Here is a 144,179-nt window from a genome sequence, read left to right as displayed (position 1 = left end):
AAGAATTTTGTGTCACCTAAGAATTCTAAAGCTAGAAATTTGCCTAAGAAATAGGTAAGATCTGAAAAAACTTTTCAGAAAGTGAAAGTGAAAACTGTGTGGATTAAAAAGGATGATTTGATCAATTATGTGTCAATTGAGTCATTGAAACTAGTTTCCAAAAGGACTTTAGGTGCAAAACCTTCAAACTAAGTCCTAGATTCAATGTGGGACAAGTACCCCCGGTAACTTTCATGAGATTAGGCCTTGTCTCCAGCTTTAAATCTACATATGTCAATCTAGCCCAATATCTTTAGTACCTAGTTTGCCCACCAACTAATCCTCTTCATTGTTATCTTAAAGTAAATATTTTGTATGAATATCTATGATTTGGAAAACAGTTTACCAAATGTAATTGAGTGAGCTGAAGAAGTATAGTAAGAAGTATGAGGCAGATGATGAAGATGTATTAATGCAATTAAGTGAGGAGGATCGTGAGAAGCGGGAGATGTTGAAAGATAAATGGGATAGGTGGGTCAACGAGTAGAAATGACTACGTGATGAAGAGAGATTGGAGAGGCTGAGGGACGAGGAAGCCAGTGATGAAGAAGAGGTTTATGAGACAAAAGAAATTGAAGTTGAGGAGGTGTTGGATGTTTTAGAGGAGGTTCTATCCTTAACTTGGGTAGGAGTGTTGTTTAGTAAATACTATTGAGATGTGATTCAAAAAATTTTATTTTTTTTTATTTTTTTTTTTGTTCAAGCACACATCCACCGGGCTCGAACACTCAACCTTCCTGTTTATACCTTTTAGGCTAGAGCTTATGCTATGGTGTGCATTTCCAGTACAGTTTTCCATTGTCTTTTTTTTTTTTTTTTTTTTAAAGTTAAAGTTAATATTAAAATGGAGAAAGATACAGTCTAGTAGTTAGCCCAATGCTAACACAATAGAACTATACAAACACAGCCCAAAGGCACAATTGGAATAAACAACAATGAAGACATACAAAGCAGCTCAACAATAGTACTGTGAAATTGAACACAACAATCCTTTGATCAGGGAGCTAATATCCAGTAGTGTTGAAGAATTTCAGCAGTTTAAGTCAGGTGGTTTTGCAGGTGGACGAATCACTGCTTCAAGGATATTCCATTCCAAAGCAATTCTGGTACTGTGGAGTGAATCAGTGATTGTAGAGGTAAGTAGCTTTACTAGAACTGTCTCCAAGAACTGGTGAAGGATTGAATTAGCACTGAGTGTTCTCTTTTTGAAAATTCTGTTGCTCCTCTCAGTCCAAATATGATAGACAAGGGCTGTTAATCCCAACTTAGATATTGCATTGCTATTGAATCTTGAGTTCCCCTTCCAATGGTGCGATGCCCAAACAATAAATTCTGCCCAAGAGGATGGTTGGGTGTAGAAACCACATCTTGCTTGTAAAAAACTCCACAAGGGTTTGACAAATGTACAAGAGAAGAATAGATGATCATGGGATTCATCTTCAGTGTTGCATAGACTGTATAATATTGAGTTGATGTGTGTTGTGCACCTTCTGTTTGGTGTTGGTAGATTATGTTGTATAGCAACCCAAAGTGTGAAAGAGTGTTTTGGAATGGATAGTTTGGACCAGACCAGATGAGGCCAAGGTAAGGTAGGATGTTGCTGGTTGAAGTGCTTCGTTGTATTTGAGATAGAGAATTGATTGGAATTAGATAGAAGCCAAATGAATTTGTCTTTGTTGTTGGGGTTTGGGTTAAGTAATGAGCCAATGTTTTGTAATTATGTAGGAGATTGAGGATGGTTGTAGGGAAAGACCAGGTGTTGGAGCTGATGAATGAGCTACATTTTGTCATGTTTCCAAACTCCAATCCAGCCATTTGTTAGGGTTGAACAAGGTGGTGTAGTGGTCCAAGAGAACTCCAATTGTCAAACCAGAAATTGGTTGAGGTTCCATCACCAATTTCTACCTTGACAAGGCAAGAAATTGTATCTCTGAGGCCAAAAAGTCTTCTCCAACTCCATGAGCACTGACCTAGAACTTTAATATCCTAAATACTTCTACCTTTAAGGAGATAGGTGTGAATCCATTTGACCCATAGCATGTCTTTTGAGCTGTAAATGTACCAAAAATGTTTCATAATAACACTCTCGTTCCAAGTTTGTAGATTTGGTAGCCCAAGACCCCTAGCCCTTTTAGGAAGGCAGCATTTGTTCCAAGCAACTTTAGCACATGTCCTTTTCAATGTTGGACCAGACCACAAGAAAGGACCAAAGATACTCTCAAGCTCATGTAAAATGCTCATTGGTAAGATGAATTTAGAGCTCCAATAAATCTCAGTTGAGAAGAGGACAGCTCTAATAAGCTGTAACCTACCTGCAAAGGAGAGATTTTTGTTTGTCCAATGTGCAATTCTAAATGTTACCTTATCAATTAAGGTTTTGAGCATAGTAGTAACCAATGGTACTCCAAGATACCTCACAGGAAGAGTTCCTTTTTCAAAGCCAAGAAAAACAAGGATGGCAGACTCCATATAAGAGGTTAGACCAGATAAGAAAACCTGACTTTTGCTGTGGTTAATTTGTAATCTAGACAATGTGTGGAATTTTTCAATGGCAGTTAATAATGTATGCAGAGATGGGATACTGCCATGTGAAAATAACATGAGATCATCTACAAAAATGAGGTGGGACAGTCCAAGTTTCTTATATCTCCAATGATATTTGAAGGTCATTTCACAGATGAGCTTGGAAATAATTGAGGAGAAGCATTGCATAACAATTGTGAATAGAAAAAGTGAGAGGGGATCACCCTGTCTAAGGCCTTTAACACTTCTGAAGTGTCCACATAGTTCACCATTGATTGATAAAGAGAATGAGGGTGTAGAGACACGTGATTTAATCCATATCAGGAAGGGAGGGGGAAACCCAAGTAGTTTAAGACAATCAAAGAAAAATTCCCAGTATACAGTATCAAATACTTTTTTGATATCAATCTTGATGGCACATCTTAGAGAAGAAGCTAGCTTGTGGTAACATTGAGGAGTTCTTGTGCAAGGAGAATGAAGTCATCAATGTGTTTGCCTTGAATAAAGGCTGACTGTGCAGGTCCAATGATGTAGGGCAGTGTGGGTTTTAGCTTATTAGCAAGGAGAGTAGATATGCATTAGTATAGTGTAGAGCAATATGAGATAGGCCTAAAATCATTTGGACTAGAGGGATTGGATGATTTTGGAACCAATGCAATATAGGTTGTGTTGATTTCTTTAAGAATTTTGCCATTAGTGAAAAACTCCTTAATTGTTTTGGTCACCTCATGACTAATGATTGGCTAACTTTTTGTAATACCCCGATATTTTTAAGGATTTATTAATTTGAATTAATTACTTTAATTTTATTTTTAAAAAATTTATTTGATTTAATTTGAATTAATTGCGTTTATTTTAATTTTTAATTGATTTGTTTTATTGAATGCTTAAATTAATTATTTTATTTTATTTATATTTTGTGAATTATTGATATGATGAATGTTGTGTGTGTGCTTAATTATTGATTAAATTATTGGCATGTTGATTTTATTGGTATGATATGACTTGGTTGTAATTTATTATTTTGTTTATGTGCTTAGTGTAATTATTTTGTAGTTTTTTTTTTATTTAAGTGTTTTTTTAATTATTTAGTTTATTTAAATTAAATGGATTTGAGCTTAAGGGAAGTTGGACCAAAAGATGTGGTCTTGGGCTTGTATGAAGCCTTATTGGGTTAAGTAATAAAGGTCCATGGTTATTTAATTATTTAAATGATTATTTTGTATTAATTATAAATATATATATATATATAATTATATATAAATATAATTAATTAATAATTGTTATGGAAAGATATATATATATATATATATATATATATATATATTTATTGATATATATATAGATATATATAATTTAATTAACCAATGGGTTAATTATGGAAGGTATATATATATATATATACACACACACACACACACACACACACACACACATATATATATATATATATATATGTAATATAATATATGTTTATAGATATAAATTATTTAAAGATTATTATCTTATTAGATAGTCCTAGTTGGAATAGGATTTAGGTTTTAATGTGTATAAATATATACATAAAGTTTCGGGTTAAAAGGTTGGTACGTTAGAAAAATAAAAGAGACAGAGAGAGAAGAAGAAGGGAAAGCTGACAAAGAGTAGGCCGGATCTGAGAAAGAGGATGCCGGAATTTGAAAAGACAATCAAAGATTGAAGCGTCGACTTCATTTCGAAACCTTCAGGCAAGTTATTTTCTAACTCTCCTCTTATAACCTATAAGTTTATCACCTTGAGTATCAGAATTTTAAATTAAATTTACTGATTAAATCATAGTTAGATCAGAATAATTAAAAATATAAATTATTATATCTGATTTGTGGATTTATTGGATTTTAATGGTGTACGTAGGTGTTGTATATATTTTTAAAAATCAAGGTATAGGTGAATTTGTAACCCAAGAGGATTAATTAAGGTTTCTATATTTTCTGGTATTTTTCTGAAATTTTCTGGTATTTTTTTTATATTTTTCTAGAATTAAATTAGAGTGATTTTTATATTTAATTGTGTGAGAAATTTACATTATATATATATATATATATATATATATATATATATATATATATATATATATATATATAATATGGTTTATATACGCTGGGGAAATCGGCGCCTCCAATAGGAGGTGCGCTACTGTGCGGCGCGGCATACAGCACTATAGTGCGCTCAAAATCAGGACCTTAGGATGGTCCTAATAATCAAGTGAAGATTTGGTGTGGTGCAGAGCATGGAGAGAGGGTACACTCGTAAATCTAGATCGTTGGAGTATGTGGAGGTAGATGGATTGATTGGGTGCAGCGCAACTCTATGCGCTATGGTGTTGGCGCGGATCCAAAGCGTTGGCGGCAGCTAGATCATTAGAGATGGATCCAGTGTGGTCAATCTCACCTGACGCAAAGAGGTTGGCCAATGGGAGCACGCCAGCACACGTGGAGCACACCACAGGCGCGTGAGGGCGCGTGGCAGCGTGTGGACGCGCCTGCCAGTGTGTTTATGCCCGTGGGGGTAAATGTAGCAAGTGGAGGCACGTGTAGCGGCGCGTGGGGGTGCGTGCTGGGCTATTTGATGTCCCGGTAAGGTCCTGTGGGGTCCGGTAAATTTTCATATTTAATTTTAAGCCTGTTAGGGTTGAAATCAGCCACTAGTGGAGATATTAGGGTTTAGAGAGCCGTTAAATGTTACTGAAATATTTAGTAACATTTATTTGCGTAAAACAATTAATTAACAATTTTATTATGGAAAGAGGTTAATGTATATATATATCTACAATGATTTATATATATACATGTATATGGTTTAATTAATTTATGGTAATCATGGAGGGTTATATATATATATATATATATATATATATATATATATATATATATATATATATATATATATATATATATATATATGTATGTATACATGTGATTTAAATAATCTAGGATTATTATGAAAGGTTTCATATACATACATATTAAAAAATATATGTGTATATATATCGTTTATGATTATTAAATATTATAAATCTTATTTGGTATATCTTGATTTGTAGATGGTATGGTTGATTTATAATATTAATAGAGTGGTTATTAAAGTAAGGGCGTGCTTATAATACGCATGTGAAGTCTATGTATGATTAAGCTTATCGTTAAGTTTAAATCGGTACATAGTTAAATTGTAAGCATGGATGAGTTGCCAAAGGCTTAAATATAATGCCTAAGTATTTGTATGAATAAAATACATACATAGAAGGCATGGTTGAGTTGCCAAGGTATAAATAAATATATTTATAATGGCATGGTTGAGTTGCCAAAAGTATAAATAAATATACTTAAGGAGGCATGGTTGAGTTGCCAATATGTAAACAAATATATTCATAATGGCATGGTTGAATTGCTAAAGTATAACTAAATAGCTATGTGCATTAAATGATTAAAATTCATCTATGTATACTGTATGTATAAGTTGGATTAGGATTAGATATTCTGAAATTAGAATAATCTAGTAGTGACATGTTAGTTTATTATTTTATTTATTTTAATAAAATAATATTGGTAGAGACATGGATGATTTGTCAAAGCCTAGGTAGTGGATATATGGTTTAAATAATTAAATTCATTTGGATTAAATATAATTTTTCTTGAATTATATTTTATTATTTAAATGATTAAATAATTATTTTAAAATGGAATTAAGGTTAAAGGGGTTTCTCTTTAAAAGAGAAGGGGTTTTGAATTGGTTTAGGTATGATTATGTTTTAAATATGGTTTAATGATTTTGAAAATTAATAAAACTATTAAAGAATGTGAGGGTTATACTGTATATAACTATTTATATATATGTGTATCCTTATTTATTAAACTTAAAACTTTATTAGGTTTAGTTTTGATCAGAGATGATCTACTTATTAGTTTTCAGAGGTTTGGTAGAGAGAACTTGCTCATAGGGTTTAACTCACGATTTATTTTTCAGGTTATTAGAGGTTCCAGTCTCGAGGTTGAGGATCCGCAGCTGGGAGACTGTCATTCATCTATTCATCTTATGTATTTTTAAGTAGTATTAGATTATTGGATAATATTTTAAGGGGTCCTTGAGTTATGGGATTCCCGAGTTGTAATTGTTGGAGAATCGTTAATTAATTTTTATTTATTAGTTTTCTTCAGCGTATTTTTTATTCTTTTATTTCATTTTGTACTTTGTGCTTGTTTGAAATACTTTAATTGTTTTAATATTCTTTTGATTTTGTGCGCGGACTTGATCAACCCGTGTTCCGAAATTAGGGGGTGTCACACTTTTCTTGAAGAAGAGGGCATTAAAGCCATCAGGCCCTTGAGCCTTGTCACTGTTCAATGAGAACCTGTTCAATGAGAACATGCATTGCCTAATCTCCTCCTTAGAGGGAATAGAGTAAAGGGATGGTATGAAATGTGATGGTAGAGTTTGCTGTATAAATGGGGATAGCTACTCCATACCTGGATAGGGATGAGGATTCATTCCCAATGCTATTTTGAAGTAGTTGATGAGTTCAGCTTTGACAAGATTCTCAGTGTCCAGCAGCGCTCCGGATGAAGAGATGAGGGATGTGATTTTGTTTCTGTTTTGCCTGGAAGCAATTGACTTGTAGAACAAAGAAGAATTTGAATCTCCATCTTTGAGCCATTGGATTCTAGACTTCTGCCTATAAGATTTCTCTTCAGCTGCACAAAGTTTAGTGTAGTTGGAGCTCAGTTGCTTCTCTTGAAGCCTCAGTGAACTATCATCAGGTTTTGCATCCAAAGCAAGTTGACATTTATCCAGAAGATCCTTTGCATTTTGAACTTCACCCTTGATTGATCCTTTGCATTTTCTTCAAGGGTTGTTTTAGGGATTTTAGTTTTGTAACCACTTGGTACATGGTGCAGCCCTCCACAGGTTTAATCCAGAATGAGTGAATAAGGGGAAGAAACTCATCATTATCAGCCCAGCAGTTAAAGAATCTAAATGGAATTTTCTTCACTGGCTTTGGGTTACCAAGCTTTGTGATCATAGGGGAGTGGTCTAAGATGCCTTGTGGGAGGAAAGTACAGTGGGAGAGAGGAAAAGTTTGGGACAAAATATCATTAATCAAGACCCTATCAAGCTTTTTTGAAATGTTTGAAACACCAAAACTCTTGTTTGTCCAAGAGTGGTACACCCCTGAGTAATTAAGATCATCAAGATTGGCTTGGTGAAGACATTGCCTAAATTCCAGCATGGCCTTTGTGGTTTTCCTTGAGCCTCCCGAGTTTTCAGCAGTAAATTTAATGACATTGAAGTCTCCCCCAATAATCCATGGTGAATTTGATAGTGTAAAAGAATGATTCACAATATCATTCCAAAGATTCACTCTGTGGTCTGCCTCATTTGCTCCATACACAAAAGATGCAAAAAAAAAAAAAAGTAGTTCTGCAGCTGAGAATAGTAACAAAGCAATGCATTGCCTGACTTGAGCTCGGTAATACTTGCAGATTGATTGAATTGGGGTTCCATAGAACCCAAATCCTACCCAAATGAGAGAACTGATAATTATGTGCAAGGCTCCAGTTTTTAGCAATAGCCCTATGCACCAAATCAATGTTGATTCACTGAATCTTAGTCTCAATGATGGCAGCAATGTCCACCCTCTGGTCTCGAAGAAGTTTCTTAACTTCATCTTGTTTCAAGGGATCATTTAAACCCCTTATATTCCAGATGGCATTTGATACCATTTGATGGTATTGAAAAAATTGCCTCTAAGGAGGAGGCTACCTTTCTGAGGCCCAGCAGGCTTTTTGATTGAAGCTTTCTTCTTACCTTTGCCTTTATTGCCAATCTTTGACTTGACCTTGTTAAGGTCTATTGGTAAGCTTTTGGATGATTCTATTTCAGAGAATGAGCTCTCGGGTTCAACTGTGTGGAAGTGGTGGGCTGTGATAGTACAGTTGAGCTTGGTTGGGGATGAAGGTGGTGACTTTGCTCCTGAAAGTTCAGGGATGTCCAGAAGTGTAGGTTTGTAAGGGCTGAGATCGATAGTGAAGTTCTCATTGGGCTTGAAGTAATGAGTGATGACATTCTGACCTGAGTGGAGGGGAATCTTGGAATGTAAGGATAAAGAGTTTGGTTTGGGTAAGAGAGTTTGAGTGGATATAATGGTTTTCTTGGGGGTTATGATTTGCTAGTCCTTACTTGGGGATGGATGCTTTGCTTTGGAAGAATATGCCTGCTGTTTAGAGCTGTGACAGGTTTTAGAAGTATGGCCAAAATTCAAACAGGTGTAACAGATTGCTGGGCAATTTATATACTCCACATTGACATTTGCCATCTTTCCACTACTCATGTGTAATTTAAGACTGGAAAGGAAGTCATCAGTGGTCTCAACATTGATACACTTTTGCAAATTTTGTTTTTTGCTTGGATTCAGTGTAAGAGTCAGCAAATAGGGGTTGTCCGATGTTGCTTGAAATGTAGCTTAAGCCATCTCCTGTCCAATAGTGTAGTGGCATACCATAAAGCTTAACCCAAATTGGGATGGACGAGTGCTGGCACTTTTGAAAATTAAGCTCCCAGAGGTTGAGGAATAAATGCTTGTTAGAGAGACACCATGGCCCTTCAGCAAGAACTTGATTGCATTGGTCAATGGATGAGAAGTGAAACTCAAAGAGACCTTTCACTGAGCTTGTAACCTTTTTAAGACCTTTCTCTGCCCAAAGGTCTGTGCATAAATCCTTTACCATGCTAAAGGGGAGGCATTTATGAACAAAGTAACCAAGAAGACTAGTTTTCATTTGTTGGAGTTCAGCATTTTCAATGTCAGGAGGTGGGGAGATGATAGAGCTTGAGCTGACAGCTTGTTTAATAAAATACAATGGTGTTCTTTTTGGCCTCTTGACAATGGAGGCCCAAGTGGGGGTAGTGTGATTGGGGTGAGAAGATTGATTATGTGGATTAAGTGTGGGTTCGAGCTGGACAAGAGGTGGGGGATGGGATTCTGTGGTTGTAGTTGTATTTGTATTTGGGTTGGGGTAGCAATTAGACAATGCATTGGGATTAGAGATGGTATTTGGTTGAGCCGTATTTTGGGTAGTTTGAGCAGGGTTTATTTGGTTTGGTTGTGTACGAAGGATTGGTGGTTCTGTACTGACTTGAGGCATGGGGCTTGTCTGGTTGGGATGCGATGAGATAGGTGGAGTGTTAGGTGGATTAGATGAATCAGTGCTTGGGTTTTGATGCTCTGTCATGGCAGGAAAAGTGGGAGTCAAATCCCCCAAAATGGGAAAAGAAACTGACCTTTCTTTTGAATTTGAATTTTGATCCGTTGACTTGGAGTGCTTTATGCAGTTGCCGAGCTCTGGCGGCGCGTGGTCAATCTTCAGTCCAATATTAGCAACCTCGGCGGTGGTGCATGTCCAAGGGTAGCATCCCATCTAGTTAAAATGTTTCTAAGAGTAGCCATGTCAATTGAGAGTGAAGAGAAAAGAGAGAACCTGGATTTTGTTTCATTCAGCTCCACCTCCAAGCATGTAATTTTCTCCTTCAGCGTTGCCACTTCCTCAATGAGCTCAAACTTTGAGGCTTCCATTATGGAAGCATCAATGCCCTCTGGGGGGTACACAATGTCCTTAATGGTTTTGTTAGACGGATTGAGGATTTTATCCTGTTGAAGTGCATTCAAGACTTTTGACTTAGTAAAGCCAGTGATGGATGGGGGTCTAGCTTTGAGAAAATTTTTATCTGGGGAAGAGGTTGTTGGTGTATCCAAAGCCTGTTGTGTTTCAGCAATAAGAGCTTCATGTGGTTGACAGACTTGTGCTTCATTTTCTCCAAACTTTGTTGTGATAATAGGTGCTTTCTCTAGATGGTTGGATGGCTTGCGAGTAAGTAACTTGTGTGGTAGTGGACCAGGTGAGTGCTTTGAGGATGCAGTGGGGCGAGGTAGTGGTGGTTTGCGGTTGGATGGGATGGGATGGAAGGGTGGTTTTAGGTGGTGGCTTAGTTCTGTTCATGGTTTCTCAAGTATATGTAATTGTTGTTTTTCCATTGTCTTCTTTTCTTTGTTTTTTTAAGTTAAAGTTTCCGTTGTCTTCTTGCCAATGAACTTTTAACTTAAAACCATATCTGTCTTTTCTTTTCTTTTTTTTCTTTTTTTTTTTTTTCTCGACTGTCTCTGATTTTTTTTTAAAGCAATGTTTGACGGAATGTGCACATTATTGAAAGCTGCAGGTCATCTGCACAAGGATGAATGTCTCGGATTCGCTCGTTCCTGGAGAGGGAAATATTACTTTTTCAATGACCTCAAATTGAAATTTTTTTTTTTTTTTTTTTTTTAACTACTATCTTGTAGTTAGTTATTCAGTTAAGCGCCAATTATCTTTTTATCTAAACACATTTTGAATGGCCCTTAAAATGACCTTAACCCTAGCTCACAAATTTCATCCTCTTCTTGTTGTCAATAGGTAAGCTTGCAATTCCAGTTTTAAGCAAGGGTATGTATGTTTTCAGAATGAATTGTTGTGATGGATAAAGAGCGGGCTATGTTGTAAACAAGTTTAGAGTAGATTGTTCAATTTCAGCTTTTGAAAAATTAACCATTTAACAGGATAGATTTATTTATTTCACAAGCAAGCTAAGTGAATGGTGTGTCTTTATAAAATTAAATGAATTTTAGGATCTCAACTATGTTTCTTTTGCCATTAGTTGACAATAATGGAATTCCTAACCCCCAACCGATTGAAACTCCACTTAAATGAGTCCAAATTGCAAATATACATGACAAATATAGCCAGCAGCCATGAGTAAAAGATGGTTAAAGTTAATAGTGTAGTTTGTCATAAATAAATAATAAAAAAAAAAAAAAAAAAAAAAAATTGAGCTTCTAAAATTTTAACTATATAATTTTGATACAATTCTCAATTCGTACATCATCATAATAAAAAATAAAAAGCTCGTGAAATATTATGCCAAAATTTTCATGATGTGTAACTGTACAACAACTTAGTGAAAAGAAGGATATGATGTGCAACTGGTGGCATTAAACTAAGAGGACTAGATATTTCCGTTGAGAGAATGAAAGTTTGTAATTGCAACTCTTTCCATAATAATCCTAACCAAAAAACATGATGTGCAATTGTACAACAACTTAGTGATGTGCAACTGTACAACAACTTAGTGAAAAGAAGGATATGATGTGCGGCCAGTGGCATTAAACTAAGAGGACCAGATATTTCCATTGAGAGCACAGGCCGCTCGAGCCTTAGGTGAGTTAGACGGCCGCCTAAAGTCCCAACTAATAAAAAGATTTCAAAATATTATAGTTGTCTTGTATATTGTAATTGTTTCCTTATTGAACACTAATTCTAAAAAATTTATCTTCTAAAATAACTTTCTCTTTTTTTCTTTTTCTTTTTTCACCTTATCATCATTGATGCCTTTTCAATTATTTCCTAAAATATCTCATTTTTTATTTATTTATCTCCTAAAATATCTCATTAATATTTTATTTTTTTGTTTATCTTATACACGTTTTTTTTTTTTTTTTTTTTTTTTTGTTTTTTACACCAGCACAATATATATATATATTTTTTCAGTAAGTTGCACCACAATAAATATTTATCCGTTGTATGGGAAGCGAACAAACTTTCCATATTCTCTTTTTCTATATTTTAATTTTATTTATTCTTATTCCTATTCCTAATCCCCATGTTCATTTTGATTTCCCTCCTCTCTCAGCAAACTCAATAAGTTAGTTACAAGTTACAAGTCATCTCCCTTTTCAGTCCTCTCTCATTACAACTTTACAATTTTCTTTCTTCTCGACTCAAGATTCATTAATCTCAAATCTCAATTTGAACACACTTTTATTTTATCGAAGAATTTACAGTCTCATTGAATTGGAGTTTTCTAAATCAAGTTATATTGTTCTTTTTTTCTTTAATTATTTTTTAGTTTTACTAACTTTTGTTATTATAAATTTGTATATAACTATATTTTTCATATATTTGTATATTTGTTTGTGAGTGGTGAGTCTTGTGACTATTTTTACCCAAATTTTTTAATATGTATGCTAGAAAGCATGAATCCAAATTTGAAAAACTTAAAAAGAAAAAAAAGAAAAAAGAATAGATAAACTAATTCAATCTTAAAAGGAAGTTATTGATAAATTTGTTACAACTAATAATCAAAACCTAACAAAAAAATTAGGTGAAAGTTCAACAAATGAACAATCAAATCATCTAAAAGAATTAAAAGATTATATAATAGTGAAAAAAAAAAATACTGTGACTTGTTTCACAATAATAATCAAGAACAACAAAAATAATTGGAAGAAAGTGAAATAAGTAATTGAAAATCATATTATAAGACTATTCCCACAAATATATATGAACATGGACAATGGAAAAATATTGATACAAAAGTAAGAAATTTAGTCCAATTAAATTTAACCACACTTGAAAATAAGAATTTAATTAGTAAGTTTGCATCTCAAAAAGTAAGAAGGATGATTTTTAATTAATTATTATTTAATAATTAATATATTACGTATTATAATATAAAAAACCACTTTTTATTTTTCGCCTAAAGCTTCAAGTTACATCGAGCCGCCCCTGATTGAGAAAATGAAAGTGTGTACTTGCAACTCTTTCCATAATAATCCTAACCAAAAAACAGTAAAATTTTGCATACTGAAATTAAGTTGATCTATCACATGTACTTAATAGTCAAGTGGATTCCTATCTAATCTATAGAAGAAAACAAAATTTAATTGGAAATCTGTACCTATCATAAATGTCTCATTTTTCTTATAATCCAATCATTCTTTTTTTTTTTTTGATCTTAGAAGTGAAAGGTCAATTAAATCATTTTTTTTTTTTTTTTTTTTGACTTGTCACTTATTTGAAAAAAATTATTTTAAAGAGAGTTTATGATTGGGAGCTGATATTAAAACCCTATCTTTTAATTTTAATAATTGAAATGAAAATTTTACCCTTCATCTCTTAAATGAAGTCTAAAGGATTTATTTGAAAGTTTTCTTACTTAACCAATGTTTTAAGAGATTCATTAAAAAAATTCATTTGACTTTTCACAAATATCAATAAACTTGTCTTAATTCAATGGCAAAATAAAGAAAATTCATACATCTTGTTACGAGAGAACTCTCACGATAGTATTATTTTTATTTAAAAAGATCAAAAAAAAAAAAAAATAGTTATTTCAATTACTAAATTTAAAAATTAATTTTGAGAGTCAAATGTACAATGTCAATATCAACTCCCTTCTGATATGTTATGAAAAATGAAAAATATTTCTTCATAGCTTTCCATAAATCTCTTCACTGTGAAAGTCTATTGTTCCGATTATTTAAAGGGGCGCATGTGTAAGTAGCAGAGTCACATGTGAATTGGTGTATGTTAAAGGGCCATGTGTAAGTACGAGAGTCTAATGTGAATTGGTGTACTATTTCAGAGGATGTTAAGGGGCATGTGTAAGCCAATAAATGTAGCAAATGCTTTATGATGTTGTTAAATGGGCCCTGAGGCCAATAAATGTTGCAACAAAAATTTGACTGTAAAAGTGACTCATATAATTGCTTCAAGTAACTCATAAAATAAAAACAAAATTGCTTCAAATGATTTCAATATTTTCCATTTTATTGAAGGGATAGGATAGGATTCATGAGGGTGACCAATGAGAAAATAAGGGTAAAGTGTAAAAAATCCTCCTTCTGGTCACGTGCAATTAACCCTCATGAATTATAATTTGCCTTCTTGAACTATTGAATTTGGTGCAATTGACCCCCAACGTGACATCTCCGGCCAATTGATGTAAACAAAAATAATAAAAGATAATTTTACCCTTTAAAAAAACTACGCCGCTTCAATTAAAATTTCAATAACAAAAACCATGGTCTAACATGGAGGGTGATGAGTAGGCAAAAGCTTCTAGACTGCTGCCAATCACAACGAAAGACGGTCTGAGACAACATCGATTCCGATCACGAACGGCGGGCACGACGCTCCTTAAACCCAATTCCACAACCACCACCATAAAGGCGGCGGCGGCGTAGAGTTTAGATTGAAGAAGCCCGTTCGCCGCGAGTCAGACGACGACAGTGATGAACTGTGAGGATGTTGCGGCTTCGGCGGTGAAGGGTTATGATTGCCGACACAATAAAGAGGTTATGGTTGCCGACGGTTAAGGGTGCCGACAGTGAAGAAGATGGCGAAGGCAGAAAGTCGGCGAGTATGCTACCGCCGATAATGGAGAAGTCACGGGTTGACTGGTTGGTGTGGCTGTCCGGTGAGGATGAAGATGATTGAGGACAGAGGTTGACTGTGGGCAGATTTTTTGAGCAAAGGAGAAAAGAAAAAAAGAAAAAAAAAAATTCTCATGTTTTTCTAATTTGGGGTAAGGACACAACCAGATCCAAGATTTGATTAAAAGAAAGCCCATCGCTGTTCAGCCGCAACCATGGCCGAACCAGCCCATCGCCGTTCAGCCCACCTTGCTCGTCGGTCCTCTCCACCATCCGAGCTTGTCCCCGCAATCGTCGCTTCATCTGAGCGCCGCCGAGTCATCCGCGGCCGAGCCACTGCCGAACCAACCCACCGAGCTCATCGCTGCATTTCTTCCCCACCGCTGCTGCCGCCACTTCACTACCGGTCCATTCCACCTCTGCCGCTGTGCAGTTCCTCCGTCATCGGCTGATCCAGATGGACAGTGGTGACACCATCAACGACTTGATCATTGCAGAATTCAAAAACTAAACAAATTGCTCCAGATTTGTTTAATCCAAAACTTGATTGAGACGAATTGCTCCGGTGTATTTTCAAAATCCCTTGAATTGACAGAGCCATCAAAGTGAAACACACAAATCGATTGGTGAATGAAAGGAAAAAGTACCCTAAATTTTCTTCCAGAAATAGGTGATTACAAGTTTAGATATTATTTTTATTTTTATTATTAAAATGAATTATATATTAAAGGGCAATATTGTCATTTAATTATATTTGGGTTGTTAGGTGACTTGCACGCGTTCAAAATTCACCGACAGATCGTCGGACTGGGTAAATTGTTACCAAATTCTTAGTTTAGGGGGGTTAATTGTCAAATTATTAGATCGGGTTTTTTGCTACATGGTCAATAATTCAAAGTGAATTTTTTGCACTTTACCCGAGAGAATAATGAGAAAATGCAACCTCATATTTTCCGTTTTATTGGATAGAGAGGATTTGGTGAAGGTGACAAATAGGAAAAAGCAACCTGTTAATTAGTTGGGGGTTCGGGATATGCGCATTCATGAGGCAGTATATATGTATACGTGTGTATATACACCCCACACACACACACAAATAATTTATTGCACATCATCGGTGACGAATAATTCATTCACACCATCACATATATATATATGATCGTTGAATATAATTACTAGACTTTTTTTTTTATAACTTTTTTACTCCGATCATTACAAAAATTTATGACAACGGTTACAAACAATGGTTCACATGATGCTGAGTCCTAAAACAGATATTCGGGTAGTTGGTAAATGCCCACTTAATCAATTTGTTCCACCTACTTATGCGAAGAGTATTTCTACCATGCTCCTATTTTAGGTAACTCCAATAAATAGAGTTTACCAAGAACTTCTTATAAGTAATTAAAAATGTTTTTATCGATGATTGATACATTATAAAAATTGATTGATACTTTTATTTTTTTTCCTAATAAAAAAAAATGCACTCACTATATGGTGTATTTTTACTCACAGGCACACCAATAACGTGATATTCTTGATTATTGACTTCTTAATCCTGTTAGATATTCAGAGAGATTTTGAGGCCATCATCTTAATTTGATGATAAGAAGAGTGTGAAGTCAGTGAACTAGGTGAAAATGTTCTCTTCATAAACTCTCTCGGTATACAAACTAATTACGTAAGTATATAGTATTAAAGAGACTATTTAAAAATGAAATCCTAACTAAAATTATTTAAGGAAATAAAAAAAAAAATTGGCGGTGTCTCACATAAAGGCAGGCTCACCACATGCTCTTGTGATGGAGACTACCTATTTGTGAGACACCCATGTTAAGTGTATTCGTGCTCATTATTTAATCAAAGCACTGTCTTAATATGTTATGGCCGTTATCGCTATCATCCTTCCCATGTATGCATATTAATGTGATGGATCATATGAATTCTCTTTTTTTTCATTCTTTTATTACTTGTCATTTCATCCAATATATTTAGCTTTCTAAAGCCGTTTCTTATAATTTCATTTATTTTGGTCGGCCTCCCTGCCAAAATAAATTCCTATTCTTCCCGTGACATTTATAAATCTTTATTTTATGTGTCCAAACCATTTAAATCTAATCGATCCTTTTTATTTTCTTGTTGATAAATGTCACTCTTAATTTCAAGTTTGAATTTCCAAAATTTGAAAATTAGCTATTTGGTAAGTTTTTGCTTAATAACATGTGACAATTATTGTCAAGAAGATGGATCTCGCAATGACTTGCCCTTAACAAAATGATAATGACGACATATCAAGTAATGAAAGATGTCTTGGAAGTCATCAGACCAAAGTTAATTAATCAACCTAAATAAAAAGACAACTCAATTATTAGTTAGCTTAACAAATTAAAAAGACATCCCAAGTCATCATATCTTTAAGAGATTGACTTGTTAATGTTCAATTCTATTCTATGTTAGATTAGTAAATGTAAAAATTTGAAGCCTGATATTTCAAAATTTACCAAAAATATTAATCCACTGAGTTATCGAGACATCTACAATTCTACACTATTATTAAATAGCCTTTAGTTGATAATATATGTATTATTAATAGTTTTGCATATATATATGTATTAACATTAATATTTCTTTGACTAAATTAAAACTTGAATATATTTATATATAGAAATAATAATAATAATAATATTTAAGCTAGCTTGGCATACATAAAGCATGTAGGTGGCCGGGGTACGTGTCCAATTTGTATTTAATTACTCATCAGGTGAAACTCTATATATATTGCACTTCAAATATGCATTGTTGAACATATAAGAGTCTATCAGCAAAGAGTATGGCTTCTAAACCAGGACTCCTCACTGACTGGCCATGGAAACACCTTGGGAGCTTCAAGGTACTCTCTCTCTCTCTCCACATTCATCCTTCTGTCTACCTATATATCTATCTATAGACATGTATATATTTATGTATACAAGTTAACATGCATATATATACACCACCAAGCTAAGGGTGTAACTCTAGTGGTGGTATCTGCAACTTCTCTCACATGGGAGGTTGAAGTTCGAATCATGCACATTCTTAAAGTAATAAGCAGTACCAAATTATATTTTAAGGTTGTATTTTTTTTTTTTTTTTACTTCACACACTCTCATGCATCTTCTGAGCTTTTGTGCATTCTTAGAGTATTGGATGTTGACTATAGTATTAATGATTAATAATTAAATGGTAGAGTACCAACTAAAAAAATACCAAAATTTTATTTTTGCATATGTACGTTAATTGATCCCAACCTAGCTCTCATATAGTATATTTGTTTTCAGTTAAATTTACCATATACAGTTAAATAACTTGTGATACTTACATATGTTCTTTTCCTTTGTTTCATTAATTTGGATGAAGTACCATGTGGTTTTAGCCCTCGCAGCAGTTCAGAGCATTTACTGATACACAGTATTGGCTGTAGACTATAGTGATGAAATAATTTGAATATATATATATATATATATATATATATATATATATATATATATATATGTGAGTGTGGATAGTTTTGCATTGTGACCTAGAGGCCACGTACAGTTTTAAAACCAAAATCAACTTCTCCATCAAATGTAAGGTTGTGTACATCTGAACCTTTTTAGATTTCACAACGGCAGGAGTCTATATACTCAGCTAGCTCCGTATTATTATTATTTTAAATTTACTGTAGTGTTATATATATATATATATATATAGAAAGATTATTGTTTAATAACTTGTGATACTTACATATTTTTATTTTCTTTGTTTGATTTGGATGAAGTATGTGGTTTTAGCCCCTTGGGTGGTTCACGGCATATACACATACATAGTAAAGGATGAAAATGAGAGGGACCTTTCCAACTTACTCATATTACCAATGATGCTGTGGAGGATGCTTCATAACCAAATATGGATTACTCTCTCTCGCCACCGAACCGCCAAAGGCAATAATAGGATTGTTGACAAGAGCATTGAATTCGAGCAAGTGGACAGAGAAAGGAACTGGTATATATATATATATCTCTATTTATACATATAAATATCTATATATTTGAAGTTTTCATCAATGAGTAAATACTCTCTATTCACCACTCAAATATTATACTAGTAGCCTTTAATCTTACCAAATTTATATAGATGCCTAGATAAATATTGTTCTATTTTAACTTGCATTTAATCCCATATCCCCAATATATATATATATATATATATATATATATATATTCCATATTTATGTTTTATTTTTTTATTTGGGTCTGAAATATATATTTGGTGGTTGGACATGACAGGGATGATCAAATCATATTTAATGGAACACTATTCTATTTGGGTAACATGGCACTAAAAGGAGGTTCTCACCTACCAATTTGGAGAACAGAGGGTGTGATCATCACTATTTTGCTTCATATTGGACCTGTGGAGTTCCTCTACTATTGGTTACACAGAGCACTGCACCATCACTATCTCTACTCTCGTTACCATTCTCATCATCATTCCTCCGTTGTCACTGAGCCCATTACATGTAAGATCCCATGACATTAATTTTGTTTACATATATCTATATCTCTATATATAATTGTTATGAAATGTCTTTATTACTAGATTTCTTTGAATTTCTTTTTAGATTCGTAGATTTTGGTTATCTATTTTAATCAATCGTTAATAAGGAGCATCCCTAACTTCACTAGCACTAACAGTAACACTAACACTAATGATGTAGTGTCAATATTTATGGGTCAATTTTCGTCTTTTTAGACATATTAATGAGTGTCAATCGATCGTTAATAAGGAGCACTCCTAACTTCATTAACATGTAGTGCCAATATTGGCTGGATTGTTGACAATATTTATGTATGTCAATTTTCGTCGTTGTGGTCCGGATCCATATATTAATGCAACTATTAGGGACCACAAACCTGTACTTGAACCCTCATTTTGAAATAAAACAAATCAAAACTTCATTAACACCAAGAACAGAGTATAGTCTATCAATTAATTTCAAGCGTCGGTGACAATTATGAGTGCCAACTCTCACATTTTAAACAATTATGAGTGCCAACTATCACATTTTAGACAAGCTAGGTACATCGTATTCACATAATAATGCAATTATTGAGGTCCACATATATATATCGGGACCTGTACCAGCTGGTTTAAACCCTCATTTTTTAAATTCAGAAGCACTCATTTTGCCCCTACTTACAAGACTTATCCTCAACCATCATCGTGGTTTACACAAAAATAATAAAAAAAAAAAAAAAAAAAATTACGTATAGATATTCTCCTAAAAAGTTTAGCTTGTGACCATTTTCCCATTAATAATTTTGATATAAGTAGAGTTGTTAACATTGTATTACTAATTACTATTAGATATATATATATATATATATATATATCATAATGTGGGTGGTGTTATTGCAGCTGTGATTCATCCATTTGCTGAACACATAGCATATTTCATACTCTTTGCAATACCAATGTTGACGGTGGCGAACACAGGAACAGGCTCTTTGATTTCAGTTGTTGGTTATATAACCTACATTGATTTCATGAACAACATGGGACACTGCAACTTTGAGCTCATCCCCAAGAGCTTTTTCTCCATTTTCCCCCCACTCAAATACCTCATGTATACACCCACGTAAGTTTTTCAACCCATTCTTCTTTAATCATCCCAACATAAACACTTCTGTAGTTATGTGCTTATATAAATATACATGTGTGCGCGCCGCGCGCATTGATGTCTGTATATATACACACATACATAAACTATTGAAACCACGTATATTCATTGAAATGGTTGCTGGCATGACGTTTATTTGGTATAATATAAGTGAGGGTATTTTAGTACTTTCACAATGGCATCAATTTTGCTACTCTGACAAAAATGGTTGGGACAACAGTCATTGAAGACTAAAATTAGAAAGTTAGACAGACAATCTATTGTTCTGCACAAATGTGTGTGGACATGTATTACACATAATTTTCAAGCAACTTCATGGGAGCCCACCGACTCCTAATTGAGAAGTGAATCCTACAACTAAATTGGTGGTGGTTGTTCTGGTGCCATCTAGCACATATAAAGTATGGTTGGTTATGGTTATTATTATTATTATTTATTCAATGTAGTGTTTGAGTGTGGTGGTGGTGATTATAGTGGTGTAGATTTATCTCGCTATTTAAAAAATAATAATTAATTTAATTTTTAATTTTTAATTTTTATATTGTGGTAGTGATTATGGTATATAGTTCTCTGGCTATTTAAAAAAATTTATTATTTATTATTTATTAATTTTATATTGGGGTTATGGTAGTATACATTTATCTAGCTATTTAAAAAATATATATATATAATTTTATTTTTTGTTTTTGTTTTTTTTATTTTTATGTTGAGACGGTTATGATGGTGTACATTTTATCTAGCTATTTAAAAAAAAAAAATTAATTAATTTATTTTATTTTATGTTGTAGTGATAGTTATGGTGGTATAAGTGTTATTATATATAAATTATATCTATATGTATAGAAGAGATGAAGATATTAGTTTGGTCTATTAAATTTAGTTAGGTGGTTAAATTTATAATTTTATAATTTAAATAGAGTTGTTAACAAGTTAAAAGGTTAAAAGGTTAAATTTATATAGTTTTAGAGATTTGGAGAGGTAACAATACACAATTTTTTTCTTTTTTCTTTTTTTTTTTTTTTACCATTCAAACAAAAGAAAATAAAAAAGCCATACATATTTTTAAAACTTCATAAGGTGTTATTGTAAAATATATATATATATATATATATATATATATATATATATATATTATTAACCATTCACTCAGTGAAGTTAACCAAAAACCTTCAAAGAAGTGTCAATGCAATTTATACAAGGGATAAAAAGATGAAATCACATTATAGTTATCGATCAATATCTTTAAATTGTACTATCTAGTCATACATAAATCCAAAATTGTCAAATGGTTGACATGAATGGAGGTACAAACTACAAATGCATTCATTGTTGATGTTATTGGACCTCACAATCTTCAAATGCACTGTGACATGGAACATAATACAGTACATTACATTGATTACCACCGACACATTTAATATTTATTGTCGGAAAAGAACTTATTCACATCGTTCTGTGAAATATTTGTGCTCATGGTAGGCGTGATAATAAATAGTTAGATATACCATACATGCATTGTTTCTTTTTCTTGCATGGCAGATATGAATGTACTATGTCTTTCAATTTGACCCTCAACCTAACAAGTTCAAGCTGAATTTATTTTTCTTCAGTTGTTGGATTTGATTTGGTCCGGATCTGATTGATCCAATTAAATTTGGATTGGTGAAATTATGTTCGTATTTTAAATACGATTTATGTTCGTGTTAACTTTCAATTACTAATATTTTAATAATAATACTATCAAGTTTGTAAGCTCATTTTTTTAAAAATTAAAAAAAAAAAAAATATATATATATATATATATATATATATATATTAAATTAAAAAAAAAAAAAAAAAATCTTTATTGTCAACACATACACATGCACACACATTTGTTATATGGAGCAGCTTGAGCTAGATATTGAAGTTTAAGTGTTTGATACCACAGGTTTCATTCTCTACATCACACTCAATTTCGAACCAACTACTCACTCTTCATGCCATTCTATGACTACATTTATGGTACCACCGACAAGTCAACAGACGCATTATATGAAACTTCACTCCATAGACCAGAGGAGTCACCTGATGTGGTGCACCTGACCCATCTAACCACGCCCGAGTCCATCTATCATATGCGCCTTGGGTTCGCCTCTTTGGCCTCTAAGCCTCTCACATCCAAATGGTACTTGTGGCTCATGTGGCCTCTCACACTTTGGTCCATGATGCTCACTTGGATTTATGGTAAAACATTTGTTGTTGAGAGAAATATTTTCAATAATCTCAAATTGCAGACTTGGGCCATACCAAAGTACAATGTACAAGTAAGTATTATTTAATTCATTTCTTTTATAATTTATTTATGTATTGGTACATAAAATCTTTTAGTTACGTAGAGACGGTCAGATTATTTACACGTATAAATAATTTTGATTGTCCACTGTAATTAGCATATGTGTTGTACTGTAAAGGATCAAGACACGTTACATATTTCGCACTAATTAATTTTCATATTGCAGTACTTTATCAATTGGCAAAGAGAGTCTATCAATAGCTTGATTGAGGAGGCTATACTAGAAGCTGAAGAAAGAGGCACTAAGGTGTTGAGTTTAGGTCTTCTTAACCAGGCAAGTTGTTGCTCATTGTCTTCTTTATCCCTTTTATATGTACATGCAAGTTATGTTATATGGACTTGAGTACGAGTGTCAGATACGAGTATGTATTTATGCGTCGGATGTGTTAAATCTCTAAACATAATGATACGCGGACACGTACTGCTAAATATTCATTTTATTTGATTAATCAAATATTCACTCTTTGACGATACAAGAAACTTTAATCTCTCTCTTGTGTGTGTGTGTGTGTGTGTGTGTGGTGCAGGGGGAGGAGCTTAATGGAAATGGTGAGCTGTACATCCGGAGGCACCCACAGCTTAAAGTGAAGGTGGTGGATGGGAGTAGCTTAGCAGTGGCTGTTGTGCTAAACAGCATTCCTGAAGGAACAACAAAACTACTCCTTAATGCCAAATTATCCAAAGTTGCTTATTCAATAGCTTTTGCATTATGCCGAAGGGGAATACAGGTATATATATATATATGCTAAGTTGCACTAATTAATCTATGTAATGTAAGACAAAATTCAATCTCCATTATCACCACTAACACAAAGTTGTATTTGTAATAGGTAGCCACATTACACATGGATGAGTGTAACAAACTTAAAGCAAATCTTGGAACTGAGGCTGCAAATAATTTGGTCCTATCAAAAATTTGTACTCAAAAGGTAAATTATATCTTCTATATACCTACTTTTTTCCTTTGACGTCCAAAAATCTGTTCTTTTTATACATTATATATAGTGTGTGTATATATATAAACACATAGTTTTGAAACATTACAAGATGTGACCAATTTGTACAGATATGGTTGGTGGGAGAGGGATTGACTGAAGAAGAACAATGGGAGGCACCAAAAGGGACATTGTTCATTCCAATCTCGCCATTTCCTCCAATGAAACTGCGAAAAGACTGCTTCTACTACCACACACCAGCGATGCTGACTCCCAACTATCTCGAGAATGTGGACTCGTGTGAGGTTAGATATGTAATTTTCTTTCTAAATTTGATTAATCTTTTATTTTGGCTTCTTTTGATTACGTACATGGATATATATGTATATATATCTATATATATATATATATATGAATGTGAATGTGTTGGATCATAGAATTGGCTGCCAAGAAGGGTGATGAGTGCATGGCGAATAGCTGGGATAGTGCATGGTTTAGAAGGATGGAATGTGAATGAGTGCGGTAACTCCATCTTCAACATTGACCAAGTTTGGAAAGCCAGTCTTCGACATGGGTTTCTTCCTTTGAAGATGTCCATGGACTCCAAGCCTTTTTAATTAGACTATATATATATATGCATCAGCTCTTGTTGTAATCTGCAAATGATGGATGTGATTTTGGTATAATCACATCAAACCATGTTATATTTTATGTTCACTTATATATATATATTTGACTAGTATTAAACCCTTTTGGATCTATCTCTTAATATTTTTGTTTTGGGCAACGGTGTCAGGCCTCTTAAAAATTTAGAGTACCTCATAATTCAACGACGTACCGTTTAATGCATCACTTCTAGAGAAAGGGATATTGTTTGGTTAGATGGTCTTTTGTTTCTCAACTCCAAGCAGATGCATGTGGTGACCCTTTTAATTAAAGTACAAGATTGGAATTAAAAATGGTGTAGTTCCAAATAAAGAAGTGCACTCGAAATATGACTGGTGAAAATTATAAGAAAGTGAATACATCAAACTAAATGCGGTGAAAATTCAAAGCACAATTGGTGTAATTTAAGTCACATAAAGTGAGAGCGAATTCGAAAACGAAAACGTGAAAGCGACACAATTAAATCATAAGCAGTGAGAATTTAAGCGAGAGCGAGTGTAGAACATGAGAGCGGAAGGGTATGGTACGTGAAAACGACACTTATTAAGAAGGATTTTGTGACTTAGGGTGTAACTCTAGAACAATTAGTTAACAAAATTGATCAAATATCTAATTCTTTAATGTTAAAGAGGTCTTTCCACAAAATCAATGGGTGTTAAAGTCATACTGAGGGATACGTACAGTTTACAGTGAAGAAAGAAAATAGCATTTATGTATGTGAATAAATATGGGGTGGTTGAAAAATTTATCCACAACTAAAAAACATGGTTGTAAAAACCAGATGGATCTTACAATTAAATTTGTGGGACCTCAAGAAAATCTAGTAGTAAAAAGAAAAAAATAAAAAATATAACAGCTAACCCTGTCAACCAATTAACATGTTAATTAATCAATTTATTCATTTGATTTTTCTATGACTACTGTATTAATGTGGGATATATTGTGAAATTAAAGATACAAGTATACCCAAAAAAAAAAAAAAAAAGGTAAAAAAATTGGTTGGGACAAAAACATTCATCTTGTTCGTACTTTAGTTACATGTGAAATTATTGAAGACTAAAGTTAGAATGTTAGGCAAAATCTTTTGTTATTAGCCCAAATTTACATTCATAAATTGATTGTGATACCCAAATATGTGTGTGTATTGACACCAGGACATGTATCACCTCCATTAATTTCTACCAAGTTTATTCAACTCTTAATTGAGAAGTGAATCCTACCACCACAGAAAAATTTAACCGATAACTAATTAATGTGATGCAAATTGATCAATACTTGTTAAAAATACAAAGACTTCAAATGAAAATACAAATTAATTATTTTTTAATTGTTCATGATCTTCATCAATCACAACCCGCCATTTAAATAATTGAGTTAATTTTATTTTTTTTGACTGACGGTTACGATTATTGGCCAGATCATGTAATACGGACCAAATAATAATTTTTTCTTGTTCAATTAACGACAATCTTTTTTTCCTTTTCAGCCTACTAATTAAAGAGCCCAATAGAATTTGGCTAGCTTCCAACAAAATTTGATTCCTTCTTGTTTCAAATAGAGTAGTCAAATGTTAGAACTCGAATTCTGTCTTATATACTTGAATTGTCTATTCTAAGCGTACGATAAAAAAAAATAGACATGAATGAGGATCGAATTAGATGCAACATACATAGTAGTTAAATATTGAATTCGAATCTTCTCCTAAATTAATACTGAAGGAGATGCGGTTGAACTGTCTGGTCCAACAAGTGTAGGGAGAGAGTAGATATGAATGAGGATAGAATACAAAGCACAATTGGTGTAGTCATGTTGTGTGTTGTTCCATCTTCAAATACAATGAATGTCACATGTAACATGGCAGTACATTAATCATATTGATTACCAATGACACATCATCATATTACCTTTCAAAAACAAAAACAAGAAAACAAAAAAACAAAAAATAACACATCATATGTCACCTTCACACTTAGTTATTCATGCATGCATGCATGCATGCATAATGCATCGTTTCTTTCTTCTGCGTGACATCTTTGCAATCCAATTGTGATACACATGCAACGCGAGGATCCAATATCATTATATTAAAAATATATTACAGTTTTATTTTAATAATGTTGTATATTATTGTAATTCGATGTCATATGTGTTATATAAATACAAGACTATCTCATGCACTTGAGACATGAGGAATTGAGTCCCATTGATATTGATTCAAATTTACGTAAAAAAAATAAATAAATAAATAAATAATTTTTAATTAAAAATTCAACACACAGTGTCAATAAAAGCTTTGTATATTTGATCAAAAATTTGAAATATTAAATAATACTACAATTTCATTCATTTTTATTCATTTCACTTCCCATCTAAATTCTATACGGAAAAAGTACTCTTGTAACTTTCTTGAGAATAGGCCTTGTCTCCAGTTTTAAATCTGCATATGTCAATCTAGCCCAATATCTTTAGTACCATCAACTAATCCTTGTCTCTTGTTAAAAGGAGTCCAGTAGCCCATTTAGCCCATTTCCTCCTTTCTGTGTAGGTGCCCCAATTTATCTAGCCCACTTGTTGTATCATTCACCCAGCGACATCAAAATCCAGCCCAAGTGTTAACAAATAAGTTGTCTCAAGTGTTTGGAATATAATTAATCTAAATTAACGTCCACCTTTCACTTTATTATTGGTTCATACATGGGTTGAGTTGTTCTACCCTCCATATGTCCCTGTTGATCTTAAGATGACCATCACTTGGGTGTCTTTTTAGGTGTCAACTCAACACAACTTGACCCGTTGACAAACTCAAACTCAAAATATGACTGTTGAAAATTCAAAGGAAAAGTGATGAATATATCAAACAAATATGGGGAAAATTCGAAACACATTTGGTGCAAATGTCTAGTCTTCTAACACATGCACTTTACAATATTGGTGTTAGAGATCTCATGGGTAGATATGTTTTTTTATTAGGTGTGCATAAAAAAAACACAGTGGAATCATGAAACCAAACCAGATCAAGGTTTCAAAACCGTTTTCATTTTGATTCCAGTTTTGAAAATTTAGAACCATCGGAACCGAACCAATAATTTAATATATATTATATATATTATTTTTAAATTATATAATTACTAATTTAATACTATAAAACTATAAGTATATTACCAAGTCACCGCCACTCACCAAACTTAAAAGGTCACAGCCTCCATTTGATCAATCGTTTGATTCGTCTTTGTCTCTTCGAGTCATCTGTGGTCTGGTTGAAGCCTCCATCAGTCGATTTGGAGTTATAGCAAGCTTCAAGCCTTCATCCATTCATCAAATCATCAATCGATTTGGATCGCAACCCTAGGTCTTTTTTTTTAGGGCCTTTTTCAAAACTAGGGTTTCAATTCATGCATGTTTGTTGGCAGATTCGTGTTGGAATTTTTCTGTTGTTGCTTGTTTTGCTGATATTGGTCACTGATACACCTTTTCTTCACCAGTTTCATCATCTTCCCTCTCAGTCTCAAGTTCTCAATCATCCAACGAGCTTCACCTTACGAACCCCAACCACGGCTTAACAGGCTTTCAAGTGATGGGCAGGAGCGGAAATGAATTAGTACAAGAGCAATTAAAGAAACCCAAGGGTCTGGTTCCGGTTCCAAAAATTAGGAACAGTTGTAAACAGTTCTGATTCAGCTAAGAATTCCTACCGAATCGGACCGTGTGCACCTACTTTTTATTATGTTTTCATTCCAGTATGATATTGCACTAGTACTAGATACTTGATGCACCAATTTATTTTGAACTAAAACTCAGGAACCATTCTCAAAACCTGCAAAGCTCAGGACTCGCCTTAAAGCTAATCAACTCAAAAACTTTATTCTAACATCTAAAAATGTTAAAAGAAAATAAACTCCAACCACGAAAACAAAAAAATTAGACTAACATGAGAAAAACATAGGTATGATTTTAGAATTAGGATTCTCTAAGTTAATAAACTGATGTAGCATGATATAAACTATTGATTTGTATAAAATGCCACATGTTCATATCTTAATAATTCAATTTAAGGTAATGTAAAAAGTTTTTAACTTAAATGATCCTAGTACGTGATTTTATCACATATTGCCAACCATTATTTGGGATACTTTGAAGATTTTTGAAATATTGGATGAAAAGTCAAAAATATGCTGATGTCTATCAGATACTGAGCTCAATTAAAGGGGGGTATTCTAACGGGGGAAAATCAGCTCCAGTCGCACAGTGCACAATTTCCTCCATTTTGGAATGAGTGGAGGACAAATGGCCACGTCACTTAAAAAAGTGGGTTAAAAAAAAAGTAACTGCACATTGTTGAAGTTGTATTAAATGTGTGTAATAATATTGTATATTTTGTGTAATAATACGATATAAGTTATATTTATACGACATATTGTCCATTTAGCCCATAGCCCTTACTTTATAGAATTTGTAAAGAATGCAAAGAAGAGAAAGAAGGAAGAAGGTCTGCGTGGGTTTGCGAAGAAGAAAGAAGGAAGAAGGTCTGCGTGGGAAGAAGGTGCTTTGTTGCGTGAAGAAGGTCTGTGTGGGTCTGCGAAGAAGAAAGAAGGAAGAAGGTCCTGTGTTGGCCTTTTTTAAGTTGAAGAAAACCGTAACCTCTCTTGTGCATCTGACGCTTGGGTCTGTGAAGAGAACCATCGCTACATTGAAGAAAACCCTAACCTCTCTTTCTAAATAGAAGCCAGAAGTAGCGATTGTTCTATGAATGAACCCAAATTTTGGCTGCTAAACCTAAGCAGGTACGAATAATAATTTTCAAATTTGATTTTGAAAAGAATCGTCTTATTTCCATAAGAACTAAATGGCAGAAACAAATATAATTAGTAAGAATATATAGACACTTTTTTGGTAAGAAACCCTAACCTTTCTTCCAAATAGAATCCGAAAGCTGCGATTGTGCTGTGAATGAACCCAAAATTTGGTTGCTAAAACTAAGCAGGTATGAATCATAATTTTCAGATTTGATTTTGAAGGGAATCGTTTTATTTTCATAAGAAACAAATATAATTAGTAAGAATATATAGACACATTTTTGGTAAGAAACCCAGAGTGTTACAATGTTAAGAAAATGTTTGGTCGTTGGGCTTGTATCGCAACATTTTCCTAAGTTGCATCCCAAATTCTTCCTAATAAGCATCCCAAATTCCTCCTTATCTGCATTCCAATATTTTTGTAAAGTGAGTCACAACGTTTTCCTAATGTACATCCTAACATTTTCGTAATATAAACCCCAAAATATTTGTAAATTGTAACCTAACATTTTCCTCTGAAGAAAACCCTAACCTCTGTTCTGCGTCTGAGGCTTGGGTCTATGAGGAGAACCATCGCTACATTGAAGAAAACCCTAACCTCTCTTGCTCTTTCTTTGATTGAAGAAAACCGAAGCCTCTGTCTTGCCTTTTCTCCGTCATTCCTTTTCGGTGATTAAAGAGAACCCCATAACCGATCACCCTAAAAATCCACAAAGTGCAGAAGTTAATTATTGTTGATTTAGAGGCCTATTTTCATCAATAGTAAGCGGATGTTCCAAAATTCTAAAGTTCTGTAGTTGGGTGCGTGTGAATTAGCCATTTTTAGTTTAATAATGCTGCCTAATGTGTTGAGCATAGTAGATGAGGTGACTGATGTTTGCATTCACATATGTGCAATAACATACATACGACATTGTAAATTGTAAATTGATGAGCACTGAAAAGTGCGTATTTAAACCCTTTAAACTTAGGCATTCTAGTACCTTTATCTATCTTACTTTACCGTTTTAGATTGATTTCGTATTATTTCCTTTTTCAGGCACTTATCCCGAAAATAAGCTAACTCAGCCAAATAAGAGCTTAATTGAAGCAATTCTGGGATTAAACAAAGAAAGGAGCAAAGTGGAGAAAGAGGGAAGCAAATGAAGCTAAAGGTGGGAAGCAGCAAAGTTTGATCGATCCAAGTTCAAGGTTCGATCGATCGAACAATGATCGATCTCAGTACTTCAAGATAGATCCAAGCCTTGACCCAAAAGTATAAAGTTCCAAAAGTTCGATCGATCCAACACCATCCTTCGATCGATCGAACACTTTTATCCTTATTTAAATGATTGATCCTATCCACAGCTGTACCACCCACTAACCACTTTTGTCCTTTTCCCATAAATATCTCAGATTTGTCTTTTTCCAAAAAGCTCAGCCAGTTGGATCGATCCAGCCTAAGTTCGATCGATCTCACTTACTTTCGATCGATCCAAGTTCAAGGTTCGATCGATCGAACTCCCTTCGGTGCGAAAAAGTTAAAATTCCATCTCATTGAAAGTTGTCCTTTATCCAATCATTAGGGAATATTGTGTGCACAACCCCAGCTCATTTTGGGTGTCATTTTGACCTACCTATATAAGGATAAGGATTGCTTTTACAAAGAGAGCCAACATTTATTTTCATATCATCTCTTGGAGAGAAAGCTTAGAGGAGGAGGAAGCCAGAGACACCATTGGAGTTCTTCATCAACAAGGAGCAGATTTCAACCATGGAATTAGCCCTTGAGGGTTGGAGCAACATCACCATGAGTGGCTAGACATCCTCTTGGGGCTAGAGTTAGCCCCAAACATGTTTTTTATATCTTAATCTTGTGTATTATTGAGAGATTAGTGTTGTAATTGATGTTGTGACACTTTGATATATATAGATCTTATTTATTCAATGATTTATGTGGTTTAATGCTTCCAATTGGTCATTTTATTCTATCCATATGTCTATGGATGCTAAAATAGATTTTCATGTGCTTGTCTCTAGATTTTGTGTTATTGATGCATGTCTATGTGTATTGATGCTATAGATTTAGAGATTGTCAAAACATAGTGCTTAAAGGAATGCTCTTGTGATTCTCTTGATGGTTCATGCTTATCTCTTGATGGATTGTGCCTCTCCCTGTAATACCCCTAATTTTAAAAGGATAGTCTCGGTATTTATTTATTTATTTATTTTAATTGTATTGTTAATTATTTAATTGATTATTTGATTAATTACTTATGTGTTTAATTGAATTAGGTATTTCTTGATTATTTGATTATGTGTCTATGTATTATTTATATTTGTTCATGTGTTAATTGTTTAATTAGATTATGTGCTTAAATGGTGTTTTGTTTAATTGTAAATTAAATGTTTTCTTTTCTTTTATTATTTTATTTTATTTTTCTTTTATGGTTATGGTTAGTGGTAATGGGTCAACCAATTGGGTCCTATGTACTACTTGGATAGGAGGTTGGATATGTGTGGATTATTACCCATGGATAGTTGTGTATGTATATATATAGATATATATTATATACATATATAAAAAGGAAAGTAATTTATTAATTACTTTTATGGTAACTTGGGTAGTAATATTTAATCTGATGTATATGTTTTATATTTAAATAATAAAAATATACATAGATTTGATACGTATTATGTTTTAGGTTACTTTATAATATTATGGTAACTTAAGTATTATTGGATAATTCATTAATAAATAATGGAATGTGTATAATTTATTTATTTAATAAACATATACATAAATTATATACGTAACATATTTTACTTACCTTTTTAATACATATAAAAGGGAAAGTAATTTATTAATTACTTTTATGGTAACTTGGGTAGTAATATTTAATCTTATGTATATGTTTTATATTTAAATAATAAAAATATACATATATTTGATACGTGTTATGTTTTAAGATACTTTATAATATTATGGTAACTTAAGTATTATTGGATAATCGATTAATAAATAATGGGATGTGTATAATTCATTTATTTAATAAAGATATACATAAATTATATACGTAACATATTTTACTTACCTTTTTAATATTTTAATATTTATTTATTTTAAGTTGACTTGGATTGGGAAAAGGGTTAGGGTTATTTTATTTAACCTATAAATATATAACTATAGGTTGTAAAAGGGGGTTAGAAATATTCACGTGATATATTCTAGAGAGAGAGAGTTAAAGAGGGAATGAGAAAAATGAAGGAGGAGGAAAAAAACCCTGTAGAGAGAAGATTAAGGAAGGAGAAGTTTAACTTTCGATCCGAAAGTTTAAGGCAAGTTCTTTTTCTATCTCTTTCCCTTTGATTTGTGTTTCTATGCATGCCTAAGAAATTTCAGGATTTATTAAACACATAAAATTAAATAATTATGCATGTTTAATTGGATTAGAATATAGGTTTTATGAAATTGGTTCATATTTGTTCTTGTGTTATGAATTGATAAATGCATGATTTTGATTTGACTTCCGGTGTGAATTTTTATATGATTACATTATGTATTTTTTCATATCTGTGGAATGATGGAACGTAGAAACATGCCTAGGATTCCTGAACATTAAATAGGAACTAGGTTTGGGTTTAAATAAATTTAAATAGACTCAATCATAATGAGGCTTGCTATTTGAATGTTTTAAACAAATGAATGAATTTAATCTTTTAATATGTTTTAGCAATTGAGATTAAATGTGTAGGATGAATTGGATATGGAGAATGCTTATTTGACGGTATAATAAAATATCATCATATGTATAAGATTCAGTTTATGTAGGACATATGATATAGGAAGCTTAAAAAAATAATAAGTCATTCCTATTTTGTGATAACTTGATATCATACTATCATAGTTATTTCTGGATTGTTTGATGTATTTCCTTAATCGTTACATTAATTGTTGGATTGTGTGGTTTAATGCGCCGGTATGGGACTGTGGCATTCTAGGGACGGATTAACTTATCAGTTAAGTCCTACATATTTTATATAAGGGAATGGATTAACTAAAATGTTAAGTCCTACTTATATTCAAGTCAGGTCAACTGAACAAGTTGAATGACTTATAGAGGATTAATTTATTATATAAGGGAATGGATTAACTAAAATGTTAAGTCCTACTTATATTCAAGTCAGGTCAGCTGAACAAGTTGAATGACTTATGGAGGATTAATTTATACTGAATAGGATGGTTACTAGATTATATATATATAAGTATGGTGCCATGATATGAGCTTGAGTCTCAGGATCAGTGATTAGAGTGCGTATATCGCCAGGGATGTGTAGTTAGATATAGTGTAGTTGTGTACCTTGGTAGGTCTAGGTACTCATGCCCACTATATGTGCGTTTTGCATATTGCCTATTATTCAGGTTGAGATAACCCTATAGTCTAGTGAGTTTCCTTTAGTGTGTATATATATATATACGAACTATTAGTTACTGTTGGATTGACTAGGATGTATACGTGTATCGGATCTCTGCTTGGACTGTAGTAAAGTAGAACTTGTTTGTGGGCCTGACCCACCATTATTTTTCAAGTGTTCGTCAGGAGTAGAGGTTGTTCGTGCTGAGCGGGGATCAGTCTACTTCATTCTTTCGATGCTACATAGGAGTTCCTTTATTATTCAGTTTCCTGATTTAGACAGTTATTACTGTCATTTGTTTAGTTTGGATTTTTTAGGGGTCCACACAGTATGGATTCCCGAGTTGTGTTTTGGAGGATCAGTTGTATCAGAGGAGTTTATTAATTAATGGAAATATATTCTGAGGTTTATTATTAGACTATCATTTTAGTTTCTTGTCAGCATTTTATTTATTCTTCTTTATTCTTTTGTACTCTGTGTTCGTTTATTATCAATTTGTTTTGATATCCTCGGGTATTCGGGTGTGGGCCTGGCTAACCCGCATTCGAAAATCCGGGGGTATCACACTCCCCTAGTTTATTTTCATGCTAGTAGTGTAGATGTAGTGTAGTTGTAGTGTAGTGTTAAATGGGAGGACAATCTATGCTTATTGTTTGATGATCCAAGCTTTTGAATGCAATTAGCATACGTCTCTATCCTTGTGTTGTATCTGGATTGTGAGCTTAATGAAAGGATTAATGACTTGTTTTGATTTATTGTGCCCTTCACATGTTGTTTAGACAATATATGCTTGATTGCTTAGATATATTGTACCTTTCACATGATGTTTAGACAATACATGTTTAACTAGTCATCCTTGCTTGTTGAATCAACCAAACACACACACACCAATATTGCAACACACCATTTGTCCTCATTAATCACTTGTCAATGATATAGAAATGCATTGCTTGGTGGTGATCTCTAAACCCCAAGATCTCTCTCTTTTTTACTTACTCTTAATTGCATTTCTTTTGCTGTCATTTAGCTTAATCTAGTTGCTCTTTAATCAACCAACCAACCAATTGTTTGATCACTCGACCTACTAGCCCTAATTGTGATTCCACGACATTGCTCGATCTTCACAGTCCCTTGGGACAATCCCTACTCACCCTAACTATATTTTTAGTAAAAAGTAGTAGTGGCTTCTATAAATGTAAAACTCTTGGCCCTCGCCTTAATGCACACTCTTAAACTTATGGTAGGACGACGACCATAGTTTTTGGCGCCGTTACCGGGGATTTGTTGATTAGATTTGGCAACGTCGGATTTGTGGAATTGATTAGGATTAGTACTCTTTTGATCGTGTCTTTACTTTATTTTTATTTTTCTTTTTGGTTACTTATTGTGTGGATTACTTAACTAGGTGCATTGTTAGAGAGGAAGCAAGCAAAGGAGCCATTGAGCATTCAATTCAAGCAAGTAAAGAAAGTAAAAAGCTAAAAATTCTCAAAATTTGCTAAGCTAAGCTTTAAATTTGGAGTTGAAGTGCTAAAGGAACTTTGTGAGATTTTCTTTACTCAATCCCTTAGTTAAATCATCGGCCCACGTGGAGGCTTATTTTTTATTGTCTTGCATCATTGTTGTTAAAGTATGGGAGTATGAATTAAATATTTGTAGAAGAAGTCTAATTACATTATTGTGAAGGCATAGTGTTTGTCATTCTTTGTGTTTGTTGTGTTTTGCATTGTGCATGCATGGACGTCGTTCATTGAGACCAACTCTTGTCCCTCTTGATTTGCATCTTGAATCTATCGTAAGAAATCCTAGGGGAAGAGGAAGTTCAAATAGAGCCAATCTTTTAATGGATGGCCATAATTATAATCAAGTTGAAGACCTTAGTCACATAGACCAACAAGGTATCCTTCATCCTAATGTGCACAATGAGAACATATAAGTACCATTAGGCATGCCTAAGCCATTCATTCACCAACCACCACAACAACAAGGCCAAGTTCCATATGGAATGCCAAGGCCAATGTATGCTCCACAACCTCCCATCAACAATCAAGGAATTCAAAACCAAGGTGTTCATGTTGTACCTCAAGTAGCTAATCCACCTCTTGCTTTAAGAGACAATTATGTACCTAATGAGTATAATGCACCTACATGCATCCAATTGCCTCCATTTAGAGTACATCATTATGAAATTAAGCCACAAACCATTCAAATGCTTCCTTACTATCATGGACTTCCAAGTGAAGAACCTTGAAGTATGTTCCACCGTAAAATATACGGACATGTCGGAAGAAGTTTTAAGACTCAAACTTTTTCCATTCACCTTAAAAGACAAGGCAAAGTATTTGCTTAACAATCTTAGGCCTTTTTCAATCACTTCTTGGGCAGAAATGCAACAAGAGTTCTTGAAGAAGTACTATCCAGTTTCTAAGACTAATGCCATGAGAACCTCAATTCGAGAATTTTCATATGGGGATGGAGAAACGTTTCATGAGGCATGGGAACGCTTTAATGAATTGCTTAGGAAGTGTCCACATCATGACATGCCCAAATGGCAATTAGTTCAATACTTCTTTAAGATCTTATTGGACAACTATAAGGGTATGGTTGATGCTTCCATGGGTAGCTCATACATTAATAGGCATAAGGATGACGTGTGGCGTCTCTATGAGAGCATGAGTGAAAATTCTTTGCATAGAACACTATCATCCAAGAATGGTAGAAATTCACAAGGTAGGAAGAGTGTTGGCTTACATCAAGTTGACCATTCAAATGAAATAGCCATCGAAATGAAGTCTTTATCTCAAAGGTTTGATCAATTTTTGATTAACCAAAACTCGGCGAATCAAGTATCTTCCTTCCTTAACCATTCTTATCGTACATCAAATGAAACATATATGACTTGTTCTAGTGTTCTTCATTCTACTTCTCATTGTCCTCACGGACGAGTGCAAAGTGAACCTAATGAACAAGTCAATGCGGCTTTTGTGAACCAAGGGAACAATCCTTATGGTACTCATTATAATCCAAGTTAGAGGAATCATCCGAATTTCTCTTGAAAAAACCAATGAGAGGGCTCAAACCCTTCCCAAGGCGGTTTTTAAGGGAAGTACATTTCACCTCCACTTCAAAACCAAGGATCCCAAGGTTATAGACCCTATTAATCACAAGGGAATCAATTTGCTAATTCTCATTTTCCCAACCAATCTTATTCCCAAGGTAATACTAGAAGTCCCGCCTTTGAAGAGAAAGTTTTGAATGCTTTGGGCACTTTAGAGGCTAACACTCAATTGCTTCATTCTCACCTCAATCTATTGCGAAGCTAGAAACCCAAGTAGGGCCAATAGCTAGCACTCTCAATGTGAAAGAGAAGGGAAAGATGCCTAGAAATGCCCCACCTAAGCAACAATATGTTGTGAAAACCCATTCCTCATCGGAAGGCCACACCATTGAACATGTTAATGCGGTGACTACCTTGCGGAGTGGTAGGATTGTGGACAACTAAGTTGGAACGTCCAATGAAGAGAGTGAACCGGTACAACCTCAAGTTGTCACCCGTCCCGTTTCACATCCCATTCCTCCTTCATTGCATATACATGACCTTGTAAATGAGAAAGTCTTGAAAGATGTGTTTGAAAAAGAAGTTTTAAAAAATGATGTTGAAAAGGTTTTATTGAAAAATGATTTGAAAACTTCTTGTGTTGAAGAGAGTTCAAAAGAAAATTTTAAAAAAGTGTTTGAACCAAAGGTTCCATTTCCGGATGCCTTAAAATGATCCATTTCAAATGACAAACAAAAGGCAAAAACCAATGAAATCATGGAAATGTTTAGGCAAGTGAAAGTTAATCTTCCACTATTAGATGCAATCAAGCAAATTCCGGCTTATGCAAAATTCTTGAAAGACTTGTGCACCCAAAAGCGGAAGAACAAGAGCCAAGCATCAAGAAAAGTGGTTTTGACCGAGTAATTAAGCTCAATTTTGCAACATAACACTCTTCCAAAGCTTTAGGACCCCGGTTCACCCACTACATCATGCATTATTGGTGATCATATCATTAATCGAGCACTTCTTGACTTAGGAGCAAGTGTTAACCTTTTTCTATACTCGGTTTATGTCAAATTGGGCTTAGGTGAATTGAAACCGACATCGGTAGTTTTGCAACTTGCCGACCGATCCATTAAGAAGCCTAGGGGTATAATTGATGATGTTTTGATAAAGATTGACAAATTCTTCTTCCCGGTTGATTTCGTTGTCATAGACACGGAACCGGTTCCCAATCCTAAGAGCCAAATTCCCGTTATCCTTGGCCGTCCTTTCTTGGCAACCGCTAATGCCAACATCAATTGTAGGATGAGGATAATGAAGATCTCATTTGGCCACATGAAGGTGAAGTTGAATATCTTTAATCCCACACCCAATTCATTTGACAAATATGAAGGAGAAGTTAATGTTGTAGATGAATGTCATGATCTTCAATGCCAAGGAAATGAGCTTTTGTGTAAAACCAAAACTTCTAAAGGATCATCTTCAACCGTGCATTCTAAAAGTCTTGTTTCAAACTCTTGCTTTGAAAGGGCATGGAAGCACAAAGGTTGTAATTGCATAGACAAGGGACCAAAGATTTCTTTTGAGCTTAATCCAACAAGTTCTTCAAAGAACCATTTATTGGGAGGAGTTCAAAGCATCATCACCCCAACAAGGAGGGGATGCATTATAAGATCTTTGATCTGGGCTAAAAGAGCCCAATGTCTTGCTAGAGATGTTAAAGACTAGCAAAAGCATTCGTAGGGTGTCAAAACCCTATTCCTCCCCCATTTCTATCTTTCATTTCATTTCTTGCGAAGTCTAGATACTTGTTTTTCGTTCATATGCATTTCAAGGAACTTTGGTGAGGATTGCATAAGCTTTCATGTCATTATTAAGCATTCTGCATAGTTTGATGGATCTCAAACTTGAGTTCGATCGATCGAACTCCATTCTGCATCCAACACTTAAAAAATTTTTCGACCTGCAGAAACCTGCGTCCGAATCACCTCTCTGTCATATCGTTCAAACGAACTCCAAGATCGATCAAGAGATCTTCGATCGATCCAACTTCCAAGTTCGATCGATCTCATGACTCAACACTTAGAAAAATTTTGAGCCTGCATCAACCTGCATATTTCAGCTCTCTATCTGATTGTTCGAAACATTCTAAGATCGATCTGAAAGTTTTTCTATCAATCCAACTTCCCAGTTCGATCGATCTCATATTCCAACACTTGGCCAATTTTCTAAGCCAAAAACCTGCATACTTTTGCTCTCTGTCTGATCGATTGAACTCTTATTTCGATCGATCTCAGTCTTCATTTCATTATTTTGACTTTGTTTTGACTTTTCAAATTTTCAAAAAATCCAAAAATATTTGCATTTGCATATTCATTTTATTTTCATTTTATATTATTATATTTTATTTTATTTTTCAAAAATTTTTCAAAAATCCCAAAATATCTTAATTAATTTTTAATTATTAGTATTTATTCAATTTAATTTATTTTTTAAAAAAAATACTTTGAAGAGAGTTCATCAAAGTTCGATCGATCACAGTTGAGTTCGATCGATCGAACTCTGTCAAGAATGTTTTTAAAAATAGAACCGAGGGTTTGCATGATTAATTACAAAGATCGATCTAACTCACCCTCATCCTCAAAACCCTAACCTCTCTTCGTCACCGTCTTCACCATCTCTGGCGAAGATTTCCGACAAGTTTCCAAGCTTCATATCTCTTTCTCATCTCGGATTCCATCTTTCCTTCTTCGCATCCACTTCTCTCACTTGTTCAAGGTAAGAACCGAGATTCACTTTGAGATTTGATGGTTCAATGATTTACATATTCGATTTAGGTTGCTTAAATGGATGAATCCACCATTGATGAGCCTTTGAAGCATTGTATATATGTGTGTATATACGTGTGTATGTTTTGTAGATATTTTGAGATTTGTTTAGATTTGTTGGAGTATGGGCCTTAATTTGTGATGAATTTGTTGATTTGATGTGTTGTTTGGCCCACGAACACATTCGTGTGGGCCTCATGCTTCCAAGGTCACAGATCTATGACTTTTGAGTTTTCAACGTTGCACAGTTCGATCGATCGAACTAGTATCTCCGATCGATCTTGAGAGATCGATCGAACTCATGTCTTCGATTGATCGAAGTAGTGAGATCGATCTTACTTACTTTCGATCGATCCAACTTTTGTGATCGATCTCACTTCTTTTTATGATCGATCGAGCTTCACAGATCTCACACACACACTTCATTCATCATTTCTTATGTTCATGCTATCATATCTATGCCCAATGCCTGTGATATTCCACATTGGATGCACTTCATACTTATATTGTTTAGCATGTTTCATATTTTACCACTTGCATAGATTCATGTCATATTTGTTTTGTCTATTTTACTTGACATACATGATTCTATTTTGTGCTTTTAAATTTCTTATTCTGGCACTAACTCCCATTACAAGTTTTTCTTTTTCTTTTTGCAGGCCATGGTAAAGAGGAAGACCTTTGCCAACAGGCAACACGGGCCCACCCGACATACTAGGCCACGGACAAAGGAGCCAGCAGAGCCCTCTTATGCACAGCGGGAGCCAGCACAGGCTACCCCGCCTCAGTCATCATCTCATGAGCTTGAGGATGACCACATACCATCCACTTCTACAGCTCATCCTGCTTTCACTCCATCACCATCTCCACCACAGACTGGAGCTAAGCATTCATATATACCACCTCAGCCAGCTCAACCTGCTCAACCATCTCATCTAGGGCGTGATAAGCCCACGCCTCGATATGCGCACAGACACTCAACTATGAGTCAGAGTTTGACACGGCCTTCTTATCTCGATTGGTGCTGACCTGATCTGCCTACCAGGATATTATTCAAAGGGGCCTAGCCGCTACTCTTGCCCCCGTTACAGAGCCGGTCTACCCAAGGCTGGTTCGGTTGTTCTACCAGAACCTCCGACCATCGCCGCGTACCGCAGCCGAGATGGTCACTTTTATCGATGGCCATCCGATCACCATTATAGTGGACACTTAGCCCGCTCTTGCCGCTGTCCACACAGATGTCCCTCAGAGCTTCAGGACACATATCCGAGGCTATTCAGGCCTTCATATGCCGACATGGCAGTTTTCCTTACAGGTCACCATGCCAGTGGCGAGACTTTCGCCACCCGGACATTCCTTCCTAATGACCTATAGTTTACTGATTCCGTTCTTTACCGGAATATCTACATGGCGGGGCACAAGATTCAGAGGAGGGGCGATTATCTGACAGCCCTTTATTTTTTCTACACCGAGCATTGGGTGTCCATTCCCGTGCTCATCTGGAGTGTGATGAGGAAGCTGTATAACGAGTACATGAGCAAGGAAACGCCCGGACGGGCTAAGTCTCTTCCTTTTAGCCACCTCATCACCCAGATCCTTATCGACCAGCGCTACCTCATCCATCCTCGGGAGTACCCCGAGAGAGGTTCTTGTCACTACCTCAAGAAGGACTTGAACAAGACCTACCGCTCCCTTATTACCAGGTTGCAGGACCACATGGTACTGGCTGTAGCAGAGTTGGAGCTGGAGAAGGCACAGGTACAGGCCTAGGCCCAGGCCCAGGCAGAGGTAGAGGCAGCGGCAGAGGCAACAACAGCATATCCCACAGCAGACAACGCACCAGTCGATCCAACTGCCAAACGTTTAGTCATAGACTTAGAGCGCCCTGCAGACGATGTAGAGTAGGACTCTCCAGCCAGGTCGCCCAGTCATGAGTACGAGCAGACTCAGGAGCTTTCTTCTGATTCATCTATGCCTGAGACTCCAAATATGACCCCCGGCTTTGGAGTACGTCTGCAGACGCTTGAGGATGCTGTTGTTTCCATCTGAGCTGACCTTACAGCCCACAGAGCTGATTTTGCTGCCTTCCGCATGGATGTCGCGACCATGTTCAGAGATTTATCCAGAGACATCCGCGGAGCCAGACCTGCCTGTCTTTTCTATCTTATGATCCCTCTCTCCTTTTGATATTTTCCTATTGTCACTGTACATTATTATTTTTACAGCCGGTCTGTGGACTTTGATATTTTTGTTGTACCTATACTTTATCCGTTTTATATATATCTATTTTTGCTATGGATGTCATACGATTATATTCTTATATCTGTATGTTTGACTCCATCAGGTGCATCACAGTGACTTCAGTGAGAGAGTGCTACCCAATTTTCAGGACCACCCTTATACATCTCTCATTTCTTTATCTGTTTATCCTATTTACACTTGCATGTCCACTGTGTACTGATTATCCCATTTTGTTATCTGATAAGTTTATCTAAGTGCCAATTTTCAGGACCACAGTTCATCCCAAGTTTGGGGGGGCCATGCCACCCACTTCGGATACTTCAGTCCCGATCATTCTTGCTTAGTTGCACTGGTATACTTTTTCATTTGTTCTCTTTGCACATTGAGGACATTGTACAATTTAAGTTTGGGGGGACTGGTGCTTTACAGTGTTAGTTTTAAATTCAAATTTTGAGCATGAGTTGTGTATTTGAGGGATATTTATATGATTGGTCTATGTCTAGCTATGATTTTGATCTTTTGAGAACTATTTTGCTTAAAATTTAAAAATTGCTTGACTTGAGAGTCCAATACTCCTTGTATGCCTTATGAATGCCATTTAGGAGTAAATTTTTTAAAAAATTGATATCATGCTTGCACTTGTGGTCCACATCATCCTAATTTTGTGATTGTTTTGAGATTCACTCTAGTCTTCTACACTAACACCGGCGCACACTAGCATTCATTTGTGGGGTACATGCTTTATTAATTATTGAATTGGTTATATCCCAATTGAGCTAGTAATGCATTGAAAGCTTTCATTCTTGATAAAGGTGGATAACAACCCCTTTTCACTAAGTAGCCGGGATTCTAGCCTCATCAAGCACTGAACTTCTCGCGCGGAAAGGTGGAAGGCCCAAACTCTAGGTTAATAATTAAACTTGCTTTATTAAAAAAAAAAAAAAAAAAAAGAAGAAAAAGCAAAAGCAATAAAAAGTGGGGACTTCTCCCAAATGGTGAGAAGTGGGAAATGATTAGATGGTTGTTGTCTTGATTTGTAGCCTAGTTGATTTGAGCTTGTAAGTCCGTAGGGGTATTTGAATGCCTAATGCCCTAAAGCCGTCTAGTTTGGGAGTCATTGACCTAACGCTCGACCTCATGAATCGTTAGAAAGCTTAATAGATCAACACATTGCACTATACTTCCATCTTTGATCCTTAATAATAATAATAAAATAAAAGAAAATCGAGTGAAAAGAATAAGCGCACCTAGATCAATAAAACTTTAATAAAAGGTCAACTTTTTGTCTTGATGATCGGTACTAGATTTGTGTGCTAGTTTGAGGGTAAGGATGTGATTAATTCTTTAGTTAACTAAGATAGCAATACATTTGATGCCGGTCCACTCAAAAGGATTCTAGAATTGTTTTAATTTGCATGATCATTTTCTTGATGTGTGGAGGACCATACTTGCTTGCTTGATGTTGAAATTTTGGGAGATTGCTTAGAAAAGGTTAAAAAATTGCATGCTTGAGGTAGTTTTCTTCCAATGCTTATTTGCAATATTGGTGCCTCTTTTGAAAGAATGAGCTTAATGTTTGTGGGTACCATTTCTGAAAACCCTCACGAGATTTCACTTGTCCACTAGGGATAACCTAGGGGTTTAAAAGGCTTGTTGCATATGCTAAGTTCAATCGTGTTCTCTACGAAAGTGGCGTATCCATTTATTGTTTTCTAGTTCATAGTTGTATAGTTGTTCATTTCATTCCTTTACTTTCTAGTTCATTGCTAGGGACTAGCAATATTTAAGTTTGGGGGTGTGATGAGCACTGAAAAGTGCGTATTTAAACCCCTTAAGCTTAGGCATTCTAGTACCTTTATCTATCTTACTTTACCGTTTTAAATTGATTTCGTATTATTTCCTTTTTCAGGCACTTATCCAGAAAATAAGCTAACTCAGCCAAATAAGAGCTTAATTGGGATTAAACAAATAAAGGAGCAAAATGGAGAAAGAGGGAAGCAAATGAAGCCAAAGGTGGGAAGCAGCAAAGTTCGATCGATCCAAGTTCAAGGTTCGATCGATCGAACAATGATCGATCTCAGCACTTCAAGATAGATCCAAACCTTGACCCAAAAGCATAAAGTTCCAAAAGTTCGATCGATCTAACACCATCCTTCGATCGATCGAACACTTTTGCCCTTATTCAAATGATTGATCCTATCCACAGCTGTACCACCCACTAACCACTTTTATCCTTTTCCCATAAATATCTCGGATTTGTCTTTTTCCAAAAAGCTCAGTCAGTTGGATCGATCCAGCATAAGTTCAATCGATCTCACTTATTTTCGATCGATCTAAGTTCAAGGTTCAATAGATCGAACTCCCTCCAGTGCGAAAAAGTTAAAATTCCATCTCATTGAAAGTTGTTCTTTATCCAATCATTAGGGAATATTGTGTGCACGACCCCAGCTCGTTTTGGGTGTCATTTTGACATACCTATATAAGGATAAGGATTGCTTTTACAAAGAGAGCCAACATTTATTTTCATATCATCTCTTGGAGAGCAAGCTTAAAGGAGAAGGAGGCTAGAGACACCATTGGAGTTCTTCATCAATAAGGAACAGATTTCAACCATGGAATTAGCCCTTGAGGGTTGGAGCATCATCATCATGAGTGGCTAGACATCCTCTTGGGGCTATAGTTAGCCCCAAGCATGCTTTCTATATCTTAATCTTGTGTATTATTGAGGGATTAGTGTTATAATTGATGTTTTGATACTTTGATATATATAGATCTTGTTTATTCAATGATTTATGTGGTTTAATGCTTCCAATTGGTCATTTCATTTTATCCATATGTCTATGTATGCTAGAATAGATGTTCATGTGCTTGTCTCTAGATTTTGTGTTATTGATGCATGTTTATGTGTATTGATGCTATAGATTTGGAGATTGTCAAAACATAGTGCTTAAAGGAATACTCTTGTGATTCTCTTGATGGTTCTTTCTTATCTCTTGATGGATTGTGCCTCTCCCCTAGTTTATTTTTATGCTAGTAATGTAGATGTAGTGTAGTTGTAGTGTAGTGTTAAATGGGAGGACAATCTATGCTTGTTGTTTGATGATCCAAACTTTTGAATGCAATTAGCATATGTCTCTATCCTTGTGTTGTATCTGGATTGTGAGCTTAATGAAATGATTAATGACTTGTTTTGATTTATTGTGCCCTTCACATGTTATTTAGACAATATATGCTTGATTACTTAGATATATTGTGCCTTTTACATGATGTTTAGACAATACATGCTTAACTAGTCATCCTTACTTGTTGAATCAACTAAACACACAAACACACCATTTGCCCTCATTAATCACTTGTCAATGATATAAAAATGCATTGCTTGGTGGTAATCTCTAAACCCCAAGATCTCTCTCTTTCTTACTTACTCTTAATTGCATTTCTTTTGCTGTCATTTAGCTTAATCTAGTTGCTTTTTAATCAACCAACCAACCAATTGTTTGATCACTCGACCTACTAGCCCTAATTGTAATTCCACGACATTGCTCGATACTCACAGTCCCTTGGGACGATCCATACTCACCCTAACTATATTTTTAGTGAAAGGTAGTAGTGGCTTCTATAAATGTAAAACTCTTGGCCCTCGCCTTAATGCACACTCTTAATCTTATGGTAGGACGACGACCATAAATGTATTTGAATTCATAATTTTTTAGTGATTAAATTGTTTATCTTCACTGCAGTTGAGTTTTGAGCATAATTTGCTTTGGTCTTCCTTAGTGATGATCTTGTTTATATTTAAAATTTGTCACATGTATATGATTATAATGTTAATGTCTATAAATTTTGTTTATGGTAATATAATTTATGTCCACTTAACTTATGTTACATACACAATTTCATTTTTGCGTATTTTCTGGTTGACAAATTGGGCAGAAGAGCCAGTATGCCTTGATTTGTTGATATTACCTATGTAATATGCCTTCTTAGAGAAAAAGACTATGTTTATATCATATACTCCGTATAGTTTGCTGTGTAGTAGGAGTATTAATTTTGAAGTGGCTTGTTTTAGGGAGTAAGAAAATACAGGTTTGTCAAATAATCCACTATTTATGTTTGGCTAATATCTTTCACAATAATTGTCTTCATATTAGTGAATCAGCCTCCAAATACACAACACTTGTCTAAAATCTTGTTATTTGTACACATGTAGGTTGATGAAACTTCATGATTTGACAGATTGTGTAATAATGATATTAGTATTTTTTTAATTTTGGATTGAAAGGAAATGTTTATGTTGGACATGTTTCAGCACTTTAATTGCAAAATACTGATGATTGTGTTATATACTTGACAGTTAACATATTGTTGGTATGTAGCATGCAATGTACATTTATAGTCTCTGTCTGTCATATCTAATTGTGGCTTGAATTGAATTTAGGTTTGCAAATGGGTAGGTTGAAAACTGTAGCGCGTAACAAAGGGAAAGGGAAAAGGAATATTATACCGGTTCCAAAGAAGATAAGTAACCCAAAGAGTGGTGAGGTTGGTGAGAGTTCGAGAATATCGTCTGAGAGCGATTTTGATTATGTGCCATGTGAAGAGGAGGTACATAAAGAGGAATATGAAGATGATGATGAACAATTTGAGCCAGAGGCAAAGACTGCTACATCCTCCAAGACCAAAGAAACTATGCCATGTCGTCCTGCTGGAGTGTTCGTTATGTTCAAGTATATATGTATTAATGTTAATTTTGCAATTGAAATTTGGTTTGAAGTCTAAAGTCATGGAAAAGTAGGAACAAATTGGGAAGTTATATGAAATTTTTGGTTTTTCGTAAATGGAAGATATATGAATTTGAGAGTATAGAATATAAAAAGTAACTTGTAATGTTTATGTATTTAAATCCTTACGCTTGGTTTATTAATGGTTAATCAGAGCGGCATATATAAGGAAATACCGAGAAGATCATGGATTGACTGAAAAAATCAAGATGTCTCTAAAAAGAGAAATAGAGACTGAAGCTACGCATGCATTAAAAATAATGAGCAGTGAAGAGAAGGCCTCATATTTTGAGGAAAAAAGTAGACTTGAAATGGAGTTCTGAAGGTCCGGATATAAAGCTGCAAATAAAAGAAGGAAAAAGGTAATGTGTTAAATTGAATTGTTTATATTTATTTCATTCAACATAGACTTGAAAATTGAAATATAATGTTATTAGTTTTTCAATGGTATAGAAGAAGGCAGAATACAAGATCAAGGCCGGTTTCCACAGAAACTCCATTCCGAAATTCATAGAAATAGTTGCGAAACTGAACTCTGAGAAGAGGAAGGATGTGGAGGATATCGGTTTTGGATTTCTGTTGGACCTCAAGTGTTCCCATTTGTCGACTCCACTCTTCAACTACTTGATAGAATAGTTTGACGCTAACAAATGTGGCATAAAACTGAAGGGCAATCAGTTGTTGCCCATAAATGCGTCTGAGGTGCAAAACATTGTGGGCCTATCTGCCGGTATAGTGCCAGTGCCTACATCCCGTCAGTTTTCTATGGACTGGATAGACGAGGGTGGATATCGGGAGTCGTTGTCTGTAGGCGAATTGATAAAAAGGGTTGTAGAATGTGAAGCTGGAGATGACTTCAAAAGGGCCTTTGTATTATTCGCATGTACGACTGTACTAACCCCAAACGGCCGTTATCATTCGCATGTATAAGAATTATTGGCCGTTGACAATGTCAAAGCAATAAGTTCTTATAACTGGTGCCTGTATGTGGTGGACCATATGGTTGGTAGTTTGGGTGATGGCAAGCTAAAAAGAGAGTATGTTGGTTGCTTACTTTTCTTGCAGGTATACAACTTTTAATTTAACTTAATTTGCAAATTGAAAGTTATGAATTTAAATTGTTTTGTATATAATATGTATCATGTCTAATCTGCTGCATTTTGTTTCATACAATATAGCTGCTTTATTTTATAAGATGTCAAGTGAAGTACCTATGCTATCCTAGTGGAGATAGAAATAGCCTAGGTTATTGGGATGATGGCCTCGTACTTGATCGATTGAAATGGGAGGAACAGATGGGAGGGTTTGGAAATGGTCAAGTTAGTATTTGTTAGCTACGTTACAAATTTAAGTGCTTGTGTATCTTTATTTTATCATTCCAGCATCAGCTAGAACAACAGTTTCACACTGTGCATAATTTGAATTTGGAACAGTTGATCACAGCTTGGGGTATAATAGATCTGAGCAATGTCAACGTTGGCCCAACTGCATGTGGTCCGTCCCAATCTCGTTCAGGCTCGTCCAATGTTGCATTGGAGGTAAATAAATATTTTAATGCTGCAGATGATGATGTATGTATGAATAGGCTGCCTCGTAATTGTATTTGAATTAGTGTTCACCAATTACTACATTTGTATGTAGCGTTGCATTAAAGATATGGAAAAAGAAATAAGAAAAGATATAGAAAATACAAAGACGTTGAAGAGAAAGGTTAAGGAAATAGAGACTTTAATGAAGAAGAAGTCAAGAATGGATTGTAGAGGTAAGGAGCAACAATCTGCTGATGAGCCAAGAGATGAAGAATATAGGGAGGATAGGAAAATAGGTGGTGAGGGGGAATCAATTGATGGGGATGTATTCAAGAGAGATGCAGGCCACCTTGCTCCTACCACCAACCCTAAAATTAATGGCCAACAAAGGGAAGAGGACGATATGGTTGTCGCCATGGGTATAGAGCAGGACTTAAGTGCAACAGCAGTTGCAGCTTCTGGTAGTCAGGCAGACATAAATGTTGCAGGGCCTCAAAATCCCATGAATGTTATAGACATAGGAGAGGATGAAGTCCTGGCAAAACTGAGATGAAGTACGAAAACAGGTGGTGAAGGGGAATCAATTAATGGGGATGTATTTGAGAGAGATGCAGGCCACCTTACTCCTACCACCAACCCTAAAATGAATAACCAACAAAGGGAAGAGGGCGATACGGTTGTCGCCATGGATATAGAGCAGGACTTAAGTGTAATAGCAGTTGCAGCTTCCAGTAGTCAGGTAGACATAAATGTTACAGGGCCTCAAAATCCCATGAATGTTACGGACATAGGAGAGGATGAAGTCCTAGCAAAACTGAGACGAAGTAAGAGGACAAAAAAGCTAACAAAATATTACTTCTCTCCGTTTGTGTATAAGGGAGGTAAGAAGATTAAATTGGGCATGAAGCAAAAGAAATTGTTAAGTTATGCGGCATCGTGTGAGCATGATAAAGAGTAATTGCAACACACACTTGTTAAAATCCTTTGCACTTGTATATGTGTCGTGATATGTCCATCTTCATTTATTGTTAATTAATATAATGTTGCATTGGAATGAATATTTTATTTTTAATTAATCTGTGCAGGGAGATATTGGTAGAAATATATGGTGGGGCCCTTCAAGGAGGGAGATAGCTCAATTGTTTAACCCGAATTGGGTGTCTAACTTCGTGAGTGATTGTAATCGCATGTTATTTGTAATTAATATTTATTGTTATAAATATACGTAGTGAATATAAGTGTTGACTTATTTCAGGTCATACTATTCTGGGCAAATGTTTTGAACAAACAACAAGGAGATCGTATGACAAAGTACTACTTCCCAACTACAGCCGTGCAGTTCCTTGTGGCAAAATAGTTGGTGAATTTGAAAAAGGTTGAGGAGCGACGGCCAGCCTCAGAAGAAGTGTGGGAAAATTACAGAAAGTATGCGAAAATCAATGAAGACGTGCTGAAAAAGTGTGATTTGGTTTGTTTCATTTTTTCTCATTAATTTTATTTCAGTCAGTTGTATGTGCTGTCTTTTTATATCCTTACTTCATCTTGATTCACTGTGACATAGTAATTTTTTCCTGCACTTGTCGAGAGTCACTGGTTTTTGCTCGTTGTCAACCGGCTGAATAAGTCAGTTGATTACCTATGTATGTTGGGCCGACCATATAGATACACTATATATGCCGACTACATGGTACAACTCTATGCTTACGCATTCTATTTTTTTAATCTATGTCTTCTACTGGCATTAGTAATCAACACATGCTTTTTGAAACATCATATTGAATAGAATCGTAAATGGGATCATGTTATGTATGACAGAAAGAGTTCATTGAGATTGCATTAGGGGAAAATTGGCCATCATACAAAACAAAGGTTGCAAAGAAAATACCAGTTCAGAATGATGGGTATGTATAGTTTAAATTTAAATATAATTATTGAATGAAAATTGTGATAAAAAGTTTCATATTTTACTATTCTATAAGTCACTGAATATATATGTAATTTATTCATTGGATGTTAGAATTGGTTGTGGATTGTTCGTGATGAGGTACATGGAGTTGTGGAATGGCTATGAATTATCAATTACCTTTCATGTAAGGTTTGTGACTTTACCCTTTGTTTGTTTTGACAATTCAAAACGAGTTGGTCTAATTATGTAATGATTTGCTGATTTAATATTTGACAAAAAATGCACCAATAGTTTTTTTTTTTTACGACAATTAAATTAAACTACAAACTACGCATAAGCAACCAGAGAATCGAATAGATAAATGTTGAAAAAGGAAAAAATGTAGTAGCAAGTATATTCCGTATTCGTACTCTTTGACGCATGAAAGGGGTACGAAAAATCATTAAGCAAAATAAGCATAGAAATAGATGATCTGTTTTACATAAATTGGTGGTGCGCCTATACCTGTTAGTTACATGATTGATGCATGATTATAATGATGTTCGCATGTTTGGAAAATATTGATCCAAATCACATCGCAATTGTTGTCTCAGGTTTTGTAATGGGGGATTCAAACTTGTTCACTTCCATATGTTATGTATGATTATAATGATATCCTTGTGGAATGACGGTGAAGTATGAAGTACCTTACCCCTGACTTTATTTTCCCAATCCAAATTAGGTTGTTGTAATTATGATACTAGTTCATGATTTGTACAAGTTAAGGTTGATAGGGAAATGGATAAAATATTTTTGCAGGTACTGTCGATGGAGGATCAACGGCTGAGGTGAGTGTTTTATACATGTTGGGAAAGGAGACTGGCGAGGAAAAATAGGTGCAGCAAAGAGAGGGAATTGAAAAGGCAATGTGTACCTAAAACAAGGAAGAAAGTAGAGTATTGAGGGTTTTAGACATTCGAGATAGAATGATGTATTAGTAAAAGCAACAGTTGTTAAAAAATTCAGTAAGTAATGTTGATATATTTGACTTTATCCATGTCCAGTTCCTCTAATTTGTGCTACTGTTTCGAAAAGATAATTCCCAAAAGAAGGATACGATTTTTTTGGGTTGTATGCATGAACGAACTCTATATCAGGTTCCTAGTTTGGTAGGTTAGCATAGGTAATGAATGGATTGGATTATTTGAAATTTCTGTTAATTGCCAAATGTTGTAAATATGCATTTGCCAATTATGTATTATGTATTTCTGGAAATATGCATTTGCCAATTATGGTAAATGGTTGGATTATTTGGTTTCACTTTTCAACGTGGACAACTAAGTAGGAACAGCTAAAAATGAGATACTGGACTACTAATATGGGACAGATGAACAACGCAAGGGTACAGTTATACTCACATATGTGAATTATGTGAAGTTTTGGAAATAACGCAAGGGTACAGTTATTTAGTGGCAATTAAGACAACATATCCTAATTAAAGTAGTATCTTCGGTTGAAATATCAACAAATGAGCCACTTTGAACTGGCAATCAAAGCAATTGTATTTGTATATACAGTTACAACATACAGATTCAAATATGGGGCTGTATAGAAGACTTACAACAGACTCAAAGGCCGCACGATTTTCCTCATTACGAGGGAAACCATCGATAAGAAATTTGTCATTACCACTTTCCTGCATTGCTCGTTGGAGAAACTTAATTGTTACTTCTGAAGGGACGATCTTTCCCTCCTTAATCATGTTCTGAATCATGGTCCTGTAAATTATTGGAGCGCAGAAATTTAGAATTGAGGTATCGCATAACAAAGTTGAAAATTAGAAACCAAAGCTTGAGATGAAAAAGTATGTCCTGCTCTACTTAGTTGGAAACGATGATATCTGGTAGATAAATTATCTCAGCATCGGTAGATAAACACATGCAACAAGCATGCAAGAAAGATGCATACAATGTAGAACGTATAATAGAATAAAAATCAATCTTAATCGATGGCACCAATCATTTAATTTGTGGAGATAGGAACAACACAACCCTAGAGAAATATACTGTAAATACAACATTTTCACTTGTTACTAATCCTATCCTAGCAAGAAAGACAATGCAACTTTCGTACAAGAAGAAATTATTTTTCCATACATTAGGAGAATTCTTCCATTTCATGCATGCAAATTCAGACGATTAATAGGACAAAAATCAACCTTAATTAAGGCAATAATCATTTCATTTATCGAAAAACTGGACAATCCTAAACAAATATGCTGCAAAAACAAAGTTTTATTTTTGGTATTACATCAATCCCTTTTTGGAAAGGAACACAACGTAACCTTTCTGCAAATGGCAATTAGCACTTCTATATTATAATGAATACTGGCACGAATCCTGTCAGTTTTAAAATAGTCTTCTCTTCACACTAAACAAATCAGTTAAAACAATTTGCAACCAAAATTTTTTTAAAAATAATAATAAATAAAATAAAAAATAATCTCTCAAAAGAAAGGAAAACTTGACCGAAGAGAAGATTTAAGCTACAGTAATGATATTTCAAATAAAAAATGTAACTTTTTTTGGCCAAAAGAACTCGCACAGAGACAAACACAGCATAACTTATCGTTATAGATCAGATAGCATCCAATCAGGTTAGTTCCTGGACTAGGATATATCCAACATGAATCACATCAACCACATGTCCAAGGAAAGATGATTAGTCCCATTAAACATCGAATTTGCTACTTCACCTAATTTTTAAAAATAAGAGGGGAAAAAATTAACCAATATGAGGTTAACCACTCTCAAGCTAATGCCTAATTTAAAGTTGCATTCTTCTAGCAACAATGATCTAATCACAGCATATCGGGAATTATCGTAAGCAATCTACGTCGAGCACATTGCTCGCTTTTTATGCCAAATTTGGGAAGCGGAATTCAATTGTTGCTTTTTCAAGAAAAATAGCAAAGAAATGATACAAAGAGAACTCAACCCGTTTTCAGAACCGGATTTTATTTCTGCTCGGAGAAGATCACCAGCACTGAGATGGGTGAACCCAAAGTGTTGCACAATGTTTGAGCACTGGGTGCCCTTTCCACTGCCTGGGCCACCTGTTCAATTTAATATGTGAAAAATGGTTAATCAATTAAGAAGTCAAAAAGCCACTAAAGTTCCATAAGAAAAGAAAAAAGACAAGAAACGCTGACTCTAACAAATAAGCTATAAAAAAATAATACACCCCAATTGTAAGTTGTAACTATAAAAAAAATACTCTGTTTTTTGTTTTTGTATTTTTAACCAAATGTGTCAAGAAATCGGGAAAATATTTACATATCACATATCCATTGTAACGATTCACTCTACCACATGGTATGATATTGTCCGCTTTGCCCGCACTGTTTTGTTCTTGGGTTTTACTCCAAAAGGCCTCATACCAATTGGAGATGACACACTTACATATAAGCACTTCACCTTTCATCTATCCAGGCGATGTGGGACTGTGCACCCGCAGCTCGCCAATGTGGTAGCCTGACAGTGTCTCTCGCACCCGCCCACGGCACACCCGCCCATAAGGTCATCACAATCTACCCCCTTTGGAGGCCCGACGTCCCCGTCGACACACTTCCGGCTAAGTCAGGCTCTGATACCATTTGGAACGACCCACTCCACCACATGGTATGATATTGTCCGCTTTGGGCCTGAGCCCACACGGTTTTATTCTTGAACTTTACCCCAAAAGGCCTATACCAATTAGAGATGAAGTGTGGTAGTCTGTCAGTATCTCTCGCACCCGCCCACAGGATCATCACAATCCACCCCCCTTGGAGGCCCGACGTCCCCGTCGGCACACTTCCGGCTGGGTCACCATTTGTAATGACCCACTCCACCACACGGTATGATATTGTCCGCTTTGGGCCTGAGCCCGCACGGTTTTGTTCTTGAGCTTTACCCCAAAAGGCCTCATACCAATTGGAGATAACACACTTACATATAAGCACTTCACCTTTCCTCTACCCAGGCGATGTGGGACTGTGCACCCGCAGCTCTCCAGTGTGGTAGCCTATCAGTGTCTCTCGCACCCGCTCACGGCACACCAGCCCACAGGGTCATCACAATCCACCCCCCTTGGAGGCCCGACGTCCCTGTCGGCACACTTTCAGCTGGGTCAGGCTCTGATACCATTTGTAACGACCCACTCCACCACATAGTATGATATTATCCGCTTTGAGCCTGAGCCCGCACGGTTTTGCTCTTGGGTTTCACCCTAAAAGGCCTCATACCAATTAGAGATGACACACTTACATATAAGCACTTCACATTTCCTCTACCCAGGTGATGTGGGACTGTGCACCCGCAGCTCACCAGGGTGGTAGTCTTTCAGTGTCTCTCGCACCCGCCCACGGGGTCATCACAATCCACCCCCCTTGGAGGCCCGACGTCCTCGTCGGCACACTTCCGGCTGGGTCAGGCTCTGATACCATTTGTAACGACCCACTCCATCACATGGTATGATATTGTCCGTTTTGAGCCTGAGCCCGTACGGTTTTGTTCTTGAACATTACCCCAAAAAACCTCATACCAATTGGAGAAAACACACTTACATATAGGCACTTCACCTTTCCTCTACCCAGGCGATGTGGGACTGTGCACCCGCAACTCGTCAGTGTGGTAGCCTATCAGTGTCTCTCGCACCCGCCCATGGCACAGCCGCCCACAGGGTCATCACATCCATGATCTTCCCAACCTTCAAACTCATTATTATTGCCTATAGTAACAGCGTAAAATTTAATACTTAAGACTATTTTATGCAATAAATATATACAATATAATCCCAGATCTTTTTTTCCCAGGAAATGATGTGCTTCCAAATTCTTCTAAACCCATAAAACTTACTATTATCATCTGTTAAGAAAATGGTAAGCTGAGGACTTGGAATTGTCATATGCCATGAAAAATTCATACTCAAATTTACAAATTTTAAATGGGATGATTCATTAATAGGACAGAGAATGGAAACACCAGTGAAACTAGAAAGGCTGCATGAGTTTTGATGTGTACGTAACTTTGAGAAAATAGTCCTAATGGAACAATGGAAACAATAAACCTAAACATCTGAAACCCCACAAACTTAGACCCATCCTAACCTAAACATCTATATAATATTATATATATACTCTAAAAATCTTGTGATTCAAGACTTTAGCATTTAGTTATATTTATTAGGAAAAAGTTAATTTGGAATGATTGAATGAGTTTGGAAAAGTATTTCCATTATTCCAACCAATTAGTAGTACCTATTTTGAAAACATGTTTTTGCTTCTTGGTTGGAGATAAGGATTTGCTCACAAAGGTGAAAATGGTTGGTAGACAAACTTCCAACCTCAATCTTATTGAGAAAGATCTTTTATGCTTTCACATCTTTCCCATCTCTTTCATGTAGTCTATATTTAATTATTTATATACTACTACATGATATGAAAAACAAGTGATCGACCCGGTCCAATGCTAGAATTGGTTCTCACCAGCTCGTTGTTTATTTTCTGATCATTTTTTCTTCTTGGTTGGAGAGAGTTATAAATATACATATTATGGTATTTTAAATCTGTTGGTGTTATTAGTTTCTTGTCTTTCTGAGAAGTTTATTTTGCTTCTTTTTATCTATAAATGCTATATGGTTCTTTATTTAAAAAAATAATAATAATTCCTGTGCAGAACTGCTATGGAGTAAGATTAAGTGTTTGAATCTTTCTTGACTGTTGGTCGAAATCATTCTTGTAACATTAGTAGAAAACGATTTTTATTAAACTTTTAATATTGAGAGACTCTACAGTAAGAATAACGCAAAAAATTTTATCATCAAAATTGGACAAGAAAACCTAGGAGAGGCAAATGGGATTTTGGGTAGAGAAAATGATTGAATCAATGATATGTTACTAACCCAGCCTCACCACCCTGAGAAGCTATTCAGAGAATTCAATTACTCAAATAAAAAAAAAAAACTTAGATTACCATATATGATGCCAGTAAAAAGAAATGGTCTCAAATTATAAGGAGTGTTATGTTTTTTATGAATCGAACTCATCCATTACACGCATCTTTAAGCAGATTAAGCAGTTCCATCATAAGTCAAAAACACTGGACTTGGGATTATATTGTAGTGGGTTATAGACAAATGTAATAGCAGATATATCTCTACTTTGGTTAGGAGCCATTTCATAGAAATCCTCAAAATAGAAATGTAATTCTAAATGTAAATCTAATATGAAAATTTGTTAGTAGCAGGATTAGTCAGTTCACCAAGCCTTCATCTTCTTGTTTGCACATGCATCAAATGACTTTATTTATAACTGATTTTTTATTTTTTTTTTTTATTTTTTTTTTTATTTATTATTTTTTTTTTGTGTGCGTGTGTGGGGCCAATTACAAGGATAAGTCTTGGATTCATCATACTGGGGGTAGTCGAAAGTATTGAGAAGATGCTTCAGCAGTAGCAGCCGCCGCCGCCGCCATGGTTCCACCAATACCAGCAATCCTCATCAGATTCCCAACAACAAGCAATCCCGCCAAGCGGGTATGAGCATCCATCAGACTCTCACCTTCAACAGTCGCCACCACCATGGTGGCGATATCATAACCACCCGCGAGCACCACCACAATATCAGCAACCACCACCATGAAGCTTTCTTATGACTATAGTTGATATCTAGCCCTTTTTGTCTTTGAGCTACAGATTTTGTTGGGCTTTATTTGGATGTCACTCAGATTTTTGAACATGTTGGAAGAGGTTTAAAGTATATTTTTATATTCTACATGTCATATGCTTTTGATATTAATTTATCTATGCTGCATGTGATATAATATTTTGTGGGTTACTATCAGTTATTTCCAGTCATATGTATAAAATGCTTTGAATTTTCATCTTAAGAGTTTTTCTTATAAAGAACCTGAAAAAAATAAAAACATACAAATATAGCTGCGGCAAAAAAATAATAATAATAATAATAATAATAATAAATAATAAATGAATGAAGAAGAAGAAGAAGTTAATAGTGACGGTTTCTAATTGTCACAATTGTGATAAAAAATAAAAAAATAAGTCATTAGGGACGGTAAATACTGTCACAAATAGTTTACTTATTAGTGTGTCCCTAATATATAACTTATTAGTGACGGTACATTTTGTCTCTAATAACTTTTAGTGACGGAATTATTTAGGACTGTACCATCACTAAAGACCCTTATTTTTTGTGACAATAAAAATTTTGATTTTTAGTGACGGTTTAAGGGCTTTTAGTGACGGATTTGACTGTCACTAAAGACCTATTTTCTTGTAGATCAAAACTTTTTAAGTATTTTCCGCTGCGTACAACTCAAGCAAACTTTGGGAAGTCAAATTAAATGAATTTTAGGATCTCAACTACGTTTCTTTTGCCATTAGTTGACAATAATGGAATTCCTAACCCCCAACCTGATTGAAACTCCACTTAAATTACTCCAGATTGCAATCTAAGTGAATGGTGTGTCTTTATCAAATTAAATGAATTTTAGGATCTCAATTATGTTTCTTTTGACATTAGTTGACAATAATGGAATTCCTAAACCCCAATCTGATTGAAACTCCACTTAAATGACTCCAAATTACAACAACTTAGTGAAAAGAAAGATATGATGTGCAACTGGTGGCATTAAATTAAGAGGAGTAGATTTTTCCATTGAGCGAATGAAAGTTTCTACTTGCAACTCTTTCCATGGTAATCCTAACATGTCTCTTGATTACAAGTTGTCATTCCCATCATGTGGTTTTTCCGTTTCAATCTCTGTTTTTGCGTGGATTCAAACTGTAAAATGATCAATCCACTTTGATTATACCATACAATAAAAAGTGTCCCAAAAAGCCAACAAATACCATGAACAACCTTTAAGAAGTTGAATATTAGGATTAGGGATAATTAAAGTGGTTTCTTTTGGCATAAATTCATATTATTTGCTTGCAGGTCGAACACTCAATTTTTTCTATTATTCTTCCTCATACTTCTTCCATTATAACGAGTTTTCCTTGGTTTATATGTTAGTAAATGATATATTAGTTAAGTTAAACTTATCCTATTTCCATATCAAAAATAAAAAATAAAAAATAATTTTTTTTTTTTTTGATGTGTCACCTGTACTTAATAGTCGAGTGGGTTCCTCTCTAATCTATAGGTGAAAATAAAATTTAATTTGAAATCTGTATCAACCCACCAAATTAAGTGCCCATGCATTATGATATTGTTATTTTGATATTGCCATTTCAATTTGGGCCTGAATTATGTTTGGGACTATTGATTTTGGTTTGAAATAATTCATAACATAACATATTTTTTTTTGTCCAAAACCATATCACCAAATTGTGTTTTTTGGTATTATGGCAGAGGAGCTAAAGTAAATATCCGAATTTTTCAAAACAAATTTTCATTACCAAATATAATTTTGATTTCTATTCAAAATACTCCTATAACAAAACAATTGTGTTTTGGTATTGACTAAAAGCATAGTGCCTAAAACGCATCACATGCCAAACGAATCCTTAACTGTTAGATTATTTCAGATGAGCTACGGACATGTTAATATGCCCTAATTAATATTTCCTTATCAATGTCTCATTTTTCTAACTAATTTTCATCAAAGTGTATTTGGGATGATCTAATTTTGAGGCCATTAATCAACCATACTGTACAATGTTTATCGGCTCATCAATTTCTCATTTTTCTTATAATCAATCATTCTTCTTATTGATATTGGAAGTGAAAGATCAGTTAAATCAACCATATTGTACCATGTTTATCGGCTCATCAATGGATCTCAATTATTTGGCTTAACAAAACGATCGTATCTTTAATAGTTTGATTGGTTAATGTTCAATTCTACACTATTATTGAGGAGGCCCCGGATGACATGGGCCAGGTCCGACTCGCAAAACACAACCTTCAGTCCGAACAGCTGGGTCAGCCCATAGAAAGACACTGCCATATGGGCCGAGCGGGAGTAAGCCCATCAAGGGTGACCAGGGCTTACAGAGGAATAGGCCCAGGTCCAGCAATTAGTAAATATCTTGTAAATATCTTGTAAGTATCTATAAATAGGAGTTGGAATGAAGAGGAGAGGGATCTTTTTCGGGTTGATGTGTAAGAATTCTAGAGAGAGAAAGAATAGAAGGAGTTTCTTGCATCTTCAATTGGCGCCGTCTGTGGGAAACGCATGAAAGTTTGGTTGATCAATGAGGAGTATCGAATGGATTCAAACCAATTCGGTTGATCGAGACTCGATCTTGCGGATTTGAATCCAGATCTGAGCGATTGTGACCTACTCTGGAGGAATTACGATTCTTGAAGCTTTGGCAGGAGTGACTTCAGATCTACGCAACCACGAGTTGCTCGATTGTGGCAGGATCTGACGGATTTAGAGTTCAGACAATTCAGATCTTGTAAACAGTGAGCATAATTCGGAGAATTAGAAGCCAGATCTAAAAATTCCTACTCACGAAGCTCAGATCTACTCGCGAACTTGAGATTAATGCCTTTACTCCGTTCGGGAATAATGATAGGTGAAAGCTCCAATCCGATGGAGGCTGTCCAGCAAACAAAGCTTGAAGAGTTGATGAACTTGATTGAAGCTCTCAGAAAAGAAAATGCAGAATTGAAAGCTGGACTGCAGCATCGGCAAATACCTGCAGTTTCGCATCCGCTTCCGGTCGGAGAAGGAGGTGTTCCATCTAGTATCGCGCATCAAGGCGATCAGGACGAGAACAATCAGTCAGCTCACCACCGTGATGAAAGGATGATGGACAATTTGCCGCCAAATGTTCGTCGAGTTGAAGATCACGAAGGATCGACTCACGTTGATCCGCAGCGGGAAAGGTTTGACCGAGAGGAAGTGATGGAGGTAGATCGCCGTCGAGTAGCGTCGCCTTGGCAGAGAGAGTTCATAGAGGAACGGTCGTTCGATCCGTCTTACCGGCCCTCCATGGTTACTGTCACTCATCACGGTTCGGAGGGCAGAACCGTAACTCACAGAGCTACCGCTGGACTCCAGAGAGAGAATGAAGCTCTCCGATCCGCAGCTCGGACGGTGGATTCACCATTCACCGACGAGATCTTGAATGCGCCGCATCCAAGGAAGTTTGCTATGCCAGTCTTTATTCTGTTTGACGGAACAACCGATCCGATCGATCATGTGTATCATATCCAGTTGAAAATGGCCCTGAATACGGAAAACGACTCTTTAATGTGCAAATGTTTCCCTACAAGCCTGGCCGGACCGGCGCTCAGCTGGTTCAAAAACTTGCCTAGGAGCTCCATTGGCAGTTTCAGGGACCTGTGTGATCGGTTCATAAGCCAGTACTATGGGAACAAACGCCCGCCGAAGGACATCTCGAGCCTGTTCACGATGCGGCAACACAAGGATGAACGGCTCCAGGCCTTTCTTACCAGGTTTAATCTCACTAAGAGTATGGTAATCGAATGCCATCCTTCTACGGCAGTTCAAGCTTTCAAGTTAGCCATGACACGCGGAACTCCGTTTCACACCAGTCTGGTAGTGAATACGCCAGCTACCATGGATGAACTCAATGAGAGAGCCGATGGCTTTGTGCGCCTCGAAGAAGAGGAGGCAGCTAATGCTCGGACAACGTCGCTTGTGTCGACCGAGGAAAAATCCAAGGCAAAGATCAGGCAGAAGCAGGCTCAGCCGCAACGTCAGACCACTTAGCATGCAGTGCTTCGAGTTGCGGTGAAACATTGGCGAGGGTGATTCCAGTGGGAATAGTGACCCAGCCGTCCATTTTCGAAGAACCGATGGACTCGGACCCTTGGCAAGTCAACGTCATACCGTATGAACCGAGTTGGATTGACCCAATCATTACCTATATTCGAGATGGCGTTTTGCCTATGCAAAGGGATGAAGCTAGGAAACTCAAAAAGAATGCTGCCAAGTACGCCATCGTGCGGAACCAGCTGTACAGAAGGTCCTATTCTGGCCCCTACTTGAAATGTGTCACCCCCGCGGAGTCGCAGCAGGTATTGCGAGCTATTCATAAGGGTGTGTGTGGCAATCATTCTGGGGGAAGATCGTTAGCGCATAAAGCAATGACACAAGGGTATTTCTGGCCAAACATGTCAAGAGATGCGGAGGAGTTCTCTCGAAGGTGCGATAAGTGCCAACGATATGGACCAATGATCCACCAACCACCTGAGGAATTGCACGTAATGGCCTCGCCGTGGCCTTTCGCGCGATGGGGGATGGATGTGGTCGGTCCTCTGCCAACTGCAAGAGCTCAGAACAAGTATGTGTTACTGGCCACGGATTATTTCACTAAATGGGTGGAGGCAGAACCGTATCCTAGCGTGACTCAGACTCAGGTGAGATGATTTATCTGGAACAACATTATCTGCCGCTTCGGTGTTCCCAGAACAATAGTCATGGACAATGGCACAAACCTCGACAGCAGGCAAGTAAGAAAGCTGCTGGAGGAGTATGGAATCAACCAGAAGTTGGCTGCAGTAAGTCATCCTCAGGCTAACGGACAAGCAGAAATCACAAACAGAACCATTTTCGCCTGCATTAAGAAGAAGCTGGAAGATCATAAGGGGAAGTGGTTGGATGAACTCCCGAACGTTCTATGGGCTTACAGAACCACCCCAAGGCGGCCGACTGGGGAGAGCCCGTTCGCAATGGCGTATGGTACCGAAGCAGTTATACCGGTTGAGCATTTAGTCCCCACTATCAGAAGCTTAGCATGGAGTCGAGATCAGAACGACAAGATGTTAAGATTGAACCTCGACATGATAGACGAAAGGAGGGACGCAGCGGCTATAAGGCTAGCATCGTATCAGCAAGTGCTGGCGAATAGTCACAATAAGATAGTAAAACACAGGGATTTTGCCCCGGGCGATCTGGTTCTGAAAAGAAAGGTGGGGATGGTCAAAAAAATGATGCCACCCTGGGAAGGCCCATACAGAATTGCAGAAGTCATTGGCAAAGGGGCATATACGTTGGAAACCATGGCGGGAAAGTTGGTCAGCAAGCCCTGGAACGCCACGTCTCTGAAGAGGTACTACCAATAGAAGCTAAGTTCTGGCTTTAATTGGATGTTATTTGTTGTCAATCAAATACGTATGAATGAGCAAGTTACTGGAATTTACAAAAAAAGAATTTTCTTTTCCAATGGTCTACTATAAAAATTTAAAGACAAGTGGCAAGTGGCATTCTAGCCGAGCGCCAGGCACTTAAGCAAGATAAGTGGCAGCTGGCACTATAAGCCGAACGCCAGACACTTGCTAAAAATTTAAAGCCAAGTGGCAAGTGGCATTCTAGCCGAGCGCCAGGCACTTAAGCAAGATAAGTGGCAGCTGGCACTATAAGTCGAACGCCAGACACTTGCTAAAAATTTAAAGCCAAGTGGCAAGTGGCATTCTAGCCGAGCGCCAGGCACTTAAGCAAGATAAGTGGCAGCTGGCACTATAAGCCGAACGCCAGACACTTGCTAAAAATTTAAAGCCAAGTGGCAAGTGGCATTCTAGCCGAGCGCCAGGCACTTAAGCAAGATAAGTGGCAGCTGGCACTATAAGCCGAACGCCAGACACTTGCTAAAAATTTAAAGCCAAGTGGCAAGTGGCATTCTAGCCGAGCGCCAGGCACTTAAGCAAGATAAGTGGCAGCTGGCACTATAAGCCGAACGCCAGACACTTGCTAAAAATTTAAAGCCAAGTGGCAAGTGGCATTCTAGCCGAGCGCCAGGCACTTGCCGTACAAACACACAGCGAAGCTAATATAAAAAGAAAAAGAGAGAAAAGATATGTATGTACTGAAGATAAGTTGAACAGAGCACAACACATAGAGAAAAAGAGTTCGGCCATTTCATTAATATTGAACATTTAGTTTACAAAAGAGAGATGTCCATCATTACAAGAAGATATGAACTAGAAGAATTCGAAGGAGCCCTAGCTAGACGCCTCAGTACCAACAGCATCCTGGTCTTGCCGACTCGCCTCCTCGGCCCCATCAGCCGCCTCACCTTCATGAGGTGGGGAATCCAGGTGAATAACTGAGTCGTTCGGCTGGGGTTCAGCGTCAGCAGTGGCTACAGAGGGAGCCACGGTTGACGATTGGGGAGCGGTCAGTGGCAGAGCGGTAGGAGGAGCTGTGATGATCCTTGAGGATGCGATGTCCTGGCACTCATCAAATATACGTTCCGCTTCGGTGGGTTCTGGGTCGACATAGACCCCCAGAGGTTCGATCCCCAGATCCTTGTCTACCTCATCCGGAGTGGAGCTGGTCTGTCCCTCATCCGGAACCCGGTCGGCGAAACCTTCCCGGAATCCTTGAGCATACCGAAGAGCACCGACCCTGGAGAACCGAGCGTGAAGGGCCAGCATCCCACCACCCACTCTGCTGATAGCGTCGATCAGAGCGGTACGCTCGTCCAGAGCTCTTTTTTTAAAAGCCATCCAAGCAGACTGTTCATCAGCTAGAAGGCGTTGGAGTTCTGCCTTCTCTTCTCTGAGTGATTCCTGCTCAGTCTGCCAGACGCTCTTCTCAAGCTGGAGGGCGTCCTTCTCATCCTGAAGGGAATCATTCTCCTTTTTCAGGACATCTCTCTCTTGCTCGGCTTTGTCAAGCCGAACCAGCACCTCGGTATTCTTCATGGCAAGGAGGTCGTTTTCTTTATTAGCCACCTCCAGGCTGTCAGAATACTTTCAGGCCCTGGCGTTCCCCATCTCCACCTGCTTCTGCATGGCCATCATCCCGAACAATGTCTGCATAGGTGCACAGTAAGAACGGTTAAACCAATAGTCAGAACGGGCGAAGGCAAGACCAAGTAATATAAGAGAATTCATGAGTTAGAAAATAAAAGTCACCTCCATAGCAGATTGGGGAAAGCGACTGAACACGTCCTTCTGGGAAAGGCCCTTTGCCGCCTCAATGTCCTTCGGAGTCCACATGCTCCTGTAGTAGGCCATAGCGGTCTGGCCATCCTTCAGCATGGTCTCGTTCGGTTTCACGAACGTCCCATCCGTTCGGGTGTACCGAGGGGCCCATGGCGGTAAGCTGGGGATAGAAGGGGGGCCTGAAGCAGAAGCAGAGCCACCAGCTGCAGGAGGCCCAGAGGGAGAAGGAGCTCTGATCGCTCGGTGCAAGAGAGTACCCGGCCCAGAGACTCGGGTCCTTCTAATGAGAGGCTCCTCCTCAGGATCGATTTCACTGTCAGGATGAGGCCTTTTGCCTCGCTCTTTGTCCCGACCGCCCCCCGCAGCAACAGGAGCTATGGTAGCTGGGGAGGGCGCGTTCTGGTTGGCAGCAGGGGCGCTGGCAACAGGGTTAGTAGCCACTGCGCTCGGGACAGTGTCAGATATGGTGGCTGAAGAAGAAGCCGACGCTGGAGAGGAGGTCGCCCCAGCAGCAGGAGTGGCTGGGGGAGTATTTTTCCTCCTGCCAAAAGAGGGAATCTGCAGTCTGCTCATATTGTAGCCGAGTGATGAGAGCGCAAAGAGGTTGTCTGAAGTGAGGAGATCTGAGCAGGAAGGAATATCGTTCAGAACGTATATCTTCAAGTAGTTACTCCTATCCCTGCAAACACTATAGCTCAAGTCATCACAAGGTATTCCCAAGGAGCGGCATAAGTAAGTGCAAAAACGAGGAACGCATGTTTCACAGGGGCAGTCATGTTTATGGGATTTGAATTTTTTATAGGAGGAGACAGAGCAGACACCAAAGGCGCTCGGGATTGGGTAATCCTCTGCAGCCGGCGAAGACCAAGCCCCACTAATGCCCACTATGCTATCCCTCCAACCCTTTTCAGATTTTATTGTGTCAGTGCATATGGACATCTTCTCGAACGGGTAGAGGTGGTAGAAGGGCTCGTTAGTACGGATCTTACTGACCTTATAGCACAGAAGGAGGTCTATGAGGTCAAGGTCCAGATTTCTGTCACGCATCAATAAGAGCATAACAGATATGATCCTAAAGAAGTTGGGGTTGACCTGCAGAGGGGATATCCCCAATCTATTGAAGACATAACTAAAGAAAGGGTGCAGAGGGAACCTAACAATATTCAGTTGAAGGTTCGTGAATAAGACTTCGCCGGGCATGAGGCCGGCGCCGGTCGTAATATTAACGTCTTGGGGGCAAACCCTAACTTCGATGTTGTCAGGAAGTCTAAGTCTCATACGAAGAACACCCAGATCTACAACCATGGTGGAAGTGCTAGAAGAATCTAAAAGAGGGAAAATGGAAGCCTGCCGAAAGTAAAAAGAACGAAACTAACCTCGGAAGACTGCAAGATCGCTGGGAGAATGACTCTCGAAGGATTTCACCGGAAAAGGCTTAGCACAGTTCTAGAAAGAGGGAGATTTGGCTGATGATGGAGACGGTAAAGGGAAGTGAAGTGGAATTCTAGAGCATTATAAAGGCAAGGGGGCCCGAGGGCCGAAGCGTCGGGAAGGCAAGAAATCCCTCGAGCCCCGGAACATTGATTCTGGATCTGACCGTTCGCTCCCCCACGTGGTTATCTCGAGCCGTCAGCGTCATGATGAGACGCCATCAATAATTACCCCTTATTAAATAAGGGGCAATTATGGGGGCAGTTGAGGAGGCCCCGGATGACATGGGCCAGGTCCGACTCGCAAAACACAACCTTCAGTCCGAACAGCTGGGTCAGCCCATAGAAAGACACTGCCATATGGGCCGAGCGGGAGTAAGCCCATCAAGGGTGACCAGGGCTTACAGAGGAATAGGCCCAGGTCCAGCAATTAGTAAATATCTTGTAAATATCTTGTAAGTATCTATAAATAGGAGTTGGAATGAAGAGGAGAGGGATCTTTTTCGGGTTGAGGTGTAAGAATTCTAGAGAGAGAAAGAATAGAAGGAGTTTCTTGCATCTTCAATTATTAAATAGTAGTCTTTAGTTGATAAAATTTAATAGTTTTGCATATATGTATTAGCATTAATAATTCCTTGACTAAATCAAAACTTGAAAATGTATATGTATTGTAATCACAATCTACCTAGCTTTGATATACATTTTTATATATATATATATATATATATATATATATATATATATATATATATATGAGTGTAGAAAGTTTTTCATTGTGACCTAGAGGTCACATACAGTTTTAAAACCGAAATCAAGCTCTCCATCAAAGGTAAGGTTGTGTCTGTCTGAACCTTCCTAAATCCCACAATGGCGGGAGTCTATTTCCTCAGCTAGCTCCGTATTATTATTATTTTAAATTTACTGTAGTCATCTATATATTGAAAGGTTATTGTTTAATAACTTGTGATACTTACATATTTTTATTTTCTTTGTTTGATTTGGATGAAGTATGTGGTTTTAGCCCCTTAGGTGGTTCATGTATATATATCAGTTTGTACCAATATTTACTATTCTTCTCTTTCTCTTGTTTGAGATACATATTAGGAAAAAGTTAGGACGTTGGCCTTGCATTCCAATATTTTCCTAACGTACATTCCAACATTTTCTTAATGTACATCCCAAAGTATCTCACCGGCAGGAACAAGGTCCACTATTCATCTATTTCTCTTGTTTGAGATACATGTTAGGAAAATATTGGGACGTTAGCCTTGCATTACAATATTTTCCTAATGTACATCCCAACTTTCTCCTCATCAGCATCCCAACATTTTTCTAACATGTATCCCAACATTACAACCAAAATATCTACACCGGTTGGAATAGATCTGCTATCCCAACATTTTCCAAACGTATATCCCAACATTTTTCTAACGTACATCCCAAAGTATATCAAATTTATTCACGTCGTAAGTACGTTGCATCTTTCTTTACTGTCAATAAACTTGTGTTGTGTATGTCATAAAGCTTGGAAGGGCTCCAGTTTTACTTTAGATTGATGAGTATACTCTATAATAACTCTTCTTTAAAGTTTGTGTAAAGAGAGATTGTAGAGAGAGAAAAAGAGAGTTAGAAGTTGGTCTGATTTTAATTTGATCCGTATGCATGTGTGTATGTATATACAAAAGTCTTGCTTTTTAATTTTTAACCTTTAACATTTTAACTCACTGGATGGGACCGGCTCTCCTGTAGCACAGGAGATGATTTTGTTCCTTGAATAGTACTGCATAGCCATCCATTTATACCCATTTCACTTCCCATCTAGATTAAAATAGGCGTTGTCTCTAGTTTTAAATCTGCATATGCCAATCTAGCCCAAAATCTTTAGTACCTAATTTGCCCACCAACTAATCCCCTTTTCTTGTTAAAAGAGGTCCAGTAGCTCATTTCCTCTTTTCTGTGTAGGTGCCCCAATTAATCTGGCCCACTTTTATAACATTCACCCAGCGACATCAAAGTCCAGCCCAAGTGCTAACAAATAAGTTATCCCCAAGGGTTTGGAATATAATTAATGTACGTCCATGTTTCACTTTATTATTGGTTCATACTTCGGTTGAGTTGTTCTACTCTCCATAAGTCCATGTAGACCTTAAGATGACTATCACTTGAATGTCATTTTAGTTGTCAACACAACACAACTTGACCATTCACAAACTCAAAATATGATTGCTGAAAATTCACGTACACAATCATATCGAACACGCGCACTTACCAATATTGGTGTTAGAGATCTCATGGGTAGATATGCTTTTTATTATGTTTTCATTCCGATATGATCTAGCATCAGTTTATTTTAAACTAAAACTCATGAAAAAAATTTGAAGTAACAGTGGTATATCTTTCAATTTAAATATGATGTAAATTGGACCTACATTTAGTACATTTGAGAGGCCCTAGGGGCGTTCACATACGAGCCCCTTTATACATAAGGTTTTACACGCACAAAAAAATTATAAGAGGGCATAATTTTTATTCAAATGAAACAATAAATATATGAAATATATTAATATTGAAAATACACAAAACAAAATTCGATCTTAGTGCTTTATAAAAAACACGATTATAATTGTAAGTCACGGTTTACGAAATTAACAACTATATTAAAACGGAGGGAATCAATTAAGACCAAGGAATCCTCTCAGAGGAAGAGAATTTTGATCCATTTTGTATTACCCACCCATTCAATCAGCTCTCTGAAGTAGTACCACGAGCATGTCCTCCTAAAGCTATACGGCTGCCATTGAAATAACTGCTACTTCAATGCTAAGTACGCTTACACATGCATTGTTTGGTCACATTAATAATAAATGTAGGAAATTTAGTTATTGCATGATGGTAGCAAAATTGACAAACTCGTTCATGTTCAATATTTTAATTTTGATTTGACTACACCACACACACACACATATATATATATTTGGACACAATAGTAATTGCACTTAATACCATAAACCTAAATCATGATTCATGACAAACGGAATAATCCATCATGTGTAATTGTCACCACAACTAATCAAGTCAAGTTGGTTGGAGGTTGAGAAAATCTATCCGTCAAATAAGTTTTAATATTACAAAGAATATTATGTCTGGTTATAGCAGTCATGAATTTTTCGTTTTCGTACCTTAATTTGGTTTATGCATTTATAGTAAATCACATGCTTTAGTCAATTTTTTATAAGACATCAAGTTTAAGATTTTCAATTGTCAATTTAATTGATTAAACTTTCAAAACTTACCAATATATATATATATATATATATATATATATATATATATATATATATTAAAAATGCACCATTTCTACTTCAATTTTTGAAATTAAATTTGTAGTATCTTTTACAAGGTTCATGGTGCGTTGTAAAAAGTAATTTTTCTTGTAACACTTTTTAATCACCCATACAAGATTCACTTTTTTTCGAAAAACATGTGTATTGTAAACTATATATTTTTCTTGTAAATTTTCTTTCTTGTGGTGTATGCTGTTTGTTTTTTCCAGTGTCGGTGTTTCGTTACCTTCCCTTTTTCTCTTATTACAACGTAAACATGCATCAATTACACGATTCACTTTTTTTTTCGAGCATGTGCATTGTAAACTATATATTTTTCTTGTAAATTTTTTTTCTTGTGGTGTATGCTGTTTGTTTTTTTATCGGTGTCAGTGTTTAGTTACCTTCTCTTTTTCTCTTCTTCCATCGTATACATGCATCCATTACACGATTCGCATCAATTTTTACTTCGTTTTTTCTTTGTGATTGTCCCCATTCGGACTTATTTTATCTACACGTGCACACACAAACACATACTGTATATCATGACAACAATCATTTTTGTGTGTACACAAACACACACACAACGGTGGATATCCCAACATGATTGTGATAAAATGTTAGGTGAATATCACTACTTATGGAGATATGATAAGCGAGGAGTGTTACACAGTACACTAGCCTAATAAACCAACCCACGTGACAAATCCCAAATTTGGCAAAGTTTCGCATTAATAATTGCACTAAAAAATGTGAATCATAGTTTTCAAAATATTCATGTATTTTGGGACGAAAAGTAGGGGTGCACAAAAGAACCGTGAAACCGGGACCAGAACCGGAACCGAACCGAACTGAACCGGGACTTCAGTTCCGGTTCTTACGGTTCCGGTTCCGGTTCCGGTTCCGGTTCCGGTCTCAGTTCCTAAAATGAGGAATCGTTGAGATTCGGTTCGGTTCCGATTCCGGTTCCGGTTCCGAACCGTAATATTATATATATTTGATTATATTATTAGTAATTCTAAACCAAAAAAATAAAATATTTTTAGGGCAAATCATTTCAGCCTCCCCAATCGCCTCCATCTCTATTCTCGTTCTTGACTCTGAACTTCTCTCTCTCTCAGCAACTGCAAACTACAAAATCTACAAGAATCAGAAGTTCAAAACCCATATATTTCACTTTATCTATCTGTCTGCAAGAATCAAAAGTTCAAAACCCATATCGGCATATCATTTAAGATTGTTCAAAAAATCAAAACCCATATCTTTCAGTTTCCATCGCCCGATGTTCCACTTCGGGTTCACCGTTCGCAAGCTTTAGCCGCTGTCTCTCAACTCTCAAGCTTGCCCCCCTCTCTCTCTGCAACTGCTAACTTGTATGTATGGGTTTGTAATCAAAACCCACATATTTCTGTTTTTTTTTTTTTTTACGTACCGGAATGACCTTTCATATCAAGCCTTGGAAGGAAGATGGGTAGCCAGAGATTTGCGAAACTCCCTTGGAAATTTAGGTTTCGATTGTAGCAATCAAGGAAGATTCAAACAGTCAGCGGTTCCTTGGAACCGAACCGTGAATGCCGGTTCGGTTCGGTCTGGTTCTAGGTCTCAACAGTTCCGATTCCAGTTCCATTTTTAAGGAACCGTTAAGATCGGTTCCGGTTCTGGTTCCGGTTCCGGTTCCGTCAGAAACCGGACCAAACCGAACTGAACCGTGTGCACTCCTAACGGAAAAAGTATATAACTATACATATGACAACAATCATGTACACAAACACACACACGACACTGGATATCCCAACATAATTGTGATAAAATGTTAGGTGAATATCACTACTCATGGAAATATCATAAATGGGGGAGTGTTACACAGTACACTAGCCAAATAAACCAACCAATGTGACAAATCACAAATTTGGCAAAGTTTCGCATTAATAATTGTACTCTAAAATGAACAAAAAATATGGTCCCAATTAATCCAATAAAGAAACGTTACTATAATTAATTAATAGAAGCTTTTTCCATCAGAGGTCAATTCCGTGTCACTGTGTGTGTGTATATGTATATAATGTGTGTGCTGGAAGAAATCGCTAGTGAAAGATTCTTTTTACCGACAGAATCAACTAATTAAAATTAGAATGTTTGAGCAAGATTTGTAAATTTAAATCATTTGATTTAAACTATTATTTTATTTAAATTCTTTAGATTTTTCCTTTTCAAAGACAACAAATCTTATACTATGGTCCAGACTTCTTCGCTTCCAGCGAAAACCAAAACATTTTCTGTAATTTCATTCATTTCCACAAACTTTATTTGCATGTACATGATGTAGGCCACGGTGCATTAGAGTAGGATGGCAATTCGTACTAATTAGGTTAAAACAAGTACGTTACGGTTGAAGAGGACTGATTTGACACAATTAATTAAATAAGTCTAATCAAATAAAACGGATTAAACTCTAAAACATGAACACAACACGATTAATTAAACTGGATGAAATAACTATGACACAAGAATGATTAAGGTCAATTCAAATCCGCTAAATTCGTGTTACATGTGTTTGAGTTGTATCGGTGGGTCATATCGAATTTTGTTATCTTTTTAGAGACATTTTAATCGAATAATCAAAGCTAAACTTTTACAAATAGTTTTTTTATATTTCAATAAAAATCAAAGGTTTTTTTTTTTTTGGTTTTGGTTTGAGGGTAGAGGAAGGATAGGGTGAGTTGACTCTGGACTCGCACACGATTAGAGCTAGAGAAGTGCCTCTACCAAATGACCCATCTAACTCAACCCCACTCGAAGATAAAAAAAGAATTACTTTTAAATGTAGGTATATGACAGTTTTTTTATCATTGATTTATCTTTCAAAATGTGTGTGTGTGTATATATATATTTAAGAGAAAGACGAAGTATACGTTACAATTTGTTTTGAACAGACAAAAGCATGTGAATCGTATTGGTGCAGCTAACACCCTCATTTTGTTCGTATGGTCATTGATGGTTACATTTAGTTGTTGGTACATGTGACAAAATACTTTATTCAAGAGGACCTATATATATATAAACCTTAGAATAGGCAACTCCATATCACATGATAGCTAGGTAGAGTAGTTCTAAAACAATGGCTTCAAAACCAGGAGTCCTCACTGACTGGCCATGGAAGCATCTCGGAAGCTTTAAGGTATATGTTCCTAGTTTTATCTCTTGCATTTTCAACCACTTTTTTCTTTCACAGTTTACAACCATATATACGAACACGCGCGCGCGCACACACATATATATATATCTTAGACCTTCTACGTTATTGATCATAATGTGTTTACTCTATAGAACAGATAAATGAACTATATACGGCTCATTCATCTTCAACTAGAGTTATTTTGATCCTGCAATATTTTATTCGTTAATCACTCCGAAATCTTTCATTTTCATGTAAATATTATTTCTTATTTTGATTCTGCAATATTTTATTAGATAATCACTCCGAATTCTTTTATTTTCATGTAAAAATCATTTCACTCCCCTTAAACTAGAGCTACGCACTTTTGATTCTGTAATATTTTGTGCATATATTAATCAATCTGGATTATTTTATTTTTATGTAAATATTGTTTCGTTCACCTTAAACTAGAGTTACTTTTGATTCTGTAATATTTTATTTGTTAAAATTTTCATGTGAAGATCATTTCTTTCACCTTAAACTAGAGCTGCTTTTGATTCTATAGTATTTTGTTCGTTAATCATTCCAAACTCTTTTATTTTATTGTAAAGATCATTTCATTCATCTTAAACTAGAGTTACTTTTGATTCAGCAATATTTAGTTCTGTAAATATTATTCTGAATACTTTTATTTTCATGCATAAATCATTTATTTCACAAGTACGTGAGTTCACCTACTCAGCCAAATGCATTGAAACTTGGCAAATATTATAACGAATTCCATAATAAATACTGTTGCTAAATTAATGCATCTCATTTGTTGTAGTACTTTGGAAAGTACGTACGATGTACACAACACATTGATGTTCTTTTTCTTTTTTAAAAAATATATATATATACACACTTGCATTTTTAATACTCACCATGAAATCAAAATATAGTATTAGTTTTGTTTTTTTTTTTTTTTAATAGAATTAATTTCTAACTTGGGTTTTCATGTAATTGCATGGTGAAGCATGTAATTTTGGCGCCATGGGTGGTTCGTAGCATGTACTTGATTGTTATGAAAGAAGAGAGAGACCTTTTCAACTTTCTCACAGCCCCATTTCTATTGTGGAGGATGCTTCATAACCAAATATGGATTTCTATTTCTCGTCACCGAACAGCCAAAGGCAATAACAGGATTGTTGACAAGACTATTGAGTTTGACCAAGTTGACAGAGAAAGCAATTGGTAACTGATTCTCTCTCTGTCTCTCTCTCTCTCTCTATATATATATATATATCAATGTCAAAGGGATATGGCTTGGGGATAGTTACACAAAAGCTCTGCACCATAATCAAATTGAAAGTTACCCCTGAAATTAAATTAGTCAACGCTGAATTATTGAAAGTTTGCAATTAAGAAAGCAAACCAAAACACCAAAACGTTTTTGGTAATTTTTGTTAGGATTTGAGTAGTATCGCATTTGTTGTAGAAAAGAGACTTAAATCAAAAACACAAAATTGGTGTTTCCTAATGTTTTTGGGTGGTAACAAAAACACAGTAGCTGTGAATAGTATTACGATAACAATTTTTCTCAATGTTGCAAATATTTTTTTACCAAACACATTTTCGTGTTTTTTCCTTCTAAAAATCTTGAAACAAATTTTACGTTACCAAATATGTTTTCAATTTCTATTTAACAAAGTACAACAAAAATACTGTTTCTGTTTTGGGTGAAAATAGAAATGCAAAACGGAAATGGTCAGCAAACAGGCCCTAAATGTGTCATGATAGTTACTAAATTGCCCTTTAGTTTATTTGCACAAAATCCACAAAGCTATAAGAACATAGGACATAGGGATAGCAATTCCCCCCCCCCCCCCCCCTGCCGCGCGGCGGCGGGTACCCCCGTCCCAGCTCGTTTTTGGCCGTTTTAGAAACCGTTTAGCTTATTTGGGCGGAGATGGTTTGACGTAATGAAAATCCGCGTGAGTTCGGTGAGGGGGCGGGGGGGGTCGCCCTGCCCCGCCCCGCCCCGTTTAGATAGCTAAATTACTTAAGTACCCTTATTTTATTAGTATATATATTTTCGTTTAGTACCCTTACTTCATTAGTATATATATTGAGATAGTTTGTTTTGCAACAAAATTTGAAAATCCGGAACAAGTTGTTTGCGCGACCATTTAGAATGTTTTTAATGTTGAATTTTATGTTAAACTATTTATTGCCCATTCTTTTTTACGAATCTTTTAAATAATTATATAATTTGAGTTGATGAAAAAAAATAAATGGAGGAGAATTTATAGTCTTAAACAAGGGAGGGCGGATACCCACGGGGTATAGATGTTAAACGAGGGTGGGGATGGGGTGGAAAGTTCCCGTTTTTGCAGTTTTGGGCGGGGATGGGATTGGGGGTGAGATTTTTAAACGGTTGCAGGGGCGGGGGAGGGTACACCCGTCCAAACCCGCCCTCGTTGCTATCCCTAATAGGACATATATGCAAAATTCTTATATTTTAGGGCAATTTATGCCATTTATTCATAAGGGAATTTAGTATATATGTACAGTGGTAATATGCAAATTATTTACAGTTCAAGTAGGCTTAAATCATATAGTTTTTTAGGTGAAAATCCCAAACAATGTAGAACATGCGTGCATACGACGAAAAAACAAAGATATAATTGATTGATAACACCGATGACATGGTACTTTAAGTGTCTCAAAATTTTCACTCAGTGTGACTGTATGTGAACTATGTGTTTTTAATCTTGTGTGTTTAAATTGTGATCTGATGGGGGTGATTGGCAGGGATGACCAAATCCTTATGAATGGAATTATATTCTACATAGTAAACATGGCAGTTCCTGAGGCTTCAAACTTACCCCTGTGGAGAACAGATGGTGTGATCATCACAACTTTGCTCCATATTGGACCTGTTGAGTTCCTCTACTACTGGTTACACAGAGCACTGCACCACCATTACCTCTACTCTCGCTACCATTCCCACCACCATTCCTCTGTTGTCACCGAGCCCATTTCGTGTAAGACCATATCTATCATATCTCTTCTATATGTCTTGGAACAATTGAATCTTTTCAATTTTTTGAATTTGGTATTCTAATAACTGTGTGTGTGTGTGTGTGTTTCAGCTGTTATTCATCCATTTGCAGAACATATTGCATACTTTTTGCTCTTTGCGATACCAATGATGGCGACAGTGTTGACTGGGACTGGCTCTATAGTGGCAATCTTTGGTTATATCACTTACATTGATCTCATGAACAACATGGGACACTGCAACTTTGAGCTCATTCCTAAGTGCCTCTTCACAATCTTTCCCCCTCTCAAGTACATTATGTATACGCCGTCGTAAGTCTCCAAATCTCTTTGAAATTCTGAACTTAATTCTTCATTCTTAACAACCAACATAATGTTGATATAAACCAACAAGTGAAATTCAATATATTTGCATACATGTGTACGTCGTATAAATTTAGAAAGAAAAAAAAAAAATTCAATTTATTGAGTTTGTTCTTATATAATATCTCAATCACATTATAATGTCTCGAGTGAACAGATATCACTCCCTGCATCACACTCAATTTCGGACCAATTACTCATTGTTCATGCCAATCTATGATTACATATATGGTACCATGGACAAGTCCACAGATACACTATACAAAGATTCACTCAAAAGACAAGAAGAGTCGCCGGATGTAGTGCATCTAACGCATCTCACAACACCAGACTCCATCTATCATCTCCGGCTAGGGTTCGCCTCCTTGGCCTCCAAGCCCCACACATCTAGCTGGTACCTGTGGCTAATGTGGCCGGTGACATTTTGGTCCATGATCATCACTTATCTCTATGGCCGGACATTCATTCTCGAGAGAAATATCTTTAGAAAGCTCAAATTACAATCATGGGCAGTACCAAGATACAGTATCCAAGTAAGATTCACATTATTATTAGTATTTTCCTTTTTTGGACACACATTTCTTACTCTGTTATGTGTATTTTCATTGCAATGTTTAAAGCATTGTGCTGATTTTATTTTCAGTACTCACTTCGAAGGCAAAAAGAGGACATCAATGATCAGATTGAAGAGGCCATACTAGAGGCCGAGGGAAGAGGTATTAAGGTGTTAAGTCTAGGCCTTTTGAACCAGGCAAGTTCATTCATCTTTCTCATCTCTTGTTTTTCTTCCTTATGGTCTCTTTTGATCACAAGTGAGGTACCTAATCCGGTAAATTTATAAATTCTTATGAACTAAAGGTTTAGAGATTTAGAGTGTCCTTATATTATAATCTTCAATTGACATCTAGAGCATGCAGCCTACTTCCTTTGCTGCAATTTGCCTACTTCAGGAATTTTTAACAAGGATAGCAGCCTGTTTCTTGTTTAATCCGCTGGATATTAGTCCAACACGTGTTTCAATTTTAATTATCAAAGATTTTGACTGCTCTGATACCATGTTAACCACCATCTACTCTGAAAACTTAAGTTGTTAGAGATGGTGTAATTTAAATATATAACACTTCTAAACATTTTCTGTTCATCAAGTCAACAATATTGTAATACTATAAAATATATAGTTAGACCTGGTTTTGTCCATCATGATTAATCAGGTACTATTTGCTCTCTCTCTCTCTCTCTCTCTCTCACACACACACACACACGCACAATATTGCAGGGGGAGGAACTTAACAGAAATGGTGAGCTTTACATCCAAAAGTATCCTAAGCTCAAAATGAAGGTGGTAGATGGAAGTAGCTTAGCAGTTGGTGTTGTGCTAAATAGCATTCCAAAAGGAACAACACAAGTGCTCCTCAGAGGCAATCTATCCAGAATTGCTTTTTCCATTGCTTATGCTTTATGCCAAAAGGGCATCCAGGTATGTTTACCTTTTTCTTTTCTTTTTTTCTTTTTTTTGTTTGCTCATGTGTGAACAATTCTGAGGGGGATGTGTGAGCATCAATTAGGAAAAAATATATATATATTGAAGTTCTGGTTAGGATTAGAGAAAGATGGAGACTTGTTTCCTCAAATCAGGAAAAGTATTTCCAAATTATTACTTTTTTCCGCGTGAAGATCTTAAAGTTACGTACATCTGATTCTCTCAGACCCTGCAATGACGGGAGCTTGAGTTTGCTCTTTTTAATGTGAAGATTCAACAAAGTATGACAGTTGTGAAAGTGTATTAATTTTTCTTACATTACTTGAATTTATGTCAGGTGGCAACATTATATCAAAATGAGTATGAGAAGCTGAAGCTGAAGCTGGAAACAGAGTGTGAAAGTAATTTGGTCCTGTCAAAAGGATATGCTCACAAGGTAGTTATCATACCTTTTTCCTATGTCTGCAATACTGGTCTTTCTTTCTTGTACCCCAAATTGTTTCTATTATGATTCCTTAACAAGCCTAAATGTCATACAGACTATGGCCAAACAGGAAAGATATGGGCTTAGAATAGAAATTAAGTATATGCGATTTATAACAGTTGACAAACACAATATAATCCACTAGAGTCTTGGTTATACCATATATATAAAAACCAATAAAATATAAAGTCCAAGGTTCATCTTTCTTTTTAGATTAAATTTGAAAATTAAAATTCCAACATCAGTTTAAGGCCTTGTCAAGTTTATTAGTATTTTTATTTCTCTCATTTTGACTAGTTGAGACACTGCAAGCTATCTAAATTCTGAAAATTGACATACTAGTCTAACAAATTGATGGATTTCTAAATATATTAAATTTAATATTATATCATGTTGCATTCATCTAGAAATTCTCGTATGAAATTCCAAGAAGAGTACTATGCTAATAATAAATGAATTTTAGTTCTTTTTTTTTTTTTTTTTTTCAATACAGTGACGTGTGCAAATAAATTAATGTAGGTATGGCTAGTGGGAGATGGATTGACTGAAGAAGAAGAGCTGAATGCATCAAAAGGAACACTCTTCATTCCATTCTCACAATTCCCACCAAAGAAAAGGCGCAGCGATTGCTTGTACCACAACACACCAGCAATGTTAACTCCCATGTCTCTCCAGAACCTGGACTCTTGTGAGGTTTGGAACTTATACACACACACACATATACATATTGTTTCAAAACATACACACACACATATACATATTGTTTCAAAACATACATTTATATATGAGTGTGTATATATAAACTTCTGTATTTTGCGATTAATGTGACAGAATTGGTTGCCAAGAAGAGTGATGAGTGCTTGGCGCGTAGCCGGGATAGTGCATGGCTTAGAAGGATGGAATGTACATGAGTGTGGTGACAATATGTTTGACGGTGACAAAGTTTGGGAAGCCAGTCTTAAACACGGGTTTCAGCCTCTGATGATTCCCCAGTTTGCCAAAGAATCAGGTTAGTGCAATATTTATCGATTTGGTCATTTGTAAACTTTGAGAAACCATGAACTTCTAAAGCCGTAAGTTAGGATGTTGTGCCTTTCAAAGCCTTTTTGGCAACAATAATGTTCTATTATGGATGTCTTTAGAGTATTATTGGAGCATCTACTGCAACTATGACAATTGAACATGTTTAAGATTATTCTACTCTACTTTAATGTACTCTTTCATAAGATTTCTACTTGTACTGTGTGTGTGTGTGTGTGTGTGTGTGTGTGTGTGTTGTAGGATAAGCCAAATACCAACATTCAATTTGAGAGAGATCAGTGGGACAAAGAGCATATGATGATTACCATTTGAAATTAATCTCTATTATAATTCAGTCATATAACAAGAATGCAAAGGCAGAAACCACATTACATAAACTGTAACTTTCCTGTTTATCGATTAACAATAACTGTAGCTTTCTATAGTAAAAAAACTTGGGCCGGAGTGCAAGAAAGCTTTCGCTAAATAGAAAACCACCTGGAAAAAAGAGGGAATATAGAGAAATTAGCTTCAAAACAACAAAAAGCTGAAATAAAACAATTGAAAAATCATTATAAATGGAGAAGGATAGTTTTGCAACATGTGGTGATACATTGTTATGTCAACTCACTAATGAAATTCTGTGTTTTAGTAACAATTGAATCCTTTCAAGCCTAGGAAAGCAAAAAGAAAATGGAAGAGAGAGAGAGAGAGAGAGAGAGTCCTTTTCTTAAGAAGAATCCAAGAAAATGACAGTTCCGATCTTATTAATCCACAAAATTCTCGCTGCAACTGTCACTTTTGAAAATATATAAAAATCGTGTTAAGGATATTCGAAGTCTCATACATAGCCTTGTACACTTTACTAGGAACACAAGAAAACTTGGAAATTCCATAACAATACTTCCAAATATAAATTCTTCATAATGCATCTCTCTCGAGTGTCAACAAAATGTTTACTATTCTTAACTATCAGGTGAAATTTCATCTCAAGACCAAACAGTATATTTAACACTACACCATAAACAATTTTGCATCATGACTATTTATAGATTACCAAGTAGTAGAACATATAAACAAGGAAATGATTGATGCTGCTGAGCAGCTTCTCAAATATCAACAATGGAACATTTAAAAGTCAGACCAGGGACCACTGATTAGTGAAAAGGCAAAAGTTTGAGCCGAAAAGTCTAAGAGTAGCCACATTGTCTCTCCCAGCACTGGAGTAGACATGACTAGCACCGCATAACGACACATTGAGATTCTCACTTCCGCAAATAAACCTGGAAATTAGGTCTATACAAATTCCAGCACTCAATATCATGAAGAGACAGGAGCTCCACTAGGCAATGACCTTTGCTATTGAGAATCCTTCATGAACCAAATATTTCCGATATTTTTGAAGCAGTAGCATAAAAATGGTTATTAAAATGAAAATTTGACGATAAAAAATGAAATGAACTCTTTGGCTGTATAAAGATCCAGCCCCAGTAATGTTTCTTGGCTTTTAGCAGAGCTTTACAAATGTAGCTAGAACTTGGAAAGGAAAATGACAAAAAATCACTGCTTCTGCTCAAAATCTCAACCATATAAACTTATAAACCTAAGATATGCAACAGAAATTTCCATCAAAACTCCATAAATCTCCAAAAATGTATGATCCAACCAAGACTAAAATATAAAAAAATTAAAATAATTCCTGAGGTTGTGAATTGTGATGAATGCATTACCTCAATGGAAAAGTGCTTTCAAATGATGGGTACAGTTCCGACACCTAGACAGCAACCTGCAATGCACAAACAATTCGATTGTTTGAATTAAAAAAAGACATGGACAACTGAAATGAATGGTCAATGCATATATCTGCCAATTTTTTCCCAGGAAATTCTTTCAATTATTTATCACATGATGCCACATCCTTATCCTTACAATATAAAAATATCAAGTCATTCCTTGATTTATGAGAAAAAAATTGAGTGGTCATACATGATCAGGTTCCTGCACGAAAAATCAAGAAACAAACTTCGAAAAGTTATGCCACATGCTCATTTTTTAATGGAGGGAACCCGAAACTTGCTTAAAAGATAAATCTTTCCCCTACTAAAAAGATCAACATATGATGGGAAAAAACTTCACATAACTCTGCCACAGGCGCATTATTTTAATGGAAGGAACTTGGTGTAGCTACACTAGGAAAAAATTCTTACCTAAAATGAAGACTAATCAAGAGGTATCATTGCTAATGAAAATATTGTATATCATATTTAAAGGAAAATAAGGGCTGAATTCTGTAACTGTCCAAAAACTACTTTTTTTATTATTTATTTGAACATAATTGAGCTTTTTCTTGTTCCATGGTGGATAATACTTTCACCATCCTTGCCTTTTTCCCAAATGCATGAAGTCGGCCACATGGATTTTCTTTTTTCCATTATATTCTATTATACACCATGTCTCCTCTAATATTTAAGTTCTAAAGTCATTTTAACAACTTCATTCCATGTTATTTTTGGTCAACCTTGCTGTCTTTTATCTTCTATGAAAACTAATTTTTCCTTCCTTGTGGACGCATCAATGGATCTGCTTTTCTATTATTTTGCTGCTAATAGGTCATCATCCTTGCCTAAATCTCATATGCATGGAGTGGGTCACATGAATTCTCTCTCTCTCCATTCTTTTCTATGGCATACCATTTCACCTACTATATATAACTTTTTTAAGTCATTTTTAATAACCTCATCCCATGTTATTTTTGGTCACTCTCTCTGTCTCTTGCCTTCTATTACAACTAGTCTTCCTCTTTCCATAGGAGTATCTTGTAAGTGTCCAAACCATCAAAGTCTACTCTCTCTAATTTTCTCACCAATGGGTGGACATCTAATTTTTCTCTCACTTTCATTAGTGACACTATCTCTTCTAGCCTTCTAGGTCTTATTCCTAAAATCTCGCTTATACTTTGAATAGTAAATTTATCTTTTCTAGTCACTCCTATCATCCACCTCAAATCCACATTTCAATTACACGAATGTGCTATTCTTGTTTCTTTTTTAACGCCCAACACTCTAACCGGATCCGAGTAGGACAGACCAAATGGAGACAGGCTTCTGTCCTAAATATTGCAATTCGATGAAATTTCTGAATGCTTTCTACATGCAGTGCTTGTCCCTCATTCAAATCCATTATTTAGTGTACCCACAACACATCCATTATATCTACTTCATTTTGTTCCTAAATCTAAATCATACCTTTTTTTTATTTTATTCCATCACTGTAATGTGCCGGCTGCATTCAGAACTCCCAAAAAATGCAGAACATCACTTTGCCAAAAAATTGACTTCTGGAAAGTAGGATATTGAACATTTTATTCCACACTAAATTTTATAAGTACACAGACATTTTCATCAAGACGATACACGTCTCGTCCAAAAGCATTTTATTTTCTCTCCAAATTGGCGCATACATCGATTAAAACTCCATGAAGCATCACTACGGTGTCGGTGTTTTACCTTCTCATTCAATGGGGTGAAAACGGCTTTAACAGCTTCAAACACCTCTTCAATAGGCTTTGCAGCATCAATCTGAGGGCAGAAGCAACATCAGTTGTTGCAATAAATCATAAAACAAGAAGGTTGTCAAGGAGGAAAATGGATAAAACATTACCTGGCGAACCTTCCCCTTGGACTTGTAATACTCAATCACTGGGAGGCTCGATTCCATAAAAACCTTAAATCGCTTCCGTATTGTATCAATGTTATCATCTTCTCTTCCCTTCATTGCCAGTAAAAAAAAAAAAAAGACGAGAAGAACAAATAAAATTTTAAAAAGAAGAAACAGCATAAGAAACAGAGATTGGATATGAGAGCTAAGGGCATGCACAAGTAATATATGACTAACCTGGTTCCGATTCAAAAGGCGCCTCTCCATCTCTTCTTCTGAACATTCGAAAAAAAGTACAAATTCTGGCTCAATTCCAGTCTGCAAACCATCCAAGTTAGTGGCAATTAAGACAACATATCCTAAAGTAGTATCTTCAATTGAAATATCAACAAATGAGCCACTTTGAACTGGCAATCAAAGCAATTGTATTTGTATATACAGTTACAACATAAAGATTCAAATATGGGGCTGTATAGAAGACTTACAACAGACTCAAAGGCTGCACGATTTTCCTCATTACGAGGGAAACCATCGATAAGAAATTTGTCATTACCACTTTCCTGCATTGCTCGTTGGAGAAGCTTAATTGTTACCTCTGAAGGGACGATCTTTCCCTCCTTAATCATGTTCTGAATCATGGTCCTGTAAATTATTGGAGCGCAGAAATTTAGAATTGAGGTATCGCATAACAAAGTTGAAAATTAGAAACCAAAGCTTGAGATGAAAAAGCATGTCCTGCTCTACTTAGTTGGAAACGATGATATCTGGTAGATAAATTATCTCAGCATCGGTAGATAAACACATGCAACAAGCATGCAAGAAAGATGCATACAATGTAGGACGTATAATAGAACAAAAATCAATCTTAATCGATGGCACCAATCATTTAATTTGTGGAGATAGGAACAACACAACCCTAGAGAAATATACTGTAAATACAACATTTTCACTTGTTACTAATCCTATCCTACCAAGAAAGACAATGCAACTTTCCTACACCAAGAAATTATTTTTCCATACATTAGGAGAATTCTTCCATTTCATGCATGCAAATTCAGAAGATTAATAGGACAAAAATCAACCTTAATTAAGGCAATAATCATTTCATTTATCGAAAAATTGGACAGTCCTATACAAATATGCTGCAAAAACAAAGTTTTATTTTTGGTATTACATCAATCCCTTCTTGGAAAGGAACACAACGTCACCTTTCTACAAATGGAAATTAGCACTTCTATATTATAATGAATACTGGCACGAATCCTGTCAGTTTTAAAAATAGTCTTCACACTAAACAAATCAGTTAAAACAATTTGCAACCAACTTTTTAAAAAAATAATAATAAAAAAATAAAATAAAATAAAATAAAATCTCTCAAAAAGAAAGGAAAACTTCACCGAAGAGAAGATTTAAGCTACAGTAATGATTTTTCAAATAAAAATGTAACTTTTTTGGCCAAAAGAACTCGCACAGAGACAAACACAGCATAACTTATCATTGTAGATCAGATAGCATCCAATCAGTTAAACATGAATTTGCTACTTCACCTAATTGTTAAAAATAAGAGGGGAAAAAATTAACCAATATGAGGTTAACCACTCTCAAGCTAATGCCTAATTTAAAGTTGCATTCTTCTAGCAACAACGATCTAATCACATCAGATCGGGAATTATCGTAAGCAATCTACATCAAGCACATTGCTCGCTTTTTATGCCAAATTTGGGAAGCGGAATTCAATTGTTGCTTTTTCAAGAGGAATTTTAACATAGTGTGTGGACATATCAGCAAAGAAATGAAACAAAGAGAACTCAACCCGTTTTCAGAACCGGATTTTATTTCTGCTCGGAGAAGATCACCAGCACTGAGATGGGTGAACCCAAAGTGTTGCACAATGTTTGCGCACTGGGTGCCCTTTCCACTGCCTGGGCCACCTGTTCAATTTAATATGTGAAAAATGGTAAATCAATTAAGAAGTCAAAAAGCCACTAAAGTTCCATAAGAAAAGAAAAAAGACAAGAAACGCTGACTCTAACAAATAAGCTATAAAAAAATAATACACCCCAATTGTAGCTAAAAATAAAAAACACTCTGCTCTTTTCTTTTTCTTTTTTTAACCAAATGTGTCAAGAAATCAGGATAATATTTACATATCCACAATCTTACCAACCTTCAAACTCATTATCATTGCCTATAGTAACAGCAGAAAATTTAATACTTAAGACTATTTTATGCAATAAATAAATACAATATAATCCCAGATCTTTTTTTCCCAGGAAATGATGTGCTTCCAAATTCTTCTAAACCCATAAAACTTGCTATTATCATCTGTTAAGAAAATGGTAAACTGGGGACTTGGAATTCTCATATGCCATGAAAAATTCATACTCAAATTTACAATTTTTATATGGGATGATTCATTAATGAAAAACCAGTGAAACTAGAAAAGCTACATGAGTTTTGATGTGTAACTTTGAGAAAATAGTCTTAATGGAACAATGGAAACAATAGACCTAAATATCTGAAACCTCACAAACTTAGACCCATCCAATACACTGAATAACAGGGGAATGAAATGGTCATTCCTTGGTCAAAATTTTGTCACGATTGGTTTGGTCAAATGGTCATTCCCATACTGATCATTCCTTCAACAAGTGAAAGTACTGGATTCCATTTTGAAGGATTTAAAAATATAAACAATCTGACCACATCCCTCATTCAATTTCACCTCTCTTCAATATATATCTGCAAACATACATATCTAGAGATGGATAAAAAAGGAGGGATCCACTTATACCTGTACGGGAATATTTGTCCATATATATATGGTGATGTTCAGGAGTAATAGTATAGTTCACCTTTGAGTTATTCAAATTACTTATACTGGCAGAGACCCTACTATTTCAAATAAGTAGTTGAAAGATTTATAATTAGATACAAAAATCAAAGCGCTCACCTAAGACAAAAACAACTCTAAACTTCTTCTCGGACAGCGAGCCTCCATTTGCCTCCTGTAATCCAGCATATATGTCAAAATGATTACCCAGATTCAATGTGTGTGTATGCCCATGTAACACATGAAAAAGAATCGCCCATAAAAGAAGCATCCATGCCTAGCAGGTTAATCTTCTGAACTTAGCAGACAACATCAGCCATATTCAATGGGCTTATAAACAGAAAAAGAATTGCTTTACAAGTTCAAATGTAGGTTGACAACTTGATCAACAGAAACAATTCTTTGACCATGACAATTGTAGAGCAGTGCTACACATGCTATTGATGATAATAGTCTTGTCCATCATTACATCAAGTAAATTCTAATACAGAAAGAAAATTATGGTTCTTCTGATTGTTTGAAATTCAGAATAGATCGGTATTGTTTCAAGCTGGAAATCAGTAAATGGTGACACCACCCACAGATTTCTTAAGCACAAATTTATGGTTGATAAGTGTACTCTTAGCTTGCATTGACCAAATTTTCCAAAAGGTAATCTTATTGATCAGTTAAACTTTCAAAAATAACTTATCATACAAGTATACAACAAGAAACAAAATAAAAGCTACCTTATTTGAAGCATCAACAACAGTCCCCATCACTGCCAACTATATTGTATTTAAATATATTATCTGCATGCAACCAAGAACTGAAGTTAAAGTTAATCACGCTAAAGGAAGACCCTGGTACCTGACAGGAAAAGAAGAAAGAGTGCAGTGAGGAATGGAAGAGATAAGTCTCCTTCTCACAGACTTGGAGAGAAAGATAGTACACTTCTTATTACTAACTGCAAGACCATTGAAGACAGAAAACATAAACATATAAACTGCCAAAGGGTTAATTCCTAATCCAATAGATAGCTTTTACTTTGATTTGATACGTTTCCTGATCAATTACATTTCATCCGCACAACCTGAGGACGAGTGAATTACTGCACCAACAGTTTTATATACAAAAAGAACATTTACAATGATCCCATAGTGATTCATATAGAAATTGAACTCATAAAATGGTCCAGTAAAAAAGCTGTTACCATATTCACCAACGGAAAACATAAATAGCATCATCGATTGGAATTATAGAATGTCCCTGTTTCTTTCTTTTTCTTTTTTTTTTTTCCAGTTAGGTAAATACCCACACACAATTGGCAAATGCCCACTATGGGGCTCAAACCCCTCACTTCCCCTTTGAGGGAGGAGAGATTATACTAGCTAGGCTAATGGCCAAGTGGTTTGTTTCAATCAACTGTCAACAAAAACAACTGGGGTTATTTTACTAATACCAAGAATTCAATGTCTCAATTCAACTCATAGTAAAATGGACTCGTCCGAACACCATGTAACCAATGAAAATAACAGAAACAAAATCTTTTATGCTAAGTTTAGGAGTACCGAGTTGGCGCCTTGGAATTGGAATTTGAAAAAAATTAGTTCAAAGTTTCAACTAATTTTTCTCCAATTTCAATTCCAAGTCACCGATTCAGTGCTTCCAAGCACAACATCACTAACATTTTGATATGCCCTTATATTAATTAACTATATGATACCAAATGTGTTTATTGAGATTAACTCATCTCAACACCGTATTAGAACAGAATAAACACATCCAAGTGCCTTGCAATCAATAAATTTTACATATGTGGAATTGGGTCTCTGAAAACAGGCATATTGGAATTACATGGCACGAATGCAATAGAAAAGAGAGTAACTTTACATTAATATCACTGCAAATGGCTAACAAGAACAATATATATATATATATTAAATTCATAACTCATTCAAATTCCACAAAAATTAATAAGAACCCCGAAACACCAAACTAACAAAGATCAATTAAAGTGCAACTCGGATCAAATCAAAGCAAAATTGCAAACTTTGAAAAGTGTAGAATTCAAATTCAGCGGAGTTAAGGTATATGAAGCTAATAATGTAAGTAAGAGAGCCAACAGTTTCACCAAATTACACAGTAATAGCTTGAGATGGACAAAATCATAAGTTTACCTTTGAAAGAAGAAGCTCCTGAAGTTGTAGAGAGAGAGAGAGAGAGAGAAACAGGAGGGAAAGAAGATGGAACCGAAGACAAAGGTACCACAATATCTCCGTGCCCACTTTTAATAGGAGCGTTTAATGGTAACTCCCCCGTCGGCTTTAGGGAAAGGGAGTTTCCGTACCACTCTCACAGTCTGGCTCTGTGGGCTCGGAATTTATTTATTTTTAAATAATGATATTAATTAATTAAACTGATGGTTTTTAAACCGATGATTAATTATACAACATTGCCCTTTCGTTTGTTATGAAAGGAAAGGAAATTAATATGGAATATAATAAAATATCTATTTCGATTATTTATTAGTGAGTAAGTTATCCCTGCTCATGTGTCTATTCACAAATATACAAATAATTTGTAATTATAAAATTTAAAAAGTGATAAATAAGAAAAATAATTTTTATATAATAAAGTTGGTCACCCTTGCTGATATCCTTTCTAAATTTTAAAATTACAGACTATTTGTACATTTGTAATTGAACCCATCGATAAGTATGCAAGTTTTGTCTTTCTTTTATTTAGTATAAAATTTAAAGGGAAGACGACTATTTTTTTGAATGAAAATCTTTTGCACAACTAAACATATAAAATGATTATTCTATTATTAAGTCACAATTGGTGTCATTGTTGACAAGAGTGTCGTGTATTTGCCCTTTTTATATTTAGTAGTAAAAAAATTTTAAATAAATGACAATTTTAGTTTAAAATAAGAAAGAAAAAAAAAATCTATTATTTCTCACCAAAGACAATCGAGTATTAAAGATTTGCATTTTGGTTTTCCCAATTCCAAGTTTAGAGAAGTAAGACTAATGAATACACAAAATTTGATTTTTCTGGCAATAGAAGCAAAGAAATAATAATTCAAGGCTCCTGATTTTAGTATTCTCTCTCTTTTTTTCCCAAGAAAACAGGAAGAATAATATGTACCATATGACAAATGACATCCTATTAAGTCACAATAAGTGTCATTGTTGGATATTTGACAACATGCTGAACATATATACCTACCTAATGGAGTAGATCACATTCCAAACACATGGCAAGTTGGCAACCACATGAGAATGCTTTCTCTAGAAGGTTTTAGGGAATTCAATTCCTTAGACCATTCCATTTGCTCTTGCTGGCTTTGCTGTTGGCTTCAAGTTCACTCTTTGCCAGATGAGAATATATACCTCAATTATTGTTCTTTTCTTCATTTTCTATGTTAAGTTGCTAAGCAATACCATATAAAATAATCCTAAATTTTAGCCCTTTCAACATATTTCCTCCACCTAGATGAGAGGGGTGTGTATCTTAGTTCCAATGGAACAACAATGGGTGTGTGTGTGTGAGAGAGAGAGAGAGAGAGAGTCGGGACACGAGTTCAAATAATAAGGGATATTAGGTTTATCTATAGAGCACTTGCAAGCGGCTGTCGCAACACTCACAAGCACACTCATGATCGGCCCCACAAGGAGCTGTGAGGTCACCACAATTTTATAAACATTCCACCCAATTTTGATACTTTGATGCCATTCAGTGTGCATGCAAGTAATAGAGCCCTGCCATGCATCTAACCCAAGTAAGGAATCAAGTATAACTATAAGCTAGCTAACAGTTGTCTGGGGTCCAATTTATATGGACCAGAATTGGAATCAATCTGCCACACTAGTCAGATGAACAGCAAAAATATTATTTTCTGGTATTCTGTTTGATATATAGTTTTCAAGATCAAACCAAACCAAGCCAACTTGAACAAATTCTGAAACAAAATGGAGTAGAAATCATTAACATAATTTCTTACATTCCTTCAACTAAAGATAGATTAACCAAATGCAATTCTGTGAATCACACGGTGTTCAGGCTTCTCTATTAGGAGATAACAACGATTAATAACAGGGAGAGGCAAAATTGCAGAATCACAACAATTATTAGTAGTACATGAATGAAGACAATCAACGTTCACTACGAAAATAACAATTGCAGGGCAAATACATTAGCAAGCCAAATCTCAGAAACTCTATCTCAATCTACATGGAATTCCCAATTTGACTAGTGTTCCTCACACATTCATTAAAGGAAGAATACAATAACCTGGTTATAAGCTCTTACATGTTAACCAAGTATTGAAGTACCTGGTTCAACCACCAAATAGCCCGCGTAGACCATGGCTTCAAGGAATTGATTGGTCAACTGAGGGTGCATTGTAATTAACCAATCATGTGTCAAATTCAACCTCTTCAATTACCATGTAACTTCCATAGTTGATTACTCTTGAAGTGCCCTCTTTCCAGAAAACAATTTTTGTTATCAAAGTTGAACCAGTTAATATGAGCTATTGATTTCATACATTCTATGAATGAGAAATCAGCCAAGTCAATTTCATTAAAATTTATTTTATGAATATTTTGAAAAAGAAAATTTGTCAGAATAGTTTTCAATAGATTAAGCACAAATATCTCCAAGGAGGGCATAAGATCAAAATTACTAGAGCTGGATGATCATTTCAGGTCATTGAACATGAGGTCATTGATTTGGTTGATGCTAATATCAGATATGGGCTCGATGGGCTGCTCACTTCCTTCTGCTGAAGGGACAAAGCCCAAAGGTTCTCTACTAAATTCATCTGCATGGTAGACCAGCAACACGTTGTATCAAGATGACTAGATTAATAGCATATGGGGTTCAATATTGCATGTCATACATTTTTGCCTCTATCAATAAAATTCTCCAAATCTTGGGATGAATTTCATTTAGTAGGGAAAAACCTCCCCAATTTGTATATATCCCTAGAAAGTACAAGCTAACACTTACCAAACATTGTGTTGAAGGAAGTTGGAGGAGGGGTTGCCATGAAGTTGAGGCCAATGTAAAATCCAATTGCTAATACTACTGTCACCATTGCGTAAGTTGGCACCGCTAATGCCCAGTACCTGAAAGGTAAAATACCAATCTAACAATCTAAAGCACAAGAATTCCATGCCAAGTCCCAAGGAAGACAATGTTGACACTTAAAAATATCAATGACGCCCACGACTATGTTAGTGTATGTTTAGCTGCCATATTCATCCACACTTCAAAATTTTAGGACAGGCACAGCTGTGAGTGTCTTAAATGTAGTGAATGGATAGACATGTATAGTTATATGTATTGTCTGTTGTAAAGGATAACTGTGCAAAAAGAAACTGAATAATTTTCACAATAGTGAAAATACAAAATATAAGATCTTTTAATATTACTCAAGAAATTTAAAACAGAAGAAATGAAGGTGGATGCTTGCAAAAAAGATAATGTAGAAGAGCTCCTGAATATCAGATTTGTCATTCAAACCAAGTTCATGCCCTGCAACAGGATCAACATAATGATAGTTATAGTACACCAATGACTGAATCGACCCCAACTAACTAGATCAAGATTCAAGTAAGGACGCTTCTCCTCCCTATCCTCCTCCTCTTCATCTTCTTCTCTTAATTACATGAGACTAAGGCATGTGATTTGATCAGCAGTCGTCACCTACCCATGTCCTGCACTCATATTTGTGCCACGTCATGTCTACACATATTCCCCAGGTGAAACACTGAATCAAAGCACATTTCCAGAAGTGTCATTTTACATATTTCTGAGCATTTTGTAGTGAATTTGGATTTGTCCAGATTTTCAAACTTAAGCATCCCAAAATTTTCAAATTCTTTACTTATCTGGCAATCCAATTTATAGTTTATTTGTTTATGAGAAAGCATCTAACAGTTTCAATTTTGTTTTACAAGTTTTTTCTTTTATCTGAACACCTTTCCATCTAAATGAACCAGATTAGGTACAATCGACCAGGCACATCCTTTGAGTCTGACGTTGGCTGACATTATACAACCGAATGTGGAATGTTAAAGCCATGAGAGCTCCTAGGCATCCCAAAAACATTAGTTTGCTATCAAATGAGAGACTGAAAAATTCTCCCCAAACAAGATAAGTATACAGATGCTTATTAGAACAAGGGAATGTGTGTATCAAAGGATTTGATGACACAAAAACACGCTCAGCAACCAAGAAGAAAGCACATTGATGCATCTTACTGACCTGCTAGGATAGTAGAAAAGCCCAATAGAATGTAACCACCGCTCAGGAACATATGCCCATACCAAGAAAAGAACTGCACACAGAATTCTATCAGAAAGTAAAAAATTAAATAAAATAAATAAACTCCAAAAGTGATACCAAGAACGAACATTTTTATTGTCCGTGATAGCTCACTTTTTTTGTGCGAGTTGATTTAATTGTCTTGTGCTTGGAAGCTGTTTGTATTTCTTCACAATTATAAGTTTAAGATGGAAAAAGAAAAGGATAAATGTTTAATAATGTGGCTCAGGAATAATATTGTTCATTTGAAGGCACCCAAATATTGTGGTGTTGATGTCATTTAAATATCTTGTTTGCCACTTAAAAAAAAATGAAAATATATATATGAAAATACTTCATCTTGCTTGCCTTTACTTGATATCTGGCCGATTGGCAATGTTGAATAAATAACCAAAAACACTCTTAATAATGCATTTGTACATCTAAATGGAACATTGTCAAACAGCTAGATATTAACCAAAGGCATGGAAGATGGAAGTACTTTTCATATATATTTTTTTAAGTGGCAAACAAGATAGAGAAATGACATCAACACCACAATATTCGGGTGCTTTCAGATTGACAATATAATTCTTAAGCCACATTATTTAACATTATCTTTCTCCTTTTCCATTTTAAACTTAAAACTGTGAAGAAATACAAACAGCCTCCACGCATGAAACAAGCAAACCAACTCGCAGAAAAAAGTGAGCTATCATGGACACTTAAAATGATCATTCTTTTAGTTGTAAGAGATCAGTCAGCTTGTAGAAGTATCCAGCTAAAAGACAAGTCTATTGCCCATGGCACTGTGTTTTGTGCCATGCAGAAAAAGTCCAATCATGCAATTCTTTCCAGCAACATTATATTCTAACATGTCCTAGCTAAACATGCATGTGATTCCCACCACCTCTGATTAGACTTTGTGCATTAGAGGGAACTCATTTAACTAGGCGATTTCCAACTTAACTCAGACTCGACAAAAATTAGAAAATGTGAGAGAAGAAGTGGACCTGTTGAAACAACAGTTGAAATGGACCCAACAAACCCATAAACTTCTGAAGGCTTTGGACCGTATGCAGAAATACCAACCCCAGAAGCCCTGTTATCTGGATCAGGAAAGGAAACAGTTGCCCTCTTATTCCTATTGAAACTGAGGATTCTTCTGGGACTATTGACAGAACGAGGATCTTCCATTGCTGTCTCTTTCAGGAGTCAAGGTTTCCAGCACAGTCTACGTGCATCCTATTCCAAACCACAACTCCACTGGCTGCAAGATTCCAATAGCTGTAGAAGACACAGCAGGGATCAAAAGATGAATTACAGCCAAATTCCTCTTATGAGCAAATGATGCCCTGCCAGTTACCATATCACATGAAGCTTCAATTGAAATGGCTTTCAGTAACAAAGTGAGCTCCTTTACCGTAAATAAGTGTCCGCAATAATTGCAAGAAAAATTCACAAGATTTGACAAGAAAAAAAAAATGGAAGAAAAGGGCTAACATTAATTCAAAACAACCAGTTAAACTGTTATAACTTATAACCTATAAAAATTGCTGCTTTTCAGTTCACAATTTTTTTTTAGTTTAACGCAAATACCCAGTTGTGGTCATAGGATCTGTCTTGTTGGGATTTATCTTCTTTTTTATTCTTTTGGAAGGTTAAGCAATCACACACACCCATGCCTCCACTGAGGCTCAAACCCCCAACCTCCCCCTTTGGGGATGAGGGGCTTGTACCAGCTGGGCTATTACCCATTTGGTGTGTTGGGATTTATTATTACAATCTCACACACACACACAAACACATAGAAGAGAAAAATATGTATTTTTACAGGAGATGTAATTTTCCAGACACCTAAAGTTAGCCACTCAATCATTACAGAAACCTCATCTTATTCTATGAAGACTTCAGACAATGGTTAGACCATACTTGGAAACTCCATATATACATGTAATTTTTCACATCCAAATAGATAAATACATTTAAGAACAGGCCAACATTATAGATTTATAAACATGTGCCAATCTTGTAGCATTCACAGTCAAGAAAGTGATTATGGTTGTACCTTTGGTACTCAAATATATGATGAGAGAAGTAAAAAATGGGGAGAAAAATAAATAAAACTGATGGCACTAAATAAAAATAAAAATAAAAATAAAAAATCAGGCTGGATTCATAAGGTATGCAACCAAAAACCCTAACACTCAAAAACCAATTTAACTCAAAAACTCCTAAAATCAACCATGACCAATAGAGACCAACCCACTTTCATTTACATCTAACAACAAATATTGAATCTGTAACAAGAAACAAACACCAAATACACAAAATCATGCACAAATCTTGTATGCCCTAATCTCATTACACATACCAGAAAACAGAACAGAGAAACCCAAATTTACCATCTCTTCGACCCTTAAAATGGGATTTCTGAAGGATTGTGCTGTTTCAAGTTCCATTCTCCATGACTGGGACCTTCCTCCGTCTTGCTGTTGTCCACCAGATTGAGAGCTTCGGTGCTCTAGCTCGCCGTCAATGGCTGTTTCACCGGAAAGCCCCAAACAGAACTTTTGGTAACAGGTCTTCTGACTTTGCTATCATCCGCTATTTGTTTGTTCTTCGCTTTATTTTTGTTTTGGCTCTTTGGGGCATTGCATCTTTTGATCCTGTGTGTGGGCTTGTCCTGTTTTGTAATCCCATTGCTGTTTGGGCTTGTTTGTCCAATGGCTTTTTTTTTTTTTTTTTCTGTTCTTTTTCTTTTTGGTTGTTGATATCTCGTTTTTATATATACAATTTGATTGATTTTTCAAAACAATATAAAATAGACAATGATTTAGAATCCAAAAGGTCGGACAATACCGAGATTTATATAACTAAGGAGTGAGGACTGACATTGTTATAATCATGTCATTAATATTTTTAATATTTTAATAATATCAATTATATCCACGTTAAATTAGTCGAACTCTCCTATCTTAAGGCTGATGCCTTAACAATTATGTTGTGCATTGAAAAAATATCAAAAGACAAGTCGTGAGATTTAAGCACATATACATATATGTAATTATGTATGTCTAAAAATACACTATATTCTTTTTTTAAAAAAAATTATTATTAGAAAAAAAAAAAAAAAAGGTTTTGAGTATTTCAAAAAAATGCACTATTCTTCCTAACTTTATAAGAAAAATGATATATACGTGAGTTTGATCAAGTTGTCATTAATTAAGATCATAAATGAAGTGAGGGAATGGAAGACATTTTATAATAGGTGTCTATAAAGTTAGTAAATGGAGCCATGGAGGATATTTGCTTCCATTAACATATCAACCACATCGCGTGACAGCTCCATTTACTTTTCTATAAGGATGGTCGTGTGTGTGTGTGTCTATATACATATATATATTTGTAAATATAATTTGTTACATTAGATTTACAAAAAAAAAAAAAAAAAATGAACAAATTATTTTTAGCTCAAACCATTATTTTATACTTTTTGAGTAAAAATATTTTTATCAATAAGAACTAACCACATAGCATGTCCAAGACCCATATAACTTTTATAAACCTATTTAATATATGATTGATTTTTTAATGGAATGAGAAAGAGAGAGAAGAGATAAAATATGTTGATGTGGCTTAGTGGCTGTGTAAAAGAGTTATGCAAAATACATAATAATTTTAAGTGCAAGAGAAATTTCAAAAATAAATTTAATTTATTTTTGGATAATTAACTATTTATTTTTTAATTACCACTTAAAATTTTGAAAGAACTACACATAAATAAAAATTAGGAGTTTTAAATAACAAAAGGGTATATTTTAAAAGTTAATTTTTCGATTTTATTGAATTAAATAAAATAATTGCAAATGTTTCAATAATTATTATTAAGGTTCAAAATACCCTTCAATCTCTTATTCAAAAATATCAAAATACCCTTCTTAAAATTAATTTTAAAATATTAAAATAGATCATTGAGAACCAGCTTGAACTAACAAATACGAATTACACAGTTGATAATGAAAACTTAAAAAATGGGCTACAAAGTGTAGCAAGAATGAGAAAATTGATTAAAAGCCACTAAATATTGGTGATAATGCTTTCCAATTTCCTTGTTATAATCCTTTGATTTGCATTTGCATCACAGTTGCTTGTTCCTTTGAAAGACATAAACCATCGAGAAGCAGGGTTCAATATTTTTTAAAATTTTTGGTATTTTGCAATTATATGATTTTAAAAAGGATATTTTAGTTTTTTTTTTTTTTTTTTTTTTTGATATTTTAGTATTTTGAAATAAGAGTTTGTAAGGTATTTTGGACTTTATTAATATTTTTTTTGATGCATTTGTAATTATTTTCTTTAATTCAATCAAATTAAAAATGAACTTTTAAAATAGATCATTTTGTTATTTAAGACTCCTAATTCTACCTATATGTAATTTTTCTTAAAAAATTAACATTTAAAATCCATAATATGTATCAAACATATGAAAATTACTGTTCAAAATATCAATTTATTCTCATTTGTTTATTTCGATATTTTTAACAATAAAAATAATACAGATGATGATTACTTTTACAAATTACACAGCTGACTTGACGTGGCAATTAGTGATTGCTATATATATTTAAACAATTTTGAAGCAGTGCACTTTTAAAATTTGAACAAACATGTTGGACCAAAAAACTTGATACACAGACTATAAAATTTAAATCAAACTCAGTGTAATTATGTTTATGCTATATATAAACAAGGACTAAAATCTGAAAACTCTCGTATTGTTTATCAAAACTATCTACTAACCCCTTAAGTATTAAAAAACATTTCTGATATAACATAAACTATCACATTATTCCCATTCTGTCACATAACCGTCAAGTTCCTGCGAAATGACAAAAATACCCTTGATAATATATTAATATTTATTTAAATATAATTATAGTAATTATAATAATTATAGTAATTATATAGATATTATACACACACACACACACATATATATATATATATCCTCCATTATCTGCAAACGAAGAAGCCAATTGACAATAAATACCAACATAAATGGCATGACGCACAAAGGATAATTGCCCTAGGGTTTCTTGGACGAAATAGGCCACTGGGATTGAACTGGTTTGTCGGGGTGGATCAAGGTTGCTTGAGACATCGCTAAACTGATGGATTTCAACAAGGAAGCTTGAGGCGTCGCCGGACTAAAGCAATTTGTTGGGTTTCACCAAGGAGAGCTCACTAGTAAAGTTTGCCGATAATGGATCTAGTTTGGTCATTCACCAAAGCTCGTTGATTTATTGTCGGATGAAGCATACAGGTCACGGTACTACCTGGTTTGGTCATCGTCACCGTTGTGGTTTCATGCAGAAAGAACCATGAGGCTCACGAGATAAGATAGAACTGGGTTTCGTCGGGGTGGGTCGAGGTTGCTTGAGACGTCGCTGGACTGAACTAAGTTTTGCCAAGGACGGCTTGAGGCGTCGCCGGACTAAAGCAATCTGATGGGTCCTGTTTCATCTGGAAAAGGAGCTCATCGGACTGAAGCAATCTCTAAAGTTTAGTTGAGGTTGTTTGTTTGGACTCACATTGGCCACTGCTAAAACATGCCGGAAAACATGGAGTGACGTTGTTGAAGAGAGAAGAGATTCATTAGACTTAGGTAGGGGCAGTTTAGTTATTAAGTGGTTAAAAGGGTAGTATGGTCATATTCAAATGAAATATTATGCACGTGACAATCATGTGATCTGATATGTTAGTTTTTGACCGAAAATTAACGGGAGGGGCTATTATGATAGTCTTTTTAAAATATTAAGAGGTGATATAATAGTTTTTTTAGTTGAAGGGATTAATAGATAGTTTTTGTAAACAACAGGGATTTTTAGATTTTAGCCCTATAAACAATATAAAATTAGAGAAAAAAATCTCCTTAAATAAGAACCCGACACCTATACAACGTGTTGCTCCAACCACGGCATGTCCCCGTGTCTAGACCATGGGTGAAAACTATAGAACGAGCAAGACACAAAGAATTGGGCCGTGGGATGATCCAGCAAGATCCGAACAACCCAGCTCATACCTCTGAGGATTGGGAAGGTATAAAAAGGGAAAGAAATTCGAGAGAAATTTTGAATTTTTCATTTGTTTCTTAATTTAATTACCATTTAAAGAAAGGTGAGATTAATTTCCATTCAGAGAAGGACGAGTTTTACTTGAATTCCTCCATTCAATAGATCTTGACACCTTTTATTTTTGTGTGGTTGGTGTCAGATCCAAATACAATTTTTTATCGCAGACCTACCTCCCACACCTCTATAATAAATATATTAGAAATGATGATCACTTAAAAATTAATTTTCCCCTTTAATGATACATAAACCACCTTGCTAAAAGCATTTTTTAAAAGAAAAAATATATTCGGTGAAGCCATTGTTTTTAAAAAAAAATTAATTGCTTACTAATTCACTCCACTCCACCCCTCTGCTACAGTCACCCTACTAACTCCATGTTTCAAAAAAAAACTTCATCTTATATATAGACATCATCTTCCCTCTTACGTAGTAACATAATTTACATTCTAGACCTCCTCCTCCTCACAAAAATATTCTAAATATTTACCTCCTCAATATCAATGTTTTGGATTTTTTTCAACTTTCTCAACATTCCATAAATATTCTAGAAGCCAACAATTATTTTAGAAGCTCACACTTCAAATAGCTCATGTATCAGTCATTATGTGGAAGTTCACTATCAAATAAAACAACAAAGTTGAGTTCATATAATAAAACAATTTGAAATTGATACTCACCTAATTTTATTAAATATGAGTTCCTTGCATGCATCACATTAGAGTCTTGAAATGTTGATACAATAGTTCAAATCTGACACATACCTTGTTTGATTTTTATATTTTCTCATCCTTCAATTATTCATGTTTCCTTTAAACATGTTTTTATCTCATTAATCTTATTTTCCCGGTCATTATGGTAGAAAATCAAGAGAGAGTGGGAGTAAAATTTATATTCAAAATGTCTAAAATTTGTTTTGATAAATTGCTTTCTTCCATGTGATTCCCTCACCCCTCTAAAATTTCCAACTATCTCTGGTATTTATGTTCTTTCTCTTTTTTAAGTGTAATACTTGTACAGAGAGAAGATTGTTTTGTGTTTATAGTTTTTCTATATCCTAGTGGTGTTTCAAAAAAAAAAAAATCCAAATGTAACTTGAGACTTGTCTTGATTTTGAAAAAGAGAACATTAAATTTAATCATTTTCCCAACATCTCGGAACTGTCAATGCCATTGTCCTAAATAAACTTTTTGCCAATATTATGAAGAAATGCAAAATAGTCACACTAAAACTAAAAATAATAATTTTGCAAGTTCTTTGTTAGTCAAATCACTCCACCTATCTTCCACTAATATTTTTTTACATTTAAACTTATAACGCTCTCTTTTCGGGCCAACTTGTTTATCTATCCCCCAATAGCAGGATGACGATCCTTACCCGAGCACTTGGCTTGGTGTGACTAATCAGAACATTTTGTCCCTTAATAACAAGATGACAATTCTTGCCCCGGCGCTTGACTTGGCGTGATGAACCAAATTAAAGACCGGATAAAAAAACTGAGTAAGCTTAATAAGGTATGACTTCGGTTGAAAGACTTACATGCTAAATTACCGCTTATAACAAGTGGAGTCCTTATTATTCAATCTAAAAGCTTAAATTGATGGGCAGAGATGTCTTTTTTGATAATTTCAACAGTGTTGCATACCAGCTAGAGTGCAAGTCAGGCGGGTTGGGTGTGTTGATGGGTCAACCTAAATTCAAATCACAAACGGGCCAACCCGCCCCAAGGAATACAATACAAAAGAGGATTTGTGTCCTTCGAGTTGGTTGGCTGAATTTCTCTGACCCCCTTAACATTTTTTGCACCTTATTGAAATCTCCAAGAAATTCGGAAGCCAAAACACCATCTTTGAGACTATGCCATCTCTTCATCTCTTTTTCTCCGACTTTGTCACCAAAACCCACCTCCACAAAACACCAGTTCCCAGAAAAAATCTGTCCAAATCCACCATTCTCACTCATCGGATGTGCATTTCTTCAAATTCTTACCCTGTACAAAGGTAATTTGCTTACCCTGTATTTTTTTTTTTTTCGCTTTTGTTTTTTGAGTCTTTATTATTTCTTTGTTCTTTTCATTTTGTCCACTGATAGACAAATAAATTGGACATTCCTTCGCCTCATAGCAATTTGGATTTATTTGTGCGCAAAATCTAAAATTCTCTCTCTTTCCTTCTTATTATTCTTTGGATGATTTTTAATCCTGTGAGAATTATGTAAACAGCAGACCGTAGTAAAAATCATAAAATTCATTATCACCATTGCTTTTTGTGTGGACTTGCCGGTGTTTATGTATTACAAGTTCATCAATTTCATATTTTCAAAATTAATAGAACACCAAATCAATCAAAATTTGGATAGATTCATGTTGATGAATTAATCTATTGATTTTTTAGTATTACAAGTTCATAGAAAAAATTTAATCAGTAAGAATTATTGATTTTTCACGTGTATACATAAAACTGCAATATATTTATATTCACAGTCTCCAAAGCCCAATTTTTGTTTAATCTTTTAAATTCATAAATGTACAAGCTTTTCTGTAAACAAACCCCTCCATAATCCTACTTTTTTCATTTCCTCTCTTTGTTACCCTTATTCATGTGTACATACTCAACTGGAATTCTGGATGGAGTATTTGTGGTAGCATTCTGAATTTGGTGTAGCTAATTTTCCATTTTACCATTGTAGAAATTGTGGATCTTCCTTTTTACAGCTGACGAAACCCGTTGTACTTCTGATCTTAAGAAATAGGATTTCCGACAAAATAAGTTTTTATTCCTAATTTATGTTTTATGTGCACTTATGTTGTTCTTTCATTGGGATTTTGATAAAGTAATTGCAATCATTTGCACCTACATTGGGATTTTGGATTCTTCGAGGGTTCAGACTTCAGAGGCACTTTTTGGCATTTTGTACCTCAAAAGGATGCGTTCCCCTTTTGAATGCCCTTTATTACATCATTTACTTATCCCAAAAAAAAAAAAAAAATCATTTGCACCTAAAATTCTTTACGAATTCAATTATGTGGACATTTGTACATTGATATTAAAAGCTGAGTATGATACAATAATACAATTGATCTCTCCCATATGTATGCTTCTTATCACAAATGTTGTATAGATCATTTACTTAAAGATGTATAGTTTAAGTTTTGTGCCAAATGCCTTGTTATGGGGTCATGAACTGGAGAAAATGTTTACAGTTTAACTTTAATGAAATTAATAATACTAATTGGATCTTTCAAAGTGGCAATTGTTCACTCTCCTTTATCGCTCCTTTGGAAGCAATATTCTTTGATATCGATGGAACATTGTGCGATTCAGATCCTGTCCATTACTATGCTTTCCGAGAAATGCTTCAAGAGGTATTAATTTATTATGATATATTTATCCATATTACTCAAATTCATGAGTGGCACTGTCATATACTAACTAAAATGGAGTTTCCCACAGATAGGTTTCAATGGAGGAGTACCTATAACGGAGGAATTCTTCGTTCAGAATATTAGTGGCAAGCACAACATCGAACTCTGTGGCGTCCTACTCCCGGACTGGGATTTCCATAGAGCCATGAAATTTATGGACGATAAGGAAGCAATGTTTCGGAGGTAACTTGAAGCACCTCTCGCTTGTTAATAAATATTGATACTTGTATGTTAATGATAAATTTAGTGTATTGTGTCATTGGACGCTCTATGTTCCCGAAACCTGGTTTCTCCTCCTATCCGTGCCATGTTGTGTGTGTCAAAAACTTCCAAACCTTAACAAGCTGCACAAATAACTAAGACCTGATTATCCCCTTAATACTCGGCAATCTTACTTTTTCGCACAACTAATTGATCCGTACCTTCACCCTGCAAAGATCCAATATGCAAATAAAATTGTGATATCCATCCAAATTCGTCTTTTTTTAATGGAAATTGCAGATTGGCATCAGAAAAACTAGAATCAATGAACGGCCTCAACAAGCTATGCAAATGGATTGACGATCACGGTCTGAAATGTGCTGCAGTAACTAGTGCTCCGAGACCAAATGCTGAACTCTTGATCTCGATGCTGGGCCTTGCAGATTTCTTTAAGATACTAGTCATTGGGAACGAATGTGCCCGAGTAAAGCCATTCCCAGACCCCTACTTGAAGGCTCTACAAGCACTTCAAGTGTCCCCTAAGCACGCATTCGTGTTTGAGGTTTGTCTTACTCGCACAATTATGTACTTCATGGAGAACATACGCATTGCATGCCTTCAAACTTTGATGGAAATTTTATTTCTTCTTTGGCTTTTTGCGTGGTAAGGATTCTGTTTCCGGGATAAAAGCTGGGGTTGCAGCTGGGATGCCAGTGGTGGGTGTAGCTAGAAGAAACCCGGAAAAATTACTGGAACAAGCTGGGGCGACTTTCACTATCAAGGATTTTGATGATACAAAATTGTGGAATGCTTTGGAAGAGCTATCGAATGAATCAGATTTAGCAACAGCTACCACTTGAACTGTTATAGGTTAAACTATAATCAAACTAGGACTCAGTTTGGGATTTATGTTTAAATCAGTTAGAGAGTGATTTAGATAGATTTCAGAATCCATTTTTTACCACCTGTTTATTTCTCTTAGGAAATAAGGACATCCTAAGATCTCTACAAATTACTTGAATCATTGTTATTGGTGGAATACAATTCATGTGCCTCCCTCCGTATAGTTGGGAAAAAAACAGCAAGGCTTTTTAAGTTTGAGTACCTGGATTACGATGATTCTTGCCTTCAACCATTCGTACTGCATTGTCACATTGTGTGTTAAATATCGATTAATGGATTGATTCAATTGCAACTGGGACTAAATTTTACATGATAGCCATTGTAAACAATAATACCTGAACCTGTGTTCTCTATATGGTCAATGGGATAGAGAAAAATAGAGACATAGTTTAGAAAGAGCATACCATTTCTTTTTTCCTTCTAAAAGTGCTAATTTTGATTGAGACTGAAATGTCTACTTGTTCTCCCTTCGAAATATTTAAAGAACTTATATTGGTTCTCCTATAAGATCTTAAATAGAGCATAATGGAAATATAAGATTCATGTAGCCGACTTCAAGTAGTTGAAAAAAGGGCTTGTACGTTGTTGTTGTATATTGGTTCTCCTCTCTCCCAAGATCATAGAGTAGTTTAGCCACTTCTAACCCTATACCAATAGACACGAAAGTTTACTGCCCTTGCCTGTCTAAGCTAGCTGCTTTGCCTGAGAGGATCTTGAGTCGGTTACGCTAGCTGATAATAGAGAAGCTTAGCCAAAGGAGATTTTTGCTAGAGACTGCGAGAGCCCTATCATTCCTGGTTGCTAGTTTGTAATTTCTTGTGAATCTTTTGTCCAAGCTGTCTTGTGTTCTTGGGTTGAAGCTTGCATTTGTGGCTTCTTCCATTATCCTCCTCATAAATGGATTTGTTTTTGGTTACTTTCCTGCTTCTACAAGGGACATGATGTTTGCCTCCTGCTCTTTTCCCTCGCTTTTCAGATGACCCGTATATCTTTTCCTGTGATTGGAGCAATCGCCCACCAGTTTCTTCTTTAAAGTCATCATCATCATTCTTGCATTTATTTGTCTGTCGCGTAGTTGACAGGTTTGTTATCTGTATATTATCATAATCTCAACCTAATATTGATAGTGGATATTTTGGTTGGTTTAATTCAGCTTTTCAAATTTCTAAAACAAGGAGAATGTTTTAATTAATTATCATTAGTTGACTTTAATCAACAAGGCTAAACCACACCCTTGATCACTTGTTTCTCCCTATATATAGGGATCAATGTTCCCCTACACATCAATATTCCTAGATATTTAATGTTTTAGAATTTCCAACCTAATAAATCACCATCCATCCCAAAGAAAACGGGGCATGACATAGATTCACTTCGGTTACTTTGCCATTAAGGATGGTGTAAAAGTGACCAAAATGCTGAGAGAATTTTACCTGAATTTTAGGATTCACCGTAAGAGTCACTAGGAAAGAATAAATTCAAAACTTTTTAGGAGTACTCAAGTCTCATTGTTAATTCAACCAAATAAAAAGTCACAATTCTCGAATTCACATTTATTTTCATAAAAAAATGTAATAGCTTTATTCCCATCACATGGCTAAGAAATTATGGCTTTCATTGAAATAATTTTGAGAGAGCTCGGTTTCCTTCTCGTGGAAAGATACTATTGAGAGAGAGCAAAATTAATGTGCTATATATATATATATAGAGCGCAAGAATAGTAAGTTCTATAGTACAATCCATCGACATGGAACCAAGTCAACCAAACTCTGCAACCCAACAATCAATTAAATATAAATATCGGAAGAAATTACACAACAATGTAGAAAAAATTTCACCTGTTCAATAATTCAACAACCAGCAGAAGCTTGGAATCATCTGTATAATGAGGTTACGTCGTATCCTACAAGAAAAGCATCATAACATGTGCATTTTCTCATCGAACCCATGATACAGAATCGATCTCGTCCCTGGCTGACTTGTACAATTCAAGCCTTTTAGCACATTCTTGCCTCCTTTCCATCAATGCTGGGTCTTCATCCAACAATTGTGCCAGTTGCTTACCCTGAAAAACACCAATTACCCCTTGTCCATGTTTACGAAAATACCCCAGTTTTGAATCAAGCTACAAGTTCTATATATGTATGGTACAAATAACACTTTAGGATAGAGTATGGTCAACCCTGTTGCTCAAGTGGTGCTTAGCCAGAAACTCGATAGCTTATGCTATCCAAGGAAGTATGGTACTTAACCAGAAACTCAAGTTTTTACAAACCTTTGGAAAATTTACACAGCAGATCTTTATCCAAGGAAGCCATTTAACACTAAAAGGAAGCATTTACAGCCGTTAAATGGCCAGACGATGCCAATTCTCAAGTGTTAACAAATTAACTTCTATTTTTAACTTGTTATTCGCGGTATTAAAAGATGGCTCAGTTTATTATTAAAATATTGAAGTGGTCTAATATATTTAGGTAATGTCACTTAAAAAAAGGGTTAGCCTAGCGCACGAAGCTACCGCCATTATGAGGGAGGGGGAGGGTCAGATGTACGTAACCTCATCTCTATATGGAGAGGAGGTTTCCGGTTTCAAAACTATGAAACTATGACCTCTATGAAACTATGCGCCAAGGCCCACCCTCAATTTAGGTAATGTCACTTAATATCATACATAATATGGCTTATCCAAACATCACTTTGACTACTATTTTTTCTTTTTCCTATTTGTGGTTTTTTTTTTTTCTTTTTCACCCAATTGTTGTACATCATCTAAGAAATAAAGGGCCTTAACTTATCAAAAAAAATAAAATAAAGGGCCTTAATATTTAACTTGCAAAATGCAAAACCTGTAAAGATTTGATAAAGGGCCTTAATTCTCAACTGTCATTCGATTCTATAGATGTGTGCGTGTGTGTGTGTGTGAGAGAGTGTGTGTGTGTGAGAGAGAGAGAGAGAGCACCTCTTTCCTGCCAATTTGTGTGTAGAAACGATTGAGTAGAGATTGCTTAGCCTCCTTAACTTGACAAAAAACCACTGCCTTAGGAATTGTGTTCTTGAGTGTCTCAGAGACCATAAACACATAAGACGACACATTTGAACCTATCCTCCTATAGTGTCCCTCTGCATAGCGATCCACGTTCGTGGCAACTGGGTTCCCACCTTTATCCACTTCCTGGGGAAGTTTCCGGAAGAAATCCACAGTCAAGTATGAAGATTCCATGTCCACCATTCTAATAACTGTCTTCTTACTTTCCTCCCGAAACCTTTCCAAGGCTTCACCGGCAGCACCAGCAATTTCAGCTTGCAGGGTAGGAAACCGCCTCAATTCCTGTTCCACAAAAAAAATAAAAATGACTTTCAAACAACAAGGCCACAACTGCCTCTTTTACAAGAAAACTATAAGATACACTTCCAATATCTCACTTGAGTTTCTCCAATTGACTTTCTCACAAGTTCCTTCAAGACAAAGTGAACCTGCATATCGATCTCTCTTGGTCAGTTATGAATCCAGTGATAATTTTTCAGACGAATTTGTGGGTACATTTTATATAAAAAGCAATGCCCACTATAACATTAGGTAACATAAAACTACTTACAGCATCCACCGAAGCTTCAGCTGGGCCCCTGAAATAATTTAATGCCCCATCAATGAGGCGTCGGTAACCTTGCTCAGGTGCAATCAGATGTGGTTGGTAACCATCTGCCTCAGAAACAACTTTTCTTACATTCTGCAGAGAAAGATGGCGATCAAATGGAAGCTTCCTTAAAGCAGCTGGAAGCTGATTGTCAAAAACTCCATAAATCCGATCACCCCCAGGTCGCCTGAAATCAGAAGCAAGTCCAAATGTAAAATCGTGGAATCTTGCATTCTTTAGTTGCTTAAAAAAAACAACTGAGCTTTCTAAAACCAGGTATTAGATGAAAAATAGCTAGTTTAGATCACAGCTTGGAAGGCTAACCACAATAATCAGGTTTCACCCATTTACTAGGCAGACAACTTACAAAACCACCCAGGTTCCAACAACAATCTATCAAACTATAATATCCTTGTCGTGAAAATGGAAATTTGATTATAAAAAATCTGTTATGACAACCTGAATTTTTTTGACCCATACCATAGCAGGTTGGACCCTGTTCAGGAATCTCTTGTAGCCCATTACATAAGGGCATTTACGGTTTGGAGCGGGATATGAGGGAACACTGAAAACCACAGGAGAGAGAGAGAGAGAGAGAGAGAGAGAGAACGCAATAGATTTGGGGGTTGAAACTTGTAATCTCCTGTTTTTCACATGGTGAGATCTTTAGCTGGATCTTCACCGTGGACATAGGCTTATACCGAACCACGTAAATCTGTGTTCTTTGTGTTTGGCGTGTTTAATTTTCTGTCGTGATTTTTTATTGTGTTCTTGGTTTGCATTGTTTGTCGTAATAAAATCAAGGGCTGGTACTCCCATACAATAGAGGGAGAATTTTGGCTATGAGATCTCTGTTTCAGGGTTTTCCTTTAAACTCTTTATCATACCCATACCCTCCATCCATAACAAGCTCAGATATTATCAAATGTTAGTTTCCCCTCTTTTTAGAGCATATTCTGTAAGATGTGAAAATTTATTTTGTGGGCGGCGACTAGTCTCTGCTTACACATAAGATCAATGAGATGAACTACAATAATTTTGGGAGCAGTCAAATTTGAAAAAGCTCTCTCTCTCTTTTGCTTTTTTTTCTTTTTTTCTTTTTCTTTTTCTTTTTCTTTTTCTTTTTCTCGGTCCTAACTTCAATCAGAATTTGAATGGCTGATTGAATTTGATCATTTTGAATGAATAATCCAACATACTTGATGGTACCATTCAACCAATGGCAACCTTTTTATAGATGATGACTTTTATTGTTCCCAGAAATTTGTGGCGAGTCTCCTTTCTAGACGATGTATTTCAAAAACAAATACTATGCAAAATAATTTGAACTTATTAAAATTCAATGTGAGATATATAACTGAATGAACAATATGAAGCCATTTATGATTTATCACATTCATTTGAGTTCAGGTCAGAATTGATAGATATATCAAAGACAAGATTTTAACTCATTGCTAGTTTGAACCTATCATTACTTCAAGTGGAATAAAAGATTTGGGTGTCTTAAAAGAGTCATTTCAAAAAGGGCAAAAAAAATCGAAGTACTTGAGATGTGGGAAAAGATGAGCTTACCCGCCATCCAGATGCTCCTTAAATATCCGATCAAATGCACGGCAAAGTTCCAAGATAGTGTATAGTTGAGCCTGATACATAGTACTTTAGTCACTGACAACACACTTAATGTCTCAATCAAGACTAATTATGAGGTGCAAGCTACTGACCCCCGCGTCAACAGCAATAGGCCTACCAAGGTGGTCCATCTCAGATTCGAGTTCTTCAATGCTTTTGTTAATCAAAGATGTGATACTTGGTATTCGAGCCCTAATTACAGTCTCCAGGTGCTGAAAATAAAATACTCATCAAAATGATATCATATTTACCTCAGAAAAAGAACATCCCGGAAGATAAATATGATAAAAAACTTATACCTTTGAGAGAAGTTTTGCAAGATACTCTGAACCCATTTTACTGGCTAAGTGTCCATAGTCAGGGCTCGAAGCAAAGTATTCGCGCTCTTTTCGCCTCGCAATAATCATATCAACATTTTTATTTATATCGGCTTGTGAACGGTTCACAATTCCAACCCAGGGATGTTGCAGACGGTAAGATCTTCCTTCAAGAACCTTTAGGAGAAAAAAGGAAAAAAGAATAAAATCAGATAGTGGGGAACAACTCAATTCAATCCAGCAAAAATAAAGGTATAAAACAAAAGGAGAAAAGGAACTGTTAATATAAAAATTTTGTGCAATACTTTGTATGTATGACTAAACAGGTATAGGAGAGAGTACAGAAAGATCGTGTAACCGTATAGAAATATGGACACTGTTTACAAGTTATTATAACTACTTCTCTTAAATGAATCAATCCTATTATAAAAGCTTAGCCCTAATTATCATAAAGAAAAAACATTCAAATCACTCACTAAAATAACACCAAAAATTGTTAGAGACATTTGTATGGCAAGAGAGAGCCTACCTCCAATGCATTGGTTCCTTTATCCATCAAATCTAACTTTGTCAACACCCCAAATGTGCGATCACCTGGGCAGGTTGCAAGTGAAAAATTCATAAGAGAAGACAACAAGAAGCAATGTGAAAGGAGTTGAACAAAATTATTCAGCTTTAATAAATAGTAAGCAGAACATACCCGTTGGATCCACTTCCCTAGCAAGTTTGATGGCATCTGATGTCGCAATATCTTGATTGGCTGGAGATATTGCTAGTATAATGCAGTTAGGCTACAGAAACCATATATTCACCTATTAGAATGACAAAATATCATGCAATGCAGGACATTTGAGTTGAATCTAATGATGCATATACCAAGATTTTACTTTGCATGGCAGAATAAAAAGATGATCGAACAAATAAAGCACATGACACATGTCACAAACCAAAATTTGAACACCAGTAGACAAACGAGGGGCTTAAGTTGTGGGCCAAATTATGAACAGCACTTGCAATAAGCAAAACATTACATTTCCTAGTGAAGATGATTGAAAAAAATGATGAAATTCATAATATATGCTAGATTGCTTCCATGGCTCTCAAGAATCCAGTAATAATTTCCACCGCATTCCTGAGATTTTTGTGTGTTCTATTGGATATGTCAGGAATCCTAGCAATTGGTGGGAGGAAGGGTGCATATTTCCACTCATTCAAAGAAAAAGAAATAATGTGTTAACCAAAGGAATCCCAAGAATATGTTCATTGTGTTTTAATAAGAAAAAATCATGAATATCTTGAATCATTACCTTTTCAACATAAGTTCTAACCATGTTTTCAATATCTTCAACGATACTTTCAGGTTGTCCCTCTGCAAAGAACAAACCTCTTAATTTATGATTCAATGAAGCTCATAATATTTACAAGATCCATACTGACTGATAAAAAATATCATTTACAAGATCCATGAAGAAATGAGATTAAAGAACTTACCAATAGCAACTTTCGTTAAACCAGGCAAATCAATTAAGGTTAAGTTGACAACTGCCAGACAAAAGAAAACACGAAATAACGTCAGTGGGGTGATAAGAAACAAAAAAGAGAGGAGCAAAACTACTGCATGTGACTGCCACAGTGCAATGGCCACTATGGTTTCACCATCTACGGTGGGCCCCATCTATCGCCTCTACATACTCAAAATCAGGTGGCCTTCGTATAGGTTATTAGCCAAATGGGATGATTTAGTCATTGCGACGGTCATGGTCAACCCAAGAGGGTGTAAAAGAAACAACAAGAAGTTAACAATACAAGAATAAATAAAAATTATGCAGGAATTTGGACCAACCAAAAAACATATACAGATGATATACACCAATTTAGGATGTTATTATACTGTCAGCCGATTGACCTTCCAGTTGAAGTTTTTCTCTCATAAAAAAACTTTTATTAACCAAGTGGACTTGATTCACTGAGTTCATCAAAAACTTTAAAATCAAGTCGGACCCATTCAATGTCCCAGATTTTTACTCCACATTATTGCATCACTCTAGAAGTGGACTAAATTTTTTAGTAATATCATGCGTAGAGGCACGGTCTACAGGAGTGCTTATGCTTAAAAAAGGTTACACAACTAGTTAATGTCACATTTGTATTTACAATAGATACAGGTATCCCAAATGATTACTTCCCAATTCAAGTTCTTTCTTTGTACTTTCAAGAACATCTGCAAAAAGATCTGCAGTTCCTTTTCAAGTTTTTTCTTTAGGCTTCATGGAGAACATCTGCTAAAAGACCCAAGACCCTACCAGTTTCTTTATTTCCACACAACAAATTATATTGAACAAGAAAACCGAAGCCCTAAAAATAACATCAAAGGGGGTCTTGAAGCGAAGTACGGGAAGCTTCAGTGAAACCTCAAGTTCAAGAAATTACAGACCCGAGACAAAAACAATTTCAAAGGAAGAGAGGAAAAGAATGAGGGGAGTGATTCCATGGTGTCTCAACTCTCAAGGGGCAAATGATATAAAATAGGATGAAAGAAATACATTTAAAAATAAAAAAATAAAAAATAATGGGGGGAATTCCATGGTGTCTCAACTCTCAAGGGGCAAATAATATAAAATAGGATGAAAGAAATACATTTAAAAATAAAAAAATAAAAAATAATAACTGGAAGTATATATGTTTTCACGAGGTCTACAAGGAATCATGGTTGAAGAATAACACACCATTTGGAGAGTAGATACTGAGATGAATAGGAACAGGGGAAATCTGTTTTGACTTCCCTGTTATTCTATCAGTTTCATCCTGAATCTCCTTGCGAACCACGGCTGTAGAAGAAAATCAAATGGCAAAAAATCAGTTCCAGCATCACAGTTTAGCAGAAATTCACAATAGAAAATGACTAATATAGGCCTAAAGAATACACGAAGACCACCTTCTCCAAAATTGTTCAAAAGAAATAAAGGAGAAATAAAAAATTTCTCAATGTAACGTAATAATGAAGTTTAAAAAGAACAACTAAACATGTATAGATGATGCATACATATTAAACATTAAAACCCTTCAGCCCCTAAAAAGAAAAGGCAAACAGCATTAACTACAATTGAGAAAGCAGAAATCCATACTTGTGAAGCAAGGAAATTCAAGTGTTCAGCCTTAAACCACTTCCAATTACCATATGATTCATCAATTTGAAAGGGATATAGGAAAATTACATCATCCAGAAGTCCCTCAAAGATGTACTATAACCCTGAGAACACATGCAATAAGGAGAAAGCAGAAATTCATACTCCTAAAAAGAGATTCAAGAGTTCTGCCTGAAACCTTAGCATTTTCACTTCCAATTATTTATAGTCATAAATTTGAAAGGGGAATAAAAGAGACCCTTACTCCCAAGAAAATTAAAAACCATCCAAAGCCCCTCAAAAGAGTATTATTTCCTTGATAAGCTCAAATCATAATGACTATACAGATAAAGTAAACTATAACATGTCACAACTTATTCAATTTTCCACAATAAAAAATAAATTTTAATATTTAAAAAGGAGAAAAAAGAATTACCATAACAATTGGAGATGCATATCAATATATCCAACAACCCAAATGAGGTGAAGCATAAAAAAATTGGATTAATTAGGAACACAAATACTCAATCTTAATTTTTTCTTTCAAAAGTGTTCATAATTTTAAAAATTATAGTAACACACCAACAACAAAACTGTAAGAATCGAGGATTAAAACTAGGGGTGCCAATATTTGACACGGCAGGCTAACACGACACGGGACAAGTGGGTTTGGGTTGAGGTTAATCGTGTTGTCGACCCGAATTAACACGGTAATTAAATGTGTTATGTTCGTATTTGACCTGACAACCCATTTATAACTAGTTTAACTAAACGTGTCACGTTCGTGTTAAAAATGACCCGTTTAGCTAAAATTGTTGAATAAACGTATCGTGTTCGTGTCAAAAATGACTTAAACGTCTCTTGTTGCGTCAAGTTTTGACCCATTTATTAAACGGGTTAGGCGTGTCGTGTCATGTTACCCATGTAATAATCGTATTGTGTTCGTGTCAAGTTTCTTGACATGAATAATAATCGTGTACCCATACAACAGAATACCCATGCCTGACACGAACATGACCCGCCAACATGAATTGTCACCCCTATTTAAACTTAGATCAGTGAAGCTGCAAAAGTAGATTGACAAGTTGAATGAGAATTCTCATTGCATCACTTTATAACCCCGAAATGTACAAACTTATAATTACTAACAATAAATAGAATTTGCAGTTGATGTTACATACCAAAATCAGAGTACAAACTTATAATTACTAACAATAAATAGAATTTGCAGTTGATGTTACATACCAAAATCAGAAAATTTCCTTCGTGGCAGATGAGAAAATTCAGCATACTCCTGCTGTCCATCCTCTGTCTTGTGCAGCTGCAACACCAAAGGCCGCCTTGTGACAATCCCTGCAAATACCCAGTATCAACTTCAATCAAAGTTCACAAACACAAATAAAAACTAAGGATAAACAACACAGATAAATAATCAAAGCAAAGTCATCAAAATCCTAACCGGATCCTCTAGGAAGAAAGTCTCGCCCAACTATGCTCTCCAATACCGAAGATTTTCCAGAGCTCTGACATCAGCTCAAAACAAAACAAAAATCAGTCAACAGAAATTTCTCTTCGCAATAAAATAACAGATTACAAAGAATTTTAACAGAACTCCGGCCACAGCCCACATCAAACATAAACCATATGAAGTAGGAAAACAAGAGAAGGACTCAATCAACTACCCTCTTACGAATTTTCTCCATCTCTTACATATTTCCAGTCCCGTTCCGATAATAGCGATTCAGTTCAATCCCATCTCAATTCAATTCAAAAACCACAAAAGTTGAAAAATCAATTTTCCAAGTTTATTCTTTCTTATGTTGGCGATTTGTAACCTAACTTTCTCTCTCTAAAGCAAATGAGAAGATGGAGTAAACGAACCTGTCCACCGACAACAGCGACGGAGGGAAGAGCATCCCAAAGAGACGAGAAGGCGTTGTCGCCGCCACCGTAGTCTCCGAGAGCAGTACATGCCCTCTGTATCCGATTAACTAGTCCTATGAGACTCTCCATAGTCGTCATCTTCACAGAATTCTAGCAGATCTGAGCTCAAAACCCTAGAATTCGTGAGGAAGAAACCAAGGTTTTAGAGAGAGAGAGATAAAGAGGGTTGAGACTTGCAATGAACGCGGAGCGAAAGAGCGTTGATGAATGAATGGTATGGACTTCGGTGGAGAGTTTGGCTGACTAAATGGAGCTATTGAGAGGGGCGATGATATAGTGCGCCAGGTGCGCAGGGTTGTCGGTCTAATGGGTTGGGCCCCAAATTCTTTTAACATTTTAAATTTAACTCCCAACGTCTAGAAAAATTTTGAATTTGAAATCCAAGGTCCACCTTCCACCTTGTCTGGTCTGTAATCACATGAACAGCATGAGTCCAAAAGAACAAAAATATAAGATAAATTCGAGTATAAAAAATTGTTTGGTTTTTTAAAAATTTCCATTTTGAGCAAGTATAAAATAAATAATACATGTTGGTACATAGGTTTCAACGAGCATTTGACAGTTATTAATCAGGAATATTACATCGAAATTTTTCATTGGTAATTGAGACTCAAAGCACATGTGAACAGATTTTTAATAAAATAAATAATATATGTTGGTACTTTAATAAATTTTCCTTATTATAACAAGGAATTTTGGCACACATCACGTTAATCGAGATTTTTGTCCACGAAAAGAAAAAATGTTAATCCAGACCACTCCTATAATAAAAGTTTACTCACTACTATTATATTATTATATTTTGCGGATAAATATTTCTTTTAATTTATCTACTACTCCTACAATCGAAATGGAGGCTGATTTATTTTTATAAGCTATTGCCGTATTAACTTTGGAAGATGCCTAATTGACGGGTTCAATCAATCACTTGATGATGACATGAAGAAAAAAAAAAAAAATTGATATATTTATTTGCATGTGTACTGCGTACTTAGAAACGGCCAATATTGAGTTATGTTTCCAATTTAAATAGTAATAAATGGGAGGTTTGGCCAACATGGTTTGTCAATATATAAATTAGAAAAAATGAACATAGTGGGCCTTCGGCCATACAGCCCAAAAAGGGACCAAGAAGCCCGAAAGAGAACAGGTGAGAAGGCCGAAAAGGGTTAAGCCCATAAATGGGACAGCCCAATACAATAGAGTTATTACAACAATACAAAAACCACAATTAACGGCATGATTAGCCGTTAATGGAGATTTTGCCCCACACTCCGGCGAAGAAACCCTAGCTTGTAAGATGGCGTCGACAGTGGTTGAGCTTAGTTCGGTGGATGGGGTGGAGGACGGCAGCAGCTAGGAGAGAGATTCTGCAAATAGGGATTGTACTGCCTTTTGAATTAATGCATTTTCTCATTGCGAGGACAAATCAAATATTGTGACAACAAAACTTTGTTCGATGGGGATGCAAAACAGATAAGAGTCAAAAATTTTATACTCCTTATAACGGTAACCTGACACATTGCAACCTATGCATCACCTAGTGCAGATATATATATATATATAATAAACTTAAAATCTCTTCACCCCTGCAATGAATGTCAAAGCCATCGAGTCAAACTTAACTTTCTCAACCTTAAAATTAAAAATAACATAAAAATTGGGTCATTTATTTTAACATCAGAGTTCCAAAAAATACCAAATGTACATGACAGTGAACAAGGGACTAATACACATTCTGGAAATAGGCAAAATGAATGATCTGATATTACAATCAGCAGATACAACAACGATGTGGTCGGGTTCCATATAATTAGTGTGGATCGGTTCCCACTGCAATGCATCAGTTGATGCAAATGGAGTTTTGCTGGAGTGGTGCGGCTCAATCCATCTTGTAGACCAATGTTGGGTACTCTGGACTCCACATGTTGTTCTTCACGTAAGTTACAATTTCCTCCTGCAATCATAGACAATGGTGTCAATGAAGTTGGTATAACGTGAACATAGATTGATTGTCGTTTAAAATTCCTTCCCTTCCATCATTGAAGTTCGTACATCATCATATACCAGGGAGAGAGCGGAAGAAGGAGGGGGGAGGTGGTGTTAACTATTTTTATCCACTTTCATAAAATTACAAAATTCATCTTTTAACTAAGTTAACTCCGCTAGGGCCATGTTAATGTCTTATCTGTGTAATGCAGTCGGTCCCCAAGTCCCAAAAAAAGGAGAATTAGGCGTTAGGTAGCTTGACAACCGACATAAATCTTTCATCAGGACTAATAATAAATACTAAAAATATACATGAACAAAATATATATATTTATATATATATATATATATATGACAAATCCCAAGAACTTGGAAAAGGCTGAGTTGAGTATCATACTATATTCTATTCTTCCTAATTATATTATTATTATTCTTAATTTCAAAGTATGAAAGAGATTTGGGCATGCAAACAAATAACTAAACGCAAACAATAACGAAATTTTGTATCATAGCAAAATGCAAACAATAACTATTATATTCTTCCTTATTTTGAATTTATGCAGCAAGCAAACAATAACTAAATGCAATGCATCAACTTTTGAATTTATGTGCATGCCAAGCATGGCATGATAGAGCTTGCAACTCATGGCAATTTAAGAATTAACAACCAAGGGTCCAGAGCCATTAACAACCAAGAAATGCCAAGAAGACAAATAAGTAAAAAAGAATTTGGCATTATAACAAATACCTGACTAAGTCTCTGGAGTTCTCGGGCATCCATTTCGCGGTATCCTTCTGCCAAATCCTCTTCTATAGCTTCCTTAATCACAGCTGTAGCTACCTCCTTTGTTATATCACGAATGCTGTATATACGAATGAGATCAATGCCCAGGTGCAAAGCATTTCTATTAAAGCCTTTCACTCTGCCAAAAATTCTTAATGGTTACCTGGATATTGAAGGATATATGATCCCTCTGATAACCTCCTCTTCTGTCATATAAGCAGCTAAGCTGTAGTTTTCAATTAAATGTTAGAAAACTAAAGAACAGAAAACCAGCTACAGCGTTTTCTTAACAATTGGAAGAATATATATATATATATATATATATATATATATATGAAGCTTGACTATGCCCAAATTCTTTTCAGCGTGTTTGTCATGGGATTAGTCACTTGTGAGGTTCCCATACCAACTTAAGAATCTAGGACCTCGCAAAGCGGGAATTTGAATACGTCTACAGATCACATGGCAATACCCCCAGACCAGTTATAATGCCACTATCACAATGCCAGTTCCACATCCAAAAGGACTAGTCGCTTACCGGTTCCCAGACCCACTTAAAACCCTAAGACCACCCAATACACACCTGATCTGGGACTCGACACGTCTATGCGTTTGTTACAATAACCAGCCAAGTCTAAACAAAGTAAATTAATTACTTATATATCAGTTGTATCACCAATGTTGCAACTTGTAAATGATATCCAAAATATTCCAAAGGGTCCAGACATAGGCCTTTATTTAGAACACAAACTTGCTTCCAACCTCCTTTCAACTATGACCATTTATTTTTTCTTTGTTCCAATCACTCTTGTAGATCAAACTGCATATTATGTCACATTCCCTCAAGAAGTCCAGATTTGTTTGCAAGCTTATGTTACTAAATTCTGAATTGTTATAAGAGCTGAATAAATCTCTCATCCTGAACTTGTTGCCAAGTCAATTTCAATTCTCAACACAAATTTTTAAACAAAAATAATAATAAAAAAATAAATTCAAGAAATACCACTCCGCTGCAGCCTGTAACATGCCGTCAGAGATGACCCTAGAACCAGATAGCAGGGTACCGAGTCCAATCCTGCACAATCAGATACATAGAAATTTTAAACCAAAAAAAAAGGTGAAAGAAAGTTTTAGATCAGCTCTCCCTTCATAGATGGAAATCAGATAACTTACCCAGGGAAAAGGTACATGTTGTTTCCCTGGTTGCTATGGCCAATATGACCATTTCCTGTAGCATTTGAAAAAATACATGTAAATTGATCAAATAATTGCTTTTGGTAACTTGAAGAAAAAACAAATTAAGTAAGCTATGGCAGATTAGATTATGCAGAAGAAGAGAGGACATCGAGCAGAATAAATGAGTGCATGTGCAAGTGCTTTGGCATTGTGCAGCAAAATATTATGTGCTTTGGCATTCAGGTGTAGTATATATACTACTGTGACCTGTATTCATCACAGGGTAAAGTCTTCTTGGTCTAGGAGACGAAGAATGTTGCACAAGATAAAGATAATTATGGTCTTAAAACTGTTCGTCTGAGAAGCGCAAACACTTCTAAAAAGTAGCTGTCCCCGTATTCGCCATGAGTCAGGCACAGAAAAATCTGACAGTTCCTCAGACAGTGTTAGATACATCTAAGTGTCCATAACTAGAAGTAAAATTCTCAATTTAGGATTCATATCGGACACTCACGAACATGTGACTAAATGTTGTATGTTGTATCATGATCATTGACTATTATGATCATGAGTTGCAAATTTAATACAATTAGAGAATAATAGACTTTATTATAATGTCATTATTATTATAAATACAAACCAAAATTATAAAAACAAAACAAACTACAACACGTTAAAACCAATCTAATACATATCAAAAGCTAAAAAATAGACAACCGCAAGACAGACGATTTGGAACAGAAGCTGCATTGTAACTTCAAACAAATAAGGCTAAATTCCAACTTAATTTTCTATATAATAGAACTTCTTAACACTTCCTAATATCCCGAAGAACCCATTTAGACTTGTGTGGCTCTACCGATGCTTCCCTTCTTCGTTATTATTTTATGTTACCTTTTTTTTTGATCTTTTTTTTTATGTTACCTATTGGACATATGACACTTGGGTATGAGTAGATATGCATTCTACATGTCTAGTCAAAATGCAACTATCAAGCATACCCGATAATTCAAGTTTACAATATGATTCTACAAAATATTCTCTCATTATGTTCCTTTCAAAGTACTTGAAACAAATGCAGTGTCCATGTTGAACACTCTGTCACAGAAAAATACCATTTTATTCAATAAATTTTAAAAAAGAAAAAGATATTGCTATTTAATTAATTCCTGTTTTCTTAAGTTTACATTTGATAGATGTAGTCATTAGTTTCTTACCCCTTTCCGTCGACATAGATAGTGGGTTTTTACTATTGCTGTTGTTGCTACTATTGTAGTTGTTATTAAAGTTATCATCATCATTAAAATTAAAATTAAAGATGACCATTTTCAAACTAAATCTACCAGAAAATTATTTGAATCTGTACTGTATTATTCAATTTATCGAGACATAGACACTGCTAATTCAGCTCCTGGGAACCTGAATTGGCCAGATATAGGTAATGCATCCAAGAAGCCAGAAATAATATTTGTTTGACTTAATTATCAAGGGGGTAAAAGTTGATATGTCATGTACTACCAGTTGTTTTTACACACACTTCATAATTCAGTGTCTTATCAGCACTTTAAGGGTCACAGCATATATCCTGTCCATATCAGATTTATCCATCGCACAGTATGAAATATGAAAGTAGAGTAAAAGAATAGAAAGTACCAAGATCATTCAACACGCTGTTTAAAATACATACCAAGATCTACGTCGTTAAATGGGCTTCCACTTGCAAATATAGTGTTGTCACCCACAATGGAAAATGCTTCTTCAGGGGTGCATTCAGCTGTCAAGAATAATTTATGAACAATATGAGCAACAATTTAGGTCATGGTATGTGAATTTTCATCGAAGAACCTACCATTTGTTGTTGGGTTTGACATTGCAAAAATTGCTGGTCTAGTTGAAGTTGAATCTTTAAGGGCCTCTAATACCTAAAATACAAGAGAATGAGTTAAGTTTAGCAGCTACTCATGTAATTGAACAAAAGTGTTCACGTATGTTACAGGGATCCTTGCTTGTTTGTGTCCTGACCTCAAAATAAAAAATGCAGGCTGCTAAACAATAACATAATGACATAGCACAAATCCATGCTAACAGTAACCTTTTACAAAGTTGCCAATAGTCAATGTGGAGTATGCGATAAGAAAAGCAAATGATGGGATGAGGGCCATATAACTTTCAATTTGCTTTGACATATGATTGCATCAGTCAGTTGTGCTGTCTCTTATACATGGACACTTAAGAATACCGTCATGGGTTATTATCTTATGTATGTTGCTTGAAAGGCAGGATAGAGTCCTGTAACTGACACATTTGTTATTTGTAAAAAGGTGACATGGTAAATGAGAAAAAAAAAAAAAATGAAAATGAAAATTCCACAAACTGGTTAACATGCTATAATTGTGAACTACAAATTCTAGCAGCCAGCGTCAAACTTTTGTCAAGACCAAATATGATGCACTACAAATTCTAGCAGCCAGCGTCAAACTTTTGTCAAGACCAAATATGATCAGTATAAATTCTACCATATGTGGTCATGTATCTTCTAAAGTGATTTTAAAACTAAGATATGGATGCAAAGCATCACAGCAAGTACAGTTAAATTTCATCATTTCCTCTATAGTGTATGGACTTTGCATAAATTTTTGTCTTCCATATCATGACAAAGCTCTTTAAACATGTGAGGAAGTGTCACCTAAGCAGATTTGGGGGCTTCCTATGTCAAAGAACATTAAATTCTAATTACATAACGTCATGCTTGATATATAAATGCATTTCTGATATGTGTATGATTCTGGAGACATAAAATTTCTAAGGGGCAAGATTCCTTCATGCATTTTAGTTCCAAAGTTGGTAAATACAGAAAAGGCAAAAAAAATTCTTATTGGAAAGCCATCTGATTCCTTCCATACCTCTTTAGAGAACAAGCCCCCAACTGCAGACAATCCAAGAAGCACATCAGGCTTTACTTGCTGCACCTGATTAACAAACAATAACGAAAGTACGATAAGTTGGGACTTTTTTTTTTTTTTTGTTAGGGTGAGGGGAGAGGAAGTCTAATTGAGAAAAGTAATTATTAAGAGAGAAGCAATACAAGCTCTCCTTCATGTGGATATAACTGTTACAAATACAAAAAACATTTCCCCCATGCAAAATTTATATTACCACCGGCACCAATTATCAATCTATCCAATTTAAATACTGAGTTACTTTGTGAAGAGCACATAAAAGGAAACATAATCAGTTGAAGTTTGCTTTATTCAATACACTGACACCACATATTGCTTTTGTCAAATTATGCCCCACAATTACCTTAGAGATAGGTATCGAATTTGTAAATACCTGGGGGCAACTGTACACTAGAACCAGGGTTCAACCCCCACATTAGCAAAGAAAGTAAACTCGATTCAAAGGAGACATAAAATGAATCTCAAAGAAATATCAAATTAGAATCTTTCAGAAACCAACTTGGCCTCCCACCTATTGTGTGATCGCATGTACCTAACAGCACCCGATAGCCAACTAAGTAAAATGAAAACTAGTCAACAACCACATTACTTGTTAACTAGTATGAAGTCTGCAATTTTTCACATACCACTTCCACAAGACTTGCCCCTTCCCTCAATCCTTGACGACCAACCTCTTTGACCTTCCTTGCAAATGGAAGGGCATCTGGATCTATACTTTCACGCTCCTCTGTGATCAGGCCCTGGGTTCACACAAAAATGTTTTAGTTTATCATATTTGCCCGGTGATAAGAAACCTCATTTAGTTCTGCATAATAATAAAAAATATATTCAAAGGTTAAATCCACCGCCATTATACAAAAAGAGATGATTAGCATTACAAGGATGCAAAAGCAGAAAGACCAGCATTACATAGAGGTCCTAACACCTTCCACAACAAAGAAATTGAACACCACTTCCAAAGATGCATATAAACCATCAGATTGTGTGACATAGAAGTTACAGTGACAGTCTTTTCTTCTGTGATAGGATAGGAAGAGTTCTATTGACAAGACTTATGAGGCTGGTATTGCTGTTGTATAAAAAATTAATTCTTGACTCCTGCATGAAGATTTAGCATACTTCAATTGATTGATCCTATATATCCAGCTTGTCAATAGAGCCAATAAACTATAGGCAGTGGCAGGGATACAAAGGTACTTAAAGGTGTTGGCCCAAAGGTTTTGACCTAAGGGCAATCTAGTAATTTTGATGATGACAAACCATTAATAGTGTTTAGGCACTAATATTTACATTGAGTGTTGTGCTAGATTTGTCATATTTCCAAGATTGATCTCAATGAAGTAAAGGAGATCAGAGTCACATTCCAACCATTCCATTATACATGAAGACATTCATGATGAAACTATGGACATGGAAATGACTCAAAGATCCAAAAAGTCAAAGCATTGAGCGTTCAAAGTTGACTTGGACCTCAAAGGCCAAGAATGCAACTTGAAGATCAAGGAAGAATCCCTAAAGCTCAATGATCAATGCCAAAGCTTGAAGAAAGGGATAGATAGGTTGGTGAGTGCTTAGGATTTATTTGTTAAAGTATTTATGAATTCTTTTTGAAGCTCATCTCTATAGGATCATGTATAAATCATTCATATCGTTATCTTTGACCCTGAAACAACCTACAAGTAGGTCATGAACATTATTGATTTATTCAAAATTAACCTACACGAATTACAAGGCCAAAGACACCTTAAAAGGTAGTCAAAATTCACATTTAGGTACTTTCGGCCGACTGGTGAAACTTTCAGCCAACAGGTATTGGACCTAAATTGAGGCAGTGAGCATGCTAAAATGAAATGCCGTTTCAGCCTCCTGAAACTGGGTTTCAGCCGCCTGAAACTGGGTTTCAGCCGACCAATTTAGTTATCAGCCAGCCGAAACTTCTTTCAGCCGACCGAAACCTGTTGGGTTTGAATTATAACGGCTAGTTTAGTATTTAATGCTCCCCCACCTACCTCTAACAGCCATACTCTGCAGAATTTCTCTATAAATAGGGTTGTGCATTTATGAAGAAGAACTACTACACTGGAGAGACATTTACGAGCATTCAATACAATCTTTGATTCTCTCTCCCATTTCATCAATAGACTTGAGCTTCAACTTTATTTCATATCTACTCTAGTCTTGCAAGCATTTGATTTGTATATCAATCTTTTGAGAGATATTCTTGTACACATATTCTTCCTACAAACTATTCTAAAGGATTGGTTTAACCCAAAGGGTTGGTGTGACACAGAGGAAACCTAAGAGGAGGTTTTTCTCTTAGCAAGAAGGAAGGAAGCAAGTTTCCTTCATTGTAAAGGTTTGCTCTTCACCCGAAAGGAGAAGTCATAGTGGATTTGGGAAAGTCTCAAGAGGGATCTTAAGCCGAGGAGTTAGTTCTGAACCTCGCTAAATCAGCGCGTTATAGTCTGCAATTTCTCTTCCCTTATCTCATATTTTATTGTGCTTACATTGCTTATATTGTTATATTCATCTTTCACAATTTAGCCATTTTTGCTTAGATTTGCATAATCTTTTAATCCGGAAAATTAGCCATTTTTGCCATAGACACTATCCCCCCCTCTAGACTCATTTATTGGGTAACAAAAGGTTCTCAATAGAGCATTTGATGGAGCACATAAAATTGAGAATTAATGAATCACACATGCATCTAGTGTGACAATGCAGAAAACAAGGATCAGATGACCACAACAGTAGCAATATATATGCCAGAGAAAACTGAACTGGAAAACACCAAATACTTTAGCCAGAATAACAGACAATACATGCATAACCAGAATATAAACTGATGCATTCCATGGAGTCATCATGCTTTTTCCATATTGGGATTTTCCATATAAATCGTTGTCTTTTTATTTTGGTTGTTTGACTGATTTTCTATGCATGCATAATTGATTAATGGAACTAAGATTAAAAACTGGTAATTGATGGATCTTCAAGTAATCATCATGAAAAAGAGACTTGATTAACCCTCCACCCTCTAGGCCGTCTAGCACCACAACTGTGCTTCCACCAGGTTAATTTGAATGCACAACTCTCAAAGTTCAAACTTAGTATCAAAACTACAACTTTGGGAGAGTGAATGGATATGATAAAAATACTCACCTTGGCATCAACTACCCAGAATTGACTACGTGCACTTTCAAAAGCAGATTCATTATTTCCCAACATCCTTGCCATTGTTTTCCTAGCAGCATTAAGAACCCCTATTCCTGCACTGCAATAGCTGAAGGTTAAGCAGATTTCCTTTGTTTGCTTGTGTGCGTTTTCAAGACCAGAGCAATCAACCACTCAGCCAAAACCAATTAGCAGATTTGCATGTCTTCAAAAATATAAAACAGAGAGGTAAAACAAATAAATTTTGTCAACAACCAAACTAAATCTTAATCTGAAACTACAGATAAAATTTTACCATGAAAAATTAGTAAGAATATTAAGATTTTCTAACCCTGGACTAATGAAGGGAAAAAGAAAAAGGGAACTTACTTAAGTTATTAATCTGCTCAATAATACCACTACATCAAAAACTAAAATGGTTAAACAACTCTGTAATGTTGAACTCATTGCTCAGATGAAAACCATGGGAGCTGCGTGTATCCTATTAACAGTGTCCATTTCATGCTTTAGAAATTAAAATTAACCTCCATGCAAAACAGAAATAAATAATAAATTCAACACAGCACAACAAGAACACACATACTTCTAAAGCAAAGGGGTATTTACTAAAACTCAACCTAATTCAACTACACCCCTACCCACCTTATCAGCTCTACAAATCCTCTGCTTTGTTTATAGACATATCTTGAAATAAAACATAAAACTTCATCAATTTCTCATAGCTTCAAAACAAGTTTTTTTTTTCCCCTTCTTTCTTCTTCCTCTCATTTTTCGTTTATTGGTTGACCTTCACCTTGTCCATCCTATCACCTTGACTATATTTACATGATCAGACAATTCAGCAACTTTTCAATCATCTTGCCCTAATTTCCAGCTAATTCTAATTTTGTATGAATTCTGTCATTCTAAATTTCCTTTCACTGTATTTTGTACTCCGTCACAACGTCTTCATTCACTAGCAAGCACTCTTTACCAAAAAGCCGAAATAATTCCTAGGTTACAAAAATCATACACTACATTCTAATTTAACTCTTCTACTTATTTAAAAACAATTATAACTCATAAAAATTGTCTAAAATGTTGGAGTTGGACTCTGTCTGATGCATACATGAAACCTTGTCTGACTTCTACTGGATTCGTTGTAAACCACTTATCTTTCTCTACAATGTAGAGACGCTTGAATGGGAAAAGTTCATTGAGAGAGAGAGAGAGGTAAAATGACAAGTATCGAACCTTCCAGCACCAGCAACAACGATTTTCAGTTTCGGGAAATCAATCATTGGTTTTCCTTGTGCCCTTACAGCTCCTAAAAGACCAGCAACTGCTACTCCTGCTGTCCCCTATATTGTAAATTGACAGTGAATCATGCAGGTCCACAAGGATAAAGTAACTCGAGATGTCAAGAATAAAGTTAAAAATATTTAACCATGTCATTGACATACAAATTCTCAGGTCTCAAATTGAATATGATTCTCTAAAGCAAAAACTTTCAACAATTCATATAAAATTGTACAAAAATCCAGAAAGCAAAGAGAGAATAAATGAATGAGCAGCAACCAATAGGATAAACTCTGGAGGTCCAACTCATTATTCAAAAAGGTAGCACTAACTAAGCTGAGGAACATGAGAAAAATTTTAAATGCAGATACATCAACTCCTTTTCCATTTAAAGTTTCAAATTGTTATATTCCTCACAAATTGAAGGCTTTGTAAGATGGTGCTAGTACTCGTATTAATGCCTTCTAATACGTCTATATATAAATATTTTTTTGATAAGTACATCTATATATAATTATTATCTTCGATTTTAAGCAACATCCACTTTAGGCTCAAATTCATTTCCCACATAGTTGACCACAGGCTAAGCTCTTGGCAGCCTTAGGTTTGCCAAGACATAAATATAATAAGGGAGAGCTCGATTGTTTCAAAGGGTTAAGTACTATTAGAATGTTTTGAGTCAACAGGGTATTCTATGTATTCTTCAGTAGGAACATTCGCTAAAGATGCAAAGGTAGTGGAATCCATTTACATACAAAGTATACAAAAGGTTAACAAAGAAATAGGGTTTTATGTGCAGTGCTACCCTTCCATTCCGGTATTACACTCAAGCGAATACAATATAGAGATTGGTTGACATTTTTTCAGATTACGAACTGTCGATACCAGAGGAACCAGGAACTTGCAGTACCACAAAAGGTTATTGATATAACCTATCAATATACTTCGTGATTCCGGTTCTTGTCATCTGTTGACACATAATGTTACACAAGATCATTAAAAGAATTATTCAAGCATTAGTGATGCAGCATACTTGGATCATTTAAGGCCAGATGGTACAACATGAATGAAAAATAATATTTTGATTGTTGAAGTATCTCAAGTAAGATGACAAGCTTTCTTGAAATTACACATAGACCAAACGTTGAAGAGGGTGATCAGATTACTATAATATGATTTCAGTACAATATCAATCAAATTAACATATATCATGGCACAATACAAAAGTATGAGATGCTATCACTTTATTACTGAGAAAGTTGTTTACCTGGACATCATCATTAAACATTCTGTAGGTATTTCTATAACGCTGCAATAACTTGAAGGCCCACTTGCTTTGAAAATCTTCAAACTGCATTACTCCAAATTATATCAGTGTCTTCTCAAAAGAAGAAAGCAAAAAAATTCAATGTGAATTGGCTGCCATTTGAAAATAAACTTATGCAACAATTAGGAAAACACCTGTACAATCACATGTGGCCAACGAGTGAAAACAGCTTCCATGAATTCATCGATGACTGCAATATACTCGTCTCCCTCAAGCCGGTGTTCTTGCAATCCCAAATCTATAGGCACAGATTATTAACATCATTAATTTGTTTTTTCTTTCATAAATAAAAAATTATTTTTTAAAAAAATTAAAAAAATCTGAAAGCATGCACATAATTTTAAGGATATTTAAATGTGAGAGAATTGATTTATAATGGTTCATGCCAATAAAGCCAGAGATGCTAATACCCAAAAGTTTCTAGGAAAAATTTAGAAGTAACATATCAAATCCAAATAAGATGATAGTGTATCTATGAGGGAGGTCACGGGTTCGAAACAGGGCACAGCCTCTCCACATGCCTCTCCTAGACCCTACAGTGGGGAAACTTGTGTACTAGGCTAATCCCCCTTTTTCTTAAACATATCTATTGTTCCAGCCATCCAAAAATGTACATTGATCCATAAACTAAAAGACACAGAGAGAGAGAGAGAGAGCACGTATATTACACTCATCTCCCCTACAGTATAGCATTATTGTGTAGGTCTGTTATGTTGATTCAAAAATTACAATGAATCCCCCAAGATTACAAATTCTCTCTACATAAATAGTCAAGATTCAAAGAAAGAAATATGCTTTTGTCAACAAAATTTGATTCGAAAGTATATCAGCAACATTAGAATTGAAAGTATCATATTTGTCTTATCTTGTTACTAGTCCAACGGTATAACCTCCCCATCTTCAAAGAGGAGGGGAGGGGAGGGGTTCGACCCCCGGCGTGGGCAAAAGAGTGTGAGTACACCTGATCAAAAAAAACCAAAGAGGGCAAAAATGTATAATAAATAGTGTGATGTTTAAATCAATAGCGGAAGCCTGTGTAATCATGCTATACCTAAGGGAAGGTGAGTCTAATTAACCCAAATAAAACAAAGCATAAGTGCAATCATGCATCCTCATTCCTTCTTTCTTCCATCCTTCCAACCAAACTGTTAGAATAGTTATATATGGGGCACACTTGTAATTAGCTTACCCAATAAGGTTATTTTAGTCTTTTACTCTTGTACATATATTTATGGAGTAAGGAAGATCAGATTTTACTCTCTTATATATCTTTTCCCAAGCAATCCATGTACTTCTCTTCAAACCCTAATTTCAACACAAACAAAACGTAAGTGTTATCCATAAGGGTATCTAGGTGTGATGCCTAGCCTCTTTTATCTTTCTTCTTTCCTTTGATGATAATCCTTTATAAACTCTACAACCAGACCAGTCTAAGCCCATTTTTAATTCTTTTCCCTTTCTTTCTTTTCTTTTTTGCTATAATTTTTCGCTAGGTAAGCAACAAATGTGCACGCACACACACAACACACTGTCCCATATCAGCACGAACCAGTCACCTCTCTTTTAGGGAGGACAGTTCATACCACTTGGGCGCCCAGTTATAACTCTTCTCCCTTTCAATAAACAATTCGGGTCCTCCAAAGATACACAAACAACCCCTTTATTATTCACATATACCATTCACAGGTACTGTCCATAGTACTAACTAAACGACCCCCAAATCATAGTATTGTTTGCCGAATCAACACTCCAAACATTTTCCCTTTCTTACACTTATGCAAGCCCTGAAACACTATATTCTTGCCAGCCTTTTAGGCAGAAAATCTGACCAAAACTTTTAACAAACAAACCCTCTTTAAAGCTGCCCCATATCAATTTTCGAAATTAGCTTCTAGAAGTGTCCCCCACACAGTGTTATCAAAGGCCCAAGGCGCAAAAAGACGCTAGAGGTCCTTTGGAGCCTAAGCGCAAGGCGAGGCGCGCACCTGAGGGAAGCGAGGCGTATAATTAAAAAATTAAATTACTTTTAAAGCATTCATATTCCATATTAAAGGCGCAAGTGTTGTCAAATGCACACCTGGGCAGAAAACAAGTGCAAGTGTTGTGCCTATATGAGCCTAGAGCCTAGGCGAGCACCTTTGACAACACTGGTCCTACATCAATAGACCTATCAAAGAACATAAAGATGGAAAACACATAGAGACAAATAATAAGACTCTTGGACTAGTAACACAGAGCTGTCCAATTGAGAACTTACAAATGCACCCTGGACTCCTTAAACATAAGAAAATATAAATAATTTGAAGCAATAGCAAAACCGAAAACAAAAAAGAAAAAAATTAATATTCAAATTCACCTAAACATGATTATAAAAAATCCGCTTTGTGCTCCACATGAAATTTACAACTTTTTGTTGTTACAAATCTCCATCTCATTCTACCCCAAGTTGGTAAAACCCAGGACTTGAGTTTGGAGTCATGAACTGAGAAGAGTTCCTGACTTCAAACTTGCAGCATGAAGACATGAAATGGTCAAGCAACAAGAATTGTATTTCTTACTTTGGAGGGTGATGGGTCATAGAACTACTTACACTAAAAGCTTAAACTGATAGAAAAGTGTGTCAAAAATCACTTTTAATTCTTTGTTACCAAGTTGACATGGTCAATAGTTGTTTAGAGAATTAGGAAAAAAAATTAGTTGTTTATAGTACAAAACTACAAAATACAAAACAGTATTTGCAAATGATGTCTTCGGAACTTCGTCAGCACAATCAAATAAAATAAAAAAATTCTTACACAATGGGTCTTTGAGAAGCTTCTCATTGTTAGTTCCAACATCAATCATGACAGGAAGTACCTATATCAAGAAGGCAAAAAAAAAAAAACATGAACAAAAAAATAAAATAGTAATAAACACCCATACAAGGAAAAAAATTGGTAGAGAACAAGCAATAAATGATTACACCAAAATCCATGAGGTCAAGAAATGGAAGCAAACAGAGAACACTAGATACTAATCATACTATAAACAACAATTAAAATTTTAGCAATCTTACTTCAACTTTTGTAAAACAGAATTCCTTCCTGCTTCACTATGCTTCCTAAATACCTATTTATATAATAGGCATTTATCAAACAAGGTCACAGGGGAGGTGATACTGTAATATTGCATTAGAAATATTAAATTATTAAAACAAACCAATAAGACTGCGCATTCTCACTGCTGAGAATGCAAATACAACCTCCACAAAACAACAGCCAAAGAACTCTGTATGCCTTAAGAAATATAAATAACTCACAAGAAACTGTAATTCAAACAAATTCATATGTAAAATAGACAGCTATGTAAAGAGAGAATATACTCTCTGAGGATTGATCCCAGCAGCAGCAACATATAAGTCCAGCTTCCCAATTGCAATTCCAATACCCTGAACTCCAAGATCTCCAAGACCCAATATCCTGCTTCCATCCGTTACAACAATCATATCAACCTACATTAAATGTGAATGATCAAAACTGAATAGCTTTAATATTAATTGAGAATTACCAATACTGAAATGAATACAGCGAGAAAAAAGTGAAATGTGATGTATGTGGCCTAATGCATTCATCAATACATATCACAATCAAAGCCAAAAATCGAAGGAGAGATTCATATAATTCCAGCCGTTTTTCCTTTTAGGTGTTTGTGTGTGTTGTATGTTGGGGGGTGAGAGGAAGGGAAATGAAGATGCATATATATAAATATATATGCACTCATTAATCACAGACAATGCCAACTTTTAAGAAGGAAAAAGAAAAAAAGGGAGCAACAATATGATTCGTATATGATGTTATGCCCATAAAGTCCTACAAATGTCCCATATTTTTTCTAATTAGTTTAACTTGTCCCTCGTATCCATTGATGGTAGACATGAGCTACCTGTTGACAATGACAACAATCATCAGTCAGACCGGGCCACAAATGGAGCTCAAAATTCTTATAAACCTTCGAATTTTTTTTATCTTCCTACTTTCAAAAAAAAAAAAAGGTATAGCCTGATTTCAGGTAAGTAGGAATAAAATTGAAAAAAATAAGGGGATACGTAGACACAATATCCAAACTAGTAAAGTCAAAGAGTGGTGAAGAGACTAGAACACAAGAAGCAAACAAGAAGTGTATTATAAGTAGCTGAGTGAGATCTACAGCCACCAAATTACTTTGAGTAAGAGACTCAAGAAAGAAGCAGTTTCTCCAGAAATGCTATGTCAAGCTGCAAAACTCGGCAAAAGAGTGAATGAAAAATATAAGGAGCTAACCAAGCCCACTGCAGCCAAAAAGGATCACCAACTCAGATTGCTGGTATTGTTTGTTCAAACCGTTATCTCAGTATAGCAAAGCACAATTCAGGATAGCAAAAAGAATAAAAATGAAAAAGAAAATTACAAGAGTTGCTGATAGATGCCATATGTTAGAAACACTTCAGAGAATAATCAAAACAAATATAAGTTGAAACCAACCAATAAAGGAGAAGGCATGATTTCAAATCCCAAAAGAGTAATAAATATTCTGAGAAAAAGATTAGCATATCCAAAAACGTTTGAATATTCTTGACAAGATATGTCTAAGGGCATTGGCATAGCAATCAAGTGGTAACAGCTTCTAATTTTCAAGAGGCATCAACCCGTTGAATAAAATAATTTTACTGTCATCATTTGCAATTATCGCAAACCTGATCAGCCGGCCAATTATAAACCATTGACATCATTTCTCCACGATCTTCAGCACTGAAGTACATCCCCCTTGGCCTTCTAAATAATCCACCGTAATTCTGGCAAACAAGGCCTACAGTAGGAGTATAAACTATAGGTGCGTATTCCTCAATATTGGCAATCAAAACCTGTCAAAAATCAAGAAACAACATCGCGGTTCAGCGCATGAACTGATAATAATCTAAGTGTAACTTAAAAAAAAAAAAAAGTAAAATAAATTAAAGCACTGAGAAAGATAGGTTTAGACATTATAAATGTTTCAAGTACCTCCGCCAGAATGAAATGCAAAACATAATCTAATATAGTTTGAAAGAAGCAATATAGAAAATATATAAACCAAGCTAGGCATATGGTGGCATCATGACACATGACAAATGTCCACTATAAATGCCCCTGCAACCAACAATTGTGCAAGGACTAGGGACGAATGTCATCAAATAGTAAGGGTGCCAATGCAGTAATAGTAGTAACATTGTAGGGTGAGGTGGCAATGGCCATAGTTTGACGGCAGGCTAGTAGCCAACTACTGTGGGCTTCAGTCATGGTTGATGAAGTATAGATTTATGTTCTATTAAGTTCTAGTTGAAGGCATAAAAAAGTATTTATTTTAAATTTAAAAAAAAAAAATTTAAAAAAAAAAAAAAAAAAAGGTAGAAAAGGAACCTGAATCAAGCAGAATCGCTAAAATTTGCAAGATATCCAAGCTAGTCACACATTATCTTTACAGCATAATGTGCCGGATACCCCATAACTGCAAAAAGTTGGCCCTATAGATCACATTGATATGTGATAGAAAAAGGAAAATCACATTATCTTGGGCTTTTATAACTTGCACAACACAATAACAGAATTGATCGACTATTTTTACAAGTTGCATTTCTAGAGTCTGTTCAATACTTCCTAGAGGAAAACTCCATACCTTGCTCCTATTTATGTTTACCAGTTCCCACAACAACTATGTGGGCACATTTTACAAGTGGATCCATAAGATTGTATCAACAATATCCTTAGGGTTGAGGTATGAGCTTGCACAATTTTTTCAATCAGCTATCAATCCGCAATTCCTTCATTTACTAAGTCGGGACATAAATTACATCAACACAATCTGAACTTTGCTACAGACTGGCCAAGAAAAACAGCCTTCCCAATATAACTAAAAGCATTCCTTGGACAGACAGACAGTTTGTAAGAGCTTAAAGCTGGTTTTAGTTTTGGTGGCATAGTGCTACTGCGAAGTACTTGTGGCAGTGATTCAAAAAGCTTTTATCTGAAAACTTAACACAGAGTAGTAGTGACTGGACTCAACTGGTTTCATAAATTTTTAAATTCTATTATAATTTATAAGCGTGCCAAAAACTTCTACTAATATTATAGTAATTTCCTTACAGTTTTAGACAACAGTAGTGTATAAAGAAAATAGAAGGATGAAACCTATTAATAAATAAAAGGATGTAGTTCACTGGCCTTGTAGTACATTGTCTCATTCCTGTCATGCAACCGGTTGAGTATCCTCCACTTGGCTACAGCATATGGGTCGGAAGGTCCATCCCTAGCGTGTACCTCAAGCCTCTTCAAGTCATACACTATAATTCAAAAATGATAAACACTGGAGTGTAAGAATACTAATAGAAATGAAAATTTATATACACCATTCACTAATGCTTTTCATGAAAACAGTAAATTATTCCATACTTTAAAAAAGTATAACAATTTAAAGCTCTAGAAGGAACCAAACAAAAGGAATATCTGTTTTTTTTTGGTGAACCAGATAAATCAACTTCATTTATAGCTAGATTGACTGATCCTTTGTCATTTTGAGCAAGCAAGCAACCTTGGTCAAGAGGCCAGTAATCAGGCCATGACTGTAATTCGGCTAGAGAGATCTACCCTTGTAGCAATAAAATGAAACAGTTCCAGGAATATTTTTGTGTCCGTAATATACAAACATCGTGAATAACTCTTTCCAGTGACCAAAGCATGCTAAGGGTAAAAATCATTATCCAAGTTGAAAAATTAGCCACTTTTTAATCTTAGTTGTACAATCAAATTTAAACAAGAATAGTATAAACTGAGAGGGGATAGAAACTTACTGAAGCGTTCAATTTGCTGTTCACGAGACATAACATTTGGAGGAAGAAGTCCGCGAAGATCAAGACGATCTCGTTCTGTTATGGAGAATGCCGTTCCCTGGTATCATAATCGTACATAAGAAAGTCAGATTTGAATTCCACATCTATTTTGAGGCTCAATACTGCATATATTAAAAAGAAAAATCAAAAGCAACAGTCCTAAACAAAATCAACACGTTTTAAGCTAATAACCTACTTACTTCTAATTGCTTCGTCATCGATTTCAATGAGTATATACACACACCAAATGTAAGGTTAAATTGTAGAGAACTCGGAATTGGAAACCACATCCCATTCGTGCAAAAGACGTTTGTGTAATCAACGAAACTCGTTTAGAAAAATAATGATTGTGGATTAATCGATGAACACATAGGTAACTAAGAATCAAATCAAGCAAACAGATCACAGTCTCGTTGAAACACCAACCCGATCTTGAAATTGAAATCACGACAACTCAGTCTGAAGTTCAAATCTCACCTTGTTGAACCACGGATCATGAAGAATATCGATACTGCGCTTGTGAACGATAGTGGGACGATGACCTTCAATTGTAGTAAAAGATCTAGTGTTCAGAGCACTGATTCTTTGGTGCAAACGTCTGATCAGAGACGAAGATAGCCTCATCTGGTGAGAGAAGTTCGACATCGTTGCAGAGTAGAGAGAGAGAGAGAGGATAGAGAGAGTTGTTAGGAGCAGTGGTCGTGCTCGGGTAGTAAACTGGTCAATGATTTTCAGTTGAGAGTTCAGACTAATGACTATTGAGAGAAGTGGTCGTGCCGTTGTGTTTGGTCTCGGGCAACATATGGGTTCGGGTCAACAATGAACAGGGTTACACTCGATCCGAATAAGCGGTAAAGTTTCAGACTTGTTTGATTTGAAACAATACTTTAGAAGGAAAGGAGAAGGAAAAAGAAACCTTTTATGAAATTTTGGAAGGATATACAATAAAAAAAAAATGAGTTCCACTAACCCCGAATCAGAATCTTTTCATTTTAATAGTATTGTAAATTTGCAATTTGATATAATAAGTTGTATCGATTGTTGTATCAGTGTTGTATCAGTTTACACAGTTGATTTAAAACTACTTGATGGTGCAGTAAATAAAAAGTACACCATCCCAGTCCCATTAACAACATCAATAACAGTGCTTAAATTGTCCTTTAAAAGTATGAAAGGAACTAAAAAGAAGGATATCTCATAAAACAACTCCATCAGTAAAATTGTAAAGAGCAATAACAAAATGTTAAATGAAATAGTGTTTTTTTTTCTTTTGAAATATGAATAGATTTCACTTCTTCTTTTTTTATTACTAATTAATCAAATATATAAGAGGATGTCTTAACCAATGTTCTTTTCTTTTCCCACTGCTGCTATACCATATATAGACATATAGTCCTAATGGATGCATTGGTCTCGTGAGGTTGGTCATGTTAGGAACCGATAAGTATGCAATGTGTTTTAAACATTATGTTTTTGTTAATTTCAAAACAATTGTTTTGTTTTGTTGTAAAAATATTTTGGGTAAAAATCAAACCATGTATGATAACAAAATTTTGTTTTGAGAAATTTGCTTTAATTACTCTGTTAGAGCATCTCCAACCGTTATGTATATTTTTTTTTGTAAATCGGTTGTGTCATAATAGATTTACACAAAAAAAATTGAATTATTTATTTTTAGCTACAGCTGTTATTTTATACATTTTGTGTAAAAATATATCCCCCAATAACAATCAATCAGTGTCATATCTGGACCATACATAATTTTTAGTTAATGAAATGAGAAAGAGAGAGGAGAAATGAGAAATGAAATATATTGAAGTGGCTGTGTCAAATACACAACAATTTTATAGCAAAAAAATTTGATACGTTATGAACCATGTCAAACCAATATCAGTAGGCCCAAACATGATATGGGCCCAAATTTATATACCAATATCAAAAATATATATATATATCATAACGCATGCCGGACAAGCTCTTATTAATTGGCCCAAACAATTTACTTGTTGCATTTTTTATAGCAAGTGAATTCATTTTTTGTACTCATCACTCGCCTAATGAATAGTGCAGTACGAAAATATAGAATTATAGAATTTATGTAGTCAACTCCAAATAATTGAAAAAAAATAAGTAAATAGTTGGTTGTTGATGTTGTTACTCACTTAATAAAGATAAATATTTCTTTTGCCCCGTCAAAGGTTTCATTAGTTGTTTTCTAAAATTATAGTAAAAATAAGGGTAAAGTGCAAAAAAAAATCATTTGAATTATTGCTCTTTTGCAAATAACCCACTTAAATTACAAATTGTCCCCCTAAATTATTAATTTGTTGCAATTAAGGACAAACATATAACAAGAGACTAATTTACTCTTTCTCGTCAAATTTGTCATTTCTTATTAAAAAAATTATTATCTCTTCTCTTATCTAAATATTAATTATACAATTTACCTTAATTTTATTATTAGTATCAATTTATTATAAAAATAGAAAAAATAAATAAGTATATTCAAAACTACCATTTTCTAAAATTATTAATTTATTATTACAACTTTAATTTTTATAATGAAACTTATTATACTCAATTCAAACTTTTTTACCGTAAAAAAATACCTTATTTTTCTTACAATATATCCATGAAAAAATTAATAAATTACTCAAATAAAAAATACTTTCTTTTCATACAACATATTCATGAAAAATTAAGAAATTACATAAATTTTTTAAAAATTTTCTACTCGGGTTTTTTATTTATACAATTAATTTCATAAAATTAAAGGTAAATTTTTTTTAATTTAATGGAGAATATGTAATTAAAATAGTATAAATTATTTTTCATAATTTATTTTAATAAGAAAAATAGATTGAAGTGCAATTCAATAAGAAAAAGGATATTATGGTCATTTAATAAAAAATAGTCTAAGCATTGGGGCATTTTGTAACAAAATGTGATACATAAGGTATTATAAAAATATATATATATATATACTTCAAATGGGTATTTGTAAATTCGGACATAATTCAAGGAGATTTTTTACATTTACCATAAAAAAAAATAATAACCTTATAAAATATTTGAAAACTATTTTTAGAGAAATCTAAGGACCCATTTGGCATGCGCTTTGTTTTAGGCGTTTTGTTTTTGGCTAAAACATAAACAATGTTTTGTTGTATGATAGTTTTGAGAAAAAAAAATCGAAAGCATATTTGAGAACGATGTTTTAGACGTTTTGTTTTTGGCCTGTATTGCGCTACTGTTATGGTTTTGGGCCATGAATAGTTGTCAAAATAAGAAAAAACAACTTCTTAGGGCCCATTTACTAACGTTTTCACTTTTTTACTCTTGCTTCCTTCAAAAGTAAAAGTATGATTTTGATTTCTTAAAATGAAATAGAAAATGAAATCATGTTTACTAATATTTCATATTCTTCAAAATTTTGAAAGCAAAATAACAAAATCAAGTTTAATAATTATGATTTTATTTTTATTTTTTTTATCATTACTGTAGTTCTATCATCTACCATCCCAATCCCACCTTCTCCCCGTTCAAGTTCGCATCCACTATCCCCCATTTCTACCTAACTACAAGCACTACCAGAAACCACCACCACCTCCCATCATAGCTTTCAAGCATCAATAATGTCGTTGAGCTCAATTCATCGTCTGGATTGGCTTGCCAGCAAAATTTTATTCCAATCCATATTTTGCATATAAATTTAACTGAACGCGTGCTAGAGTTAACAAGTTTCAACATTGGCATTGGAAAAGGATATAAGATTTCTCATGTATACAGCGTGAGAAGCTTAACAATTGACCATGATGGGCCAATACAGCCAATAATGTCGGATTGGGTTAAGTTGCTGTTAAAGAAGACAAACCTCTTTCCAACACAAAATTAAATTCTCTTCCAGAACCAAGATGTTCAGCACCATCCAAAACCCCATCTTCCCGCTACAATTGCAATTGCTCCAATCACAGTATCAAAAAAAAAAAAAAAAAAAACTCTCCGATCCCGCCGCCGTGCAATCTCAAATCGACAATCAAACCAGAAATCTAAACCCATTATCTTCAAACCCTTAACTTTCACCGAAACCCCTTTGTCGCAACAACCACGTCAGTGAGTCTAGGCCTCGTAACACGATCATAGTCATCACCAATTGGATGAGCGTTTTGCCGTTGTCGTCACCGCGTTGATTCTCCTTGTTGTCATCGGAATCTTTCATCGTCGTATTCGTTATTACGTGCCTAACTCTTTGATTTTGTGCTAAGGATTCAGTGGTAAGAAAACAGAGGGAGGAAGAGAGGGGATTTTGTCCTTAAGGATGGGAGAGAAAAAAAATTTAGATTTGAGGAAAGTAAAACTTACCTAAGTCCCATCAACGCCAATATGGTGGTTGCCAACGATACCGATTGGTGAATCATCTTCATCGGAGTTGCCCATCTGGTGGCCATCATCGTGGTACATGGGAGAGACAATTGTGGGTTGTGGGTGGGAGAGATGATTGTGGGTTGTGGGTATTGTTATAAATGATGGAGCACAGCGTTTTTTAAGTTCCACTATAGTAGCGGAAGTAATTCCTCCGTTACAGTGGAGAAAACAAGAAAGTGAGAAATCTGTGCTTTCTTTTTCTTTCCTAAAATGTGAAAGTACTTTCTGAAAGTAAAAAAACAAAAATATGTTAATAAATATAATTTTTACTTTTCCTTTCTATTTTTAGGAATTGACAGCAAAAATCAGAAAGCAAAAGTGTTACTAAACAGGCCCGTGTTTTCGTTATGGGCCACTATTTATGAAATGTTTTAGCACTGTGTAAAATAAAATAAGGCCGCACCAAATATATATATTTTTTTGTCAGAATCGACACTGTAGCGGTCCAAAAATAAAAATAACGCATGTGGAATAGAGCCTAAATCTTTTAATTAACTAAAAACATTTTTTATTTTTTTTTTTAGACAGAAAAGTCCATTATCTAAAAACATTGGAAAGCTTATTTTAGCTTGTATGGCTTTCCCTCTATTTGAAGTCATGTTGCTTATGCCTATATATGGTAAGAATTTTATTGAAACCCCCTCCCAAGTTTCTTTGATTTTAGAGATAATTTCACTGACACCCCCAATAGTTTGGCCTAATATTAGTCTAAAATATCTTTCGAAAATAACTATCACTTAGGTCCATTTTTGATTTTCCGTTACAGCCTCTGTTAAAAACATGTGAAAAGACAACTTTGCCTCTATTTTTTTAATAACGTTTATTTCAAAATATCAGATTAGTTAAAAGACAATTATATCCCGACAATTGGGTAGATGGAACTGTTGGCCGTTGTGGTGGTGGTGGTGTGTGGTGGTTCCAAAAGTTAAGGCTTTTTTGGTGGTGGGTGGTGTGTTGCAGAAAAGAGAGAAAGTGTTTAGAGAGATTGGTGGTTGGTGATCGGTAATGATGGGGTGATGGTGGTGGTGGTGCCGCTGACGACTGTGGGAAACTTCAGGCGACAGAAGCGGCAACATGGTTTAGGGTGGCGACGGCGAGGACGAGTGCTTGTCGTCGGGAGAGAGAGAGAGCGAGCTAAGCTTTTTTTGCTCGTCGGCCGCCGTCTGAAGACCCTTGCTCGTCGGCCACAGCCGAGCTCGGTGGACTGAATCAACAGTGAGAACTATATATATACTGATTATCTGGGTTTGAGAGAACCGGCGAGGGGCGACTGGAGGAGGATTCGCGGGACTTGGTAGCGAGTGGATTAGCGGGAGAGATGACAACTCCAATTCAGCAGTGAAGAGCTCGGCTCGGCGGTGGAGTAGCGGCAACGGCGAGCTTGGAGATGGAGAGCGAAGACGGCTGTGAGAATGTTGATGGCACCGGCGAGACAGATCCGGTGGTAGCAGATCCAGCGGAGACGAGCTCTACGAGGAGGGAGATGATTGGGTCTTGGAGATCCAGCGAGACAGATTCGGGTCTTGGAGGTAGTCGGAGAGGTCGAGGAAAGGGTCCGATGATGAGGATTGGAGGATCCGAGCGACCTTGCAGATGAGGTCGCGCGCAAGGGAGGCATCGGTTTGGAAGGTGGGAAAGTTGACTTTGACGGCGAATGAGCGGCCGTTGTCGGATTCGACGACGACTCCGCCGCTGTATTTGGTGGTGGTGTTGTGCTTGTATGTGTGTGTGTGTGTGTATAGGAGTATATATATGTCTGCCTGTATATATAATATAATTTGTAAATTTACAAATTTTTGAGGGGCCATATTGTCTTTTAATACTGATATTTTGTAAAAAAAATAAATTAAAAAAATGAGGGTATACCAAAGTCAGGGTCAAACTAAAGTCAAAGGGTAAAAATGTCTTTTTACATGTAAAAAGTGGTCTGACATATCTGTAAACTAACTTTTGGGGTGTGAGTAAAAAACGGAGCAAACGTTTGTAATGTGAGTGATAGTTATTTTCGAAAGATATTTTAGACTGATATTTGGCCAAACTACTGGGGTGGTCAGTGAAATTATCCCTTGATTTTAATACGCAGAGTTTATTACTCTTCGAAACCCCAACAAGTGTGACACTTGTAAAGTTTTGTCCACAGCACTTCTAGGAAAATCTCAACAATGGAGAAAAATTGTCCAGTCTAAAACGACCCTAAGACATCCTAACGATTCCTGGGTGAAAATTCAAAAGGAGAAATGGAACATTGTTTTTGAATCCAGAAATTTTTTTAGAATAAGCATGATGCGACTCAAGTTGTCCAAAATAAAAAATTGACCCTTAAGAAAGTGCAAGACAAACAATACTCATGTATAAAATAAAAAAATAAAAAAAAAAGCAACGGATTATAACAAATGGTATCAGCGATTTCTAGCCGAAATCTACATAATTAATAGCAAGACATTTGTTATATGAAAGCAATCTCGTCCATCAAACATTCCCTTAATTTTGCTTTTTTAAAATTATTTCTCCCTACAACGTCATGCGGTGCTTAGTTTGAGAGCTTGATTTAAGAAGACAATGTAGGAGCAAGCAGGAGTGAAGCCAGCATGGGCGGCCTATTAATTTTTTTTTTTTTTTTTCATTATTTATATGAATATAAGTATATAATTTTACATTCACCCACCTATAATTATCTCCAAATTTTTCTCTATTTTTCTTACTCTACTTCTTCTTCTTCAATTATTATATATGTATATTTTTTATCTCCAAGTAAATTTTCAGTCCTTTTCTTCAATTAAATTTTAATATTTTCCCTTCATAGTTCTCTCATATTTTTATTTTTTTATTCTTCATTCTTTATTTTTCTTTTGTTTTTATCTTAATTTTTTTTTTCTTGCACTCATGTACTCTTTTTTTCTTTTGCTTTATATACCTCTCTTAAATGAAATTTCTGGCCTAAGTTATCCCACTACATTTTAGTTTTCGTTAAATTATACACTAGGTTTATTTTAGAAATTATTACACAATTATGACTTCACATATATTATATTATGTTCAATAAAACATTTATTGGGTTGAGCTTCTCCCATAGTGTGATTCCGTCTCCCATGGTGTGATCCCGTCATGAGTTGTGTCCTCAATCATTTTTGTGATAATGCTATTACATATTGTGGCATAACATCATTAGTTATTATTGTAAGTTGAGTTGATTGATGCAGGAAATTGAAGTGTTATACATGGTTCCATCACTTGATGTAGTTGATACAAACATGCAAGATATTTTAGTTCTCAAGTTATAAACACACACACCACACACACACACACACACACACACTATATATATATATATATATATATGCCATTATACATTGTTGTATGACATAGTTATTATAAGTCTAGTTAATTCATGGAAGAAATTAAAGTGCTTTGGTTCTAACACTTCTACAACATCATTCATTGGAATATAACATGTCAATATATATATGAAATGAGATTCAGCCCAATACAACACATTTTGAAATCCCACAAGCATCTTAAGTGTTATCGCGCGCACACACACACATATATTTATATATATGTACTCGGATTCATCAATGACATTATAAGTTCATAACTTAACAACACTTTCTCATCTTTGAAAATAGAAGGCCATGGTTTCAACAATTCGAAGAAAGAAGAATGATTTGTAACTTTAAGTCGTGTAGTTACTTTCCTTAAGGTGTTATTTGTCCCACTCTCACAGAGTTTGCTATCAGATTACATAGCAAAACACCTTTAGAATACAATAAATTCTTAATTCCTGCAATTAGCAATATTGAAGGAATTTCCTAAACACTCGTTAAAACTGTTATGACTAGATATAAGAAAGACAACAGAAAAAAGTGAATCCAGAATGTGCAGCACCCATCACTATTTATAGACTACCAAAAGATGCAAATCAGAAGTTATGTATCATCTGAATGGTTACAACCTATTCAGTAAATGCAAATCAAAAGCCTTCGTTGTTTTTGTATCATGTGTGTGTGTATATATATATATTACAATATATTCAACAGAAAGAACAAAGTGAGCACGTAGATGGTGAGTGTGTGTATTTCTTATCAATAATTATGCGCGCACACACGTTCCTAAAAATGGGGACAGTGGCACACTTACTAATTGCAATCCAACCTCATGTTTTACTAAATGGGATTGGGTTGTAACGCACTTCCAATTACAGGCTAACTTGGTCCACCATCCATCACAATGTCACGTACTAAGAGTACCTCATGCACAAAATGTGTATAAATTACAAGAATGTAATCCAAAAACGAAGACTAGGGGCAAAATAGTAGGTGAGTAGGTGGTTTATTAGGTTAAGAATGGGGGTTTCTTGATCGAGTTGTCGATTTTGCAAATGGGACAGAGGCATGTCCTGTTGCTGTTTGTCCACTGGCAAATTGTTTTGGTGTTGTCTTGTAAAATTTGCAGGGACAGTGCATGTACATTAGGTTAGAAGCTGGAATGCTACTAACATATAGCATAGAGGGAGTGTACAAAGAAAAGTCTATGTTGATGTTAATAGTAGCAGTTGGGTAGAATGCTACATCACACTAGTTGATTTTGATGTTGCCTTGTGTTATATTGCCTATTGGTAGCACACACATGTATGCAATAGGCAGGTTGCTAGAATAAGATGATTTGTAAATTGCTTTGGTGAAATCATCAATATGGCAAATATGCATACATGAATTAAGACACTTATTTCATGGGCTTTGTGGATGTCATTTTTTGGTTAATCTTGATTAAGAAATCAATTCTAACTCAAATTCCAACATGGCTTGCATAGTTCATAGCCATGAACACATGTATACAGGGATTATTTATTTATTTATTTTATTATCATTATTACTATTTTTGTATAGTTTTGAGTAGTCTAATATTTATTTATTGACAAATAAAGTATGAAAATATATAATTATAATGAATTTTTTTAAAACAATTTGGTTCATAATGTCACTGTTCCGTGGTGAGATGATATGCCACCCACATGCACAATATGATGATGACACGAGTAGTCTACATGATCAGAACATTTTAGACTTGTACAAAATTCTCTAGAGTTATATAGATTTATACGCTACTTTTAAAACTAATTCAGCATTGTATAGAGATATTTTAAACCTTCTTTGGAGGGTTTTAGAAGTCCATTCTAAAATTCTCCCATGCATATTTTTTAGTCAAATCATTGGCTATAAATAGGGATGGATAGATCATTTACTCCTCACCAAACAAATAAGTTGTAAGCATTTTCCCAAAGCAATAAAAACTATTTTCACTCCAACCCTCTCTCTTTTGCTCACTTACCTATTTATCTTATTGGATCAACCATGAGCTCAAAGGTGGAGTGTCCAATTTGACTACTTTTAATTCTAAATAACACCATATAATCTCCCAGAATTAAATTCATATTAAGTGTAAAAACTGTTACAATTGTCATTTTTTTTTATAAAGATACTGCTCATTGTTACAACTCTCTATTTCATTATATAAATCTATATAGTTAACCATACACTTGTAAAGTAGTACAATAAATATATATATATATATATATATATATATATTTATTGTACTACTTTACAAGTGTATGGTTAACTATATAGATTTAGAATTTTTAGTCGTTAGTCTTCATGTGGTCGTATACATAAAAGAGGCGTGATTATGAACTGATAATATATATATATATTTATTGTACTACTTTACAAGTGTATGGTTAACTATATAGATTTAGAATTTTTAGTCGTTAGTCTTCATGTGGTCGTATACATAAAAGAGGCGTGATTATGAACTGATAATATATATTTATATATTTATTGTACTACTTTACAAGTGTATGGTTAACTATATATATATATATATATATATATATATATATATATATATATATATATATTTATTGTACTACTTTACAAGTGTATGGTAACTATATAGATTTAGAATTTTTAGTCTTCATGTGGTCGTACACATAGAAGAGGCGTGATTATGAACTGATTATGTTGTATCGTGGAGGCTGACTAGTTTCATTAATACTCTCATGAAGTGAACTATCTACTTTAGATAAATATGTTTACATATGTCTCTCCATCGGGCTAGCTATTTCCCACCTATTTTATTATTGTTATTTTTTTGATTTTAATTTATATTATTGAGTTAATTTTTTCTAGTACTAAATTAATTATATTGTTAAATTCTAAACTAATTGTTTTATTCACATCGTATTCCATTCCTAATGATTGATGTTGTTTGTGTATGTTTCATCGCAATGAATAAAGTATGTTGTTTGTGTATGTTTCATCGCAATGAATAAAGTTACCGTATAAATTATTTCTTTTATGTATGTTAATTCATATTGATGTATGTATTTTATTGTGATAAATAATTATATGAAAAGTTTCTCTAGCTAACACATATTCTCTAAATAAGAATAAACAACAACTAAAAGTTTTTTCAATTACAACCGCTTACATGAATCCTATCTTTCCATTATACTCTATTTAGATTATAACTTAAGTCAACCGACATATTATCTCCACCTATGTGTACTTTGATGTTCTTCTCCCCCTCGAATTACCCTAATTACACTCTAAAGGTCTTGCTTTGCACATGTTGAAAATATTTTAATGGTTTTTTTTTTTTTTTTTCTTCTCATTTTATCTCTAATTTCAGCTACTCCAACTATCTCTCTAATTAATTATTTTTAATTTTATTTTTTGTAGTCTTATCACACATTCATCTCAATATTTACATTTTTACTACAATTTATACATATGTTGTTTTTTAGCGGCCCAACATTCACTGAAATAAAGTATGGCCGTGATATAAGTAAGGATATGACATAATAAAAATGACTATTAATTTGTTAGTAGAGTGGTTTAATTATTATTATTATTATTTAACAAAGAGTCATTGGACAATGCAAAATTCAAATAGAGTTTGAATCTTGATAAAATGAAGGTGATTAGGAGAGTAAACGACTAAACCCAATGTTTGGTGACCAAAGTTGCTTGTGGCCATCATGATGAAACCAAGGTGAAAACCCATTCATACAAAAACCAAAGTTGTAGCTGAAAAGCCAACTTCCATGCGCGGACAAGAAGGCGTGTGTTTATTATGGACCATATATACTTTTTAGCATGCTTCAAAACCTAACCTTGTATTCTTCATCTCATTGCCATTATACTATAATATATATATATATATATATAGTAAACACGCGTGTATAATTTCTAAGAAGGAAAAACTACACACAATTGTAGTCTAGCTCATTTTTTTTCCCAACTTTCTCCGATTTAATTGGATGTATAGATAAAACGTGTCTTGCCGAGAGAAAAAATGCAATTACAAGTCAGAACTGTAATCATGTGATGGATTTACAATGATTATATTTTTATACTTCAATTATTATTTTCCAGTGGAGTCATTCAAGTATGTTTATAACAAGTGCAAATTCAAACACAAATCAGAATTTGATAATTTCAATGCATATACTAACCTTTTGTTTTTGGATCGTGAAAACATGTTCGGTTAGTTGGAAATGGGTTATTATTATTAAGTTTTTTTTTTTTTTGGGACCATTTCTCCATTTGTGCATGTCAATCTTGGGCAGGGCTATGCTAATTTTCTCCATACCGTTCCAATTTTATGAGTAAGTTATAAATAATGCTTTGAGGATGAATTTGAAGAAAATTAGATCAAACTAAGTTCCAAATAATTATAAACTAATATTTTTACAATTCAATTTCATAAATTTGATTCCAATTAATTTTTCTTTAATTTTAATTTCAATTTCAAAGCATAAATTCCATAAAACCAAACAAAATCAAATAAATTGTCCATCCAGGAACAAGGATACATCCTTGTAAACAA

General features: G+C 35.2%; 7 protein-coding genes and 1 pseudogene across 10 annotated transcripts; 3 read left to right on the top strand and 5 right to left on the bottom strand.

The window, feature by feature from the left end:
* Nucleotides 1-17,646: 17,646 nt before the first annotated feature.
* Nucleotides 17,647-24,597, top strand: LOC132299222 (very-long-chain aldehyde decarbonylase CER1-like). Its single transcript, XM_059795716.1, has 10 exons — nt 17,647-17,729; nt 18,639-18,862; nt 19,147-19,379; nt 20,279-20,498; nt 22,471-22,846; nt 23,042-23,149; nt 23,403-23,603; nt 23,706-23,804; nt 23,942-24,115; nt 24,248-24,597. Exons 1-10 carry the CDS (start codon nt 17,670-17,672, stop codon nt 24,425-24,427), a joined length of 1,875 nt encoding a protein of 624 aa, XP_059651699.1. The 5' UTR covers nt 17,647-17,669; the 3' UTR covers nt 24,428-24,597.
* An 11,510-nt stretch (nt 24,598-36,107) lies between these two features.
* LOC132302046 (small nucleolar RNA R71) lies at nt 36,108-36,206 on the bottom strand (annotated as a pseudogene).
* A 35,566-nt stretch (nt 36,207-71,772) lies between these two features.
* LOC132299219 (very-long-chain aldehyde decarbonylase CER1-like) lies at nt 71,773-78,396 on the top strand. The gene is made up of 10 exons (XM_059795710.1): nt 71,773-71,832; nt 72,827-73,044; nt 74,605-74,837; nt 74,946-75,165; nt 75,374-75,749; nt 75,860-75,967; nt 76,493-76,693; nt 77,034-77,132; nt 77,700-77,873; nt 78,012-78,396. Exons 1-10 carry the CDS (start codon nt 71,773-71,775, stop codon nt 78,192-78,194), a joined length of 1,872 nt encoding a protein of 623 aa, XP_059651693.1. The 3' UTR covers nt 78,195-78,396.
* A 104-nt stretch (nt 78,397-78,500) lies between these two features.
* On the bottom strand, nt 78,501-86,985 carry LOC132299220 (UMP-CMP kinase 3-like). Of its 3 annotated transcripts, XM_059795713.1 has the most exons (10): nt 86,850-86,978; nt 85,419-85,481; nt 84,811-84,865; nt 83,671-83,788; nt 82,343-82,499; nt 82,095-82,175; nt 81,861-81,968; nt 81,707-81,778; nt 79,931-79,986; nt 78,501-78,698 (listed from the first exon to the last, which is right to left on the bottom strand). In XM_059795713.1, exons 2-9 carry the CDS (start codon nt 85,446-85,448, stop codon nt 79,975-79,977), a joined length of 633 nt encoding a protein of 210 aa, XP_059651696.1. In that variant the 5' UTR covers nt 85,449-85,481; nt 86,850-86,978; the 3' UTR covers nt 78,501-78,698; nt 79,931-79,974. The 3 variants fall into 3 exon arrangements, with proteins under 3 accessions (XP_059651696.1, XP_059651695.1, XP_059651694.1); XM_059795712.1 differs by lacking the exons at nt 78,501-78,698; nt 79,931-79,986 and having other exon boundaries at nt 81,531-81,778; nt 85,419-85,539; nt 86,850-86,985; XM_059795711.1 differs by lacking the exons at nt 78,501-78,698; nt 79,931-79,986 and having other exon boundaries at nt 81,531-81,778; nt 86,850-86,981.
* Nucleotides 86,986-88,820: 1,835 nt separating this feature from the next.
* LOC132299221 (phosphatidylinositol N-acetylglucosaminyltransferase subunit P-like) lies at nt 88,821-93,652 on the bottom strand. 2 transcript variants are annotated; one of them, XM_059795715.1, is made up of 5 exons: nt 93,362-93,652; nt 92,001-92,274; nt 90,949-91,021; nt 89,689-89,807; nt 88,821-89,500 (listed from the first exon to the last, which is right to left on the bottom strand). In XM_059795715.1, the coding sequence occupies exons 2-5, from the start codon at nt 92,182-92,184 to the stop codon at nt 89,376-89,378; spliced, it is 501 nt and encodes a 166-aa protein (XP_059651698.1). In that variant the 5' UTR covers nt 92,185-92,274; nt 93,362-93,652; the 3' UTR covers nt 88,821-89,375. The 2 variants fall into 2 exon arrangements, with proteins under 2 accessions (XP_059651698.1, XP_059651697.1); XM_059795714.1 differs by having other exon boundaries at nt 93,393-93,650.
* Nucleotides 93,653-98,880: 5,228 nt separating this feature from the next.
* LOC132299218 (haloacid dehalogenase-like hydrolase domain-containing protein Sgpp) lies at nt 98,881-101,892 on the top strand. The gene is made up of 5 exons (XM_059795709.1): nt 98,881-99,121; nt 100,368-100,485; nt 100,574-100,728; nt 101,047-101,308; nt 101,415-101,892. Exons 1-5 carry the CDS (start codon nt 98,979-98,981, stop codon nt 101,604-101,606), a joined length of 870 nt encoding a protein of 289 aa, XP_059651692.1. The 5' UTR covers nt 98,881-98,978; the 3' UTR covers nt 101,607-101,892.
* Nucleotides 101,893-103,419: 1,527 nt separating this feature from the next.
* Nucleotides 103,420-112,535, bottom strand: LOC132299216 (phragmoplastin DRP1E). Its single transcript, XM_059795708.1, has 15 exons — nt 112,237-112,535; nt 111,815-111,878; nt 111,601-111,708; nt 109,957-110,058; nt 108,722-108,772; nt 108,538-108,599; nt 107,931-108,021; nt 107,760-107,824; nt 107,213-107,407; nt 107,006-107,125; nt 106,857-106,927; nt 105,246-105,471; nt 105,073-105,123; nt 104,609-104,977; nt 103,420-103,714 (listed from the first exon to the last, which is right to left on the bottom strand). The coding sequence occupies exons 1-15, from the start codon at nt 112,375-112,377 to the stop codon at nt 103,586-103,588; spliced, it is 1,845 nt and encodes a 614-aa protein (XP_059651691.1). The 5' UTR covers nt 112,378-112,535; the 3' UTR covers nt 103,420-103,585.
* Nucleotides 112,536-113,914: 1,379 nt separating this feature from the next.
* Nucleotides 113,915-132,619, bottom strand: LOC132299215 (NAD-dependent malic enzyme 62 kDa isoform, mitochondrial). Its single transcript, XM_059795707.1, has 19 exons — nt 132,345-132,619; nt 131,829-131,925; nt 131,203-131,321; nt 129,699-129,866; nt 128,349-128,477; nt 127,783-127,843; nt 125,122-125,225; nt 124,928-125,011; nt 123,616-123,722; nt 122,371-122,482; nt 119,835-119,948; nt 119,152-119,217; nt 118,098-118,170; nt 117,936-118,022; nt 116,246-116,300; nt 116,076-116,147; nt 115,236-115,298; nt 115,037-115,151; nt 113,915-114,256 (listed from the first exon to the last, which is right to left on the bottom strand). The coding sequence occupies exons 1-19, from the start codon at nt 132,510-132,512 to the stop codon at nt 114,182-114,184; spliced, it is 1,869 nt and encodes a 622-aa protein (XP_059651690.1). The 5' UTR covers nt 132,513-132,619; the 3' UTR covers nt 113,915-114,181.
* Between the last annotated feature and the right edge of the window lie 11,560 nt (nt 132,620-144,179).

The sequence above is a fragment of the Cornus florida genome, unplaced genomic scaffold (genome assembly GCF_030987335.1).
Source record: "Cornus florida cultivar Cherokee Brave unplaced genomic scaffold, ASM3098733v1 CherokeeBrave_3.0.0_Hap2_Chr03, whole genome shotgun sequence".
Classification (NCBI taxonomy): domain Eukaryota; kingdom Viridiplantae; phylum Streptophyta; class Magnoliopsida; order Cornales; family Cornaceae; genus Cornus; species Cornus florida.
The sequence above is the reverse complement of the archived record's forward strand: the minus strand, read 5'-3'. Positions and strand labels throughout refer to the sequence as shown.

Bases quoted from the DNA above. Each gene is read 5' to 3' on its own strand.
- LOC132299222 (XM_059795716.1), top strand. From the start codon at position 17,670: ATGGCTTCTAAACCAGGACTCCTCACTGACTGGCCATGGAAACACCTT. The intron at 17,730-18,638 runs GTACTCTCTCTC...ATTTGGATGAAG, and splicing joins AACACCTTGGGAGCTTCAAG to TATGTGGTTTTAGCCCCTTG. The intron at 22,847-23,041 runs GTAAGTATTATT...TTCATATTGCAG, and splicing joins TACCAAAGTACAATGTACAA to TACTTTATCAATTGGCAAAG.
- LOC132299219 (XM_059795710.1), top strand. From the start codon at position 71,773: ATGGCTTCAAAACCAGGAGTCCTCACTGACTGGCCATGGAAGCATCTC. The intron at 71,833-72,826 runs GTATATGTTCCT...TGCATGGTGAAG, and splicing joins AGCATCTCGGAAGCTTTAAG to CATGTAATTTTGGCGCCATG. The intron at 77,133-77,699 runs GTAGTTATCATA...AAATTAATGTAG, and splicing joins CAAAAGGATATGCTCACAAG to GTATGGCTAGTGGGAGATGG.
- LOC132299220 (XM_059795712.1), bottom strand. From the start codon at position 85,448: ATGGGGACTGTTGTTGATGCTTCAAATAAG. The intron at 84,866-85,418 runs GTAGCTTTTATT...GCTGGATTACAG, and splicing joins TTGTTGATGCTTCAAATAAG to GAGGCAAATGGAGGCTCGCT. The intron at 82,176-82,342 runs GTAAGTCTTCTA...GATGGTTTGCAG, and splicing joins GTGCAGCCTTTGAGTCTGTT to ACTGGAATTGAGCCAGAATT.
- LOC132299221 (XM_059795715.1), bottom strand. From the start codon at position 92,184: ATGGAAGATCCTCGTTCTGTCAATAGTCCCAGAAGAATCCTCAGTTTC. The intron at 89,808-90,948 runs GTCAGTAAGATG...TTTACCTTTCAG, and splicing joins CTTTTCTACTATCCTAGCAG to GTACTGGGCATTAGCGGTGC. The intron at 89,501-89,688 runs GTAAGTGTTAGC...TCTACCATGCAG, and splicing joins TTCCTTCAACACAATGTTTG to ATGAATTTAGTAGAGAACCT.
- LOC132299218 (XM_059795709.1), top strand. From the start codon at position 98,979: ATGCCATCTCTTCATCTCTTTTTCTCCGACTTTGTCACCAAAACCCAC. The intron at 100,729-101,046 runs GTAACTTGAAGC...TGGAAATTGCAG, and splicing joins AAGGAAGCAATGTTTCGGAG to ATTGGCATCAGAAAAACTAG. The intron at 101,309-101,414 runs GTTTGTCTTACT...TTGCGTGGTAAG, and splicing joins AGCACGCATTCGTGTTTGAG to GATTCTGTTTCCGGGATAAA.
- LOC132299216 (XM_059795708.1), bottom strand. From the start codon at position 112,377: ATGACGACTATGGAGAGTCTCATAGGACTAGTTAATCGGATACAGAGG. The intron at 107,408-107,759 runs GTAGGCTCTCTC...TTTCTCCTAAAG, and splicing joins AAGGAACCAATGCATTGGAG to GTTCTTGAAGGAAGATCTTA. The intron at 105,472-106,856 runs GTAAGCTCATCT...TTCTGATTTCAG, and splicing joins AAGGAGCATCTGGATGGCGG to GCGACCTGGGGGTGATCGGA.
- LOC132299215 (XM_059795707.1), bottom strand. From the start codon at position 132,512: ATGTCGAACTTCTCTCACCAGATGAGGCTATCTTCGTCTCTGATCAGA. The intron at 131,926-132,344 runs GTGAGATTTGAA...TTATGATACCAG, and splicing joins ATGATCCGTGGTTCAACAAG to GGAACGGCATTCTCCATAAC. The intron at 116,148-116,245 runs GTAAGTTATCTG...CTGATTGTGCAG, and splicing joins AACATGTACCTTTTCCCTGG to GATTGGACTCGGTACCCTGC.